Raw genomic sequence first — 144,179 nt, 5'->3', positions numbered from 1 at the left:
GAAGCATAGTAATAATTGTGAGGATGGCACAGGACTGGTCAGCATTTCCTTCTGTTCTACATAGGGTCGCTATGAGTCAGAACCAACTTGATGGCACCTGACAACAACAACATGGGGCCTCCCACTGGAGAGACCCGAGAGGGAGTTGTACAAGTGTGTCTAGCTGAGAAGAGATGTTAAGAAGAGAGGTACTGATTCATGAGTCATGGAGCTGCAACTGAGAATAAAATCACTCGGAGGAAGTATAATAATAGTAGAGGACAGAGTGGATGAGAGAAGTCTGGAAAGATTAATGTGTGTCCCTAGAGGAATGAAGAAATGAGACTGATGTAACAGAAGTTTACAGAAAAGAGAATGTACATAATGAGTAGCCAACATTCATATATTTACTTAAAAAAAAATAGAAATTCAAGTTTGTAAACTAATGGAGGCAGAAATCAAAAGTTAGGCAAATATGTTAATGTTGGTGCTGTTGAAATCTTAAAAGTAATAATGTTACACCAAGTAGGACTGTCTCCTGTATAAAAGGGAATTTAGCTGCAGGGAATTTCAGATCAACTTTAGCAGCCCGAGGTCACTGATTATGGACTAGTCATTTTTCTGTCCTCCTTCCCCCAATGTGCTGGTGCGGTGGTGAAGATTTCGGCTGCTAACAAAAAGGTCTGCAGTTCATATCCCCCAGGCACTCTTTCAAAACCCTAGAGTTCTACTCTGTTCTATGGGGTCACTATGAGTCAGAATTGACTCAATGGCAACGGGTTTTTTTGGTTTTCCCCAACGTATACCATAAAACCTAGTACACAGTAATTAATTAATTCATCTCTAACTTATAGTTATGCAATGGCAGAGTGAAGCAGCCAAAATAAGAGATCCTCAGTAGTAGCCAAATGAGAAGTTAATGTTAAGCTCATGATTGTGTCCTGAGAAACATTGTGACTTGCACCTAGGGAATCATTTATTCCAGGTCATGGGCATCTGAATTGATCTTAAGTAATAAAGTTTATATACCTGGAGTGTGAGTGCCTATACTTTTTTTATATGAGAGAATAAAAAAAAAAAACTTTATAATTAATATTTTAATCAGCAATAGCATTCATATTTACATATACAATAAATTCCTCTAACAAGTCTTGGTAAACATTTAACCTTCTAATATTTTTCAATTGAATCCACTAATAAAGGAAGAGGGTGATTCTCTTGTGCCAGTTACAAGAATGGTATTTGCAGGAGTGCTTTTGAAGTTCTGTCACCCAGAACATTTTCCTCAAAATTCCGCACCCTTCTAAATCCCATACCAAAAAAACAAAACCAAGCCCTGTGCCCTTGAGTCAATTCTGACTCATAGCGACCCTACAGGACAGAGTAGAACTGCCCCATAGAGTTTCCAAGGAGCTCCTGGTGGATTCGAACTGCCAACCCTTTGGTCAGCAGCTGTAGCACGTAACCTCTAGGCAACCAGGGTTTTCTCTATATGCCATAGTAGTCATGTATCTGATGGCACCGAGAAATTCACTTGTCACATATCTTAGCTTTTTTTTATTCTTTTTCCCCAGGAAATGTTTGTTTTCTGTTCATTTTGGTCTCCAAGATATTAAGAATTCTAAGGCATGTCCATTGGGTTTTTTTTAACCCAATTTTTTGTATTTTTTCCATTTTCTGTACCCGTTGATGTATGGTTACTGTTTATAATTTTATACCAAAAAAAAAAAAAGGATTGTGAATTTTACATGTAAAAAATCATTAATTCATACAAATTGACAAGTTTAGAATATCAAAGTAAAAAATATAAAAACACAAAACAATCATTTATCTGCTAAGCTTCCTTCCAAATAAAAGAATAATAAATCCTATGCTGTTGTGAAATATATGAGCTAGAAAATGCTTCAGGAGCTTTGAAAAAATAGTGCTTCAAATTTAAGTTATCCATTTTCCAGATTCTTAGCTTTATGCCAGGGTGCCTTCTGATTCATTTATATTTTTTCTGCCTTTTCTAATTCAAGATATTTCACAATTCCAAAGAGAAACCAAAATAGAATAATAATCACAACACAAAACAAAGAGATACTGAGGAAGATAATTGACCAACTTATTCTAAGCAGCTAGATTTTTAAGAAGCAAAAAAAAAAAAGCCCTAAAAACACTGCCGAGTAATTTAAACTGGGCTAAAATCTGAGGGTATGCCTTGTGTGTGTGACATAGGGAAAAAAAATTACCTTCAGGGCACGTAGTGGTTGAAATTCTTAAGATTTATTGTTTAACCTTAGGGAGACTTTCAGTAACTTTGTTTAAAATCTATACATTTAATGGAAGGCGTGCTATGCTTCTTGTAAGAATTTGTTCCAAGTCACTGTGTATAATTAATGGCTTGTCTACATATTTTTTTTCAATAAAACTATTCATGTAGAATTTTAAGTAGGCACTTTCAATGCCAGAATGAATGTATCTTTGTGAAGATACAATTTATCTACCATAACATCCAAAGCATAATGAGGAGATTTTGAAACACTGCAGATTTAGAATTGAGTTGGAAAACAAAGTTCCAAGATACTGTCCTGTCAGCACAAAGTAAATAAATTCATCACAGTAAGTTGAGATACAAATTTGCAAACTTATCAGCAATGAAATTAAAGTGATTTTTTTTTTTTTTTATAAGTTTCTGGACTGTAGATTATATGGATTAGAAACTTTAGTTGCTAATCAGGAAACTGGTCCATGTTGATCCATGTAAAACTGAAATACAGATTGTGCCTTTTCATTAGATACACTATGGGAAAAAGAATAGTTGAAGCAGCAATTGAAAGCCATTTTCATTCTCTTCTCTTTTTATTCTTTATCAGAACAATTTCTAGAATTTGCTTTGACAATTGTTAGTTGCAATCGAGCTGGCTTCGACTTATGTTGACCTTATGTAAAGCAGAATGAAGCATTGCCTGGTCCTTTGCCATTTTCCTGCAATGTATCAGATGATAGTCTGTTTCAATCCATTAAGGTTTTCACTGGTTGATTTTTGAGAGCACATCGCAAGGCCTTTCTTCCTAGTTTTTCTTAGTCTCAAAGAAACCTGTCTGCCATGGGTGACTGGTGACTTAGTTATCTAGTGCTGCTATAGCAGAAATACTACAAGTGGATGGCTTTAACAAAGACAAATGCATTCCCTCACAGCCTAGGAGGCTAGAAGTTCAAATTCAGGGTCCCAGGTCCAGGAAAGGCTTTCTCTCTCTGTTGGCTCTGCGGGAAGGTCCTCATCATCAAACTTCCCCTGGTCTAGGAGCTTCTCAGCGCAGGGACCCGGGTCCAAAGGACATGCTCCCCTCCTGGTTCTTCATTCTTGGTCATAGGATGTCCCGCTGTCTCTCTGCTTGCTTCTCTCTTTTATATCTCAAAAGAGATTGACTCAAGATAAAACCTAATCTTGTAATTTGAGTTCTGCCTCATTAACATAACTGCCTCTAATCCTACCTTATTAACATCATAAAGGTAGGATTTACAACATAGACAAAAATCACGGCAGATGACAAAATGGTGGACAATCACACAATAATGGGAATCATGGCCTAGCCAGGATGACACACATTTTGGGGGGACACAATTCAATCCAAGACAATGACCCTGCTGGTATTTGAAATACAAGTGACATAGCTTCTGGCATCATAACAACATGCAAGCTACCACAGTACAACAAACTGACAGACAATTGGTGACGACAGAACAGGAAATTTCAAATAGCCTCTTAATTTTGCTTATGTGTTTTCATAGACAAACATTACCAAACCATGAAAAGCAAAAGTTTGCCTGATCTTTCAATATACCCACAAGTAGTAGCAAATAAAGAAGCCCTGGTGGTATAATGGTTAAGCGCTCAGCTGCTAACCAAACGTCATCAGTTCAAACCCACCCAGTGGCTCTATGGGAGAAAACCTGGTGATGTGCTCCAGTAAGGATTACCAAAAAACCCATTGCTGTTGAATTGATTTTGACTCATAGCAACCCTATAGGAAAGAGCACAACTGCCTCATAGGGTTTCCAAGACTGTAATCCTTATGGAAGCAGACTGCCCCATCTTTCTCCCATGGGTTGGCTGGTAGATTCAAACCACTGACCTTCTGGTTAGCAGCTGAGTGCTTATAGGAAACCCTGTGCAGCAGTTCTATTCTGTCCTATAGGGTCAGAGTATGAGTTGTATGAGTCGAGGGCATACAACAAAAACAGTAGCAAATACAAGTTGTTCTATATTAACATTGTATGATAGAAGTAATATAGAATCAAAAGATATTCCAAAACCAGGTAGCCAGTGACTTGGAGTGCCAAAATCACATATAATCCTTGAAACAGAAAATTAGCTTTTTACGTGGTGTACTTCAGGAAGAAGAGAAGCATGCTGTTTGGAAACCATGGCACCTTTCCCTATACAATTCTCGAGTTTCCTTGAGGGGTTGCATTATTAACACTGCAGTAAACATCCTGTTCCCAGGCTGTAAGTCAATTTAATGAGAAATTATCACCTGTACATGAGAACTCTAAACCTTTACCACCACACATAAAAAGGAGGTTCTTGTAAAAGGGTGCACTGGTGAAATGGAGATGATTTGTGTGCAAATTTTTGTCAAATCTGTACATACACTTTTTTTTTTAATAGTCATAGCTTTCAATATATGTTCAAAGATATCTGTGACCCAATGAAGGTTACTGATTATTTTTAAGTGTTATGTTGGAGCTGTCTCATGCTAGCCTAAAATCAGCTTGTGAGAGCTATTGTTACATGTTCAGAAATTTCGTGAGCTGATTGTTAAACTTCTTGCCATCTGAAATTGACCATGGTGGGAGTATTTACACCATTAAAATTGGCAAGCTCTACAAATCACACCACTGGTCGCTCTTTATTTACAGGGAAGAAAAGATGCCTGATGTGAATAAAGATAAATTATACTTTTGTTATGTGTTGCTTCATGTCCACTGAAGTGTTAAAGTTTTTTTTTTTTTAATGTATTTTTGATGAAAATTTACATGGTAAATTAGGTTCCCCTTTAACCATTACTATACATGTTGTTCGGTGTCATTGGTTACATTTTTCACAATGTGTGAGCATTCCCATTATTTCCATTCTGGCTTTTCTGTCCCTGTTAATCTAGCTTCCCTGCCCCTCTTACTTTCTCATCTTTGCTTTAGGGTAAATGTTGACCATGATTATTTAGAAGGAACACGGTGCTCATGGCTGATGTTGTTTATTTTATGAGCCAATCTATTATTTGGCTGACATGTGACCTCTGGGAATGGGTTCCAAATTTAAAGGGTAGACTCAGGGTGATAATCTTGGGGAATCCTCTGGTCTATGATAGTCCAGTAAGTCTGGATTTTTTGAGGAATTTGAGGTTTGTTCTACATTTTTCTCCCATTCTATCTGGGACAATCTTTGGTGTCCCTGGTCAGAACAGTTGTTAATGGTGGCTGGGCACCATGAAGTTCTGGTCTCAGGAGAGTTGAAGCTATGGTTCGTGTGAGCTATTTGTCCTATAGACTGGTTTCTTCTTTGAGTTTTTGGTTTCTTTCTTTCTCTTTTGCTCCAGATGACTATACACCAGTAGTTGTGTCTTTGATGGCTACTCACAAGCTTTTAAGACCACAGACTCTGCTCACCAAACTAGGATGTAGAACAATATCTTTATGAACTGTATTATGTCAGTTGACCGAATTGACCCTGAGACCCCAATCCTAAACCGTCAAACCCAGTAAACCACACCTGCAATGTGTTTGGTTATGTCTAGGAAGTATATGGAACCACTGTGCCCTCTATGTGCCTTATTATATATATGAATAGATACGCAGCACATGCAAACATGTATATACATGTGCCTACAGATACATCTATACATGCATACCCATATACTCACATGTGCCTTCCAATACACATATATGCATACATCTCTACCTGTATAAAAATGCACATATTTTTTGGTTGTTATTACTATTGCAATGATGTAACTATAATCATGAGGATGGCACGGGATCAGGCAGTGCTTCATTCTGTTGTTCATAGGGTCACTGTGAGTCGGAAGTGACTCAACGGCACCTAACAACAACAATTACTATTGTTGCAAAATTGTATGTTATGGCATTTACCTAAAGTGTCCCGTATTCTCATGTACTTCTTAGTGTCATCATATACCTTGGCTAAGTCATGCAGACTTCATCTGTATTGGGTATTGCTTTTCCCATCACCAAAAATAACATGTATCTACTGTCTAGAAAATGATCCCCCCTTCTATCCCCAGTAACCATCAAAGAATATTGCTTTCTGTGTGTATACCTATTCTTGTCATTTTTTACAAGTGAGACCATGCAATATTTATTCTTTTCTGGCTGACTTATTTCACTCAGCATAATGTCCTCCAGATTTACCCACGTTATGTTTTGAGAATTTATCGTTACCCTTTATAGCTGCATAGTATTCCACTGTATACAGGTACCACATCTGTTGATGGGCCTTTAGGCTGTTTCTATCTTTTTCCTATTGTGAATAATGCTGCAATGAACATAGATGGGCATGTATCTTTTCCTGTCACTGCTATTAGATCTCTAGAGTATATACCTAGGAGTAGCATTGCTGGATCATAAGGTATTTCTATTTCTAGCTCTTCAACAAAGTGCCATACTGCTCTCCATAGTAGTTGTACCATTTTACAATCCCACCAGCAGTGTATGAGTTCCAATCTCCCTACAACCTCACTAACATTTGTTGTTTCCTATCATTTTGATCAGTCCCATTTTTGCAGGGGAGAGACGGTATCTCATTTTAGTTTTGATTTGCATCTCTCTAATAGCTAAAGATCGCAAGCATCTTTTTAGGTGTTTGCTAGCCGCCGGAACACCCTCTTTGATGAAGTGTGTGTTCACGTCCTTTGCCATTTTTTGATTGGATTGTCTTTTTGTTGTTGAGTTGTTGGGGTTTTGTATATATTTTGGAGATTAGACCCTTATCAGATATGTTGTTCCCAAAGATTTTGTCCTAGTCTGTATGTTCTCTTTTTACTCTTTTGATAAAGCCTTTTGATGAGCATAAGCATTTAATTTTTATGAGGTCCCAGTTATCTAATTTGTCTTCCATTGTCCATGCATTTGTAGTTGTGTGCATAATAGTGTCTTAATAAAGCAAAATTTAGTATATTAACATTTAGATGATGATAATAACAAACCTTTGTTAATTATTTTCTTGAGTGGGGAAATAAAAATATTGTATCAATGGTTACATAGAACGATAAAATAATCAGTCAGCCACACAAAAAATTTTTAGGTTTTTTCAAAGAAATTTAAACATGAGATTTTAACCTGTAAGCAAATATCTCACAAAAAGTAAGATTTTAAAAATTATAAATAAACTACTTCGCTCACCAAGCTGGCAAGAAATTTCACTTTCTGACATTTTCAAACATAAACAAAATACAAGAAAGTGATGATGAAGTAAGTGAAAAATCAAAAGGGTACAGACATTTTCAAGTATCATGAGCTAAAAATAAAATGAAAAAGTCTGAATTCTTAAAAACAAATCAGTAGGGTAGCTAAACGCTTAAGTAGATATAACAGTAATAAATTATGAAAAGCTAGAAAAAATGGAGAGGACAAAACATAAAATGAAAATCCTGAATAAAGTAAAAACAACAACCAAAAAAACCTGGCTGGTAATTAAAAAGAGGAAGGAAAAATAAACTTAAATGCAATCTCTTGGGAAATTTAGTAAAGTTGTGAATTAGTGGAGGCGGACAGGCAGTGCTGGGTGACTAAAGACTGTTACCATAATCAAAAGGATGGGAGAATTCTGTAGCTGAAGGTAGTTCAAAATATTTAATGATATGCCTTTAAACCCCTACAGAGCAGTTCTACATTGAACACATCACCATGAGTCAGAATTGACTGGACAGCAACTAACAACAACAACAAGTAGTAAAAGGAATGACACTCCTACAATTTGTAACTATTTTTCAAGAGTCAAAATTTAGAGCATAAAGTTCAAATTTCTCATTTGCCAACAAATTCCTTTTTATTAAATATTTTATAATAATTAGTTCAGAGAGCCACAAGAACACAGTAGGCATTCTGAGACTCCACTTTGCAAGGCTGTTGTTGTTAGATGCCATTGAGTCAGTCCCGACCCATGCAGACACCATGCACAGTAGAACTCTCTGCCCTTCCCTGGGCCATCTCCATTATTGGTTGCTGATGGGACCTTTTTGATCCATAGTGTCTTCATTGGCTGATTTTGGAAAGTAGGTGACCAGGCTGTTCTTCCTAGTCTGCCTTAATCTGGGAGCTCCACTGGAACGTAGTCGGCATTATAGCAACACTGAAGCCTCTACTGATAGATGGGTGCTGGTTGCTCATGAGGTTTATTGGCCAGGGATTGAACCTGGGTCTCCCTCATGGAAGAATACAAGTCTACCACTCAACCACCACTACCACCATCTACTTTGCAACCCACCCACCAAACCCATTGCCCTTGAGTTGATTCTGACTCATAGCAACCCTATAGGACAGAGTAGAACTGCCCCATAGTTTCCAAGGAGTACCTGGCGGATTCAAACTGCCCACCTCTTGGTTAGCAGCTGTAGCACTTAACTACTATACCACCAGGGACATAAATCTAGATACTTTTTCAAGGTATACGTAATGCCATAGCATGTGTGATGGTTTAAGAAACAACTGTGGGAGAATTTTTTTAAAAAGAATAGATTGCATATGTGTTGATCTCTTTGAACTATTTATCCTGAAATTAAATTCAAAACTGGATTTTAGCCAGACTTAGGGCCATAAGTTGAAATAAAACCCAAACCACCAGCTGATATCAGTAGTAGCACTGTTGCCACAGGGCATGTACTTATGTATAAACATATCTAAATGTACAAGATTGTTTGGATTAATATTTAAATTGAAAATTCAGCATTTTTCAGAACGTTGCTTGTTATTTTCATGAATAAATTCCCCAGAAGCAAAGCTTTGTATTCTTAAAATGCCACTTAAAAAAAGAACATACGTATTTTATAAAAAATTGCTGACCATATTGATGGTTGTGAATGACAACGTTATCTTCATGCACCAAGTGTTCTTGCATAGAATTAACCTTTTCTCAAAAAAGATCTTCTATGCCATCTACCTTCACTTTCTTGACCCCTTTCTTCCCAGCAATATAAAAGTTCCCTTAACTTCAGGCATACAGAAAAGTTCTAGCATCTCTCCATTTCTTCCACTTATATAGACTGGGAGAGATCTGATAGCAGATGATACTAAAGTTGCATTAAACCAATGAAATATGTTTTGACTTTAATGATCCTAACATAATGCTCTTCAGAAGCCAGGATGGCAAGACTCTGTGTCACGTACTTTGGATGTGTTATCAGGAGGGACCAGTTCCTGGAGAAGGACTGCATGCTTCGTAAAGTAGAGGGTCAGTAAAAAAGAAGACGACACTCAAGGAGATGGATTGACACAGTGGTTACAACTATGGGCTTAAATATAGCAAGAATTTTGGAGATGGTGCAGGACCAGACAGTATTTTGTTCTGTACACAGAATCGCTGTAAGTTGGAACCAACTCAGAGACACGTAACAACAAAAAGAACAAACAACATAATGTATATGTCAAGCTTTTTTTTTTTTTTTTTTTTGGTCTTTAATTGTCGAAGGGGGATATTTGTTCACTGACCTTCAATATTATACATCTAGTCTCAAACACTAGTCAGCTCACTGGAGTAAGTAAACTGAATTTTTGTCCAGATGAGAATCCTGAGAGACCTATTTCAAGGACCTCCTAGGAGTAAAAGAATCTCTGTTTTCTCACTTAGTAGTTTCATGCAGGATTTTTCTAGCAATGGTCTTCTACTAGATATCCCCCTCCAAATGCACTGCTTTGAGCACTAGCTCTAGAAACAACCTCTTTGTGTTGGAAACTAAGCTATGTTGTAATGAGAAAGTAGCTTTAACACAAGTCTCAATTGCTTCGTCTGTAAAATGAGGATAATCAGAGAACGTACAGATAGGGACCAGACAGTTCATGTGTAATAATAGGTGAGAAACAGAGGACATGGGCACAGATATGGGAAGGTGTATATAAACGCTTCCAGGAGTCTATGAAAATTCTCTTCTGGTTGATTCTCTATTCTGAGGAAAGCAGGAACAAAGAAGAGAATGAGGATTTCTGAGGAGGTTTTGGAGGCTTAAGAGGGAGGAAAATTTGCAAAATTGCTATCTAGGTAAGAGAGTGAATGGATTAAGGCATATGCAGGATGATTGGTAGGCAGCTTTGAGATTCTCAGTTAGGTATTTAATTTTTTTTTTTTTTTTTAAGACAGTCCAGTTGTGCCGTTTGTTCATTATGTTCAGCTACTCAGGTGTAGGTGAGGATCAGGTGGAGAGAGCTGACTTTAACAGGATTGAATATTTTCCAAACTGGTACAACAAAATAAAATTGGGTCCCGGAAGTTGACGGTATATGCAGAGTATGACTAAGTATGGAATTTAGGCAAGAGAGGACAGCAAGGGAGTCAGAAACGATGTTAGCGAAATAATAGTTCAAAGACCCCAGGGTATTGGAAAGATTTTAAAGGCAGGATCAAAGGGAATGATTAAAGGAGGAGCTCAGAGAATGGGGCGGATAAGAGTGTAAGTAGAGAGCAGTTACTGTTATAGGTAATGATGCTATCTTGACCAGTGGCTCTGAAAGTATGGACTTCAGACCTACAGTGTCATCATCCCCTGGGAACTCTTTAGGATTGCATTTTCCCAGGCTTCACCCCGGATCCACAAAATTGGAAACACCAGGGGCAGGGGAAAGCAATGTGTATTTTAACAAGCTCTTAGGCAATTTCGATGCACACAGGAGCTGGAATCACTCATGAAGGGTATGCCCTATGGGATTGAAAGGCCAAGTTAGTGTGAAAACATTGTCTTGGAAGGAGAGTGGTTCAAGGAACTAACAGGCCAGGATGCGTAAAGGATCACCTATGATTATACAGTGTTGACATCACCTGGAATTAAGAGGGGTATGTGGGAGAGAGGTATGTGGTGGCATAGTGGTTAAGCACTCGACTGCTAACCAAAAGGTGGGTGGTTCGAATCCCTCGGCTGCTCTGCAGGAAAAAGATATGACAGCCTACTGCCATAAAGGTTTACAGTCTTGGAAACCCTATGCGGCAGTTCTACTCTGTCCTATACGGTTGCTATGTGTTGGAAGTAAACCAGTGGCACTGAGGATGTGATGTGAGAAAGAGTTGCATTGAGCCAGGGGTAAAAATTGTCAAGTTATCAGAGAGAAATAATTAGATTCTTCAATTAGGGCTCAGTAGAGGCAGTTTTTTGTTTTTGTTTCTGATAAGTTTCTTTATTTGAATCAGAAACCAAATAAGGATACATTATGATTGATAGGTATGTTTTGATTTTAAATAATTTATTTTTTGTTGTTGCTGAGAATATACACAGCAGAATATACATGAATTCCACAATTTCTACTTGTACAAATCAGTGACATTGATCACGTTCTTCAAGTTGTAGAAATATTCTCACTCTCCTTTTACAAATTGTGCCTCCCTATCAACCTAAACTCCCTGCCCCCTAAATTTCAGGGCCCACACTCCCCACCTGCCACAGACTCTCCACCTGGCCAGCAGGGGAACCGGGATTGGCCAGCATAATGAGGTGATGGAACCCGACTTGGTCTGTTTTCTAAGACACCGACTTCTAATCTCTTGAATTGCTGTTGTAAATTTGATCCCATATAGATGCAAAATGCTTGAGGCAGATTCTCTAGTAAAGGCTGTTTTTACAAAAAAAAAAAAAAAAAACTTAAAAATTATTTCCATTTTTACTTTAAATTTTAAACTGAAAAAAAAAATGCTGTTTCATCGAGGTCATCCCCAATCCAGATCTCTTCAGAAATGGAAATTGGTTTTAAATGAATAGCAAGAGATTGTGACAGAAAATCTGCCCTTTATATTCCCAAGAGGAAATATGGCCAAATATACACCGAGCACAAATTTAGAATAACTTTCATAATTTTTTTTCAGTTCTCAAGTTTTTTAACCTTGAACAAGCTGAATTCTTGTTCACCAGAATAGAATCATCTGTTTACTATAATATTTTCTTACAATATATACAAGATCTTTATTGTCCACAATCTTTATCTTATGATAATTCTGCTCCCGGAGTCTGGTATTCACATTTCATGTAACTTTCATTATATGCAGGTGTGCTTATAATTTGGGAATCATGAGGGATATTTTTAGTCAGATATTCATAGCAACTATGTCACTGTGATACATCTCCTAGCTACCCATACACTACTTGTAAGTGTAGTCTTGATGTTTTACTGTTTTATCTTCAAATTTTAAAGACAATTCATTTTTTCTTTGGAAATTTTTGGTTCCTTGGTTTCAGATACATCCAGGTTCTCTATTCTCTGGTAAACATAGACATGAAGGCACCTGACTTGTAGAGTCAGACAAACCTAAATTCCACCATGGTTTCTTCCTCTTGTAATCCATGAAATCTATGTACAGTGAACCTTTCAAAGTCTCTGATCACACATTTTTAAAATGAGAAAAATGGCACTAACTTGAGGAATAAATAAGTGTGAGGATTAAAAGAAATTATGTCAATATAGTTTCTGGGATACATTCAATCCTTATAAATGTTAGCTCCCTGCCTTTATGATTCCAATCTAAATAGAATCCAGCTGGCAACTTCAAGACATTGGCATGAAGATGTATCACGGCAGTTTTTTGACTGACCTTTAACCATTGAGACTTTACCGTAGAGGAACCAAAATTAACAAACATTTTCTCTTTCCACACCCACACAAACTCCAAGAAGACAGGGAGACTGTTCTGACCAGGATGGAGACAGTATTCTTTCCATAGTAACAATGGGAAGAAGAATATGAGAGAAGAATAGTTTTATTACCAGGTGTTCCCCTTTTAGTGACAATAAATCTGAAGAACTTAAGGGCATGTGAAATAGATCTTAAGTAGACTCAAGTTCTGGGAAATTTTCATGAGGGTTTACATTCTTCTGTGTAAATCTAGGAACCAATAAAATTACTTTGATAATATATTCAGTACATTTTTCCCAAACCTATTTACAATTTGTAAACTTAACTAATATGATGCGCTTTTGCATTAATAATGATAATATGTCTCCTTTGTGACTACATGAAAACTAGCTGTATATAAAGTGGAATGGGATTTAGAGACAGATCTTCAAGGAGGGTTTATAATTTGGCCAGCGTTTATGAATATCTGCCCCTATTATAAAAGCATATATATCCTGAATATGACTGAAGGTAAAATGGTTTCCTTAAAGAACATGACCGTGAAATATGTTTTTATTTCAACACAAACTGTAGTTGTGTTATAGTATTGTTATGGATTGAATTACATACCCCCAAAATGTATGTCAACTTGGCTAGGCCATAGTCCCCAGTATTGTGTGATTGTCCACCATTTTGTCATCTGATGTGATTTTCTTATGTGTTGTAAATCCTACCTCTACGGTGTTAATGACGCAGGGTTAGAGGCAGTTACGTTAATGAGGCAGGACTCGATCTACAAGATTAAGTTGTTTCTCGAGTGAATCTCTTTTGAGATATAAAAGAGGGCAGTGAGAAGAGGGACAGGGGACCTCATGCCACCAAGAATGAAGAATCAGGAGGGGAGCATGTCCTTTGGACCCATAGTCCCTGTGCTGAGAAGCCCCTAGACCAGGTGAAGATTGCTGATAAGAACCTTCCCAGAGAGGAGATAGAGAGAGAAAATCTTCCCCTGGAGCTGGCACCATGAATTTGGACTTTAACCTCCTAAACTGTGAGAGAATACATTTTTCTTTGTTAAAGCCATCCACTTGTGGTATTTCTGTTATAGCAGCACTAGATAACCAAGACAACTATGATTAAAAATAAATCACTTAAAAGAGAGAATAAAGATGTAGCTCATTCGCACCTCATTTTGTGGATGACACCCGCAAAATCAAACCTTCTTTTTGGGACAAATTGATGTTGGTTGTATATATAGCGTGTGAATTGATAGTGTCCATATTTTACTCTAATTATTTAAACAGAAACATGTAATTTGCACTTCAAAATCCTACTACAAATTAACTGTGTCCTAAGCAGTTACTTGGACTGTTAAAATGACCTCATTAATGATCAAAAAGGCCCTTCTCTCATTATAATGAGATCCTCCTATGAACCTAAGTTGAAAGATAAACATAGGTTTAGAGATCTTCAATCCTTGGAAATAGGCAGTTCTAATTAGAGCAATATTTGAATTATAGTACTTTTACTCAAACATATTTTCATTTACATTGCATTTATATATTCTAATCACACTAGTGTTTTGGACTAGCAGGAATAGCCCTTAAGGTTATATATAATTACTCAGGGATAAGTTAAGTGTGTAGATTAAAGAAATTTTCAAAGGTCACAAGAATCAGGCATTTTTGGTCTAGTGCTATATTTGGATACAATTTTCCTGAAAATTAAAAAAAAAAAATGAATGGCTTTAATATCTTAAGCTTTCAGAGGAACTATATATAAAGGCATTATTATTTTATAAGTGAGTCACATGATTGAATCAAGAGCATAAAATCTCTAAGTTTAAAATTGCTTTAAAGCAAAAATATGAATCAAAATAGACAAGCAGGAAAGGGGTTATGAGTACTGTAGGATATCCTGATAATCTAATAACAAGAGAATCTTTGGTTCTAAAATTTCTAACTATCCATATGCCCATTAAGGCCAAAATAATTGCCACCAATTTTTGCTCACAAAGTTTTTAGATATAGAATTATGTGGAATCACCTATGTATTTAACCAAGAGATTCAGCAATTATCACCCAAAAACCAACTTGAAGGGCACTCTCTCAGGTGTGAAAGATTTTACATCCTTCTGTAGAAACTTCCCATGAGATAGGAAATTCTAAGTCCTAGCTAGAGTGTAAATTTGATATTTCGGTTTTAAGACAGTTCACTTTTAAATCTTTGGAAAGGGTGCACATTCTTTTTTTTTTTTTTTAATTGTACTTTAAATGAAGGTTTTACATTACAAACTAGCTTCTCATTAAACAGTTAGTACACATATTGTTTTATGACATCAGTTAACCACCCCACGACATGTCAACATTCTCCCTTCTCAACCTTGGGTTCCCTATTACCAGCTTTCCCGTCCCATCTTGCCTTCTAGCCCTTGCCCCTGGGCTGGTGTGCTCCTTTATTCTCATTTTGTGTTATGGGCCTGTCTAATCTTTAGTTGAAGGGTGAGCCTCAGGAGTGACTTCATTACTGATCTAAAAGGGTATCTGGAGGTCATACTCTTGGAATTTCTCCAGTCTCTGTCAGACCAGGGAGTCTGGTCTTTTTTTATGAGTTTTGTTACATATTTTTTCCCAGTTCTGTCTGGGGCCCTCTATTGTGATCCCTGTCAGAGCAGTCAGTGGTGGTAGCTGGGCACCATCAAGTTGTACTGCGCTCAGTCTGGTGGAGGCTGTAGTACTTGTGGTCCATTAGTCCTTTGGACTAATCTTTCCTTTGTGTCTTTAGTTTTCTTCATTCTCTGGAAAGGGTGAACATTCTTGAGAGCTTAGAAATTTACCAACTCTCTTAGGATATTGAAGATACTATGTAGTTCAAACGTCAAGTAGATTTATCTTTATGAATGAATGCATACCAAATCAGCCCTTGTTCTAACCTCAAAACTTGGAGTGAGGGCAGCTGGAGAAATTCTCTAGGGTTAGGAGTATGCATTAAGTATGGTGGTTGACATTTTCTGATAAACTATACATGATACCTACCCTTACATTGCTAAAATTGCTTCATAAAATATTACTAAATGAAAGTTGTCAAGATTGAGTGACCATTTTTAAGACTGATAAACTATCAGACAGAAAAAGAAATGTATCCACTATGGGCACCTGGAAGGAATACACAACTTCTCTCACTATTTGATTCTAGTTTTTCACACAATTTTTAAATTATTATTTATCTTTTATTTTCACAAAATCATAAGTTTTAAACCTGGGAGGGTTTTGAGTATATATACAATTATTTTATAAACAGACAAATAATGTAGGCATGGAGAATGGAATTAGTGAGTCAACTAGCAGTTGGCAACTTTTAAGCTTTAAAGACCCATAAACTGAAATGAAAAGAACATTTTCCCGAAAATCTTGAAAGGCTTTAAAATTACCTGGAGTGTCCTAGAACTCACACAGGCTGGTATATTATATAGAAGTTATTCATAAAGACAGCTTTACATACCATATGGAATTTATACTTACACTGAATTTACATAAGGAATGCATTAATTATTATTGGAAAGAGATAGTTCACTTCAGAATGTATTTGTATGAATGTCTGTTAAAATATTATTGATGAAGTAATTAAATAATATATACCATGGACTGCCAGAAGAACGAACAAACTGGTTTTAAAAGAAATAGAAACAGAATGCTCCTTAAAAGTAAGGATGGCCCATGTGATGGTTAAGATTGTATGTCAGTTTGGCTGGGCCATGATTCTCAGTGTTTTGGCAGTCATATAATGTTGTGATCCCTTCCGTGTTGAGTTTTGATATGCGATCACCCACATGATGGGATCTGCTATGAGTAGCCAATCAGTTAAAAGGGAGTTTATTTGAGCATGTGTCCTGCATTGAATATAAGCAGACATTCTGTCAAGGCTTGTGGGATTTTGTTTATTCTGGATCATGCATCTGACTCCTGTTCATCTGATCTCCGGTTCTTGGGACTTGAGCTAGCAGCTTACTTGCCAATCTTGGGATTCATGGATCTTTACAGCCTATGAGCAAAAGCCCTGCTCTCCTACCTGCTGATCGTAGGTTCGCTAGCCCCTGCAGCTATGTGAATCAGGAGAAGCCTATATTCTGATCCATGGACTTGGGACATTCCAGCCTCTACAACCACGTGAGCTATTTCCTTGATATAAGTCTCTAGCTCTCTATATATATTTCTAAACTTTACTGGTTTTGCTTCTCTAGAGAACCCAGCCTAGAATAGCACAATAGCCTGGACATGTCATTGCAAGAAGACATCACGGTTGGTTCCAGTCAGTGAAAATGAGGTAGATCCTCAATGAGATGTCTTGACACAATAACCAAAGCAATGGACTCAAATGCAACAACAATCGTGAAGATGGCCCAGCACCGGGTAATAGCAACATTTCATTCTGTTGTCCATAAGGTCGTTATGAGCCCAAGCCAACTCAACATCAACTAACAGCAACAACAATTCAGACCCAGATGTGTGAAAGACAAAAATTTTTCAAAGGAGTTTGGCTACTAAATTCCTTCGTCAAAAGGCCTTCAAATCAAGACAGTTTCAGCCATTACTTAGTCTCAAAGTTTCATGTCCCAAACCACATTATACTGCAGCTGTAAAACATTAGAAAACAAACAAACAAAAAGGCAATCAACAGTCTAGGCAGGTAGTTATAATGAGGTCTATCCACAGGTGGGTAGGCATGGTAAGGGCAAGGGACAAGTCAATTTATAGGTAGGTTACCAAAACAAGAACAAGGGGACAGATGAGAAACAGAGTCCTGGCTGTAACTGTAGCCCAGGTACAGGATATGGAGCTTCCAATTTGTGTTAGTTAGCAGCTAGGGTTTTAAAATCCTGTGAGGTAGAGAAAGAGTCTGCCCATCCTTTTTTGCTTTTGTTTTTTTCTAATTCCCTGCATAGTTTAGGACAGTGCCTTTTGCTTAGTATCTATTTGTTGAATAAATGAATAATGAAGGATGACTAAAACCCACTAGTGGGTCATGTGTAGCAGTGAGGAGTGCCTTTAGCTATTGAAGTATCTATTACAAGTCTTACTCTCTAAAAAGCTTTTGATTAATTATTTATATGGGCTGCTGAAAATTTCACTCTCACAAGGCAGAGAAAGCAGTGAGGTTACCTGGCCTCTTGACTTCTTTTCCTTTCTGCAGCCCTCTCCCCTGGTTCACAGAGGGACAATTTTGTGCTTCTCAATTCATTTTGAACTTCTGCCAAAATATCTTTCCACCATCAACTGTAACCAATTTGCCCTCTGCCCAACACTCACTTGCCCAGGGACAGATAGCGAGTAGAAGTCACACTCTAGATTACAAAGAGGAAATAAGTATCACCCAAGCCTGATGGCTGCCTCCTTTGCTCACAATGAATATTTCCCATTGATCTCAGCACTCTTTTCCATATAGCCCATGTCCCAGATTGGCCAAGTTAGATAGAGGAATAAGAGTGGAAAATATGTTATCCAAAACTTCCCTTGCCTAAACACCAGGCTGAACAAATTAAATGATGAAATCAACATTCCTTGTTTCTCCATCTCAGAGTGTCTGATGGTGTTGGAAGCCCCTACTCATGACGCTTCATAGTTGAAAATTCATAGTAACTCTGCCCAACTTCCTTCTCTGCTTGCCTAGTTACACCTCAGGCGAAACTCCCAGCAGGCCAGTCTTAAGCCTAGCTGTCCTATCATACATCTAACTGAGCCCTCATCATAGCCATCTTCAATTACGACCAACTTAGACCATAGCACTGAAGCCCTAAGGACCAGTGTGCTGCCACCATGATGGGTAAAGCAAGGAATTTGGCTCTAGAAAAGTAGATATGAAGCAATGCCCAACAAAGGTCCTTTTTTTTAAGTTTAAATTTTATGATACCCATCTGAGTCACACATTTTGTATAAAACTAAGGTTATATTTACAGAGAATCAACTTGACAGCCACTAACAACAACAACATATTTAATGAGGATAAAATATTTGAAGACCAGTAAGAATGGTAACTAATTTTATACAGGAACTTATTTTTAACGTATTTATTTTCTTGTACATTTTAAATGTCATGATTAGTCAATGTGATGCTTATCTGTTTTTAATGAAGTGTGCTTTTTTTACCTAATAATTTAACGGAAAATATACTATTTACATTGTCAAAACTATAGGAAAACTATCTGTATAGCCCACAAGGTTCTACCATTTACCTGGTGGCCATTTACCAAAAAAAGAAACACAAATACAAAAAAAGGAAATAAAATTGGTGTTGTACTAGCCTTACATGCAAATTGAAGACTATAAAATAAGGAGAAACTTCCCAATTACTAGTCATTTGTTCTGTGGAATCATAACAGATGGATTATAAAGATGATTCCATGATAAACATCTAAATATGGTTACTACCTTCTGTGCCTTCTTGGTTTATACTTTTATTGTTTTATATATATATATAGAAACAGACATACTTGAACATTGTGCTCTTTTAAGATCTATCTATATAAGATCAAACTGACTATAGCAACTCAAAAGATTAGATAGAAAACTTAGGGGCAGTGAGTTTATGTTAATGCGGGAAGAACAACTCAGAAAAGGAGGGTGAGAAAGGTTGCACAACTCAAGGAATGTAATCAATGTCACTGAATTGTACATGTAGAAATTGTTGCATCAGTCTATGTTCAGTTGTGTACATTCTCAAAAACAACAGTAAAAATAAAATAAATTATTTAAAAAACAGGCATAATACTTTCTCTTCTGTGGCAATACAAAATCTGCATCTTCATTGAAAATGTCAGTTTTTTTTTTTTTTTCTTTATTGTAAGTGTCTCTTTAAAAAGGTAAAGAAAGAAAACAGGAGAAAGTCTGGTGTTGGAAAGAGCAGAGAAAAATAAAACTTGAAAAGGAAAGAAAATGATAGTTATTTGGAAACAAAGAACAGCAGGAGACAAGGCAGCTGGTTGCTTAATTAGATTAAGGTTCTTTTCCAGTTTTTCCTTCTTGTTCATCTACTAGAAAGTAATCAAGAACAGCAGAAAAGAAAGGTTTAAAAGAAAAATGTCTTGATGTAGTGAAACTAATTATTTCATGAAGGCATTATCGATAATGCACCTTTTCCAAGCTAGTTAGAATAGCATTGTGCATGTGTGCAACTTGAGGGAAAGTTAAACACATAGCATTGGATGGGTGACCAAATTGTGATTCCCAGAATGGAATCAGGCACTATTCATTTTCCTCTTGAGGTTACATAATCTTTGTATCTGGAGTTGAAAATTCAAAGGAGGTTGAATATATATATATATATATTTTTGCAAAGTTAAAAATAAACAAGAACCTACTCTTACAAATTTGTTTTCCTTCATGATCGTGATCAACACTAGACAGAATCATAGCTTTCAACTGTATTCACATAGTTAGATCAATCAAATGTTGAATGTATAATGAGACATTGTGTAAAGCACTTTTCAAACATGCAAATTGACCTTCAAACCAATTTACAGTGGGATAGTTTTGCAGGTAAAAAAATAAATAAATGGGTTACAGCGAAATATGTTTCTGTTCAAATCACATAATCCTACATGGCAAGTGGAAACCCTGGTGGCTTAGTGGTTAAGAATTCAGCTGCTAATGAAAAGATTGGCAGTTCCAATCCACCAGGCGCTCCTTGGAAATCCTATTGGGCAGTTCTACTCTGTCATATATGGTCGCTACAAGTTGAAACCTACTCAACGGCAACGGGTTTGGTTTTTCTTTTCTTTTTTTTTTTTTTGGCATGGCAAGTTGCAGGACAGAAGGAAAAAAAAAATTTATTGCCCCTCAAACTTGAGTTTGTCTTTATACGTAGGCATATTTATTTCATTAAAGAAAATAAGTACAGAGATTAAAATATTGGGGGAATTGAGTGCTTTTCCACAGTTAAAATATTAAGTAACACAAATATTTTTTAACTGATTATGAGTTAACAACATCTATATTTTGGATATGTTATTTTGAAACAGTGTAACATTGCTAGTATTGACAGGATTCCCACTTCAAATACTGAGATTCTAATTGAAATTAAATAGAGATTTGTTTCTCTTTCATAAACTTATATTTTACACTAATGAGACTGCCATTTGTGTCCTCCTTCATTAAAGGGACTTTTTTTTTTTTTAAAGTAAATCAAAATAAATCAAGTATCAAAAATTTTTCTGAAATACTTTAGAACAACTAAAAGTATACTTTTCTGACTTTTGATATAGTTTAAGTTTTCATAGTGATGAAAAAATTGATAGACTTACATTAGAATTTTACCTTTATCCTACCAGGGGGTAAATTATATCAAGTGTTTACAAAATTCATTGTAAGGAAGGTTGTACATCCTGGACATTTGATATTACATTTGCGGGAATGTGAATTAACCCAGCCCTTCCAGAGAATTGTTGGTATGTTTATTAACACACTACATTCCATTAAAACAGGAATCTCAATTCTGAGAATGTACCCAGGGTTGGTAACCAAGAATTTTCAGCCACCTAGAGAAGGACAATCATCCTATCATCAGGACAACAGCAGAGTCACTTGCAGCCCTGGCTGTGTCATCACATGTGCCACTTCTACAGCTGAGCTCTGTGACTTAAGTTACTTGGCAAGTAACTTCTCTGTACCACATTTTCTCTTTCTGAAAACTAAGCCATCTGTAAGATTACAGTGTCGATTAAAAAGAGCAAAGTACATACAAAATATTTAGCACCCTGTAAGATATGATTGGAGCCCTGGCGGTGTAGTGGTTAAAGAACTCAGCTGCTAACCAAAAGGTCTGAAGTTCGAGTCCACCAGCCACTCCTTGGAAACCCTATGGTGCAGCTCTACTCTGTCCTACAGGGTAGCTATGAGTTGGAATTGACTTCACGGCAAGGGGTTTTTGTTTGTTTGTTTAATATTTGAAGCTTCTGGGTGGCGCAAAAGGTTAAGCATTCGACTACTAGCCAAAAGGTTGGTGGTTCAAACCTACCCAGAGGTACTTCAGAAGAGAGGCCTGGCGATCTGCTTCCAAAAGTTCAAGGCCTTGAAAACCCTATGGAGCAGTTCTTCTCTGAACACATAGGGTCACCATGAGTTGGAATAAACCCACTGGCAACTAACAACAACAACCCATACCAAAACCAAACCCATGGCCATCAAGTCAATTCAGATTCTTATTGATCCTATAGGACAGAGTAGAACTTCCCCATGGGGTTTTCAAGGAGCAGCTGGTGGATTCAAACTACCAACCATTTGGCTAGCAGCAAAAGCTCTTAACCACTGCACCACCAGGGTGCCTACAACAACAAGATGTGGTAAATTCCCAGTACCTCCTTATTGCTATCAGTAGGAAACTGCTTACATAAATTATAAATAATTACAATACGATGAAGTCATACACAATGATTTTATAATGATTATATATGCATGTACTCGATAATATTCCAAAGAATGTGAATTCCAGAACACTTAATTGTGTTCATGTGAAACCTGTACATAGACCTATAGGCAGTCATCCTAACAGAACAAGCTCATATTGCATGGTTTAAAATCAGGAAAAGTGTACATCAGAGTTGTATCGTTTCACGATACTTATTCAATCTGTATGGGGAGTAAATAATACAAGAAGCTGGACTATATGAAGAAAACATGGCATAAGAATTAGAGGAAAACTCATTAACAACCTACAATATGCAGATGACCAAAACTTGCTTGTTGAAAATGAAGAGGACTTGAAGCAATTGCTGACAAAGATCAAAGACTATAGCCTTCAGTATGGATTATACCTCAACATAAAGAAAACAAAAATCCTCACAACTGGACCAATAGGAAACATCACGATAAATGGAGAAAATATGAAGTCGTCGAGGATTTCGTTTTACTTGCATCCACAAATAACACCCATGGAAGCAGCAGTCAAGAAGTCCAATGAGGTTTTGCATTGGGCAAATCTGCTGCAAAAGACCTCTTTAAAGTGTTAAAAAGAAAAAATGTCACTTTGAAGACTAAGGTGCACATGACCCAAGCCATGGTGTTTTCAGTCGCCTCATATGCATGCGAAAACTGGGCAATGAAAAAGGAAGACCAAAGAAGAATTGATGCTTTTGAATTATGGTGTTGTTGATGAATATTTAATATACCATGGACTGCCAAAGGAATGAAAAAGTCTCTCTTGGAAGATGTACAGCCAGAATGCTCCTTAGACATGAGGAGGGCAAGAATTCATCTCACGTATTTTGGACATGTAATCAGAAGGGACCAGTCCCTGTAGAAGACATTATGTTTGCTAAAGTAGAGGGTCAGTGAAAAAGAGGAAGACCTCAAGGAGATGGGTTGACGCAGTGGCTGCAACAAAGGGCTCAAACATAGAAACGATTGTGAGGATGGTGCAGGACTGGACAGTGTTTGCTTCTCTTGTACAATATGAGTTGGAACCAACTCGGAAATGCCTAACAACATTTATGGGAATATATGCCATATAACTGATTTTATATATACCAGCAGCATATGATGTCTGAATCAACTTGAAAGCGACTAACAACATATTAAACATATATATATATATATATATATATATATATATATATAAACGAACAAACAAAAACACATCAAACCCATTGCCATAGAGTTGATTCCAACTCAGCCACCTGTAAAAACAGAGTTGAAGTGCCCAGTAGGGTTTCCAAGGCTGTAAATACTTACCGAAGCCAACTGCCACGTCTTTGTCCTGCAGAGCATCTAATGGGTTTGAACTGCCAACCTTTCAGTTAGCAGCCAAGTGTTTTAACCACTGTGCCACCAGGGCTCCTTATATATAAACAAGATAATGTTAAATTAAAAAAAGCAGAATAACAAAGACTATAAAGAATGTATTTCTCTCGTTATCCAAAGCTGTATGTTTGTATATCTGCAGCTATATGCAAAATTTTACATCTTAGAAGTATAAACACCAAAATGTTAATATTAACAATACTTATATCTGGATGATGATATTAAATGAAATTTTACTTCGTCTCTCTCTCTCTGTATATGTATATGTGTATGTATGTATGTGTTTGTATTTGAGCACGTATAATAATAGTTTTTTAAAAATTGAAGGTTTTTGCTACTTTTAAGAGAATGAAACAAAGTGAAGTCTTTTGTTATTGCTTAAGACAATTTTGATTTCAAGTAACAGTATACTTAACAAACAATAGAGAAAAACAAAGTAATTTTTTTTAAATCAAATTACACAACAAGCAAGGCGTTTCCAGGGTTGTTTAGTCCAACGTGGTTCACTTGTCTGATTCTCTTGCCTTTCACCTATGTTTACAAAATGGCTACAGCAGACCCAAACCTTACAACTTCACATGACAACACCACTTGACAGTGGGAGTATTTTAGAACTTTGTGGAAGAATTTTAATAGATGGAAACCAGGGATGCTAAACGTCCAGCAAATGAGCCTAATCAACCCTAATAAAGGATTATCACACAGCCTGAGAGACTCCATAATGTCATGAAGGTGAATGACTTGTCTTTTTTAATTATTTGAATCCAGACTCTAACTCCAATTAACATATCAAGGTTTTTTTTTTTTCTTTTTTCTTTTTTTTGTGGTTTTAATATGTGATGCATTTTCCAGGAATGAAACAATTATGTGAAGAAAGATGGTAGTTTATTTCCTTTGGATATTTGCCAAAGGCTATTCACTGTATCTGTTAAAGTCCCATAGGAAAAACAATGGCATACTCGATTTTTTTTTTTACTCAAATTAAGATAATTTAACAAGGGTTTATTTACAAAGAGACTACTGGCAAAGGGGTAGGCGGCCACGTGGTTGTAGAGCAATCACTGGGGATAGCGTCATAACTCTGGGTTAGTAGCAGCAGAGAGAGTTGTGGGGAAAAAACTACCTTGAGAGGAGAAGGGAACACTGACATTTTCATGAGACAGAGAGGCTGAAGAAACCTAAAAGGGGAGAAGCCTGTGAAACAATCCCTGACTTCTTTCTTCTCCTTCTCTCCAGTTTCTAGAGCCCAAAGAGAAGCTAAAGAGCCAAAAAGCATAGTGATTTAGTCAATATGGGTGATTCTACTTGGACAAAAGCATGAAAAAGGTGGAGCACAAGGCAGGACAAGAGGCAAACAAGTTCAGATCAATGGCTTCGACAACAGGAAGGGCAGTTTGGGTATTTTAGGCATCCAACGAAACTCGTACATATCAATATATTTGTAGCTTTACATTCAGAGTGACTTAAGATGTGTGCGGATACCTTGCAACTTCATTATGTTCTATGGCATTAATACATGTAAATGCTCACATACAACTACATTTCATCATAAATTGAGCTCAAATTATTTCTCATTTATATCATTTGGGACATTATGTTAAATTTTAATGATGTGAATACATAGGTTGTATTAGCACTAGCATTTTAGATTAGTGAATGGGCCGCCCAAAAATTTGTTATAAAGTAGAGGCATTGGATTTGATAGAGTTGAGAGCCCTTGACTTAGATTAATCAACATTCATCCCAGGATTGAAGAGGGGCCATTGAAGCACACAGGTCCCAATGGTTCCAATGGGCCCTGTATGAAATGAGAGTTCTATTTGAACCAGGAAAATAGGGAATGGTTTTAGGGAAGTCACAAATGTACCTTCTGGGGTTTGTAACACTATGCACTATCTTATTAATTAATAACTAAAAGTTAAAGCCTCTATAACGTGCCAAACAATTTGGCAAGTACTTTGAGACAGAAAATACGGTCCTTGTTTTCCAGTAGTTTACAGCCTCATCATGAAATAAGATGTAGGTCTTTTGAAAGAGTAATAAATATCACAGAATGTAAGAGTAGACTCTATAATAAAGTTTGCAGCATGAGTCTTCTGCTCTTCCTATTAAGGGCACATTCATATGATCTAATAACAAACTGAACAGAGAGCAGCCTAAAGGATCATTTATGATAATTTTTTTGCTAACCAATATAAATGCCTGGATCATAGTCCATTCCTCGGGAATCGGCCCTAGGAGAAGCTGTGAGCAGATGCAAAGGGTGATTGTGGCCTCACAATAATTTTAGCCTGGAAAATTTCCAATGTCTGTGCCTGAAGCACACCTTTATCAGTCGATTAACAATGTCGAAGAGGTAAGTTTGGCATGACTCACTCTCAGTGAATCTCTGCTGCCAGCCTTTTATCCTAAGTGCTCTCAAAACACTCATTTAATGGCCCTTCCTTAAATGGTGACCGGAATCAATATGAGGCTCATTGATAGAGCATTTTTGGAATTCACCGTTTCCTTCTTTATTAAACCTGGGAGAGCTGCATTATGTTCAGGGTTCTGTCAACACTGTCCCTCTCCATGACTCTTTCAAAATCACCAACATTTGTTCCAGCAACATCCTTGAAGATTTCCAACATTCGTATCTGATCCTTGTGCTCATTTATAGCACTGAGAATCTCCCATAATCCCCCACCTCAACCTAAGCTCTCTCACAATAACACATTTTAGGTCACTTTGAAGCCTTATTTTTAATACCAGTGATCGGCTTTTCTATAAATTTTAGTCTTGGCAACAATTTCTATTGATTCTATGAATTTAACTGATATCCCCTATTTATATTCGGTGATAACCAGAATTGTCTGTGTGTGTGTTGTGTGTGTGTGTGTAGGCTAAAAACTATACTAATTTCTGATTAGACTAATTTGGAAATTACAATACAGATTTTTCAGGTCCTAGCTCAGCAAAGAATTTGTTTCTCAGGCAGAAACTTAGGGATATTCAAGTTTTCAGGCCCTGGGATTTTTAGAGACTTTGAACTTAACAAGTGGACTTTTTCTGGATTGTTCCAGTTTCTAAATTTTAATACAGGTATGTGAACAGTCCATAGGAAAAAAACTAGTGATTATTCTGCAAACTTTGTTTTTAAGATATCCAAAGTAAAACAGATGTGCTTAGGCTCAGAGCATGAGTATTTAATTTGCTCTGATGTAAATGATGAGGAGCACTGGTGGCACAGTGGTTAAGAGCTCGGCCACTAACCAAAAGTCAGTGGTTCAAACCCATCAGCTGCTCCATGAGAGAAAGATGTGGTACTCTGCTTCTGTAAAGATTTACAGCCTTGGAAACCCTATGGAGCAGTTGTACTCTGTCTTATGGGGTTACTATGAGTCAAAATCAACTGGATGGCAGTGGGTAATTCATTTAAACCATTTTGAAAGTAAAGCCAGTGGGGAAAGAACATATGGAAAGTTTATTGTTTCTGATTTGGCATGCCTCTGTGTTATATTTAGCACTCCATATAAATCTTGTCCCTTTGTGGGATATTTGTAGCAAATATCTATTCGACTTTCTAGCTATACATCCATTAGAAGAGGTAGAGAGCCCCTAAACCCAACACAGATTCTCTGAATGACGCTAGCTCCCTAGGCCATTTTCTAAATGTGCATCACAATGCTCTTCTGAATTCAGTTAATTTTCCCATTTATGCCCCGGAAATCTCACAGTTTATGCCATTTGTAAAGCTATATACGAGTTCACAAGTCTAGCGTCAACAGACCTCACGTTCTGGAAAGTAAACAAGCAAAAAATAAATATATAAGTAAACTGTTGAGGTTAAAGGGAGATTTTGCTTGTTTGTTTTTATCCTTGTATATACAGTCATAATGTTGTGTTGCTGTCTTCTGGGAGAAAAGCGAGACCAATCACCAATGCATACCCAAAGAGAGATGTTTATTACTCTACTCTGAATTCCATCTCCAATTATGCTTTAAAGATGCTACAAACTTGAGCCATTACTATGTAGATGACATTCCCAGCAAGCCCCCAAGTAACATTTTATGAGATTTCAAATGCCATGACCGTAATACACTAAAAGATTTGAGGAAATAAAGAAAAGCACCGTATATGTGTAGAAGGCATTGAAACACGAATTTTGCAATAATAAATGCATATCATAAGTAGCAAGTTTAACCAATTAAATTAGAACACCAATTAAATCAGAATACCACACAAGGAATAAAAGTGAATATTAAGCCATGGTATTAACAACAACAAAGCCCTCATTCTGTTGCATGACAGAATTTACTATTTACTAAGAAAAACACAATATAAAATGCCTGTAAGTATCCTTTCACCAAATATAAGAAATATACATACAATTAAGAAGACTTCAGGGGCGGGGCCAAGATGACTGACTAGGTAGAGGCTACCTCAGATCCCTCTTGCAACAAAGACTTGGAAAAACAAGTGAATCAATTACATACATGACAATCTATGAACCGTGACCATCAAACAGAGATCTAAAGAGCTGACCTGAGTGACAGAGACTGAGAACGAACAACCACGGGGTAGCAACGACTGCTTTCGGAGCCTGGAGCCAGCATCCCAGTCAGAAAACCTTGGTGCCAGGCTTTGTACTGGGTGCAGGGGAGCTGAGCATGGCATCCTAAGACAGCGCAAACACGGGGCGCAGCCCTAGCCCCAAGAAGTGACCTCAGGGGAAGCCCAGCCAGTGCACGCAGGCAGCACAGCGACGCGGCTGACAGGTGGAGAAGTCACTGGGAGACAGTGACTGGTTTTGGAGCCTGGAGTGCAACGTCCCAGCCAGGGAACCTTGGCACTGGGCATTGGACTGGGAGCAGAGGAACTGACCACAGCTTCTGAGACAGCACAAGCACGGGACTCGGGCCTGACCCTCAGGGGCAATCTTGACGCAGCCAATGCACACAGGCTACACACCTCTCAGGAATCTCAGATAAGACAGTCCTCACCAAGAAAGATAAGTATCTTTGTCTATATCCCGGGGTGCTACTCTTTCCTATTTATCTGAACCCTCCCCTTCCCTCCCTTCCCAGGCAGCTTCATTAACATTGGAATTTCCTGAGCCAGAGAGTGAAGTGCGCTGCGGTTTTTCCTTTTATTTATTTATTTACTTTTTGGTCTTTTCCTAACCCATTCTCCTGGCCTGAGAGAAGCAGCTACAAAAAAACCAGGGACCAAAAATCCTTCCCTAATTGAACTAAAAATACAGAACCAGCTCCAGCCAAGCATATGTGATCCACAGTCTTGGGCTTTCATCCCTACAGGGAACAAGGCGGCTATTATAATGTAAAGGCATTTCTGAGAGGGATATGACTGTAATTGTTTTAGCGGATTACTGGAAAGACAAGTTTCCCAGGTCTGATATCTCCACCTATTAAACAGAGCCCTCACTGACCCACAGCAGGCAACTGAGGGCTGAAGCTCCCCCCAGACCACCAAGCCTCCTGCCTTAGGGGTCTAAGGAGGGTGACACCTACCAATCTGTAGAGGTACTGGCATTGGTGGCCTAAGGTGCAGCTGCAGAGCCCACCCACCAAAGTGCTTTAGGAATACAGACACACCTACCTCACTGGCACTTGGGGGAAGCCTGTCAGCATCCTGCCCCCCCCCCCGGAGTGTGAACCCCTGCTGCTAACAGAATCTGGTGCACACAACTATCACCACTACTTCTCTAGGTGGATAGGTGACAGTCTGCACCACACACTTGATGACCCAAAATCAGATTCTACTCAAGAATAGTGAATGGACTCTTAGGCTTATATATCTGGTAATCGCCCAAACCAGTTGGGAATAGGACATAAGTAATTCAAGGGCTACAACAATCAAGACAGCGCAATCTAGTAGCCCATCTACATATACTGAAAGAAAACAAAACAAGATAAGACTCAGTGAGCAAATATAGAATAAATCACTACAATATCTTAGAGATGGCTCGGAGACAGCAGTCGATATCAAACCACATAAAGAAGCAGACCATGATTGCTTCTACAACTCCCCAAACAAAAGAATCAAAATCTTTCCCAAATGAACATACAATCCTGGAACTGCCAGATGCAGACTATAAAAAACTGATTTACAGAATGCTTCAAGACATCAGGGATGACCTCAGAAATGCAATAAGGCAATATACAGAAAAAGCAAAGGAGCACACTGATAAAGCAGTTGAAGAACTCAAAAAGATTATTCGAGAACATAGTGGAAAAATTAATAAGCCGCAAGAATCCATAGAGAGACAGCATTCAGAAATCCAAAAGATTAACAGCAAAATTACAGAATTAGACAGCGCAATAGGAAGTCAGAGGAGCAGACTCGAGCAACTGGAATGCAGAGTGGGGGAGCTGGAGGATAAAGGAATTGACACCCATATAGCTGAAAAAAAAATCAGATAAAAGATTAAAAAAAAATGAAGAAACCCTAAGAATCATGTGGGACTCTATCAAGAAGAATAACTTGCATGTGATTGGAGTCCCAGAACAGGGAGGGATAACAGAAAATACAGAGAGAATAGTTGAAGATCTGTTGGCAGGAAACTTCCCTGACATCATGAAAGACGAAAGGATATCTATCCAAGATGCTCATTGAACACCATTTAAGATTGATCCAAAAAGAAAATCACCAAGACATATTATCATCAAACTTGCCAAAACCAAAGATAAAGAGAAAATTTTAAAAGCAGCCAGGGATAAAAGAAAGGTCTCCTACAAAGGAGAATCAATAAGTTCAGACTACTCAGCAGAAACCATGCAGTCAAGAAGGCAATGGGATGACATATATAGAGCACTGAATGAGAAAAACTGCCAGCCAAGGATCAGATATCCAGCAAAACTCTCTCTCAAATATGAAGGCGAAAATAACACATTTACAGATAAACACAAGCTTAGAGAATTTGCAAAAACCAAACCAAAGCTACAAGAAATACTAAAGGAAATTGGTCAGAAAATCAATAATATCAGATACTAGCACAACACAAGGTCACAGAACAGAACATCCTGATATCAACTCACCTAGGGAAATCACAAAAACAAATTAAGATTAATTTTAAAAAGAAAAAAATGCTCAAAACAGGGAATCATTGAAGTCAATCTGTAAAAGATCACAATAATCAAAAAGAGGGACTAAATACAGGAGGCATTGAACTGCCAGATGGAGAGTGATACAAGGCGATATAGAAAGATACAAGTTAGGTTTTTACTTAGAAAAATAGGGGTAAATAATAAGGTAACCACAAAAAGGAATATCAACTCCATAACTTAAGATAAAAGCCAAGAAAAACGTAACGACTCAACTAACATAAAGTCAAACATTATGAAAATGAGGATCTCACAATTTACTAAGAAAAACGTCTCAGCACAAAAAAGTATGTGGAAAAATGAAATTGCCAACAACACACATGAAAAGGCATCAAAATGACAGCACTAAAAACTTATTTATCTATAATAACCCTGAATGTAAATGGACTAAATGCACCAATAAAGAGACAGAGAGTCTCAGACTGGATAAAGAAACACGATCCGTCTATATGCTGCCTACAAGAGCCACACCTTAGACTTAGAGATACAAACAAACTAAAACTCAAAGGATGGAAAAAAATATATAAAGCAAATAACAAGCAAAAAAGAAGAGGAGTAGCAATATTAATTTCTGACAAAATAGACTTTAAACTTAAATCCACCACAAAGGATAAAGAAGGACACTACATAATGATTAAAGGGACAATAGACCAGGAAGATATAACCATATTAAATATTTATGCACCCAATGTCAGGGCTGCAAGATACATAAAACAAACTTTAACAGAACTGAAAAGTGAGATAGACACCTCCACAATTATAGTAGCAGACTTCAACACACCACTTTCGGAGAAGGACAGCACTTCCAGTAAGAAGCTCAATAGAGACATGAAAGACCTAATTGCTGCAATCAACCAACTTGACCTCTTAGGCTTATACAGAACACTCCACCCAACAGCTGCAAAATATACCTTTTTTTCTAGCGCGCATGCAACATTCTCTAGAATAGACCACATATTAGGTCATAAAACAAACCTTTACAGAATCCAAAACATCGAAATATCACAAAGCATCTTCTCAGACCACAAGGCCATAAAAGTAGAAATCAATAACAGAAAAATTAGGGAAAAGAAATCAAATACTTGGAAACTGAACAATACCCTGCTCAAAAAAGACTGGGTTATAGAAGACATTAAGGAGGGAATAAAGAAATTATAGAATGCAACGAGAATGAAAACACTTCCTAACAAACCTCTGGGACATAACAAAAGCAATGCTCAGAGGTCAGTTTATTTTGATGAATGCACACATACATAAAGAAAGAGCCAAAATCAGAGAACTGTCCCTACAACTTGAACAAATAGAAACTGAGCAACAAAAGAATCCATCAGGCACCAGAAGAAAACAAAGAATAAAAATTAGAGCTGAACTAAATGAATTAGAGAACAGAAAAACAATTGAAAGAATAAACAAAGCCAAAAGCTGGTTCTTTGAAAAAAATTAACAAAATTAATAAACCATTGGCCAGACTGACTAAAGAAATACAGGAAAGGAAACAAATAACCCAAATAAGAAACGAGATGGGCCACATCACAACACACCGAACTGAAATTAAAAGAATCATATCAGATTATTACAAAAAATTGTACTCTAACAGATTTGCAAACCTAGAAGAAATGGATGAATTCCTAGAAAAACACTACCTACCTAAACTAACACAATCAGAAGTAGAACAACTAAATAGACCCATAATAAAAAAAGAGATTGAAAAGGTAATCAAAAAACTCCCAGCAAAAAAAAGCCCTGACCCAGACGGCTTCACTGCAGAGTTCTACCAAACTTTCAGAAAAGAGTTAACACCACTACTACTAAAGGTATTTCAAAGCATAGAAAATGACGGAATACTACCTAACTCATTCTATGAAGCCACCATATCCCTGATACCAAAACTGGGTAAAGACACCACAAAAAAAGAAAAGTACAGACCTATATCCCCCATGAACATAGATGCAAAAATCCTCACCAAGATTCTAGCCAATAGAATTAAACAACATATCAAAAAAATAATCCATCACGACCAAGTGGGATTTATACCAGGTATGCAAGGCTGGTTTAATATTAGAAAAACCATTAATGTAATCCACCATATAAATAAAACAAAAGACAAAAACCATATGATCTTATCAATTGATGCAGAAAAGGCATTTGACAAAGTCCAACACCCATTCATGATAAAAACTCTCAGCAAAATAGGAATTGAAGGAAAATTCCTCAGCATAAATTTTTTTTTTTTTTTATACAAAGCCAACAGCCAACATCACTCTAAATGGAGAGAGCCTGAAAGCATTTCCCTTGAGAACGGGAACCAGACAAGGATGCCCTTCATCACTGCTCTTATTCAACATTGTGCTAGAGGTCCTAGCCAGAGCCATTAGGCTAGATAAAGAAATAAAAGGCATCCGGATTGGCAAGGAGGACGTAAAATTATCTCTATTTGCAGATGACATGGTCTTATACACAGAAAACCCTAAGGAATCCTCCAGAAAACTACTGAAACTAATAGAAGAGTTTGTCAGAGTCTCAGGTTATAAGATAAATATACAAAAATTACTTGGATTCGTCTACATCAACAAAAAGAACATCGAAGAGGAAATCACCAAATCAATACCATTCACAGTAGCCCCCAAGAAGATAAAATACTTAGGAATAAATCTTACCAAAGATGTAAAAGACCTATACAAAGAAAACTACAAAGTACTACTGCAAGAAACTAAAAAGGACCTACTTAAGTGGAAAAACGTACCTTGCTCATGGATAGGAAGACTTAACATAGTAAAAATGTCTATTCTACCAAAAGCCATCTATACATACAATACACTTCCGATCCAAATTCCAATGACATTTTTTAATGTGATGAAGAAACAAATCACCAACTTCATACGGAAGGGAAAGAAGCCCCGGAGAAGTAAAGCATTACTGAAAAAGAAGAAGAAAGTGGGAGGCCTCACTCTACCTGATTTTAGAACGTATTATACAGCCACAGTAGTCAAAACAGCCTGGTACTGGTACAACAACAGGCACATAGACCAATGGAACAGAATTGAGAACCCAGATATAAATCCATCCACATATGAGCAGCTGATATTTGACAAAGGCCCAGTGTCAGTTAATTGGGGAAAAGATAGTCTTTTTAACAAAGGGTGCTGGCATAACTGGATATCCATTTGCAAAAAAATGAAACAGGACCCATACCTCACACCATGCACAAAAACTAACTCCAAGTGGATCAAAGACCTAAACATAAAGACTAAAACGATAAAGATCATGGAAGAAAAAATAGGGACAACGTTAGGAGCCCTAATACAAGGCATAAACAGAATACAAAACATTACTAAAAATGACGAAGAGAAACCAGATAACTGGGAGCTCCTAAAAATCAAACACCTATGCTCATCTAAAGACTTCACCAAAAGAGTAAAAAGACCACCTACAGATTGGGAAAGAATTTTCAGCTATGACATCTCTGACCAGCACCTGATCTCTAAAATCTATATGATTCTGTTAAAACTCAACCATAAAAAGACAAACAACCCAATCAAAAAGTGGGCAAAGGATATGAACACGCACTTCACTAAAGAAGATATTCAGGCAGCTAACAGATACATGAGAAAATGCTCTCGATCATTAGCCATTAGAGAAATGCAAATTAAAACGACGATGAGATTCCATCTCACTCCAACAAGGCTGGCATGAATCCAAAAAACACAAAATAATAAATGTTGGAGAGGCTGCGGAGAGATTGGAACTCTTATACACTGCTGGTGGGAATGTAAAATGGTACAACCACTTTGGAAATCTATCTGGCATTTTCTTAAAAAGTTAGAAATAGAACCACCATACAACCCAGAAATCCCACTCCTCGGAATATACCCTAGAGAAATAAGAGCCTTTACACGAACAGATCTATGCACACCCATGTTTATTGCAGCTCTGTTTACAATAGCAAAAAGCTGGAAGCAAACAAGGTGTCCATCAACGGATGAATGGTTAAATAAATTATGCTATATTCACACAATAGAATACTACACATTGATAAAGAACAGTGACAAATCTGTGAAACATTCCATAACATGGAGGAACCTGGAAGGCATTATGCTGAGTGAAATTAGTCAGAGGCAAAAGGACAAATATTGTATAAGACCACTATTATGAGAAATAGTATAAACTGAGAAGAACACATACTTTTGTGGTTACGGGGGGGGGGGGGGAGGGAGGGAGGGTGGGAGAGGGTTATTTACAGATTAGTTTAGTAGATAAGAACTACTTTAGGTGAAGGTAAGGACAATACTCAATACACGGAAGGTCAGCTCAGCTGGACTGGACCAAAAGCAAAGAAGTTTCCAGGATAAACTGAATGCTTCAAAGGTCAGCGGAGCAAGGGCGGGGGTTTGGGGACCATGGTTTAAGGGGACTTCTAAGTCAATTGGCAAAATATTTCTGTTATGAAATATTCTGCACCCCACTTTGAAATGTGGTGTCTGGGGTCTTAAATGCTAACAAGCGGCCATCTAAGATGCATCAATTGGTCTCAACCCACCTGGATCAAAGGAGAATGAAGAACACCAAGGTCACACGATAACTATGAGCCCAAGAGATAGAAAGGGCCACATGAACCAGAGACTTACATCATCCTGAGACCAGACGAACTAGATGGTGCCCGGCCACAACTGATGACTGCCCTGTCAGGGAGCACAACAGAGAACCCCTGAGGGAGCAGGAGATCAGTGGGATGCAGACCCCAAATTCTCATAAAAAGACCAGACTTAATGGTCTGACTGAGACTAGAAGAATCCCGGCGGTCATGGTGCTCAAACCTTCTGTTGGCCCAGGATAGGAACCATTCCCAAAGACAACTCATCAGACATGGAAGGGACTGGACAATGGGTTGGAGAGAGATGCTGACGAAGAGTGAGCTACTTGTATCAGGTGGACACTTGAGACTGTGTTGGCATCTCCTGTCTGGAGGGGAGATAGGAGGGTAGAGAGGGTTAGAAACTGGCAAAATCGTCACGAAAGGAGAGACTGGAAGGAGGGAGCAGGCTGACTCATTAAGGGGAGAGTAAGTGGGAATATGGAGTAAGTTGTATATAAGCTTATATGTGACAGACTGACTTGATTTGTAAACTTTCACTTAAAACACAATAAAAATTATTTAAAAAAAAAATTAGACTTCAAAAGGCTCTGGCTAAAAACCTGAAAAAGAAAAATGCCCAAAAGTAAAATGAATATTAGCCAACAATTAGAACTACCTTTATGAAGTATCCATAATATGCTTAACACTATTAACATTTTCGTTCTTCATTGAGTCAAAACTCATTTCATGTCAACCAAGTACAATGTCACCATACTATTGAAAAAAAACTTTACCATATTCCAGACCATCCTAACCTCTTTATATGTGTTATTTTGTGCAATCTTTATAAAAAATTTATGAGATACATACTGACTTTATCATTTTTACAGAGAAGGAAACTTAGTCATATAAAGAGTAGGTCTTACGGTCACCCAGGTAATCAGAGGCAGAGCCGAGATTTGAAGTCATAGTATAGTAGAGTATGACTTATGGAGGCAATACAAACAGTGGTTGAAAGCATGGGCTCTGGGATAAACAGCTGTACTTAAAATCTAGCTCAACCCCTTAGTGGATGTGTGAGCCTGGGCAAGCTTCTTAATGTCTCCATGCCTTTGTAAAAATTTATATCTGTCTTACCAGTCTGTACTTGAACAGCACTTCAGATTTTACCTATTTCACAATAAATATTAGCTTACTCATCACATCTTCCTCTGGGCTAGCTCCTGGCCTACTAGGAATCAATGCCAACGTTGCCACATTATCATAAAGGGAACAGGAAGAAATACAAAACCATATAAACAACTCCATTTTACTGGTCAGCACATTTGAAAGCTGTGTTAAATTGAGAAGGGGGAGGGAAGACCGCTAAGAATGAGATCACTATGGTGAATCAGTGACTGGAAACTGATGAGGCTTGTCTGGAATATTTTCATGGAGACCCTGAGACTTAAAGTTTTGATGAGGGAAAGAGATGATTGAATAGTGTGGGAGAGACGTTTTCTGAAGTCAGCAGAAAAGATAGCTCTATATCAGGAAAAACAAATATGATAAGGAGAAAATGATATAAAACAATAACGTATATGAAGTTCTTTCTAAAGAGTAACACATATAAAATTGTTCTTTGTAAATTATGATTACAATTATGACATCATTATTTACCTCGCTGATACAAATGCATCCATGCAACTTGGCCATACGAGATCAACTGTCCAATGCCTAGGAGAATACAAATAACCCCCGGTGTAGATACTAGAAATTGCTTTTCACAGCTGAGTAGACCCTTACAGCTATCAAATGACACTGACTATGTATTCAAATATAATTTTACAATAATCAAAAATCTATTGTCAGTGAACATCAACACCTTTACCTTTAGTGGCTTCTTAGATCATATTATCTTATAAATATCTTAGTTATCCTTTTTTTTAATATTCCAAATTGTTATTTTTCCTTCCTGGTACAAAATCATCTCTTTGAAGATTGTGGCATCAAGCCATATCTCTAGTCCTCTTTAGATCTGTCATCCACAGCCCGATAGCCTCTTGCTTACTCTTCCTTTAATCCAAATTATGTTTATCATACAACCTCCTTCCCCCATTCAGTTCCCTATCTGTATGAGTAGCATTGATCTTGGTTTACAGTCCCTGTCACCTACTTCATCCTCCAAACTTTGTCTGGAAGTATTCCTCTCAGAACTTCTTCTCATCTAAACACCTATAATCAATTTCTTGCTTTCCGACTACACTTTCCTAGTGTTTCAGGAATCCTATAACACTTCTTTTATTATCGTTGCTTTTCATCTATCTAGGGATGTCAAGTTTCTTAACCTCTCTAACTTTTCCAATTTTTATGTATTCTCACCCTTTATGGGCTTACGATTTATGGTCCTATAATATATGTCTTGACAATAGGCCCTGTTGGACATTATGGAGACAAGAATAAAGAAACCATGAGCCCTTGCTTACAAGGAGCACGTTTCCAGCCCAATGCAGAGACAAGTAAGATACAGCGGGAAAAGTCTAGGGAAACCATTGAGAAGACATCTAATTCAGATTGGGAACATTTGGGTAAATATGTGAAAGATAATACTTGAGCTATTTCCATAATAATAATAATAAATTAGTAATGCCAGGGGGAAAGATAGCTGTAATAACAGGGAAGGAAAGTTTCTTCAGGTCAAGGGAGCATGAAGATGAGAAAATATATGAAAAGTTCATTAGCTCAGTTTTGTCAGAGAACAGACTATGAAAGAAGTGTGCCACACTGCAAAGGGAGTTAAATTTTATCACAAAGCTGTCTGTATAACATGCTAAGCTGTACGGTCTTCTTCCACATGGCTACAGGAAGATGTTGTCTGTAGACTGAACTAAGTCTCCCAAGAAGATAGGTTGAAGTCCTAAAGTCCAGTACCTGTGAAGATGATCTTATTTGGAAACAGGGTCTTTACAGACGTAATCAAGTTAAGATAAGGTCACACTAGATTAGAGTGGGTCCTAAATCCAATGACTGGCATCCTTTTAAGAAAGCCATGGGAAGACACAGAGACACGGCCACAGAAAGAGGGAACACAGTCATGTAAAGATGAAGGCAAGAATTAGGCTGATGCAGATACAAGTCAGAAGCCCAAGGATTGCTGGCAACCACCGGAAGCTAGGAAGAGGCAAGGAAGGATCCTCTCCTAGAGCCTTTAGAGAGAGCATAGCCCTGCCAATACCTTTATTTCAGACTTCTAGCCACCAGGATTGTGAGAGAAAAAATTTCTGGTGTGTTAAACAAATCAGTTTGTGATAATCTGTCATGGCAGCCCTAAGAAATGAACACAGAAGTCATGGAGGAATTTGATGTAACAGAATGGCAGGAATAGATGTGCACCTTAAAGCACTCCCACAGCAGGAAGGAAGATTTGGAAAGGAGGCAAATTTCCAGTGACTTGAGATTCTGAACTCAGGCACAGTCAGTGGAGATGGAAAGAAAGAATTATAAAAAAGTTAAAGAGTCAGGAGTGATGAGATACAGTGTGTATCGGGGCTGAGGCAAAAGTTAATGCTGATTCACTAATTAGATGGTAGATAAGAACTAATTTAGGTGAAGGGAAAGACAGCACACAGTACAGGGGAGGTCAGCACATTTGGACTAAACCAAAAGCAAAGAAATTTCCTGAATAAACTGAATGCTCCGAAGGCCAGCGTAGCAGGGGCAGGGGTCTGGGGACCATGGTTTCAGGGGACATCGAAGTCAATTGGCATAATAAAATCTATTAACAAAACATCCTGCATCCAACTTTGAAGAGTGGCATCTGCAGTCTTAAATGCCAGCAAGCAGCCATCTAAGATGCATCAATTGGTCTCAACCCACCTGGATCAAAGGAGAATGAAGAACAACAAGGACACAAGGCAATTAGGAACCCAAGAGACAGAAAGGGCCACATGAACCAGAGACTACATCATCCTGAGATGAGAAGAACTAGATGGTACCCGGCTACAACAGATGACTGCCCTGATGGGGAACACAATAGAGAACCCTTGAGGGAGCAGGAGAGCAGTGGGATGCAGACCCCAAATTCTTATAAGACCAGACTTAATGATCTGACTGAGATTGGAAGGACCCTGGTGGTCACGGCCCCCAGACCTTCTGTTGGCCCAGGACAGGAACCATTCCCAAAGCCAACTCTTCAGACATGGATTGGACTGGACAATGGGTTGGAGAGGGATGCTGGTGAAGAGTGAGCTTCTTGGATCAGGTGGACACTTGAGACTATGTTGGCATCTCCTGCCTGGAGGGGAGATAAGAGGGTGGAGGGGGTTAGAAGCTGGTGAAAATGACACGAAAAGAGAGAATGGAGGGAGAGAGCAGGCTGTCTCATTAGGGAGAGAATAATTGGAAGTGTGTAGCAAGGTATACATGGGTTTTTGTGTGAGAGACTGACTTGATTTGTAAACTATCACTTAAAGCACAATAAAAATTATTAACAAAAAAAAGTTAATGCTGAATATGACTTATAGGTCTTGGATGACCCAGTGACTGATGGTGTTGTTCCCAAAAGACTAAGAAATAATAGCAGGAGAGGTAAGCAGAAAAGTAGCAGAAAGTGTTGTTTTTCCTTCCTAGAAGAAACTTAAGCAAAAATTATAATGAAGTACTTTCCTTTTTAACTGACTTCTACCTACCATGCTCCCTTGTAGAACGGCTCAACACGTGTGGTTGTTAGATTTCTCCCTGTTACTCACACCAGCTGAATGATAGGTTTACCAAGGGTGCCTAGGTTGTCCTGCAACATATGTATACTACTTGTACTTGTCATTGTATCACCAAATTTAATTAAACAGTCTGAACACCAAAGAGCCAGTGAGTGCAAATTTAGTTGTAGATATTGTAAAGATTACACTGATGTCTTTTCAAAGGCTGTTGCATGGTAGATGCTGACTTTGGAATATATGTTCCTAACAAATGGGTAGTTTGATTTAATCATTCTGATTCATGAATCTTCCTGCCCTTAAATTTAGAAAATAAAAGACCATAGAGAAGTGAATGGTGAATCACACTCTGTGCAATTTAAGAATAGAACACAGTATACCTGAGTTGAACTTTGTTATTTTACGTAGATTATACTTTATCAGTTAATCCCATGAGTTAATTTTTAATATTTAAAATTTACTTTGAAAGCAGAAACATTGGCCTGGGCAAATTGTCATTGCTTTTATGGATTCTTTTTGAGCAAATTGTCATTGCTTTTATGACTCTTTTTGAGCATTGCAATTCTAATGATTTCCCACATCGGTGACTCCAAAATGCAAGCTCATGGAAAGTCAACATAAGGATAATCTGAAGGGACATGTAAAAGAAACACATATCTCCAGCTCTGCAACCCAGAGCTCTAGGGCAAGGCCAAGGAAACTCTATCGTTTTAACAGATTTGGGACCACGATGAGTTAGATTACACCCTGCCCAATCACATGTATATGGTCTCGTCAGTGAAGGCCTGTGACAATGCTTCTTCATTGTACCAGATTTGACAATTAAAATGGCTGGAAGAAAGATAAATGGCACTTACTATTCATACCACACATTGAAAGAACAACTCTATGATGAAAAAAAAAAAAAAATTATGGTAAATAGGGAGAAAATCATCACCCAAGGTCAGTCCGTAACAACTACAGAAAGCTTCGAGACACACCAAAGCCTTTTCTGTTTAGAGAGAAACAAGTACATATTCTTATCATCTATTTTTTTGCCTCATTTGTTACCAAGTAATCTTCATTGTGCAAGCAATAGAAAATCCCGAGGCTTATCAGAGATTCCAGGTTCTCACAAAGCTGCAGCATTTCAAAACAAAAACCATGAGCAAGAAGGAAGTCAGCTCCTATTTCACATGATCCAAATTCAGCAAACACATCTTGACTTTGTTGAGACCTCAGTGGGCACTTCAATATTACCATTAATTAAGCCTTTATTAGGTAAAGCTATGGGAATTTCATGGGAAGTGGGTACTATAGCGCCATCACAGATATAAATAATTTTTCATGACAAGAATGACATAAAAGCACTTTTGCAAAAATAAAACCACTTTCAAATATTTCACTTATTTCAGATATTGGCTGTCTGAACAGCTTTCTCAAATCATCACGTGTTCCCATTTGATTTCAGATCATTCTGTCAGTCATCACAGCACATCTACATTAACTTCCTACCTACTGCTTTGTATCACGTCACCACTGCCATCTCGACAGCAAAAAAGGGGTTCACCCAATGTGATGATGTAAAGGATGGCCAGTGAAATCTTGCTTATCTATGGCACCATTTCCTACCAAAACCAAGGCAGTCATACCTATAGCCATCTAGAGAAAATTGAAAAGTGAGAGTCCACAGGTGAAAAGACAATGACTGAGGAATTCCATCTTAACCTGAATCTACAAATAGACTCAAAAAAGTGCAGGTACCATTTGTGCTTCTTGAACAGTTCCATACTTATTGATCTTCTAGGCTGCAGCTTCCACTCTTCAAGCTATTAAATGAATTGAAACTACCATTGAATATTTATAAACTAGGAGTCCTGGTGGCACAGAGGTTAAGAGCTTGGCTGCTAACCAGAAGATCGTCAGTTCAAATCCACCAGCTGCTTCCCGGAAACTATATGGGGCAGTACTACTCTGTCCTATAGGGATGCTATGACTTGGAATTGACTTGATGGCAATGGGTTTATAAATTGATTTTGTGCCTTTAAATGCTCTTATTTATAGGTGTGTGCTTTGCTCTAGGGATCTAACTTCGGCTTGACCCCAGCTTTTTATTACCATGATAATGTAAAGCTGTTAAGGTCATGCTTATTGCTTATGTATTGTTGCACTAGCAACTTATTTACTAAATTGCTACCTTGATGCCACAGTGAGGGTAATAGACTTCCTGCTGATACGTATCTCTTAACCTGGACATATGGTAACCATGTATGTTCCCGGTCTTTCTATGTACAAGGAGTATGCGGAGATATTATGTCCTGTAGTACTGAAATTGTTACCTGTGCTGCAGATGGCTGATGAAGGCAAGAGATGTTTTCTTATGCCTGGCACATTGTTCTCTCAGCATATTTGAGAAGCTCTATTTACAGACATGGAAACCCTGGTGGCATAGTGGCTAAGTGCTATGGCTGCTAACCAAAAGGTCAGCGGATAGAATCCACCAGGCGCTCCTTGGAAACTCTATGGGGCAGTTCTACTCTGTCCAATAGAGTCGCTATGAGTCAGAATTGACTCAGAGGCAATGGGTCTGTTTTTTTTTTTGTTTACAGATATTAATATTTGGGTTACCTCTGAAGAACAAAAAGAACTTTGAACGCAAGCTCCAAATACTTGACAGCTTCACCTACAGCCAGACTTGCCCCAAAGCTTTTACGTAAATTAGCTTAATGAACAGTTGTTGTCCACATGCCTGTACACAACACAACCCACACACTTTGAAACAGGAGACCCCAATTTACCTTTCATGTTTTGTAAAATTTAAAATAAAAAGGGTTTTTTAAGCTTATATGCTCCTCCATGATTTTGGAGCTGTTGTTGTTAGGAGCTTTTTAAAATTGCTATTCCAGGATATACCAATTAGGTAATTTAATCAGTCTCCTGTGGGCAGAGTAATCACTTATAAATGACAGTTCTATTGGTGGCCATGGGTTTCAAAAGAAGGTCTGAGAGTGTCACTCCACCTGCACGAAGATATGAATGAAGAGATATAAAATTCACGAAAAGGGAGGAACTCCAGTGACCTAACTTATCACATGCAGGACATACTTTTACCACTTAATATTTTATCCTGGCAGGCAATCATGTTATAAACTTGTAAGGACAGTAAAACTTGAAACTTTCAGATAATCAAACTGTAAATAATCTGTACACCTTTGAAGGTGGCAGCTGTTTGGAACTGTGGTTTTGCCCACTAGACACTTCTAGAAAATGTCTTCAGGGATATTCATTAGAAGCAAGGGTGGCAAGACTTCGGCTCACTTACTTCGGACATGTCATCAGGAAAGACCAATCGTTAAAAAAGGACACCTTGTTTGGTAGAGAGTCAGTGAAAATGAGGGAAAGCCTCAATGAGATAGACTGACACAGTAGCCAGAGCAATGGACTCAAATATACCAACAATCAGGAAAATGGCACAGGACTGGGCAACATTTCTTCCTGTTATATACAAGGTCCCCATGAGTTGGAAGCAACTAGAGGGCCACTAACAACTTTCTCAGGAAGTCATTGCCCTCCTTAAAAAATCAAAGTTATTGCTTTTTTAACGTAAATATAAATAATTTATCCACTTTTCAGTACTCCAGTAGATAGCATTTGTTGCACACTACATTGGAATAGTCTACATAAACCTGTGCTCCATCAGCTTCTATGATACATTCAGAAAATACTACCTGGAAAAGTCACATTTTAAAATAATCTCCCATCTAATCATTTTCTTACAACAACATTTCAACCTGAGAGTCTGTTTCTATTGTTTCCTCATTTCCACCTCTTCTCCCCCACAAATGTCATGATCAGTGCCCCGAAGCATTACATATTCCTGGAAACTCTTCGACATAAAGATATTACACACACCAAAAAATGCATCTCTATCGAACTCTTTTATTGACAGTTGTCTTTGTTTGTTCATCTATTAAATAATTCTTTAAATGTTCCTTATGCTATTAATTTATATGAAATTTTAAGAGCATTTTTTTCAAAAGTAAACATTTTTTCATAGTTTAATTATATGCTATTTTTACTATATGGTGTTTCATTAGCATTTCACAACTTAAAAATTGAAGAAATCAATTTCAGTTGCATAGAATTACAAAATAAGGCCCAAAGGTTGCTACTGAAAGCTGTGTAATTTATACATGTGTCAAATCACCGTTTGTATGATCTCATATATACCAGTAATTCTAGAGGTCTGAACTGGTCAGTAACCATATTAAACAAAAAGAAGAAAGGCAAATCGACTTCCAACCAACTTGCAAAATTGAGGAGCTCACCCTTTGGAATAAAACAGACATTAGCAGCCTTTTAAAAATGAACATTTTCACTGTTTTTCAAAACCATATAGCCCTCCTAGTTTGAGGGGGAAAATGCAATAGCCCATTTGAACTTTTGCAACTTCATTAACCAGAAAGTCCTTATATCCTAACTTCATTAGTGCCACTTTAAAGTTAAAAAGAAAACTTTTATTGAAAACTCAGATAAATAAATAAATTTTGGCAGTTACTTGAAGCACTCTTTAACCTCTCAAGAAATATTTTGAGATTCATTAGCAACATATCACCATAATGTACATTAGTAATAAATGGAAATAATGAGTTCATTGTCAAGTTTAAACCAATGATAGCATGATCATGAATTTTTGTTAACCTAGAATGCATAATTAGCTCTAGAGGTGAAAAAGGAGGCAAAACCACTTCACAATATTAGTAAAAAACAAATTAGAACATAACTTTATCGACTACTGCTGTTCTTTTGCTATTAAGAATCAATGAAATCTGTAATTAGGGAACATTATGGAAAGGTTAAAGATGAGAATACATGCAGTTTATCTACAGGAAACCTAAAACGTTTAGGTTAATGAAATGTCTATGAAAGTCATATTAATTAGCAGGTTCGCAGGAGTCTAACTTTTATTTTATAAATGCCATGGTAGAAAGCATTAGGGCTTCCTGCACACAACTGTGTCCCCGTCTAGATTATCACACAGGGATACCCATTTTCCCCCTCGTGATCTGTATGCTATTAAGGATTGCATACTTCTGGAAATCCTTAGTGATGCAGAAATTACACTTAATGATATGGCTTTGAAGATAATGAGAAACAGCAGAAACTTTCCATTTTTTAGAAAAGAATGTTATTGAATTTTCAATGTTTCATTAATTTAATATTACAAGATGGCAAACATCTATCCTTGTTTTCTTCTATGTTGTTATTTCTGTCTACTGTCAACAATAATCATGCCTTTCTTTTAAAACTGAGAATTTTGCCCATGAAAATCCAGTTTAACCTGAGATACAAAAAGCCCTAACCAAATTGTTTGTAGGAGAGTACATGATGTATAGGTAGCAGAACCAGAGACACAGGTGAGTTAGCATTAGTACAAAAGACAAAACTAGGTTATCATACACCCACCACCACATGCTGTTGTCAAGTTGATTCCAACTCATAGCAACCCTACAGGACAGAGTAGAACTGCCCCACAGGGTTTCCAAGGAGCAGCTGGTAGATTCAAACTGCCGACCTTCTGATTAGCAGCTGAGCTCTTAACCACTGTACCACCAGGGCTCCATCAGAATCCATCCCATTTCTACCCCATAAAAGTAACAACTAACCCACAGGAAAATCATCATTGCAGACAGAATCCACAAGTAAAAGTTGGTTATTTTTTGTGCTTACCTGGAGCACCTAATATGATATCTACAAACAGTGCCTATTGTATCATGTTTCATATTTCTAAGTATGTGAGTATGTCTGATTATCTGAGCCTAGATTATCTATGTGTATCTAGCTACAAGTGAAATTGGGCTCTGATTCTAGTGTTTGAAGAGGGATTCGGAACTTTGAAATTTCCCCAAATATAGAGGTTTTTCAAAAGGTGAATGACACAGAGTTCCAATTACAGTGATACACTAGTAGTTCATATCTGAGTAACCCGTATGTAAAAAAAATTATAAACTCTACATGATATATTAAATAACACATTTGAAGATACTGAACAACAGAAAACAGGCAGAAGTGTCAGGGTATTTGACAACTGAAAGAAGAAAACTACACTGGTTAGGTTTGCCTTGACATAGCTTTACACCTTAGAGCACTTCTCAATCTGCGCAGAGTGGAATGGCTATGACTGAAACAGCAAATTTTACCAGCTTGAAGGATGTGAGTACAGAGTTCCAGGCTGACAGAAGAGCTGGAAAATTGAGGGGGGCAGGAGGGAATTACATAAAAGTGAAAGTCACAGAGGGGAAAGTCACAGAGTAGAGCCCAACAATTGGCAAACATTTGGTGACTCCTGAATTGCACAGGTATAGAAGTAACGCCCTGGTGTCTAGCAGAAAGCAACAGCTTGAGGACTAGAATAGAGCAAGTTTCAACTACTGCACACAACAGTGAAGTAAAAGGTTAGTGTTTGAGTATAAAAAAAGGAACCTGCTAGAAAAGAATCACTTAAAAAAAAAAAACAAAACAGAATCTAGAGTGTCTACAATGTCCCAAGCCTAAGGCCATCGAGTAGATTCTGACTCACAGCAACCCTAGAGTATAATGCACAAAACCCAGTGTACAATTAAAAAATTATTAGACATAAAAAAGAAACAAGAAAATATGACCCACAGTCAAGAAAAAAGTAGGCAATAGAAACAGACATCGAGATGGCCTAGATGTTTGAATTAGGAGACAAGAACTTTAAATCAGCTATTATAAATATGTTCAAGGATTAAAAGAACATAGATAGGCATAAATATGAACATATAGGAAATCTCAGCAGAAAAAGGAACACCTATATATATAAATAAAAAAAAAGACCAAAAATGAAATTCTAGAATGAAATAATGTAATACCTGATATGAAAAGTTTACTTGACTGGCTTAACAGTAGCTTAGAGATGACAGAAGAAAATGTCAGTAAACTTGAAGACAGAGCAATAGAAATGATCCAATATGAAAAATACAGAGGGGAAAAAATAATAAAAATAGGGCCAAGGTGACTATGGAAACAATAACAAGCAGTCTAGCAGTAATGTTATTGGACTCTCAAAAAAAGAGTAAAACAGTAAAAATCAGTTGCCACGGAGTTGATTTTGAGTCATGGTGACCCCGTGTGTCTCAGAGTAGAACTGTGCTCCATTAGATTTTCAATGAAAGATTTTTCAGAAGTAGATCACCAGGTCTTTATTCCAAGGCGACTCAGGGTACACTCAAACCACCAACATTTTGGTGAGTAGCCAAGAGACAGTTTTTTTTTTTTTTTTTTTAGAGACATAGCTATTTGTACCACCCAGGAACTTTAGAAAAAGAGTACAGAAGGAGAAACTGAAACAGAAAAATATTTGAAAAGTTAGATGTTTTAAAATCCCTCTCTCAGTGGTTGATAAATAAAAAAAATAGAAGCAGTAAATTAATTATTTAGACAACAATATTAATCACCTTGACTTAATTGATATTTATAAAACAAGACAGGATAGCTAGACCATAAAATATACCTCAATAAGTTTCAAAACATTGAAATCTTAGTATAGCCTCTGATTACAATGGAAATAAGTTAGAACTGAATAAAAATAAGATATCTAGAAAAGTCCAAAATGTTAGAGGGCTAAACAACATATTTCTAAATAACCTTTAGTTAAAAGTAGAAATCAGAAGAAAAATCTTTTGAACTGAATGAAAATAAAACTACTACAATGTATCAAAATGTGTGGGATAAATTTCAATGCATAAAACATTGATTAATGGGGCATAATGACTTGTGTTAAACTTAGGGATAAAGTTAGATTCTGTGAAAAGCTAACCAAGTCCATGTCATATATAATATATATTTTTTAAATACTGTCATTAACATTTCCAATCAGTTTCCATCATATTTTTTCTAGTTTGAGACTAAAATGACCTACAGTAATCAGATTCTGTGTTTCATTGCATAAATTTTTATCCATGCCATTTTGTATGGTATTTTGCTGGTGTACTATTCAAGTTCCCTAGTTATTGATGTTTTAACCTTTTGATTTTAGTTCTTTCAAAGAAGAATTTAATAGGCTTCTCCCTTGTTATAAAGTAAGCTTAATAAAGTTTCAAAATGCATTAAAATATTTATATTTTAGATTGAAAATTGATGAGTTACAATGATTTTTATCATTAGAAGGTACAATGTAGATTTTTTCGTCTCCTCTTAAATATATCTCAATCTGTCTCACATGAAGATGAGCTGTGCATATGTTACCAATGTTTGGGGGTAAAGAATACAGGGTGTTCTGTGTTTTCTTTTGGTTAAACAGGCCTGTGATGTTTCCCATAATTTCATAAATTTATACATTTAAGGCTCACTTTACTGAGAAGTTCTCCAACCCTGGTGACGTAGTGGTTGAGAGCTATGACTGCTAACCAAATGATCGGCAGTTAAAATCCACCAGATGCTCCTTAGAAACCCTACGGGATGGTTCTAATTCTGTCCTATAGGGTCACCATGAGTAGGAATCAACTCGATGGCAGCAGGTTTGGTTTGGAAACCCTGGTGGTATAGCGGTTAAGGGCTATGTTTGCTAACCAAAAGGTCAGCACTTCAAATCCACCCGGTACTCCTTGGAAACTCTATGGGACAGTTCTACTCTGTCCTATAGTGTTGCTATGAGTTGGAATCGGCTTGACAGCAATGGGTTTTGGGGGCTTACTGAGAAAGTTATTTCTTCCCAGTTACAAGGCTGAAAATTACTGTAAATGTCCACCAACTGGGAGCTGCTCAGACCAAGCTGAGCCTGCCCTCTCCTGTCTGTTATTCTAGAAGTTCTGGGTGTGGCTTAATCCAGTCAAACTTAGTTTACTAGCCTACATGCCAAAGAAAAAATGCAATTTGTCTTATTGAGCCTGCTCACCATGATAACCTGTGTAGTTCATAACGTTTGTATGTACTTCCTTGTGAGAGACGGTATAAAAAGTTCTGCTTCCCTTTGTTCACGCGCTCAATTTGAGGTATACACCTCTTTGCTCTTTGCCTGCAGTTTTGTAATAAACGCTCTTTGGTGTGTCTTTATTGATGAGAAGACACACTGAGCAGAACCTGCTTTAGGTAACACTATCAGAAATGAAAAACAAATAAATTTCTGCCCTGCCCCATCTCACTGTAATTCCATATTTGAGGCAGGCATATTGCATAGCTTCTGTCAACCCTAGAAATTGCTCTGGCACATGAGCATTGCCGTGGAACTTGGAGCAGGTCTAATTACTGAGAACAGAGCTGGGCAAAGTTGGAAGAACCTGGCTCTGCCTTAAAGTCCACAAGTGGTAAAACATTCTGGGGAACGTCCCTACCTTCAAGATCTAATAAAGACAGCAGTGATATAGATTAGAATTATTTCAATTCCATTCAAGATTTAAAAAATTGGCAGTGGTGTCTAAGATGAAAAAGTATGTCACCCATAGGAAGTCGAAACTCTACAAAAAGAAATTTAGAATAGTCAATACTTTGAAATTCAGGCAGAGATTGGTCATCTAGGTGGCCAGTCAGTACTTGAGTCTGAGGCACTAAGTTTTGCTTTCTCTGAGTAAAATTAGTAAGAACAAAGCAGACATTCAGTTCTAGGGGGGAAAAATGGGACAATAAGAAAGTTTCTACTCCTAGAGAAGAAGGAGCCAAGGCAGAAAAATGCATTCCGGGGCATTCAAGACAGCAAGAATAATTGGGCTCTAAGCCAATTACCAGTGAGTAGTTTTCACTGGCTTTTAAGCCAATTACAGATCCTTGGCGTTGCAGTGGTTAACAGCTCAGCTCCTAAAAAAAAAAAAGTCAGCAGTTTGAATCCACCAATTGCTCCTTGGAAACTGTATGGGGCAATTGTACTCTGTCCTGTAGGGTCACTGTGAGTTGGAATTGACTCGACAGCAATGGGTTTGGTTTGGTTTTGAAAGCCAATTACAAAAACGGGAACTTGGAAGGATGGATTTAATTTGTACAAAAGTTTACTTACCAGAATATTGAGGTGATGATGAGGTAGAGAGTTGGAGAGAGAGTAGGCATGGGGCTAGAAATAAATGGGGGTAACCCACAGTCACAACCTGCAATACCCTATGACTGTCAGAGGTGATGCAGAAATAAATCTTCCAATGGGAGCATCTTAAATCTCTTCTACCATAGGTCAAGATTGGTCTTAAAGATAGGGAGGAAAGTATAGCCTATAGGTACGTCTGGGAAGGTGTGAGACGGGCCACCCCAAGTTGGGTAGACTCAGCTGTGAATTGGAACAGGGCAAAAAGCTGAACCCCAGATAGTCTTCAAACCACATGAGGGATTTGGAGCTTTGTTCCTCTCAAGCCATAGATCTCACATTTTAGCTTGCATCAGAATCACCTGGAGGGATTGTAAAACCACGGGTAGCTGGGCCTAACTTCAGAGTTTTCAATAAAATGAGTATAGAAACTCAAATTGGAGCCAGGCATTAATAGCACTTTAGGCTGCTCCAGGGAAGGGGTCATGACCTTGGGAGAAGTGATTCTATTTTGCTGAGGGCAATGGGGAGTTTCCCATACTGCTGACCTGAGAGTACCCTCTGTAGATCTTAGAGACCAATGCCAGCCATACCACAAGAGTTCTTGCAATTTACTTTTTATCATCATATCCACATAACATTGTGTCTGGGGCTGAAACTTTGAAACATATATCCAATTGCATCCATTTGCCCTTGACTAATACATCAGTCTGGATTCTTCCAGTTCCCCTCTGCTTAGTTCAAATTTTAGGCAGATCAGAGATAGATTCACATTTGGTCACGTGAGAATTTTAGTACACTCAGACCTTGACGTAGGTGATGTTTATAAAATATACCCTAAGGAAAACCATCTTTCTATGTGAGGCAATTCAGCCATTGCTTTCCTTACACATTTTTAATATTTTCAATTGGCAGTAGTAAAAAAAATTAACCAACTTATCTGCTTAAATGTTTTATATTGTTTTATCATTAGTTGTGTGGATTAAAGTAACAGCTTTCAAGAAATTTCTACAGGTTGAGGAAAAATTTATGCTAAAAGGCTGCCCTCTTGTGACAATATGTTGTATGTTTTATTGGTAAAACCTAACTTCATCTTAGACCTTTTAGAATTCAACTCATAACGGCATAAAAAAGAAAAGAAAGCACCTTCATGTAGCTCTGGATTTTTTAAATACCTTGTCTATGTGCCATTTTTGAGTAATGAATATTTCTGATTAGGTATGTGGTTTAAATTCATCCTCATTATTTAACTATTTTACTGAACATATTTCTAATGTATACAACCCATTTGTTTCTAAAAAAAAAAAAAATTAGTTAGCTGTAGTTTGAGATGGTACTGACATAGCTCATAGAATTTAATAACTTATGTTGTCACCTATATTACCGTAACTATGAATATCACTACCAGATTGAAGAAGCAGTTCACCAGTAAACATTCCTAATGGAAAGATAAAGAGGACATACCTTCTAGCTTTTAAGAGCTCTAAATCTAAAGCAGGAGACAGATGATGTAAACAAACAATCACAAAGCGAAATTGCTGGTATCGTAGTACAAGAATACATACTATACCTTGAAACATGGCCTGATCACCCAGTAAGCAAGGTACACACGGGCCCATTGTGCCTTCCCACCAATCTGTAGTGCACAATTTCACCTGTCCCCCACCACAACAAAGATGCAGTGAAACCTCTGTGAAATTGCTCACCACAGATTAGCAAGTAAATAAAATTAAGCCCATGTGTTATCTTGCTCAATGCAAGCCAGTGCATACTGTGCTTACTGGTTAATTCCCCCTAGCCTGGAAGCATGGAAGAAGAAAATACTTAACTTTGCTTTGGAGAACCAGGGACATTGTCTAAGAGAATGTGACCGTGGAGCCTCTGTTAAAATTTGAATAAGATACACAGAATTTGTTTATGTCTCAAGCTATGTTGCCTAGAGGCTGGGAACGTATTAATGAAAATACTTAGTCCCTGCCTTTAAGGTACTAAGGTGTAATGGAGAAACCATGACTGTAAATACTTTGCATGCAGCGTGACAAGAGCTATAATGTTCTGTGAATTTTCCCACCAGAGTATCTTGAAAACGTATGCTTGTTTTCATTTTCATCACCACACAGTACTACAAATACAGTGACTGTAGTATTTTTGTAATGTTAATTTTTAGGTTTTTTTTTTTTTCTTCCAGTGTTTTTCCAAATCCTTTCCTGCAGTGGTAGGAGCAAAGCTGTTCTGGGCTCACTGACGTAGAGAGATAGAAAGGAGAGTTGGACAGAAAGGAACAATAGCTGTGATTCTTTCTGGCTTTTGTTGCCTAAAAGCTGAGCCTTTGGGAAAACTTAGAAGGACAGTGGAGTGGGTGGAAAGAAGGTAAAGGTGTTCTTTCTAAGTGTGAAGGTTGTTGCTACATGTGAAAGGAGAAAGAATTTCCCCAGATTAGAGAAAAATCCCTCACTCCAACATCCCCTTCCCATGGTTGAAAGGAGGGGAAAACAGAGTGGCCTCTCGGTTGGCAGTGGGGATCTAGGCCTAGTTTTCTACAAATATCCCCAGAGGTGTTAAGATTTCAGAAAAAGTGTCTGTGGGGTCTGTCTAGGCAGAAGGGGCTGTGAGCGTGCTCTTGACAAGATTCTTGCATTCCAAAGACCGTAAAGAGCAGCAGTGCGCTCCTGGGCCTAAATGGGCCATGCATAATGGACAAAGGAGAGGCAAGCAGCAGACTGTGTGAACAGATGGCCATGCGTCAAATGCCTACTCACCCCCAATACCCTTGGTAGACTACGATCTGCCACCCAGATGCCTCCTTCAGGGCTGAAGCATGATTCCCCAAGCTTCTGGGTGGACCAGGGTGAGTCTTGAAAATAATGCTTACAGCTGAATAAAGTCACTTAATTGTGCAAATAGTTAACACGCTAAGTAGCTAACAGGTTGATGGTTTGAGTCCATTCAGACGTGCCTAGAAAGAAAGTTCTCGGTGATCCACCTTCAGAAAGCCAGCCATTGAAAACTCTATGGAGCGCTACTCAATGGCAACTGAACTCAAGATCACAACCCCTTCCAGAGACAGCCCACCTCCAAAGACTGGTCAAAACGGGGTATAAAATCTTGGCTCCCTTGCACCAACTTGGGGCAGTTCTGTAGACTTATGGTGACCCCCATAGCATCAGCTGAGGCCATTTTGTGACTGTATTGCAGTTCAGCTTCTTCTTCTGCACAATCCTGTTTCCGTCACTTCTCCACAGGTATTGATCCCAAGGGGACACCCCAATAAACTTCCTGCATATGAATTTCCACCTCAGAATCTGTTACTTGGGAAACCTGACCTGTGGCACCCCTATAACTACAGCACAACCCAGGAGCCAGCCCTCAAAGAATCTGACGCTAACTTTCCTGTCAGTACAGTGGAAGGGTGGCTTAAAGTAGACGTTAGAAGACATGAAGAAAATTGACAAGGCATGCTCACCTGAGCTTACGATTGAGATGTGCATATGATTCCTAAGTACCCTCGTACAATACATGTGTGCACGTATATAAATTACAACCTCTTGAATTGAAGCTAATGCATTTTGAGACAAAGACAATGAACCTATTGAAAATACGGAGTATGTAGACAGGCTAGTTCTGGAGAGTCACTTATAATTAGAGGAATAATAGTGGACTAGTTGGGCTATTGGGGAAGAAAATAACAAATAATTTCTATATTCTTCATTGGTAAATAAAGAAATCATATGATTTTTTTCCTCCAAATGTATCTCTCAGAAAGAAAAAAATTCCCTCTATATTTATGTCCTCACAAATCTCTCATATTAAGGATGATTCATGATTACCTTCCACCGCCCCTCTGTTAATTTGTTGGACTGTGGTGGCTTGTGTGTTGATGGTGACTTTGGAAGCTCTACTACCGATATTTCAATTACCAGCAGGGTCACCAATGGTGGACAGGTTTCAGCAGAGCTTCCAGACTAAGGCAGGCTAGGAAGACAGGCCTGGTGATCTACTTCTGAAAATCTGCCAATGAAAACCTTATGAATCATAAAAGAACACTGTCTGATATAGTGCTGGAAGATGAGCCCCCTGACGTAGGAGCTACTCAAAATACACAATGGCTACAATTGACAAAATACTCAGCGGCTGAAACAATGGGCTCCAGCATACCAGTGACCATGAAAATGGCACAGTGCCGAGTGATGTTTCCTTCTGTTGTTCATGGGATCTCCAGGAGTTGGACCCGACTTGAAGGCAACTAGAACAGCAATTATTACTTCGAACAACAAAATAATCTTCAAGGAAACTGCCTTTCCCAAACGTACCCTAACTTACGTTATTTCCTGATGTTTATATAGATATTATGGAGGCAAGTCCCAAACAAAGCAAGAAAATAACAGACTTAGTAATTATTCCTGATGGTGTGACATCCAAATTGCAAGTGTGGGATTAAATGCTGCTTTTAATGATTACTCAAAATGAACAGGTTGACTCCAACAGGATGCAGAAGAAATCGGTAACAGCTTTGGGTCGAGGGCGAGGGAACTCTGGATATACTACGTCTTGGTAGTGCTTGACTTTTGCATGATGTTGACAATTACTTCTTCAAAAATATATCTAGATTGTAAGTACTCTATCCACTTTTTCTAGGTTTTGTAATGAACATACAAACCGTTTAGGCATAAAAAAAAGAAAAAAAAAAAAGAAAACCCTTTGCCGTGGAGTCGATTCTGACTCATAATGACCCTATAGGACAGAGAACTGCCCCTCAGAGTTTCCAGGGAGAGGCTGCTGGATTTGAACTGCCAACTTTTTGGTTAGCAGCCCAGCTCTTACCACTGTACTACCAGGGCTTCCATTTTAGGCATAAATAAATGAATCTGAAGAGGGATAATGCTATGCCTGTCTCACTGCCACTGTTTCCTCCAGGAAATCGCATCTCACAAAATCAGCTACGTAAGGAATTTGGTCACCCCTCAGGACTCTCCTGTCTGAATGCATTTCCACACTATTGTGGAATATTTTACATTCTGTCTCTGTTGGAGGACAGCTCCAGTAACAGGCCTGTGGACACAGAATGGTTTCAAACCCATGCCCTGGAGCTAGTCTTTCTGAGTTCAGATATCTATGTGACCTCGATCTGGCCTCCAACTCAAGGTCTAAGAGGACATTGCAGCAATGATATACTATTAGAAAATACTGAAAACAAGAAAATTATGTATATGAAATGACAGGTAACAGAAATACAAAAATGAAAAACTTCAAATTCCTAGACTCGTGGAACTTAATAAAAAAATCACTAATATTTATTTATTAACCTTTCTATATTCTATTAAGAAAGCAACCATGTGATTTGTTTCAGCACCATGTGGTGACTGCACAACATTGATTACTCCAAGGTGTGGTGTGGACCTCATAGCTGAGCTTCCGATGTGGAGGAGGAAACTAGGGAAGGCTTGACTGGTAATAGAAATGATTCAGTTGGGTTCTTGAAAGATAATTAGGGAAGAGCACATGACAAAAGAGGGGTATAGAACAGAATGTAGCATACTGCAGTTGTACAGTGTGAGGCAGGAAAAAGGATGGATGTGAGGCAGGAAAAAGGATGGATGTGAGGCAGGTGGGTCAGATTAAACAAAGTTTGGTAACTCACAGAAAAGGAGTTATTCTAGTCAGTAGCTATTTAAGATTCTTGTGGAAGGAAAGCATATGAGCATATTTCTGTAGTAAAAAAAAAGATATTTCTTTCATATATTTTACTAGAGAGGGGGTTACCAACCCCTCTTTTGGAGTCCTGGACCTGCCACAGTTAGACATGAAAGGGTGTTGGTAAGCAAGAAAAACCAAAGAGAGAGCCATTCAGCATACTGATGTTTCAGAATCTTGCTACCACAGCCAGATGCAGGGAAGCCAAGGAACCAGATTCTTTATCCTTTGTTTAACCCAAAAACCCAGTGCTGTCGAGTCAATTCCAACTCATAGCGACCCTATAGGACAGAGTAGAACTGCCCCATAGAGTTTCCAAGGAGCCCTTTGTTTAGCAGCCTTAAATGTGGGTGTTCTACACTGAATTTTACTTCAAATATCCCTGATGTCACAACTGTTGGATGTTGACTGTGTTCCCTGGCAGATTTAGGTGATCTGATGTCCTGGCAGTTCTCACCATGAAGAAATGAGGCTTCATGGGCAATTTTGTTGAGATTTTTTCTCAGAATCCAATTTCTATTCATCTCACCTGTATTGTAAAGTTTTTCATTTAGCTCTCATTCTAATTTCATTCTCTTCATTGTCTATTAAGCATAAAACTCATTATGACAACTAGTAAAGATTAGTGCCATCGTTTGTACATGTCACCTCACAATATTATTTATTTAATATTGCTACCATAAGTTATTGATAACCTGTAGTTTTTATAATCACTACTGTGTAAAGTATTACTAACTAAAATTAAATTTATAGTATCCTTTTAGATTCAGACATTAGAGTCATTATAAATATTATGTCAGAATACTATAATTGTCATGGATCGAATTGCGTCCCCCTCAAAATATCTGTCAGCTTAGCTGGGCCATGATTCTCAGTGTTGTGTGATCGTCTGCCATTTTATGTGATTTTCCTATACGTTGTAAATCCTATCACTATGATGTAATAAGATGGATTAGCGGCAGTTATACTGATGAGGTCTATAAGATTAGGTAGTGTCTTAAGCCAATATCTTTTGAGACAGAAATGAGCAGAGAGACATGGGGAACACATTCCACCAAGAAGGCAGCACCATGAGCAGAGAGCATCCTTTGGACCTGAGGTTCCTGCCCCTGAGAATCTCCTCAACGAGGGGAAGATTGATGACAAGGAATCTTCCTCCAGAGCCGACAGATAGAGAAAGCCTTCCCCTGGAGCTGACACCCTGAATTTGGACTAGTAACCTACTAGACTGTGTGAGAATAAATTTCTTTGTTAAAGCCATCCACTTGTGGTATTTCTGTTATAGCAGCACTAGCTGACTAAGACAATAAGCCACTGCTGTCGAGTCGATTCTGACTCATAGCAACCCTATAGGACAGAGTAGAACTGCCCCACAGAGTTTCCAAGGAGCACCTGGAGGGTTTGAACTGCCAACCTCTTGGTTAGCAGTTGTAGCATTTAACCACTAAGCCACCAGGGTTTCCCAAATAAGACAATAGTAAAGACATCTTATTAAGTGAGGGAAAAAAAAAAAAAAAACTGGTTCAAAATCAGGATTTGGGGGGAAGACAATTCTTGGTTCTCTCGCATTTCTGAATGACTTAGAAGCAGAGGCACTGACTGCCTTGTTCTGAGGTTCATCAAACAACCTTGGAATACAGAAATATTGCCTCCTTCTGGAATGGAAAGAAGGCTTGTTTACCGTTTAGTATAATATAGATAATGTCTCCCTTAGAGGCAAAGTTCAGGCAGGTGGACGGCCTATTATAAAAGATTTGGTTTCTCTAAGCTTGGGGGTCCCCCTCTGCAATGCAATGTGCAGGCATCACCTGCCCTCGTCGTGTTGGCCTGTGGGATCGGAGCCTGGGAAGCCAACGCATATGCTGATACTCTGGCTCTGATGTTGCTATGAGTAATTTCGTTTTCCCGCTGATACAGGAATTTCATGTCTTTTGCCAGCATGCATAATCCTATAATACTATAGCAGGCTAATTTGTTAGCTTGCAAGTAAAGACTAAGACGCTTCATAGTTCCTGACAGGTATGACCCCGTTAAAAAAAAAAAATGCACGTTTTTATCCATAGATGTTTGGAGTGAATGAGGGAAGTAAGGGAAAGAAAGACACATTTAAGAGAAATGTTGATATTGATGAGTATGATTTTTGAATTTCACTAATTTATTTTTCCATTTTTCTCCAATTAACCTGTTTTGTAAGCAGAAAAAACAATCAACTTTACATAAAAATAATATACTAGGAATACTATATATTTACTATCATGAAAGTTACACAACTTTCATCATCGTAGTTGTCAAAAAATTTTTTCCTAGCAACATAGGGAAATTATTAATTTCTGCATATTCTTTCATATCCTGCCTCTACTGAATTCTTATTTGTTATAAAGTTGCTGACTCTATTGTGTTTTCTTGGTAGACATTATTATCATCTGAAAACATGATAATTTTAAAAGACCCGAAGTTAACTTTGTTTTCAGAGGCTAGTAGTGTGTGTATGAATTTCTATTTCACATTTTATTTCTTTACAGGATAAAAAAGGAACAGTGGAGAAAATGGACTTCCTTATCTTGATCTGATTTCAACAAAGATAACTTGGCTGTTTAACTGTTAATCAATATGCAGCTGTTGGTTTAAGATAGATATTCTTTTATCATTCCAAGAAAAATTCATTTTTAGTCCTAGTTTACTAAAAGTTTTTTTTTTTTTTTTCTGTCCTTCCATTATTAGACATGTTTTGAATTTTATCAAATACTTTTTTGGCATAGAATGAAATGACCATTGGATTACCTATAGCAGATATGGATTTCCTGTGTTGTTGTTGGGTGGTGCCCTCAAGTCAACTCTGCCTCCTGGAGACTACACATGACAGAGTAGAACTGCCCCAGGGGGTTTTCTTGGCTGTAATGTTCATGGAAACAGATCTCCAGGGGGAGGCCAGGTCTTTCTCCCCCACAGCCTTTGGGGGGGTTCAAACCACCTACATTTCTGTTAACAGAAAAGCCCTTAACAGCTGCACTACCAAGGCTACTTATAGATTTCCCAATACAATGGAAATGAGTGATTCTTTTGTCAGTCTTTGATATCAGTTATCTTGACTTAGGAGCCCTGGTGGCAAAATGGTTAAGTGCTCAGCTGCTAACCGAAAGGTCAGCAGTTAGAACCCACCAGCAGCTCCAAGGAAGGTAAGACCTGGCGATATCCTCCCATAAAGATTACAGCCTAGGAAACCCTATGCAGCAGTTCTACTCTGTCATATAGGGTTGCTGTGAGTTGAAATTGACTGGATGACACAACAAGAACAACATCCTTGATTTACAAAATAAATTGTGAATATCTTTATTTGCTCTTTGCTCTAATTAAATCTAATGTGTGATTTTTCTTTTCCTTGAATGTTTGAAAAAATCTAGCATTGAAGCGTTTTTTAGAGACAATCTGTAATAAACGTCTAGATTTTTTCCAAAGTTTTTGGAAGAAATCTACCTAGACAGTATTTTTCTGCTTACAACTTTACTAATTTATATTACTAGAAAAGCAGCCATTTAATCAATATTTTTAAATAGATTAGCATAGTAAACCCTATTTTCTTTATTCTCTCTTTTCTCCTGCTTTTTTCCCAAAGTATCTGCTCTGTGTGTGTATGGGTGTGTGTGTGTTTGTATTTTTAAAGCTTCTTGACCTTTTGTCATGTAATTTGAAGATTTTTGTTTGGGTTTGATGTTTTTGTTCTTGTATTTGGTTACTTATTATTTATATTCAATGTATTTAAGAGTTGAAATTGATTCTGAAAACCACTTTGGTCATATCAGATATATAATATTCTTGTTTTCATTGTACCTTAAAAATGCCTTGAGGATATTTCTTCTTTGGAGTATATAATTAGACTTTCTTTGTTGCCTGGTAATTGCAGATTGACCAGGATGGTGAACAATTTTGATAAATCTTCCTAGTATGTTAAAAACGATTTATTAAAAAAAAATTTTTTTTTTTAATTGCCAGTTGACCAGTATGGTGAACAATTTTGATAAATCTTCCTAGGATGTTAAAAAATGATTTATTATGGTTTCGAAATACCAAGTACATATATACATACACATGTATTCATTATATTATTCAAGTGCTTTATATTCATTTTATCATCTACAACTGAAGATTCCTGAGATCAGTAGGTTAAGTCCCCAATTATAACTATGAGTCAAGTATTCTCCCTGTTTCTAATAATTTTATTAATTATTAGAAATAATCATATTTATAGCCCAGGAATATAATTTGGATACCATTTTTCTCACATCAATTCCTTATCATTAAAAGAAAAGTTTAAACCATTTACATTTTTTGTCCTATTATGCTTATTGTTAAAATATGCTGCTTTCTTGTATTTTTCCCCCCTTTACAACAATTTTATTTTTTTCTATTTATTATTAAGTAAGTTTCACTTGGTTATAGGAGAATGAATTAACATTTTTAATTGTGTTTTATTTTCTCTGCATTTTCCTCCAAGAATTATAACCAGATACCTGGGTCTCAGTACTCCCCTGATTCAATATAAGTTAGTAACAAGAGTGGTAGATAAAATTTGCCTCCTTGTGGGCAACTTTGCTTTCTGGATTTTGTCTTCCGGAAAAAAAAAAAAAAAAAAGTTCTTTGAGGGGGTTTGCAAGGGCAGAGAGTAGAGAAGGGTTAACAAAAGAAAAAGTGGACATTGAAAAAGGAGAGGAAGAAAAGATTTACTAGCTCATGAAAACAAGAGAGATTGTTAGGTTTAGCGAGTAAAGAAAATCAAGGCCAGCTCCCTTGAGTAGCCACTGTGAGATGTTAAAAAAAAAAAAAAAAACTGACCCCGAAAATTAATAACTTCATCAGCACCTAGGGTGCACAGAAAGCAATCAGGCCAACAAAGACCCAAGCAGAAAATCACATTTGAAATCAACCTCATTCAGAAGATCTAAATTTGGAGAGTGACAACCACGATCAAGTGGAGATTCAAAACAACCAAACCCGTTGCCGTCGAGTCGATTCCAACTGATAGCAATCCTAGAGGACAGTGTAGAACTGCCCCATAGGAATTCCAAGGAGCATCTGGTGGTTTCGAACTGCCGGCCTTTTGGTTAACAGCTGTAGCTTTTAACCATCTAGCCACCAGTGTTTCCAAGAAGAGCTCCCCTATTCTCTGGGTGGAGCCCTGGTGCAAACTCCATGAGGCAGTTCTACCCTGTCTTCTAAGGTCGCCATGAGTCGGAATCGACTTCATGGCAACGTATTTCTTTTTCCCCTCCCCTTTGGTGTGTTATTTGGAAGTTGCGTAGCTCACAATGATTTCATGTTCACATGAATTCCTCATTTTCAGGCACCATACATTTGTACACACAAGTTACAGTGTACCTGAGGTACTGTGTGTACGTTTTTGCAATCCTCCGGGGCTTCTTTTCTGATTTATGAGCTGTGAGTACATCTTTTATAAAAAATAATTCATTGTAGTAGTAATGTTCCCATGACAACAATGTCCTTTTTTTTTTTTTTTTTTTTTTTTTTGGTAAAAGGCTGGAATGACCCAATTTCACCACTTGTGTATTATAATTGTTTGGCGGTATAGTATATGGAATTATGCTAGCTTTGCAAAATCCACAATTATTTTTTTCCTGTTTTTTAGCAATGGGCCCTGTGAAGGATGAAGAAATTCTAGATTATGTCTTTTCTGTACCCAAGAATGAAGATGATTCTGAGGAGGATAGGGACAAGGATGCCTCGGAGAACTTACCCATCTTGTGGCAACTGGAGCATGTTGCAATGGTTACAACAAGGACACTGCCATGGTCATAGAGGAGGATGAAGCAGTCAATGTTGCAGAGGAAAGGACTGAAGGAGTTGATAATACACACGATGAAAGCAAAGAAAATGAAGGTGAGTGGTATGAAGATGTCTCCTACTTTGACAGTTCTCCTCTACTTAGTTTTTAATCCTCCCAACTATCTTGGGCTTTTAAACGTGATGTCTCTGGAATGGAGCTCTGGTAGTGCAGTGGTTAAGAGATCAGCTGCTAACCAAAAGGTCAGCAGTTTGAATCCATCAGCTGCTCCTTGGAAATCCTATATAGCAGTTCTACTCTGTCCTGTAGGGTTGCTATGAGTTGGAATCTACTTGACAGCAAAGGGGTTTCGTTTGGTTTTTGGGTCTCTGGGATTCAGTGACAGCAAGTACTTTTCAGGTCAAAGTTTGTGTCACATTGGCTATTGTCCCACTGGCCAAGGGAAGACACATGTTTAAGCCCAGAGTCAGAGTTTGAAGGAATTATTTAAGGGAATTGGTACAGGAAGGTTTGAACAAATTAGGGGCCATTATTGAAACAATCTACCACAGGAAACGAGCCATCATTATCTGTCTACATTTGCTTCCAATAGTGTTATTTTCCCAGATTTGTGTGGTTCCATGATGACTGGAAAGTGAAATTCTTATGTCATACCCTGTGTATGTCACAGAAGGTGGAAATTGTCTTTGTATCAGAAGCACTTACTTCCCTGAAGGTATATGACCATATACCTTGGCAGGCAAGTAAGATGGAATCACAGTGGAGTGGGTGAAATCTCTTTTCTTTCCATTCCTGGTCCTACAATCTCCCTCAATGTCTCATTTGTATTTTGTTATCAAAATTCCCTGCTGGAGAATGAAGAACACAAAAGACCATAGTAAATATGAGCCCAAAAGACAGAAAGGGCCACATAAACCAGAGACTACATCAACCTGAGACCAGAAGAACTACATGGTGCCTGGCTACCACCGATGACTATCCTGACAGGGAACACAGTAGAGAATCCCTGATGGAGCAGGAGAACAATGGGATGCAGACCTAATGATGTGATCAAGGCTGGAGGGACCCCAGAGGTCATGGCCCCTGGACCCTCTGTTAGCCCAAAACTGGAAACATTCCTGAAGCCAACTCTTCAAATAGGGATTGGACTGGACTGTAAGACAGAAAATGATGCTAGTGAGGAATGAGCTTCTGGGCTCAAGTAGACACATGAAACTTTGTGGGCAGCTCCTGTCTGGAGGCGAGATGAGAAGGCAGAGAAGGACAGGAGCTGGTTGAATGGTCACAGGGAATACAGGGTGGAGAGGAGGAGTGTGCTGTCTCATTAGGGGGAGAGCAGCTAGGAGCACATAGCAAGGTGTGTATAAGTTTTTGTATGAGAGACTGACTCGATTTGTAAACTTTTGCTTAAAGTACAATTAAAAAAAAATCCTTCCTGGAGTTTAGCAGATTGTGATTAATTTCCATGAATTTTCAAATTTAGCTTGTCTTCATGTATTTTCTTGACTTGTTCAATGGGAAGGGAGGTAAGGGTGAATCCATTACTGTTGGTTAGCACCATCTTAACCCAGAAATATTTTGCAATAATTTTTCCACTCTTAACTTCATATTAAAACCTATGCCTATATTTAAATCTATAAACACTTATCAAGTCTTTTTTTTTTATATACCAGTTGGATGAGGGGGGATAGGCTGTAGTTACTGAGGTTGAAATAAGATAATCCTGTGTTTGATAACTCACTATTTAACAGAAACTGAATTTTGGCTGTTAGAATCAAAGTTTCTGGGACAGTGTCCTGTGTGTCACATGGTTCTGAGAATATATTTACATTGGTGATTAAAAGAAAATGTATTCTTAATAAATTCTACTTCTCTTTCTCTGCCTCTGTCCTATATTCTCCACTCAAAGAATATTCTGCTAAGAGTGAAACTACTTTCTGGTTCTTCATTCTTCACTCACTTTGGCAACTCTCACCTTGAAAACTTTTTCCGTAGACATTTTCCCAGTTAAATAGTTCTCCCAGTTCTTGAGGAGTAACATAATCCTAGCAAATCTTAGGGGGTAATAAAACCTTTGAAAGTTCAACTGCAATGGTTCAGTGATTTCAGAATCTCTGCAGAAGACTTCATTTACTTTCAAATGTTCTCTTTTGCTAGAGAGTTATTAAGGAAATACCTAAAACGTATAATTCTTCTGTGTGTTTAAAGTGTTCAGGAGTGCTTTCACACTTTACTAATATATAATGAAAGCTTCTTTTTCTCAAAACTTCATTTCTAAATGCAAATTATAACTAAAGGCTGCATTTGTCTTGAATAAAATCTGGTTTCACTACATTCTTTAAAATGAGTTTGAGACACTGTTAGATTTGCTGTACTGTGAGAACTTGCTGATCTTTAACTAGAACCACCTGTAACATTTTGTCCTTCTCAATAGCCTGGAAACACTAGTCCCTGCCCACTTTCCCCTCACATTAAGCTAAAAAAAAAAAAAATGACTCTTTCACTTATTTAATTTTGCATTTATCATCCAACAGGTATTTATGGACTTTCTTAACTAGCCCAGGCATTCTCCTAGACCCTGAGAGTATGAAGATGTATAATATAAAGTTTAGGGAGCTCACATTCTAGTGATGGAGACAGACAAGTAAGCAAAGAGTTATAAGAGTAATGGAGACATGGAATAGCCTCTCTGGGAGCTCAGAGAAGGAGGCAACAGTGAAGGTGGGGTGAGGTGGGAACAAATAACAAGAAAAGGCTAAGAAAGAAGCTAAGTGAAAAGCAAGGTGCAAGGAAGGGCAAATCTGAGCCATGAACTGGAAGGTGTTGATGGGGTTCAAACAAGGAAATCTGGAAGACTAGTGGAATCTCAGTGAATCTGGGTAGATGGTCTGTTGCTTTGCAGCTTCCAACACTTTCTGCAATGTTATGTTCTATTTAAAGTACTTTAATCATGACTGCTAGCCACATGCAAACACATTCTTCCATGTCCCTGTGAGATATAATTCTACTCGTAGCCAAGAGCCTAGCATTCCAGGAACTTAAGACATAATATTGAAATCCATATTCGATTCATCAACACCATCTGCATAACCAGCTGTTCACCTCCCAGATTTTCTTCTCTTTTCAAATCCCACATGTTCACTGGGAGGGGGTGGAGAGGGAAGGATGAATGAAAATGTTATCTGTACTTTGAAGTCCTTGATTTTACACACCCCGAAGTTGTCCCCTGAGGTTCTCTAACAGGGTTATTTATCCCACATGGGGAAGCAGGTGGGGCCAAACCCAGGTATATAGAAAAGTTTAGCAGTGTCTTCCTCCTAAGATCATAAAAGGATGCTCCAGAAAACCAGCACATGGCTATTTGCAACGCAGTCACACTCAGCAACCTCACATTGGTTGACAGGCATTCATCAACCTCATCACAGTTTCTCAAAGCCCGGCTCTTCTTTTTGACCCATACTTCTTTTCCAAAGACTTGACTTGCTTCTGTCATCCATTTATTTATGCCACAAACATTTACAGAGTGCATATTATGTGCTCGATGCATAACAATCAAAACACAACAAAATGCAAAACATAGCTTTTCTCCTCAAGGAATTTTTCTCCCCCTCCATCACTGAGCATGATAAATACACCCAACTAATAGGGCATCTATAAGGACTAAATGCAGTATTACGTGAGAAAGACCACCATGTAGTAAGTATTCATTCCGTATTTGCTATGATAATGGTAAAAAATGTGATAAAGCAAGGTTATAAAGCCCTAGGTGTTATGACCTATCAAAACACTTCTATAAATGTAACTAACTATAAATACACTTACATCTATCTTGAAAACAGTAAATTAAAATAACACTGAAGCCTATTTGGATAATGCAATTTATTAAAAAAACAAAACTGGTTGGCTTTTAATTATGTTCACTCTCCATTTCAGTTGACTACTGTGGGTAAGAAAAAATATAATTTGTTCCTTTTTGGGTGCTTTTTTTAAAAATAAAAGTTGATAATTCAATGGAAACACAAAAAAGGCAAATCAAGAAAATAGACAATACATGATTTAGTTAGATAAAATCAACCAAAAAAGTATCAAACTACCTTGTCAAGGGGGCTTTGAAAGACAATATGACTCGGATTCCAGGACTCGTGTTGCACAGGCATTGTGAAGGGCAAAGAACTTAAAAAGCTCATCCCTCTGCCTCATCTGGGTCTGATCCAGAACATCACGCCTTCGGGGGAACCTGGGCTTAACCTGTCTTGTGCATAATGGCTATTCGTTCTTTTTGTTGTTCCAGATAATTGCTATAGAATAGCTGTGATAAATTACAGTCCTCTGAAAGAAAAAAAAAAACCCCAAACCCATTGCTGTCAAGTTGATTCCAACTCATAGCAACCCTATAGGACAAAGTAGAACTGCCCCATAGGGTTTCCCAGGATTCGAACTGGCGGATTTGAACTGCCGAACTTTTGGTTAGCAGTCTGAGCTCTTAACCACTGTGCCAAGATTTCATTTTCCCCCTCTTTACTTCTAATTTTGGTCTATGATAGCCATAAATTTAGAAAAACTAACAGAACTAAAAATATTAGTTCAGGGTCAAAGGAGATTACCTCCCTCACCACTCTCAAGACAAACACTTGATACTTCCTCTCTGGGCTCCACTGAAAAAGGATGGAAGAAATTAGGAAGATACTGGAGAGGATATTGTAATATGGGAAGCTATAAACATTTTGTCAGTTGACGTCGTTGAGTTATCCTTGGAAAGTCGTATTGCCTGTGCCAAGAAAGTTTCCTTATCAGAGTCATACAGTCCTTTAGTATACTGTGAGACAAGTTGGCTGTCCCTTCTCTGGTTACCCAAGGCACTAAGCAATCAGGAATACTGGAGCAAGATTCCTGCCTCTGGTACCATACACATGGTGCATTACATTCAGCTTTAAATGTTATTAATGTCACAAACTGAATTTCCAAATCTTATGGTGACATCTGGCAAACCAATGGTAAGTACTGGAAGAGTGAAATTACATGAAGGTTTCTGTTTTTGTTTAGCATGTGGGGAGTTTGTTAGCAGATGTCTAACCAGCAGAGAGTAAAGAAAGGTGGTTCTGTGGATTGGAGTCATAGCCTGAGGGGTAAAGGGCTGTAGCAGAAACAGGAGGAGCTATTCCCAAGAAGGACTCTGTGGGACAATAAAGGTTCAGGCAGCAATCCTTAAATCCCTAGGCACAAAGCGAAGAGCTTTCTTCTTGTTTCTGCCTGGAGCACTCATCTAAGGGCTTTTAGATCGCAATGTTTTCAACATAGGCTACAACAGTGGCCTCAAGTCACCTTCGAGTGACGTATTAGACAAAAGACATAATTGTGAGGGTCATGGCAGGAAATCAGAGCATACAGAATGACTGTAGTGACAGGCTGGTTTAGAAACACACACAAAACAAACCTTAGAAACTTCCAGGTATAACTGAGAAACCTCAAGCCCAGGAATACTTGGACTGAACAGGTAAGTGGGAGAAAGCCAAGGATATTTTAGACAGTTATTTCGATCTGATCATTTGTAAATATAACTAATAACAGCTAACATATACTGTGATGAACTCTGGAGAAACACGTTAACAGAATCTAACAAGATTCACCCTAGAGCCAAACATTGTGGGTTTCTGTTATCCTTGGTAAGTCAGTGAGAAACTCTTTGAGTTTCCTCACCAGTGGAGATAATAATGCCTATCTCAAAAACTTTTCGGAAGGATTAAGTAGGTTAGAGTGTACAGGTATTTTAACCGTGCCAGGCATACAATGATGTCTATAAATGTTGTTATTGTTGCTAGCTTTTTTTATTTAGTTCCAAATCACAGAGACCCCATGTACAATAAAACTAAACAATTCCCGGTCTTGCGCTATCCTCACAGGAGTGTTAGCTATTGCTATTTTTAGTACTATCACTCTGCCCAGACGTTATTCAAAGAGCTTTACTGAAATCAATCTTAACAAAATCTCTTTAGGCAACTGTGACATGGGGAAGTAAATTTGTTTACCCAGAACCAGTCATTAGTAAGTGGCGGGGCCAGGATTTGACCTTAAGCATCATGTACCCTTAGGTTCTCAAGCTCCATAGAAACAAAGCGTTCGTTTACGAAGCACTTATAAAAATACCAAGATACTGAAACAGAAGGTGTATAAAAGGCAACTGACATTGGTATTTTGGTCTATGAAGTTTACATTAATCCAAGTGATTTCTCCAAATGACAAATTTACAATTAAAAAAAAAAGTAAAAATATAAACAGCTTTTAAAGTATATTCAGAATGGTTTACCCTATACATTTTTATTTTCTATATTCTCCTAAAATTGTATTCAAGAAGTAGAAACACCTAAATCCCAGAGTTAATGATGCATTCTAAAAGAAAGAACGACTGCATTGTTCCCTTTACAAATCCTTTAATTCACAAACAAATCCAGTTCTCTCATTTGATGGAAGGAAGCATTTTAGTTACATTTCCTTTGATGTACATGTGCCTAGATTGAAAATTACTTCTTCACTTTCTTTAAGTACAAAATTATACCTGCAAAGCGGTGCTCTGTGAAGGAGAAAAAGAAAGAGAAAAATAACTATTAGTAAAACAGGAAAATGTATTTCATTCTCGTATAGGCCACGCCTGTGTCTAGCTAGTTCTCCACAGGCAGGGAGTCGGAACAAACCTCTAGGATTGTTTCAAGTCGGTCTTATTTTGCTGTGTAGTTTTTTAGTAATGATGTAGACTCAATGCTTCTGAGAAACAAAAAATGTTGTGCTTCACCTTGCTTCACTGGAACACTTACGTCATATGGGAGATACAGTTTAATATTGAAAAAGCTGAAACCCGAACTCAACTCTTACTAATCAGATGACTCCTTCTATCTTGATACCCATCATGGAAGACTTGGGGTGAGTTACATGGACAACTTCTGTCAAAGTGATTTACTCAACCTTCTTTTGCTACCTGTTGTTGTTAGGTGCCTTAGAACGGGTTACAACTCTTAGTGACCCTATGTGCAACAGAACAAAACACTGCCCAGCCCTAGGCCATCCTCACAAGTGTGGTTATGCTTGAGCCCATTGTTACAGCCACTGTGTCAGCTCACCTTGTTGAGGGTCTTCCTCTTTGTCTCTGACCCTCTACTTTACCAGGCATGATGTCCCTCTCTAGGAACTGGTCTCTCCTTATAACATGTTCCAAGTACATGAGATGAAGTCTCGCCATCCTTGCTTTTAAGAAGCATTCTGGCTGTACTTCTGGCAGTCCATGGTACATCCACTATTCTTCACCAACACCATAATTCAAACACATTGATAATTCTTTGGTCTTCCTTATTCATTGTCTAGTTTTCACACGCATATGAGGTGATTGAAAATAACATGGTTTGGGTCAGGTGCAACATTTTGCTACGTGATAAAATGGAAATAGGAATGTCTAAAATGATTTATTGGAGCCCTGGTGGTGCAGTGGTTAAAGTGCTCCCCTGCGAACCAAAAGGTTGGTGGTTCAAACACACTAGCCACTCTGCAGGAGAAAATTGTGGCAATTCGCTCCTGTGAAGATTTAAAGCCTTGGCAATCCTGTCCTATAGCATTGGTATGAATAGGAACCAACCCAATGGCATCAGGTTTCAAATGTTTTACACCTTGAAGAGATTGTGTACTTAGTATTTGAAGATTTCTGAGAAGTCAAGTCACTTGGGTGAATTAGACATCTTGTTTATTGTAACTATTTATTTATCTCCCTATTAAGGTCTGGAAAGGAACCCTGGTGTTGCAATGGTTATGCTCTGGGCTGCTAACCAAAAGGTAAGCGGTTCAAACCCACCAGTCATTCTGCGAAGGAAAAGACCTGACGATCTGCTCCAGTAAAGACTGCAGCCTAGGAAACCCCATGGGCAGACTGACAGGGAAAGGAGCAAAAGGGAAAAATGGTAGTAACACATGGACATTTTCTGTCAGTAATAGTAATTTAGTTTAAAAAAAAATTGCACAGGCTATCAGCTCACCCCTTTATTTGACATATGCATTGCTCTAGTCCAACAGATACATTGTTCCCAGTCTACTTATGGCTCTGTTAAGAATAAATTGAACAAGTTTTTAAAATATTCCGCAGCATTTCTATTTTTTTTTCAGCTGTGGTACTTGCCATCCATTAGTCCTTTGGACTAATCTTTCCCTTGTCAACAGCATTTCTAGATTAAAATCATTCAATTTCTAAATGAATCAATTTTCTATATCTGCTAATGTGTTTAAAATTAACAAAATACAGACATTTATTTTTTTCATCATAAGAGCTGGTAGAGGTCACTACAGAATATTTCCTTCGAAATTACGCACAGCTAGGAATTTTAATTACACTATGGCGGTAAACATAGTGCTTAAATCTTAATGGAATTTCTGTAAGTTGGCAAAAGTTTTTTTTTTTTAATCAGAGATCAGAATTTGTATACCTATTTTTAGAATTCCAGAACTCAACTGTGCTCGCGAGGAGCCTGTACATAGATCCAAGGCAATCTTTCAGACAGAACAAGGGGATACCGCACGGTTTAAAGTCAAGAAAGGTGTGCATCAGGGTTGTATCCTTTCTCTATACCTATTCAATCTGTATGCTGAGCAAATAATCCAACAAGCTGGACTATATAAAGAAGAATGTGGCATCAGGTTTGGAGGAAGACTCGTTAACAACCTGCAATATGCAGATGACACAACCTTGCTTGCTGAAACTGAAGAGGACTTGAAGCATTTACTGATGAAGGTCTAAGACTACAGCCTTCAGTGTGGATTACACCTCAACATAAAGAAAACAAAAAGCCTTACAACTGGACCAATAAACAACCTCATGAAAAACGAAAAAAGGTTGACGTTGTCAAGAATTTCATTTTACTTGGATCCACGGTCAGCACCCATGAAAGCAGCAGTCAAGAAATCAAATGACGCATTGCTTTGGGCAAATCTGCTGCAAAAAGACCTCTTTAAAGTATTAAGAAGCAAAGATGTCTCTTTGAAGACTAAGATGCGCCTGACCCAAGCCACGGTGTTTTCAATCATCACATATGCATGTGAAAGCTGGACAATGAATAAGGAAAACCAAAGAAGAATTGACACCTTTGAATTATGGTGTTGGTGAAGAATATTGAACATACCACGAACTGCCAAAAGAATGAACAAATCTGTCTTGTAAGAAGTATAGCCAGAATGCTCTTTAGAAGCAAGGATGGCGAGACTACGTCTCAAATACTTTGGACATGTTATCAGGAGGGATCAGTCTCAGGAGAAGGACACCATGCCTGGTAAGAGGGTCAGCAAAAAAGAGAAAAATCCTCAACGAGATGGACTGACACTGTGACTGTAACAATGGGCTCAAGCATAACAATGATTGTGGGAATGACATAGGACCAAGCGGTGTTTCGTTCTGTTGTACATAGGGTCGCTATGAGTCGGAACTGACTCAATGGCACCTAATAACAACAATATCTTTAGAATAACTACATATAATTTAAGAATATCAGACATCAGCATTTCTCCAATACTAAGAAGTAAGTGGAGGAAAGGCTGTAGCATTCCTCAAATAAATGCATATATACTTGTTTTGATTCTCTATTTACCCTTCTATGACATCCTTGTTCACTGACTGTGCCTTCAATGCTTTTGATCTACCTGATCGATCCTATTTTTACAGTGTTATAGTGTCTTAGAAGGCCAGTGTGTCATTAGGCTTCTTAGTAGATAAATTACCTTAACCTTCAAGTGTCCTGTGCTCATATTTGTAATTTATTATCCATGTAAGTGTGTTATGTTTCTTTTCTACAATAGAATAAAAGCCCTTGATTCTATTACCACTGAAATAATTTCAATCAGTTTTTGTTGTTGTTGTTGTTGTTAGATGTCCTGGAGTCAGTTCCCACTCATAGCGATCCTATGTACAACAGAACGAAACATTGCCTGGTCCTGTGCCACCCTCACAATCGTTATGCTTGAGCCCATTGTTATAGCCACTGTGCCAGTCCATGTTGTTGAGGGTCTTCCTCTTTTTTCCTGACCCTCTGCTTTACCAAGCATGACGTCCTTCTCCAAGTACTGGTCCCTCCTGGTAACATATCAAAAGTCTGTGATGTGAAGTCTCATCATCCTTGCTTCCATGGAGCACTCTGGTTATACCTCTTCCAAGACAGATTTGTTTGTTCTTCTGGCAGTCCACAGTACGTTCAACATTCTTTGCCAACATCATAATTCAATCAGTAATATAGTACATGCATCGATAGTTTTTCTTATTTATTTCACATTTTTCAAAACCTGCAAGCATTATAAAACAGCTAAGCAGGTTCAAAAGGGCTACCAATCTTAAATTTCACTAAAACACATGACGATAATTATTTTTCTTTCTTTTACTTTGTGAAAAGCCCTCTAGTTCCACTGCTATGACTCTAAAGTGGACGTCTTTGTATTCTATGTTATCAGTAGTCTCTTCTTGTTGGGCCATAAAAAAAAAATCAAATTTTTAAACACTACACTTTTGAACTGTCTTCAGAAGAAAAATGTTATCTGTTTATTTTTATCTTCAAAAATGGAATATTGCATTTTAATGCTCTGCTTATTGCAAATTAGCAAAAAGGAATACATTCCATTGACAAAGTATGCATTGAATAAAAAATAATAGACAAAATCCAGTAATAAAATCTCTTTAAAATTCAAATATAATCAAAATTTTGATTTACATTTTAACTCATGTGTTATACCAAATTATGAGTGATACATGTGCTTCCTTATTTGAAAAATAAAAATTACTTTGTGCTCTCCAAGGCATTTGCACAACTTATATCACCACATCTATGCAAGTAGCATTCTTTGAAAAGGTTACATAGAGCAAGGTTCACTTCTGCCCCCCCAAAAAGTAACAAGTATTAGATTTACCCTCCTACCTGGAAAAAAGAAATAAATAAAATAAATGAAAAAAAATAGTCTGCAAGACACTTGACATCAGGTATTGAATGATGGTGAACACAGAGATGGGAAACAAACTTGGTGAGCCCTATAATTGCCCAACTTTATTATCATTATCCATTTTCAGATTTTGCCATCACCCTTAACAAAAGCTCAGTGTCACATAAGCAATGAGCCCCCCCTTTTGCCATCCCTACCACCTGCCCCTGATAACCAGTAGTAAACTTTGGTTTCTATTCACTTGCCTAGTCTAGATATTTTGTATAAATAGGATCAGATACTTTTTGTCCTTTTGTGACTGATTTATTTCACTCATCATTATGTTTTCATGGCACATCCATATTGGAGCCTGTATCAAGACTTCGTTTCCCATTATGGCTGAGCAATATTCGGCTGGATGTATGGACCACATTTTGTTTATCCCTTCCTTCCTTGATGGGCATTTACTTTCTTTTCACATTTTGGCTATTGTGAACAGTGTTGCAATGAACAATGGTATATAATTTTCGGGGGGCAGTCCTGCTTTCAGTCCGTTTGGTTATATACCCAAGAATGAAATTGCTGTATTACATGGTAATCCTATGTTTAACTCTTTGAGGAACCACCAAACTGTCTTCCAAAGAAGCTGTACCATTTTACAATCCCACCAACAATGGATTAGTGTTCCAATTTCTCCACATCCTGGTGAACACCTGTTGTTTTCCATTTTTTTAATCACAGCCATCTTAGTGTGGGTGAAGTGACATCTCGTTTGGATTTTTATTTACGTTTCCCTAAGGAAACCCTGGTGGCTAGTGGTTAAGGGCTACGGCTGCTACCCAAAACTTCGGCAGTTGGAATCCACCAGGCAGTCCTTGGAAACTCTGCAGGGCAGTTCCACTCTGTCCTATAGGGTTACTACGAGTCGGAATCGACTCGGTGGCAATGGTTTTGTTTTCCTTTGTTTGTTTAATAGCTAATGACACTGAGCATCTTCTCATGTGTTTGCTAGCCATTTGTATTTCTTCTTTGGTGAAATGTCTATCAAAGTTCTTTGCTCATTTTTTGATTGGGTTGTTCAACTGTTGTTAAGTTGTAGGAGTTCTTTAGATATTTTGGATGTTAAACTTTTATTAGATATATGGTTCCCCAAATTCTTCTCCTAATTTATAAGTTATTTCTTTACTTTGTTAATAAAGTCTTTTAATGAACTTTTTAAAAAAAATTTTTATGTAGTCCCATTTATTTATTTTGTCTTTTTTTTTTTATGCATGTTTTTGGTGTTGTATCTAAGAATATATTGTTAAAAGCTAATGTTTTCTTCTAAGACTTTTATAATTTTAGTTCTTAAATTTAGATGTTCAATTCATTTTCAGATAGTTTTTAAAAATGGTTTGAGATACGAGTCCAGGTTCATTCTTTTGTTTGTGGGAATCCAGGTGCCCTACCATCTTTTATCACATAAAAAATAAAATGATGTTATTTCTTAGGTTTTGCTCTGTAGCATATCTAAATAACTTCACCCTATTTCTTACTTAAGGAGCCCTGATGGCACAGCAGCTAAACCCTTGGCTGCTAACCTATTCCTTCCCATTGGATGGGCTCATTTTTGAAAAGTACTTTTAGTCCAACCGTACTTAAAAATTCATCCCAGGTTACCTTCCTCATGGAGATCCTCCTCAGCCTTTAAGTTGTAAAGGCCTCCTCTACTGGAAATGCCTGAAGGAGAGCTATGTTTAGTTTCTGTCACAGTTTGTATAGAGAGATAATTAGTCGCTCAGTGCTTACAGAGTTTGATGTGGACCATAAGGCATCACATTTTTATAGCTCACACTCCCAATGATTTGGCAGTGATAATTTTCATTAATTTCACATTATCTGTATGGGCAGATCTAAATAGGCAAAGCAACTAGATTGTTAAACCAATTATCTAGGTAAATAAGCTTAAAGCATACATTTTATGTAGGCATCTGTTAGAACCCGAAGCCAGTTATGGTAAGGACTTTGCTAAATATCCAAAAAACTTACATTAGGGTTTTTTTTTTCCCTTGACTAGAAATAAAGGCATCCACATTTTATAACTGTAGTAGTTTTCATAGTCTACCCACTGTTTAGATTTCACATAAAAAATAAAATTATGCAATTTCTTATGTTTTGCTCTGTAGAATACCTCAAAAACTTCACCCTATTTCTTACCTAAGGAGCCCTGGTGGCGCTATGGCTAAGCCCTCAGCTGGTAACCTAAAGGTCAGTGTTTCGAATTCACCAGAGACTCCATGGGAGAAAAGACCTGGTGATTTTCTCCCGTGAGGATTACAGCCTTGGAAACCCTATTGGACAGTTTTACTCTGTTTTATAGAGTTGCTATGAGTCATAAGCGACTTGATGTCATACACAACATTAGCAACTCGATGTCATACACAACATTTCTTACTTAAGCTATGAATAAGCTGTATGTAACATTAGTCTATGGAGAGGACATAATTAGGATAGTGAGTTAAATATAACAACCAACGCCATTGGTTTGTTTTTCCCTTTTCCTTCCCCCTATATTAAATGACATAAAAAGGAAAATGTCTGGAGGAAGTAATGACTGTCTGTCAGGAGGCTCCCCAACATTCTGGATCAAAGAATGAACAACATCTGGTGAGGTGGGAAATCTGAAAATATTCTCCTTGCTTAACATCCCTTATATCAATATATAACAAGAAAATTACTTAAAATGCAGATAAATATTCATGCATACATATTCACTGCGATACTCTTTATGATAACCAGACACTGGGGGAAAGCTAGGTGTGTAATAATAGAGCAATAATTAAGTTAAATATTTCACAGGCCACTTTATTGCACGTAGAGATTATATAATGCAGCCATTAACTTACAGTTAGAAATTTAAAAAAGAAAAAAATGCTTATAATCAGGACCTGGGTGTTGCACAGCTCCAGGTAGATTACATACACATTGTTATCTATGTGTGATGTGACCCTTGGAGCTATTACAATGCATAGTTGGCCTGGCTATACACAGAGACTCTGCTTATACTACAGTGTTTATAGTTAAATGCATGATTCAATTGTAACACATGTGATTATAAGTAAGTGCTACAAAATATTAACAGTTGCTTTTTTTAATTGTAGGGTTATATATGAATTAAACTTTCCAAATGTTCAACAATGGGAATGTCTGACTATATTAATTAGTGAGTGAATGTTTGTTCCTGTAAAAATAACAGCAACTAAAAAAAAAAAACAACAAATTAAAATTCCCAAGATCATAGATATTGGACTAAAGAAGATTTGCTTTGGAATCACTGCAAAGGCACTTTTTAGCTGAATAATCTTACTCATGTTATTTACCACCCCGTGTTTGTTTCTGTACAATGAGAAGAGAAAATAGCTACCTCATAGAGTTATTGCAAGGACTGCAAAAATAGTGCCTGGAATGTAGTAGATGCTAAACAAATTTGATTATTCATGTAGAAAGCAATTCACCAATATAAAAATTCTCAGTGTTCTTACCTTAATGCCCAAGTGTTCAAAGTCATAAAGGCATATACCCCTGGTTTATCATTTGGATCATCCAAAGCATATATCTTGTAAAAAATTTAAATTTTTTTTCTTTATGTACTAGTGTCCTGAGAATATTAAATCGAGTTGGGGGCAAAGAACTCAAAAGATAAATTTCATCTTATAAGATGGAATTGTAATCAATACAAATTCCTTTTTCTAAACTTATTAGTCAACTCTGCTCAGAGTGTTATGTTCTAAATGACCCTCATGGGTGAGCATACTGATCACTGCAGTTTTTAGAGTGGGGAGTGTGATAGAAGAAGTGGGTGAGGAGTTTGGAAAAGAAGTTTAGAAAGTAGTGATGAATGAAATGTTTGCAAGAAGACAGGAGTATTTACATGGTTAAGAATGGAACTTGTAGTTTCACAGAAGTATTATACGTAAAGCATTTTATTGATGAATTATTTCAGCAACATGGCTGAATCCATTTCACATAATTACTGACTTGGTCAATCTGTTGCTTGAGCTTTGTATTTATAAATAAAAGGTAGAGTAAGGAAAGTTAAATGGGAGGCCAGTAAGGAAAGGGAAGAAGAATGGGAAGGATATGAAATGAGCATCTAGCACAAGTCAAATATATACTTTATATACATATTTTGCACTGAAAAAATATGGAGCAAATTATAAGACAAATAGAGAAAGAAAAGCAGGCATTTTATGAACAAAAAGGATTGATTGTAAAATACATTTATACATATTTGTAATGTACTTTTTTCAAAATTTGTTGAGATTTTTATTGATTATTGGGTATTTATGTAATTACTATAATTATGTCTCACAGCATAGAGGAAATATATGTGCTGTCATTTTCATAATTACAACCTGGAAATTCTTGATTACACTATGCAATTATACAATTACTACCTAGACTTATGTCACAAAAACTTTTAGGCAAATTAAAAAGAGAATCACTTACTGTAAATATCAAACATTTAAAAAAAATTCCATGTAACATAAAGTAACTACAGAAAAAATTACTTAAAACATTTTCAGAAATAAAATATAAATTAAAAATCTTGTCTTAATATAATTAAAATATTGAATTTTTAAAATATCTTGGCATGATAACTTTTTTGCTCAGTAATGACTAATGGTGTATAGAAGAAAAGCTCATTTCTGATCATCCTAAAACCACTCCATTCTTCTTATACGAAGAAACATAGCTTTCACTATAATCAGAAACACACACACGCTACCCACACTATTGACACTCTTTGTTGTTCCTGATCTGTATTGGCTCTCAATGTTACACTGGACCTGGATAACTTCATTTCAGGGCCCCCCCCGCCCGCCCGCCGAAAAAAAAAAAAAATGGATAGTAGATAGTGAGGGTGGAGGACAAATTTCAGGATGGATGAACAAACATTGTAAATGCAAAGTAGTTTTGCAAAAACTGTTATTTTTAAACACCTTTCAGAGTTCTGGGGTACCAATCCCCACCTTCTGCCAAAGTATTTTTGGCCTTTTAGTCATGCAGTTTAAAAGACAATGAAATGCTGAAGATTTCAGCACAAATAATATAACTGTAAATTGGTTTTCTGAGGTAATTCTCTAAATTAAAGACAGCTTTTTAGCTGTTCTGAACCATATACTTGCCACATTAAATTTAAGCATCATGTACAATATTTTCAAAAGGATCTTGAAACTATTGAACTAAATGCAATACTAAATACTCAGAGAAGTTTACATGAAGTAAGTAGGAGAAAGCTACAAAGTTTTAAATGTAAATAATTAATTTAAAAAAAAAAGCAATAAATCTAAATAATTTACACATAAGCCCTCTATCATACCTTGGAATAAATTATTTGAGAAGATACTTCAGTGTTCAAGCCTACATTGTATTACCAGGCAAAATTTACATTACAGTCATGTAGAACAATAAGTATAACTATGGGAAAAACATTGTCTGCTATAATGCCAGAAGATGAGCCCCTCAGGTCGGAACGTACTCAGAATACGACTGGAGAAGGGCTTCCTCCACAAAGTGGAGTCGACCTTAATGTTGCAGATGGAGTAAAGCTCTCGGGGCCTTCATTTGCTGATGTGGCATGACTCAAAATGAGAACAGCTGCAAACATCCATTAATGATAGGAACATGGAATGCATGAAGTTTGAATCTAGGAAAGTTGGAAGTCATCAAAAATGAAATAGAATGCATAAAAATTAATATCCTAGGCATTAGTGAGCTGAAAGGGACTGGTATGAGTCATTATGAATCAGACAATTACATGGTCTACTATGCCAGGAATGATAAATTGAAGAGGAATGGTATCACATTCATTGTCAAAATGAGTATTTCAAGATCAACCCTGAAGTGCAGTGCTGTCAGTGATAGAATAATATTCATACAACTATTATTCAAATTTATGCACAAACCGGTAATGCCAAATATGAAGAAATTAAATATTTTTTATGAGCTTCTGCAGTATGAAATTGATCAAACATGCAATCAAAATGCATCGATAATTACTGCTGATTGGAATGCAAAGGCTGGAAACAAAGAAGAAGGATCAGTAGTTGGAAAATATGGTCTTGGTGACAGAAACGAGATCACATGATGGAATTTTGCAAGACCAATGACTTATTCCTTGGAAATACCTTTTTTCAACAATGTAAATGGCAACTATACACATAGACATTGCCAGATGGAATAGACAGGAATCACACTGACTATATCTTCTAGAAAGAGACAATGGAGAAGCTCAATATCATCAGTCAGAACAAGGCCAGGGGCCAAAAGCAGAACAAACCATCCATTGCTAATATGCAAGTTCAAGTGGAAGCTGAAGAAAATTTTAAAAAGCCTACGAGAGCCAAGTACAACCTTGAGTACAGCCCACCTGAATTTAGGGACCATCCCAAGAGTAGATTTGACACATCAAATGCTAAGGACTGAAGGCCAGACAAGTTGTGGGATGACATCAAGGATGTCATACATGAAGAAAGCAAAAGTTCATTAAAGACAGGAAAGAAAGAAAAGACCAAAATGGATGTCAGAATGGTCTCTGAAACTTGTACTTGAATGAAGAGTAGCTAAAGTGAATGAAAGAAATGATGAAGTAAAAGAGCTGAACAGAAGGTTTCTAAAGGCGGCATGAGAAGACAAAGTAAACTATTACAATGAAATGTGCAAAGATCTGAAGTTAGAAAACCTAAAGGCAAGAACGTGCTCAGCATTTCTCAAGCTGAAAGAACTGAAGAAACCATTCAAGTCTCGAGTTGCTATACTGAAGGATTCTATAGGCAAAATATTGAATAAAGCAGGGAGCCTCAAAAGAAGATAGAAGGAATGCACAGAATCACTATCAAAAACAACAGGTCAATGTTCAACCATCTGAAGAGGTAGCAAATGGTCAAGAACTGTTGGTAATGAAAGAAGAAATCCAAGCTGCACTGAAGGCACTGGCGAAAAATAAGGCTTTAGGAATTGACAGAATACCAATTGAGATGTTTCAACAAATGGCTGAAACTCTGGAAGTGCTCACTTGTCTATGCCAAGAAATTTGGAAGACACCTACCTGGCAAACTGACTGGAAGAGATCCATATTTGCACCCATTCCAAAGAAAGGTGATCCAATAGTAAGTAGAAATTATCAAAAAAAATCATTAATGTCACACGTAAGTAAAATTTTGTTGCAAATAATTAAAACATGGTTGCAGCAGTACATCAACAGGGAACTTCCAGAAATTCAAGCAGCGTTCAGAAAAGGGAACAAGGGATATCACTGCTGATGTCAGATGAATCTTGGCTAAAAGCAAAGAATGCCAGAAAGATGTTTACCTTTGGTTTGACTATGCAAAGGCATTCAGCTTTGTGGAACATAACAAATTATGGATAACATTGCAAAGAATGGAAATTCCAGGACACTTAATTGTGCTCATGCAGAACCTGTACATGGACCAAGAGGCAGTCATTCCAACAGAACTAGGGGATAGAGCATGGTTTAAAATCAGGAAAGGTGTGCATCAGGGTTGTATCCTTTCCCCATGCTTATTCAATCTGTATGCTGAGCAAATCATCCGAGAAACTGGACTATATGAAGAAGAACTCAGCATCAGGATAGGAGGAAGACTCATTAACAACCTGTGATATGCAGATGACACAACCTTGTTTGTTGAAAGCTAAGAAAACTTAAAGCACTTACTGATGAAGATCAAAGACTACAGCTTTCAATATGGATTACACTGTAACATAAAACAAAAATCCTCACTGGGCCAATAAACAACATCATGATAAATGGAGAAAATATTCAAGTGGTCAAGAATTTGGTTTTAATTGGATCTACGATCAATGCCCAAGGAAACAGCAGTCAAGAACTGAAATGACATGTTACATTAGGCAAATCTGCTGCAGAAGACCTCTTTAAAGGGTTAAAAAGCAAAGACACCACTTAGAGGACTAAGGCATGCCTGACCCAAACCATGATATTTTCAATCACCTCACATGCATGTGAAAACTGGACAACGAATAAGGAAGACCGAAGAAGAATTTACGCCTTTGAGTTATGGTGTTGATGAAGAATATTGAATATACCTTGGACTGCCAGAAGACTGAACAAGTTTGTCTTGGAAGAAATATGGCCAGCGTGCTGCTTGGAAGCTAGGATGGTGAGACTTCAAGTACTTTGGACATGCTATCAGGAGGGACCAGTCCCTGGAGAAGGACATGGTGCTTGATAGGTTTCTAGTTTCTGGCTGAGAATTACATTGTGTGCCTCTTCTAGACTGAGGAGAAAATAATCTGTCCCTCTTTACAGTTACAGTACCGAGGAAAAGACTTTTTTCCTTGACAAAATGAATCCCTGAAACCTAAATGCAAAAAGCAGAGGGAATAAAACTACATCATCTAGACTTCGCTGTTCCTACCTTCCTTCCTTCTGTTCAAAGAGAGATACTATTGGGGAAACAAGGGGAATACGATGGTAAACAACCCTGGCCTGGCCTCATTAGAACCTATCTTTTGGACAACTATAGGTACAATTTCCATATTTATGTTTAGTGGAGACTTAGGAACTTTAAGTAATAGATATAGAGATTGGTTGGAGATTGAAAATCGTCACATCTGTAGTCCTTCTAGACATGACTCTCCTCTCTCTCACTGATAGTTTGGTAGGTGACATTGCTTCTATTTCTGTTGAAATGCCCATCTATTTGGTATTTTCATGAGTATCTCAAGGAAGGGCCAAGGACAATAAAATTACCCCTATATATTTGTTGACATCTTCTTTACTTATTGAGCTTTGAATGACTACATATGACCATAACAAGAGTTAGATACTTAAAAGAAATTTCCCAACTTTTCTCTGTTGGTATATACCTTGTCTAAATGCATATTCTTATCATTATCATTTATTATTTTTATTCTGTGGTAAATTATTATTTACTATGTCTGAGATTTATAGAAATGCAACTGACAAATCAAATATATAAATATGGGAAGGTGGAATACTTTTTGTAAGTTTCTGATATTCTAATATTTATGTAATAAATATTCTAAAATGTGCAATAAATAGATATTGCATTAAACGAGAAGAACTTAAACCATTCTTTAGCAAGCCAACATTTTCAAGTTTGAAAGAAAGCACTTAAAACCACAATTTTGTTTCCTTACCTTTCTGGGTATGTAAGTGATTTTAACATGAGACGCTGAATCCTGTATTCACACGCGGGACACTGCAGATTCGAGCTCTGAAAATATGTCAAACTAATGCTTGAAATATTTGCAACGTTGTTATAAAACTGAGCAAGAATCTTAACTTCTTGACCATTAGAAAGTGATTCACTCTCTCTAAACAGAAAATATGATATATTAAACATATTAAAATTAGAAAACATAATTTTAATTTGAAAATCAGCATACTCTTAATGCATAATAAACAGAGAAACCAATCACATGCGGGGAAGGCCTGTCCATTACAAAATTCATTAAAATATTTTAAAGCAAAATAGTAATAATATATGCATTTTTATGTTGAAATACTTTGGGAATGCTTTTTGGGAAAAATATTTGAGGCATCTTGCCTTCCAGACTAGATGATTATACATTTGCCTAAGGTTAGAGAAGTGCCCTTGTGCTTCTTTTTTAGATTAAAAAACTAGCATAGTTCCTTGCATAGACTAGGCACTCAAATAATGGTTATTTTTGTTCTGTACCACTTTATCAAATATTTGTGTCCTAAAACATAACTTACAAAACCTTCAAATTCAAAAGAAAAGATAAAGGTAATATTTAATAAGTGTAATTTCTTGAGCAGGTCAAGCTTCACATACTTGACCTCATTTAATTATCTCAACAATAGTAGTGGATACTATTAATGCTGCCATTTTACAAATGGGAAAACTGAGGATTACAGCATGCAAGAGCCCTTCCCAAGGTTATACAGCTAGAGAATGCAGAGCTAGAATGTAAACTCAGCTTGGTCAACACCTTCACCACTTTGCTTCATTCCCCATCCCTAAACCCTGGTGGCGTAGTGGTTAAGAGGTACAGCTGCTAACCAAAAATTCAGCATTTCAAATCCACCAGGCTCTCCTTGGAAACCCTATGGGGCAGTTCAACTTTGTCTGCTATGTGTCAGAATTGATTCGACGGCAACAAGTATGGGTACGGTATGTAAGGGCCAGAAATGTGGGGCCTGGAAGTCAGTACAGCCAACTTGGGCCTGCTTGACTCAAATGCAAAACTTCTACCTACTACCTACTCACCATATTTCCTTTCACTAGATGAAACTAAGGGAGAAGCACAGTCAAAAAAAAAAAAAAAAGGCAAAGACAAAAATAAAAAATCAGTTGAAATAATTTTCTATTTTGAATAACAACAACAACCTGCTTGAGCAAAGATGACAATCACAAGCACATACCATACACACACATACACAAACACATGTACTTGGACCACTTGAAGAGCAACTCATGGTGCACCCAGCAACCCTGTAACCCCATGTATGTCCTAGATCTGCTCTCTCTTTGATTTCTCTCAGCTTTTGTGGGGAGCTAGGCCCAACGACTGTTATCACGCCTCTGAAAGTCCATCTTCTGTGTATGTGCACAGGAGCTTCCATAAGAAGGAGGAGGAGGAATAAGAGGGGCTGAGGAGGGGGATGAACGATTATAAACCAAATGGTAAGTGTGGATGGATATGCCTGGATGGCATAATTACACATGGTTCCCATTTTTTACCATAATGTTATACATTTTCTAAAGTAAGCAAACTTTGTTTCTGTTTTCAAAAGGGAAATAAGTTTATTTAAAACTTCCTGACTCCCCTGGCATCTGAAAGATAATTTAAATCCTAAAGTGTGAAAAATTGAGTAGCAAAGACTTATTAACTTCAAAAAAAAAAAAAAAGAAGCCATTAGCCTGGCTTAAATGGACAGATTATTTACAGTGTGTAAATGTTCCCATATCTTTTTTTCCATGAGAAGTGTGCTAATTCACATTTTTTAATAATATGCAAAGATATTTCAGGATGTTTCACAGAGAACAGAATGTTTGTAAAGTGAGTCAAGACTCATGGTTTCTTCGCCACCTGCACAGGTTTGTAATTCCTGCTCTAGGAGTGGAGTCTGGGTGCCATTCCTCAATTCAGGCCCTTCCCTATCCCCATGTCTCCTTGTTCCCTGACTGTCCCTGACCGATACTCTGCATCTCCCTCTGTGCTCCCACAGTACCTTAAGTGTTCTTCTACTATAAAACTTAAGAATAAATAACACGATTATATATATATAAATATAATTATATATATATAACCCATTGCCATCAAGTTGATTCTGACCCACAGTGACCCTAGAGGATAGAGTGGAATTCCCCCATGACTTTCCAAGGCTGTAATCTTGCAAACTTAATGGAAGCAGACTGCCACGTCTTTTTCCATGGAGCCACTGGGTGGGTTCAAACTGCCAATCTTTTGGTTAGCAGCCAAGAACTTAACAACTGCACCACCAGGGCTCCTAATTTACATATATATATGTATGTACACCTGTTGCCGTCCAGTCGACTCTGACTCATAGTAGCAACCCTATAGGACTGAGTAGAAGTGGCCCATAGGGTTTCCAAGGAGTGGCTGGTGGATTAGAATTGCCAACCTTTTGGTTAGCAGCCGTGCCTCTTAACCACCGTGCCACCAGAGGTACATACATATGTATATACACACACACATACATACGTATCTCTATGTATTATATACGTATACTACTGTTGTTGTTGTTCAGTGCTGTTGAGTTGATTTCGACTCATAACAACCTCATATGACAGAGTAGAACTGCCCCACAGGATTTTCTTGGCTGTAATTTTCACAGAAGCAGGTCACCGGGTCTTTCTGCTGCAGAACCATTGGGTGGGTGCGAACTACCAACCTGCTGGTTAGGGACCTAGCACTTAACGGATGCATCACCCGGGCTGGAATAATACTATTTAGTATTATAATAAATCAGTGCTCAAAATTAGATGAAAAGGACTTAAAGTTTCTCTTAATAAAAAGATAAGCCTCGATGAAAGTGAAAAATTTGGATTGCAGTTCTGGTTTGATTTGTTTGAACACCTTCTTAGGGTGACTAAAGGGTAGTTGAAAAAACAGAGTCAAAAAAATTTGGTGCTCTCTCATTACCAGTTTCACTCAACTACTAAATTAAATTCTCTGCAATATGTTTAGTAACTTTAAGAAAAATAAATCTATGAAATGCAAATAAAAAAATATGTTTATCTCAAAATTATATAAAAAAAAAATGGGCCTGCCACGTAACCCAAAATATTATTTCTAAAGATGACCATGCACTCCGTGATGAAATGGTCCTTATGATATTTCAGTACAGAGAAAGGTTTTCAATATTTTTGCCAACATGACTTTAATTATTTTCTTTATGGACACCAAGGACTGAAAGATTTATCTGCTAAGCTAACTGCATGTATGATGAGCCAAGGCTACTTTTTATTTTTTAAAGTTGATTCATATTTTAACTAAGGGTTCATAATAATAATGTGAAATTAAATACATCTTTACCATTGTTTGTGATGCTAATGTACAACTAAATAAGTACCCAGAGACTTTTTCCTGGTTCACCGTTAACAGCTGAATAACTATAGGAGCCTGGTGGCACAGTGGTGAAAGCTCTTGGTGGCTAACTAAAGGCTAGTGATTTGAACTCACCAATTGCTCTGCAGGGGAAAGATGTGGCAGTCTGCTTCTATAAAGATTTACAGCCTTGGGAACCCTATCAGTCAGTTCTACTCTGTCCTATAGGGTCGCTATGAGTTGGAACCCACTCTACGGCAACAGGGTTTATATGCTTAGGTACAAGGTCAATCACACATTAGATCTACTCGGCGTAGGTACTGTAACTACCTAAACTGTGACAGCAATAAATGTTGAATATACTGACTGTGCCTCCTGAAATTCCAACGTCATCAGTAATCAGTCAGAACTTAAACCAAATTGTAAGTCCAGTAACAAGAAAGTAAAGTTTATCTTTATTTAATCACCAGACAGATGGTACCTCTGAGCCTTTTGGAAACACTTTCATTATTTAATGAATTTCTAAAAGTATAGCACAAGCTGGAAACCACAATTTTCAGAGTAGTGCGTACTTTTACGTCATTCTTTTGTTTAAGCGAAAACAAATTTTCTAGCTTGAGAATTTATTAAACACACACACGTATATTTAATTAACTCAAACTGAGAATATTCTTTAAGATGATTAGACAACTTTTAAGATATGTATATGCAGATATACATACAGGCACTCATACAAACATACAGAAAGTATTAAATAGAAAATTGAAGGAAAACCTCCTTTTGTCTGGGGGCTTTGTTGCTGCGAATGTTCTCTGAAATACTAAAATTAGGTCCTTCTGTTGTCAGAAGCCACATTTACTCACATCATTGTGAATATGACTTTACCTGAAAATTTGAGAGAATTAAGAGGCAAGGTGGTGGTTTAACAGGGAGAACAATGGAATTACCAAACCCATTGCCATCAAGTCGATTCCAACTCCTAGCGGCCCAACAGGACAGAGTAGAAGTGCTTAGTAGAACTGGTTTCTAAGGAGCAGCTGGTAGATTCAAACTGCCGACCTTTTAGTTAGCAGCCAAGCTCTTAATCACTGCACCACCAGGGCTCCAATGGAATTACAGTCGGTAGGAAAAAAAAAAATTCTCTCTTCTCTTTAACTCTCCTAGTCACTGATTTAGTACCATAAATCTTTTTTTTTTTTCTTTTTTTATATTCAGTATCTTCCTCCATAAAACGAAAGAATTAGAATATAACATCTGAGGTCTTTTCCCTAACATTCTAAGAACCTCTGGATAGAATATTTACACTCTTTGGATTATCTGTTGAAGTGGATGCTCAAGAAAGCAAACATTTAGCTTATGGCAAAAAAAAAAAAAAAAAAAAGAACAAAACTAAATTGTACTTACTTATAAAGCCTTGGGTCTTCAGTCATCCCAAACTCATTCAGTAATTTAAATGTAATATAGCCATCCTTCACTGTTTTATCCAGAACGAGCATATTGAGAACAAAATAGTAGGCTACAAAACACAAATATACAACCCAGTTCACATTGTTTTTACTTTGTTTTGATACCTGTGTAGATACGCAGGCATGGCGCAGGACCGGGCGGTGTTTCATTCTGTGGTGCACAGGTCGCTATGAGTCGGAACTGACTCGACGGCACCTGACAACAACAACATACACGCGTGCAGTGTACACATATGTTACATATGCAAATAATATTGAGAAGCATTCTTTTGGTAAATGGGTAATATATTTTACTTCTTGTTCGTCAATTTTCTATTAGTCTAAAAAAAAAAGGAATGAAGAAGCCTGGCAGTCAGTCACAGACATGGTGAAGAGTTGGCCAAATAGTTACTGAGTACTAATTGATACACGAACCAAAACCTTCAGGATATAGATCAATTAAACAATTTTTTTTTTCAATAGCACATTTAAAGCAAATATGATATGGTTCCTTAATTATCTAATTATTTGTCTTAGATAAATTGCTTGACATATATAATTCCCAACTTCACTGGCTGTTTAGGAATTACTGTGAAGTTAAATAGTCCCATATAGGGTTAGCTCATAACAATTTTTATTTAAAATGTTACTGCTAGAAAATGATAAATTATATCTTTCATGGACAAGGATGCTGAACTCACTCCTATTCTCAATATTGTCAGAGCAATAGAGGAAGTCTGACTATCTGTGAGTTATCCCAAGACCTGTGCACCCCTTTTAAAGACAGTGTAATGTCTGAAATAGTCCTGGGGAAAATCTCTATGCAAAAAATTGTCTCTGCTTGATGTTAATGAAGCTATTAATTAGCCAAGTGTAACACAATGTCTTGTGCCTGATGCTTATTAACCAGTTGCCACTGAGTAAACTCCGACTCATGGTGACACACGTGTTGTTAGAGTAGAACTATGCTCCATAGGATTTTCAATAGCTGATTTTTCATAGCTAGATCACCAGGCACTTCTTTAGAGGAGCCTCTGGATGGACTGGACCCTCCAACTTTTCAGTTAGCAGCCAAGTGTGCTAACTGTTTGCAACACCCAGGGAATCCAATGATCTCAAATAAGGTTATTCATTTATTTTTAGATAATGGATTTTAGATTTGATTTCATCATGGGTAAATAACTTCTGACACAGGAGGTATAAAGGGACACTTCTTACTTTAAAGTTACTGCCTAGGTCTAGACAAAATACTTTGTTTTACCTCACCTTAAATAAGTTAGGATTCAGACTTGCTCAGGTGATTTCTGGCTGTGACACTCTGGGATGTGACAGAATAGCCCCTTACTGCTATGAGTACATAGAAATCCTGAGTGTAATCTTTACATTTTTTTAAAAAAACAAGCTCAAAGAAGAAATGGGAAATATCAGTGGCCAGAAAAGGAAAAGAAATTAAAGTCTGGAAGATAGCAAGGAGTAAGCCCAGATCCCCCAGGGACTTGAGAACTAGATGTAGCAGAAAGATGGAGGCTGACGTGACAACTGCCATGCAGAAACAGGAGCTATGATGCCAAGTGACAGAGGTGAGATGAAAGTCCCTGCACAGAGCCAGGGACCTTAATTCCCTACCTTCTCATTGAAAGAGGAACTATGAAAGCTCAATACATTGGCTGGCTGTGAGTCTTAGGTTAAAAAAAAAAAAAAAATTCCCTGGGACTGAGTAAAACTCCAGGTAACATGGAATCTAAATTTAGCCTAGCCACTTGGTGGACAACTCACAAAAATTTACACAAAAATGCTGCATGAACTTTTTGTGTATAAGGCTTTGGAACAAACTAGATTCAACTTGCTCTGAGGAACAATTTTGAAGAGCTGATTTTTCAGAATTCTCTATATTAAGAGAAAATATTAATCGTTATTTTGAAATAGTACAAATATTTTTCTTTCATTTTTTAATCCAGACTTGGACAGAACTTTGAGCCTGGAAAACAAAAATAAAAAGGAAAAAAATTTAAATAAAACTAGAAGAAAGCTACAGACTACCTGTATGAAAAAAATTATATTAATAATAAAGGTCCGATAAGCGAATATCTTCACAGTGCTGAGTAAAAAAATATTTTCAGCATACAATTCTATACTGAGATAAATCTTCCTTCCATAGTGAGGGAAAGATAAACACTTTTTGGGTGGAAAAAAAAAAAACAGACTGAAAGAGCTGGTAGTAAAAGAAAAAAATCATTAAGGATATATTTCAGGAAAGAAAGAAGGTGAACTCAGAGGAAGGGGTGGAGGGCAAAGAAAAAATACAGAAAAATGAAATTGGAAAACATAAGTAAACATTAGATGTAATGTATATACTTACAATTAATGACCATTAAATAAAATGTGGAACTAAAATATTAGCGATAGGAAACAATAATATTAAAGATAGGAAAAAAGTCATAAGATTCAAAGGCTATATGAGGCAACTTGTTGCTGTGGCAGAATCTGATAAAATGGTCTATGACACAATATACATTTTTGTGTATGAGGCAAAAAAAGATGTCACCAGGAAAATATAGCAGTCTTTAATCATTTATGCTATGCATCTAAAATAACAACCTCAAACACTCTCAAAATACACAAAGCCAAAATGAATAGATTTACAAGGGAAAAATGGCAAATCTTCAATAGAGAAAATTTTAACACATCCCCTCAGAAGCCTTATCGAATAGATAAATAATAACTAAAGTTATTGGATCCAGTTAATAACGATGACTTAATGGACTTACTTAGAATAAAGTACCTAACAGTTGGAAAATACACATTTAGTTTTTCAAGTACAGATCAGTCCTTTCAAGAAAATAGTTATATGTTAAGTTCAAAAATTCCCACAGCTACCAATTAGAATACAGAATATATTTTCCAAGCACAATGTAATAAAAAATGCTAAAGAAATGAAAACATACAAAAATCATAAGACACTAGAATTGATTTAGGATTAAAATATACATAAAGTAATTCCACACAGTCACAGGTTAAACGAGAAAAATCATATGATTATTTCAATAAATAACAAAAATATGGATTTCTATACTTCTAAGAAATTATAAAATATTTAGAATAGATCGACAATCAAGCTTTATACAACAAATTAAAGGAACATCTTCTCTAGTGGAGTGAATCCCCATGATATATATGGAGATCCATAAATTTCTTGAGAATGTTATACCACCATAAACACTGTCAGCTTAGACTGAAAGAGACAGAGGAAGTATGAAATGAAAGAAGGCTGCCAGACCCCCAAATTCTACATTCTATAGGCAAGAACCAGGTTGATAAAACCACTCAGCTGTAAACACATGCTACTTTTCACAAAGAGAGAAAAAAAGGATGACTCTGAGATTTGAGCTGAGAGCCCAGAAAGTAAAGACATGAACCTAGAGGAAAGAGCTACAAGTTGAATAGAATTATTCCCAGACCTTGAATCAAAATAGAGTTACTAGCTGAATTTCAAATTACTGAGAATAAAAACTGAGACTGAGAGTTTCTTCCATTTTCTCCCTTGTCAATGGAAATATCTGTAACCTGTATCCTGTACCTGTCTCAACATTGTATTTTGGGAGCAAGTAACTTGATTCTTGAGTTTTACAGGCCTATAAATAGAGACAAATTATGCCCCAGGTTAGATTATACAGAGCTTCACCCAAATGTGATTTAGATGATTTACATGACGAGATTTGGAACATTTTACTGATGAGATTTTTGACTTTGAGTTGGTGCTCTAATGGGATGAGATTTTGGGGACCTTGGAAAGCGATGGATGTATTTTGCATGGGGGACAGATGTGTATCTTTGGAGACCAGAAGGTGGACTTTGAGAGGCAGAATAATGGTGTCCCTAAGATTTCTGCATCTTTATTCATAGAACCTATGGATATGTTACTTTACATGGCAAAGAAGAATTAAGGTTGGAGATTAATGTAAGTAACCAATTGACCTTAACATAGAGAGATTATCTTGGATTATCTGGGTGGGCCCAATGTAATTACAAGGATCTTAAAAAATGGAAGAGAGAGGCAGAAGAAGAGTCATAGAAAGATATCTGATGACAGCAGCAAGGTTAGAGTGATGTGATGTAAGAAGCAGACACACTACGGCTAACTTTGAAGAGGGAGGAAGTGGGTCACAAGCTTAGGAATGCAGACAGCCTCTAGAAGCTGGAAAAGGGAAGGACATAGATTTTCCCCTAGAGCCTCCAGAAAGGAATGTAATGCTGTTGACACCTTTCTTTTAGCACAATGAGACCCATATCAGACTTTTGACTCACACATCTTTAAGGTAATAATTTATATAGTTCTAAACCACTAGGTTTTTGGCAATTATTTACAGCAGCTATGGAAAACTAACACAATAATACATAGAGAAACTCTCAATGAGTTAGGTAAAGAGGAGAGGTACCTCAACTTTATAAAGAGCATCTACAAAAAACCTACAGGTAACATCATACTTAAAAAAGACTGCATGCTTTCCCACTTAGATTAGGAATAAGACTGGAATGTCTGCTTTCACTGCTCTTATTCAAATATAGTACTGGAAGTTTCATTGTTGTTGTGTGCCATTGAGTCGATTCTGACTCACAGCAACCCTATATGACAGAGTAGAACTGCCCCCACAGGGTCTTCTAGTTTGTAATCTTTACAGGAGTAGATTGGCAGGTCTTTTCTCCCATGGATTGCTCTTTAGGCACTTCAATAGGTGAGAAAATGAAATAAAAGGCATACAGATTAAAAAGGAAAAAATGAAACTATCTCTGTTTGCAGATAGCATGATTCTTTTGATAGAATATCACAAGAAACCTATTTTTTAAAACCCTAAAAATAATAAGTGAATTCAGCAAGATCATAGGAAACAGGCTGACATAAAAGAATCAATTCCATTTCTATATACTAATGATGAACATGTAGAAACCAAATTCAAAACACAACATCATTTACAATTACTCTAAAGAAATACCTAAGTATATACTTAACAAAGTATGTGCAGTATCTGAAAGCTGAAAATAACAAAATGCTGATGAAAGAAATGAAAGAAGACCTAAGTTAATGGAAAGACAAACCATGTTCATGGATTGGAAGACTCAATATAATAAAGAGGTCAAATTGATCTTCAGGTTTAATGCATTTCCTATCAAAACACCAGCAAGGTTTTCTATAAACATAGACAACTTAATCAGAAATTTGTATGAAATTTCTTAGGCCTTGGAATATCTAAAACAATCTTGACAAAGAAGAATAAAAAGAGAGGAATCCCTCTATCTGGTATTAAAGGCTTAGTACATAGCTATGTACTAAGCCTTTAATACCAGATAGAGGGTAAGCAAGAGCATGTGTATTGGCAAAGGGATAAACACATACACCAATGAAACAGAATAGAGAATCCAGAAAAGACTCACATAAATGTGCTTAAATGATTTTTGGCAAAGGTACAATAGCACTTTTCAATAAGTAATGCTGGAGCAATTCGACACACATACACACACACGCAAACCTCAGCCCAAAGCTTACATCATATATAAAAACTAAATAAAAAGGAATTATAGACTTAGATGTACCACATAAAACTATAAAAAAAAAAATTAAGAAAAAAATCAAAAAATCTTTAATACCTAAGAGTTGGCATGAAGTTCTTAGATTTGACACAAATGAAATTCATAAAAAGAAAAATTAATTAGATAATCACCAAATTTGAAAACTTTTGGATGAAAAGACAAGTTATAGACCAAGAGAAAATATTTCCAAACTACGTATCCAGTAAGGCCTAGTATGTAGAGTATGGAAAGAACTGCCAAAAATCAGTAGTAAAATAATAATAACAATAACCTGATTATTATTCTAATCTAAATATGAGCAAAAATAGATACTTCACCAAAGAGGATATTAACCCACTGCCACTGAGTCGATTCCACCTCACAGCAATCGTACAGGACAGAGTAGAACAGCCCCATAGGATTTCCGAGGTTGTGATCTTTACGGAAGCAGACTGCCAAATCTTCCTCCTGCAGAGCTGGCTGGTGGGTTTGAACTGCTGACCTTTTGGTTAGCAGCCAAGCACTTAACCACTTCATCACTAGGGCTCCTTAAAGAGGATACACATATGGCAAATAAGAAAGGCCTAGCAATCTACTTCCAAACAATCATCCATCAAAAACACTATGTAGTATAGTTGTACTGTGACGCAGCCTACTTCTACTGTGACACACATGGGGTTACCGTGAGTCACAACCAACTCTATGGCAAATGATTTGGTTTTTGGTTTCATACTCTTCTCAGAATAGTTGTTGTTCTGTTGTTAGGTGCCGCCGAATAGATTCCAACTCATAGGGAACCCATGTACAACAGAACGAAATACTGTCTGGTCCTGCGCCATCCTCACAATCCTTGTTATACTTAAGCCCATTGTTGCAGCCACTGTGTCAATCCATCTCATTGAGGGTCTTCCTCTTTTTTGCTGACTCCCTATTTTACCAAGCATGATGTCCTTCTCCAGGGGTTGATCCCTCCTAACAACATGTCCAAAGTACATGAGATGTAGTCTTGCCATCTTTGCTTCCAAGAAGCATTCTGGTCACACTTCTTGCAAGACAGACTTATTCATTCTTTTGGCAGCCCATGGTATATTCAATATGGTTTGCCAACACCACAATGCAAAGGCATCAATTCTTCTTCACTCTACCTTATTTCATCATACAGCTTTCACATGCATATGAGGCAACTGAAAACACTATGGCTTGGGTCAGGTGCACCTTAATCTTCATGGTGACGTCTTTGCTTTTCAACACTTTAAAGAGGTCTTTTGCAGAAGATTTGTCCAATGCAATGCGTCTTTTGATTTCATAACTGCTGCTTCCATGAGCGTTGATTGTGGATCCAAGTAAAATGAAATCCTTGACACTTCAACATTTTCTCCATTTATCCTGATGTTCTTATTGGTCCAGTTGTGAGGATTTTATTTTCCTTATGTTGAGGTATAATCCATACTGAAGGCTTATGTTGAGGTATAATCCATACTTTGAGCTTCATCATAAGTGTTTCAAGTCCTCCTCACTTTCAGCAAACAAGGTCGTATCATCTGCATAATGCAGGTTGTTAATGAGTCTTCCTCCAAACCTGTTGCCACGTTCTTCTTCATATAGTCCAGCTTCTCAGGTTATTTCCTCAGCATACAGATTGAATAGGTAGGGTGAAAGGATACAACCCTGATGCACATATTCCCTGACTTTAAACCACACAGTATACCCTTGTTCTGTTCGAACCACCGCCTGTTGATCTATGTACAGGTTCCTCATAAGCACAATCAAGTGTTCTGCAACTCCCATTCTTCTCAATGTTATCCATAATTTGTTATGCTCCACACAGTCAAATGCCTTTGCACAGTCAATAAAACATAGGTAAACATCTTTCTGGTATTCTCTGCTTTCAGCCAGTATTCATCTGACATCTGCAATGATATCCCTGGTTCCATGTCCTCTTCTGAATCTAGCTGGAATTTCTGGCAGTTCCCTCTTGATATACTGCTGCAGCTCCTTTTGAATGATCTTCAGCAAAATTTTACTTAGTGTGACATTAATGTTATCGTTCGATAATTTCCACATTCAGTTGTCTCACCTTTCTTGGGAATAGGCATAAATATGGATCTCTTTCAGTCGGTTGGCCAGGTCTTCCAAATTTCCTGGCGTAGATGAGTGAGCATTTCCAGTGCTGCATCAGTTTGTTGAACTATGGCAATTGGTATTCCTTCAGTTCCTGGAGCCTTGTTTTTTGCCAATGCCTTCAGTGCAGCTTGGACTTCTTCCTTTAGTACCATCAGTTCCTGCTCATACATTTCTGTGAGATTCTCTCTTGTTCTTCAGGTTCCCTCCTTTTGCCTATCGTTGTTTACTTGCCCGTTTTTCTATTTATGTTGCTTAGTTTCAGTTCCCAAATGGGAGTTAAGAGTGTAGATGGACGTCTTAGGCTCTGTAACATGATATACACTGAAGTAACTGTAGTGGTTGGACTGATAACCATACACATTTGGGTGTGAGGGAAAGAAGACTTGATTGGTCTTTGGGAAAATTATACTAGAGTCCTCTTTGAATTTGTCAAACTGGCTCTAATAAATTTTAAACCTCCTTGAAGGCGCATGATAGCATTTGAATGGGTGGAAAGAACATTTTGGATAAAATATAAAGGAGTATATAATACTAAGCATTTGCTAAAAATGTTAACAACTTACTACAGAATGGACTTGTGCCAGCAGTATCCAAAAACACAGTGGTCCTAAGAGACTGTCTTTCCATTCTTTCTTTTAAAATATCTTTCCACAGATCAATGTGATAACCTGAGATTTGAGAAACAAAACAGAAAATTGGCCTTCCATCAAATTGCATGTAATTGTTTCAAATCACTTAAGAAACTAAAGGATCAATGCATAGTAGTAGTAGCAAAAATAATAATAATTTGTGGATTTTTTTATATCTTAAAAAGCATTTCTTCAAATAAATTCAACTTCTTTTAATTACAATAACAACTCTTAAATCCAGAATTAACAAATAAATAGTGCTCCCTAAAAATCTCATCAAAGTTTATCATATCACATATGGATAGAGTCTACTTACAGCAGTTTTTTACTGTTATATTATAAATTCAGTATTGTGCTTGTAACTGTTTTTAGTAAATTCAGCATAGTAAATTGATTTGATAAAAATAAATAAACAATTTAATTCCATGAGTACAGCTCCCAATTCTTCCACATATGCATAAGTAATGTTTATATACATGCTTACATGTATGTACATATGTACATATTACATATGCAATATACGTAGTATGTTGTTGTTAGGTGCCGTCGGGTCATTTCCGACTCATAGCAACCCCATGTGACAGAGTAGAACTACCCCATCGGCTTTTCTAGGCTGTAATCTTTATCAAAGCAGATCGCCAAGTCTTTCTCCTGCGGAGCCACTGGGTGGGATCGAACCACCAACCCTCCAGTTAGCAGCCACCAGGACTCCTTATATCACATATACATATATATATATATGGACTGTATATTTTACATATAAACCAAAAAAAAAAAAAAAAAACCTATAGTGACCTTATAGGACAGAGAAATGCCCCATAGGGTTTCCAAGAAGCGGCTGGTGGATTCGAACTGCCAACCTTTTCATTAGCAGCTCAGCTCTTACCACTGCATCACCAGGGCTCCATTGTACATATAGTATATATATATATATTTCAGATACATACGTTATTCAAATACATACATATATTTGCAATACATATTATATATAGTATATAAATATATTAAATATGTTTTATATATGCATATATAGATAGTTCAGATGCTTACCGCTTTATATGTGTTTCTATATCCACATTGCTACCACCAAATTTGAGATTTTAATATAATAAAAAGAATAATGAATTGGGAATTCAGAGGCTTAATAGTTCTCACTTGTGCCCTTAAGTGCAATTCATATATTGATTGACTATGTCACAATTTTCTCACTTAACGTGGAAAAGTGATGGGACCAGAAAAACAACCCCCAACATGAGGGCTGATGAAACCTAATTCCACAAGATATCATATGAACACAAAGGGTCTCGGAGAAAACAAATTGGCCAAGTCGGCATAGCGAGTGCCTCTCCGAGAGTCTCCATGTATGTTAATATAAAATCCCTGCTGAGGAAAACTGGTGGCATATGGTTTAATTCAGGCTTTGGAATTCCTGCCCACTTCCTCCAGCCCCTGTGGTTTTAGAAATGTTTCTGGCAGATCTTTTTATGATACTGACCAGATGTTAACATGCTCATAAAATGCTTGAATCTTGTATTCTCTTTTGGAGAACCCTGAACAAAAAACCTCTGAGATTCCTTCCATCTTTAACACTCCATTTTTATCTGGGTTCTTCTTTCTCTATAATGTCCCACTGGTAGGTTTCAGGTATAAGAAGCTGCAATATTTAATTGTTCCTACCGAGATTTATTGATTTAGAAAGTGTGGACAACGTCTCATTCGTATCTACTTGCTGAAAGCAAATAAATAACCAACTATGGTTCTCACCTGTTCAATTACTCCTAAGGTTTCCCATTTAAAAAAAAAAAAATACTCACTCCTGCCAAGAAACTGAAAGTCTTCCTTTTTAAGTGATAATATAGATAAATAACAGTAAGATCTTTTGTTTATCAAGAACAGGAATCACCACGAAGTCACCAAATTTGCCCGTTACCCTGAGCACTGAAGGATAGCTGATCAAGTTCCTCTCAAGAAATATCCTAAAAAATATTTAGTAGAAAATGAACTATTTACTCTGGTTGTCCCACATCTCTACAAATATTTTTCCCATAAAATGTTAGCATTTTTAACAAGAAAGCGGAAACACAATTTAGCTTCTAACAGAAAATACTAGCACAAATACATTATTCATTTTCACAAAGAATTATAGTAGTTGTAACAATTTCTTACCTAGTCTAGGACATGATAGTTTCTTAAAGTTGTCACAGTCTACGCATAAACCAGTCTTGTAATCTTTGTACGAAGCACAAGGAAACGAAATAAAATTGCACTGTGTTTCCAAAGATGCCATGAACAAGTAAACTGCTCTCTGGTGGTCACATTTAAAAAATTCAATCCCTTAAGAATTAAAAATCGAGCAAAATAACTGTAGATAATTAATCCAAGTTCAAGAAAATTACAGACAAATTAAAGATTAGGCTTTTTAACACAATGTACCTTATGAATATTAAAGTGTTCACTACAATAGTTTTATCTCAACCAAAGAAATAGTACTGAAAACAAATTTAGCATGTCTTTTATACTGAATTAATAATCAGTTTTTCTAAAGAAAGATTTCCATGGCAAAAGTGTTTAATTTCAATAATTTAACAAACTCTACAAATACAGTGCCACTACAGTCAACAACTGGAGCCCTAGTGGTGTAGAGGTAAAGAGCTCAGGCTGCTAAACAAAAGGTGGGTAGTTCAAATCCACCAACTGCTCCTTGAAAACCCTACAGGGCAGTTCTCCTCTGTCATATAGGGTCACTATGAGTCAGAATCGACTTGATGGCGCACAATAACAACAACAACATACTAAACAGTTAGTGCACACATCTCTCCTTTCTGATCCCACCACCCTAATTTTATTCGATGTCAGAGACGACAAAGAAACTTGGTAAGATTAAAACTTTATCATGTTTCTTGCTCTTTTCAAAATCTCACATCCTCATTCCGTTGGTCAGACTTCTATAGCTACAGAGGACTTTAGTCATGTGTTATTTGACCAGTTGCCACTGTGACCCTAAGAATATTTCCTGCCTATGTCTCCGAAGTGAGCCAAATTGTACACTTGGAACTACTGCTCAACTATCTATATGTACAAGACAACCAAGTGTCAAGAGTTTGTAAATCCATAGTGTTGGTACAGTACTATAGCGACTTGCTCCTGTTGTTAGCTGTCCTCCAATTGCTTCCAACTCACGACAACCTGAAGGTTAAATCCTAAGATCTTGTGTTATACCATACTTTAGCTGCTCAAGCTTCTTCAATGACTTGTAACTACTAATGTTTAAAATGATCTAAAACTGCTGAAACTACAATGTAATAGCTTTCATCTATGATCAAATGGGATATCTACTCATAAAATTTATGAACTCATCAGGGTAAAATTACACCATTGTTCACCAATAACTCTTCTGAATTATGGGCAACGAAGATGGGATCAAAATATTGCCTGAAGATTAACAGGGCAAAATATATCAATTTTCTTTTATCATTTTGAATCATATGTAAATATATTCAAAATACTATTGGTATACCTGAAAAAATTGATTTAGGACAGCCAGGTTGATTTTTTCCTCCATTAGGATAAAAATCTATATGTCCCAAGGGTTCTTTAATGCCTAAACCTGAAAAGAAAAGTACCCAAGAATTACAATGTGTATATAATCAGGTTGATATCACTTGCATAAAACAAATTTACAAAATCTATTGAAAGTCACCCTTTTAAAATACGAATTAAAAATAACAGCTATTGAACAAAAATATGAGTTTTCTGATATCAACACTTAAAATTAATTCCTCACTAAAACTGTATTTCATTAATTAAGCACATTTATCAATCACTTACTATAGGCCAGTCACAGTTCTTTGTGCTAAGAAGTGAATAAACAGAGCAAAAATCCTTGTTCTAGTGGAAATTACATTCTAGTTGAGCAAGACAGATAACAAACAAGTGAAAATATAGTATGTCAGGTAATAAGTGCTGTGGAGAAAAATTAAATAGAATAAGACCGTCAAGAAAACCCAACAACAAAACATTTGCCATTGAGTCAATTCTGACCCATGGTGACCCAATGTGTTTCAGAGTAGAACTGCACTCCACAGGGTTTTCAAAGTTGGTGATCTTTCCAAAGTGGGTCATCAGGCCTTTATTCCAAGGTGCTTCTGAACTGGTTTGAACTGCCAACATTTTGGTTTGTAGCCAAAAGCTTAACTGTTTGCACCACCCAAGAACTAATAAGGGGACAGGAAGTGCCTAAAAAGAGTGGTAGGTTGTACTTTGAAGGAAGTTGGTTATGAGGTAAGAGTTGAGCAAAGGCCTGAAGGATATGAGGTAGTGAGCCAAGTGGTTATGTGTGTGTGAGCATGCCTAGGGTATTCAAAGAAGCCAGAGTGGCTGCAGCATGGCGTCTAAGAAGGAGAGTAGGAGGAAATGAAGTCAAGTCAGATAGGCCCTTTTAGGCCGCTGTAATGATTTATTGTCATTCTAGATGATAACGCCTCGGACTGGCTGAAGCTAGATTTCACTATCTAGAAAAAATCTAAAGAATATGCTGTTTCAGCTGGATCAACTTGGGTCAGAGTGTGACGGAAGATATAGCTATGATTTTAGGGGCTTCTGCAGGTCTTGTAGAGGAGCTTTGACAATGCAGTGGCTTGAACCCACCAGCCACTCCACAGGAGAAAAATGTGGCAGTCAGCTTCCATAAAAATTACAGCCTTGGACACCCTATGGAGCAGTTCTACTCTGTCCTGTAGGGTCACTGTGAGTCAGAATCAACTTGGTGGCAATGGGTTTGGTTTTTGATATAGATCTTGTAAGAAGCCCTGGTGGTGCTGTGGTTAAAACCTCAGCTGGTAACCAAAAGGTTGGCAGTTTCCCATCAGCTGCTCAGTAGGAGAAAGATGCGGCAGTCTGCTTCCATAAATATTACAGCCTCGGAAATCCTATGGGCCAGTTCTACTCTGTCACATAGGGATGCTATGAGTCAGAATCAACTCCATGGCAATGGATTTGGGGTTTGGTATAGATCGTGTAGATCCTTGGAGTGCTGATGAAAGTACAAATTCTGGGTCCATTTCTAACCTGGAGTCTATAACCCAGGGAAGTCATTAGAATGGGAGGGAGTGGCAAGCTCAGAACACTCAGGACTGTGATTAGATATAAAATCTTGCTGCTTGGAGCACAGTAAATGTTCTACAACATAACGAACTCTTAAGAGGGATAAGAAATAAATTTCACATAATAAAGATAAGTGCTTCAGTCTGACCTTAAGGATTAAGATACAGCCACTTGATTTAATTCTAATCTGTAATGGAACGTGGTAACAGGTTGCGAGGTATTTGAGGGACGTGAGAAGCTTGGACATGTGCGTTACAGGACAGGATGTTCAGCATGCAAAGAAAGACAAAGAACTTGGATGACTTCACTACAACTTCCTAGAATTCAGTAAAACGTGTGCATGATTTCATTGTGACAGTGGTAAGAGTATACTAGCCAATCCCTCTTTATATCCTATCAGCCACTTAGCTTGTGGAATCTAAGCAATGAAGGACAGCCTCGGAGTATGCGATAAAAGAAGCCTTTTAACAGTTTTGGAGTTCTGTGAAATTTCCTCGTATCTAAACTCAATATGGGGTTCCAAGACTAGGGGTTCCTGTTTTGGAGCCTTAATTTTCTCCAACTTTCCACTGAAGAAGAATCAAACCAAGAAGGCTTCTCAGGAATTAGAGGGAAGCAAGCGACATTTACTATTAACTATGAGCAGCCCTTGACTCAGGTGTATCATTTCCCTTTTATCAGAGGGAGGAGTGGGTAGGGCAACTTGGTCTGCTTAGGTCATTCATTCCCTAAGTTCAAGAATGGTGGGGAGAGCAGATGTGACTTTTTAATTTTCTTTTTACTATAAAATGTAACACACACAAATAAAGTGACATACAATATAAACGTACAGAGTAACTAATTATTATAAGGCAAATAGCCGCATAGCTACCACGCTCCGGTCAAGAAATAGAAATAATATCTACAAGTCTCCAGTTTGCCCTTACCTAACCACAAGCTTCCTTCTTCTCACTAAAAATAATAGTCATCCTTTCTTTTAAAAAAATCATTTTTTATTCTTTTTTATTTATTAAGGATGCCCCCAAAATAATATAGTTCAGATTTTCCCACTTTGGAAATACATATAAAGTGAGATTATATTCTTTTGTGTCTGATTTCTTTTGATAATTAGTATGTTTGTGACAGTCCTCCACAGTGCTGTGTTTACATGTAGTTAATTCATTTTCGTTGCTATACAGGATTTGATTGTATGAACCTACCACAACTTATTTATGCAGTCTTCTGTTGGTGGATATCTGTGCAGTTTCTAATTTTGTGCTAATATGTTTTAATGCTATAGGCATTCTTGAAAACATACATTAATGCATGTGTGAAGGCATTTATGTTGGTAATTTACCTTCTGCGTTTCCATACTAATGTTATAATTAGCTTGTGGGGTTATCAAAAGCAAACAAACAAAAAATGTAGATGATGGGATTTTTTTTTTACAAAGATTACATTGAATTTGTAAGTCAACTTGTATGCAATGCTCATATTCATATAAGTGATTCATTTGCTTTTAATTTATATAATTATATATAATTTCTATGTTTCATGTTTTTCTGCAGAAGTTTGGTCCAGATTACCTAATCTACCATTTTTTAGGAGGCTACATGACTACTTTAATGTATACAATTGAATAAGGACAAAAATTATTGACAAGATGCATTCATTGGCAGTATTCAACACTTGCTGACTCCATGGATCTCATTCAGAAATCCTCTGAGGCAGATGAACATGCAGTGCCCAGAATCTTTGCTCCTCATTTGTGATGGTGATAAAAAGGTTAGTCAAAGTTGCCAACTATATTATTAAAAAAAAAAAATATATTATATCTAGTAGCAAATCTCATAGGTTGAGTCATCAAAAGATGTTCAGTGTATAAGACGAGGCCAAAACAATAAATTAAGAAAAGCCAAAAATTCAAACAAAAAATAATAAGAAGTATGAAGACCATACTGAAGGCCATAGACAAAACTGAAGTTGGAATTTCAGAAAGAAGGGTTCAGATGAAGGACTGCAGAGAAATTGGACAGTAGGTGTGTCGTGCATGGATAAAGCACTAGGGATAAAGACATGAAGGCTTAGAGATAACCATATTGAAACTATAGATTCTTCAAGCACTGCCTCCCTATAAAAACTAGGTGAAATTAGGACCAGAATTGTTCCTATTGTAGACTCAGTCCATTGTCACACACACACTAGAGTCATCTCCCATCTGTGTCATTTATGACATTTATGTCTCCCACAAGAAGATTGGTATGGATCACCATGAGGTAAATTCAGGTTAATATAGGAGAGCATGAATTACCTGGACCAAAGAGAAAGGAAACAGGGAAATAGAAGCAGTCTTAGTGTCACTTCCTCCTATCCCAACCTCAGCACCACACCCTTCGCATACCTACAACCACGACACACTTAAATTATCAACTTGTCAGAATAACACACTAGTGAGGTGCAGACTCTGGAGTCAAAAGATAGGAGTTCAAACTCTGGTTCTGCTATTTTATTGTCCTTGTGAACTTAACCTTAGTTTCCCCATCTGTAAAAGAGGGCCATGTGAGAATTGAGTGATTGATTCATATAAAACACTGTCTGAAGCATAGGAAGTGCCCAATAAATATCAGTTAGTATTATCAGTCTCAAATCTGGAATTGGGTCAGGGTCATCAAGATTACTCCCTGAATGTATAGCCTAATATACCCTAGCCAAAACTACCAAAATCCTGTAAAACATTTTTAGGAAGATAATTAAAAACTATAAAGGAATTATTTTCCTATATTTAAGGAAAATTATTTTTTACCTGGGCCTGAACTGCTGTACTCAGTTCTAGTTGATATACATCAAGACATAAAAAACGAATAGGGGAGAATAAAAACCTAGATAACCCACTAAACCAAACCCATTGCCATCAAGTCGATTCTGACTCATACTGACCCTATAGGACAGAGTGAAACTGCTCCACAGGGTTTTCAAGGAGTGCCTGGTGGATTTGAACAGCCGACCTTTGGGTTAGCTGTCGAATTCTTAACCACTACACCACCAGGGTTTCCAAAAACATAAATGCAGCAGGAAAATTAAGTTTGGAGGAAAATGTAATCCAATAAAAAAATATATACATATGACTAGTGTGGGCATGAAGAACGCTTTTTAATCAAATTTCAGAATTTGAGGATGACATGAAACTCTCGAAATCTGAAGGTTGGGGCAGGTAAATAATGCCATTCGACACCCTAGGAAATCACTAACCCTAAAAAGTATTGGACTGACCATCACTTTATCCATGACTCTATCTCCTCTTATGTTCTTTTCTCCTGTGTTATGTTACCTTTTAATTTAAAAAAAATCAACCAATAAATCCTTTATAGTTACCACTGGTATCAGAATGGATGACATCTACAAACTCTGCATCAGTGTAATCTAATCTGTCATATGATGGTTTCCCAGAGAATTCTGGTCCAGCAGGATCAAGACCTGAAATGCAAGAAAGAAACTCTCAATCTATTAAATCAAGCTCTATTACATTGTTCACTAGATTGTAGGCTTGCGTTATTATTACATTATGAACATAAAAATCTATAGATTTTTAATTTAAACCTGTCCAGAAATATGCCTAAAAACAAAAGAAATTGGATGAATACTAGGTAGCTTCATTATTTGAACAATAATAATTACCAACCTTTTGAGTTTTTGTGTTAAGCTACACTAGAGATGCCTCAACAAAATACTGAATAATAAATAACTACTACTTCATTTGAGAAGGACATCATGCTTGGTAAAGTGGAGAGTCAGTGAAAAAGACCCTCAATAAGATGGATTGACACAGTGGTTGCAACAATGGGCTCAGGCATAACAACAATCATGAAGATGGTGTGAGGCTGGGCCTAGTTCATTCTGTTGTACATCATAGGGTCACTATGGATTAAAAACCAACTCCATGGCACCTAGTGGCAACAACTTCATTTGAAGGGGGAAGAAGGATAATGAATACCATCTTGCTTGAACTCTGTGCCTTACTAGTTCCTACTGGATCCATCTATAAGTCTAGCGTGATTTTTAGGTGCCAAATGCCAATTTGGGCTGTGGAGTAAAACATATTTATTATTACCTACCATTTATTTGTAACTAAAATTTCCCACACACACTTAAGAAAAGATTAAAGTTTTAAAATTAAATCAATTATGGATATTATTTCTGTAGTATTTGAAATTCTAAATAAAAATTCTAGGCTCATGACCTCTGCAGAACATTAAATAAACAGGCGTAGTTTTGGAGGGGCAGATAAATTCAACACCTTGAGAACATCCAGGCAATGGAAGAAGCAATCACCTTTAATAGATTTTTCAACCACAGGACTAAGAGCCTACACAAACCACAGCCTTTTCTAACCTAAGACCAGAAGAACTAGATAGTGCTCGACTACCACTGCTCACTGTTCTGACCAGGGACACAACAGAAGGTCCCAGACAGAATGGGAGAAAAACGCAGTACAACGTTCAAATTCCTAAAGAAGTCCAGACCTACTAGACTGATAGAAACTAGAGAAATTACCAAGACTTTGAACTTAGAATTGAAGTTATTTCTGCAGGTCAACTTTCAGCCAAATAATAGATTGGCTTATAAAATAAACAACATCATCCATGAGTAATGTGCTCCCTTAAACAATCTACTATATGAGACCAAATGGTCAACATTTACCCAAAAGTAAAGATCAGAAGGCAAGGAAGGGAAGGGAAGTTAGATCATTGGAAACAGAACAAACAGAATGGAAATAATATGATTGCTGACACATTGTGAAAATTGGAACCAATATCATAGAACAATTTGTATAAAAATTGTTAAATGGGAACCTAATTTGCTGTGTAAACTTTCACAGAAAACACAATACCAATTTTTTTTCTTTAAAAATTGTTTTTAAGAAGTAAAATACAGTGTTGTTCATCTCAGGTCCTTCTTTTATCCCTATTTTATTTAACACACTTTACTGAATAGGCAGAATCCTCTCTCTTCCTATAAATTATTCTGAGGTAGAACCTCCACATTTGTTGGCCCTTTAAAGCCTACTGAATTACTGGTATACAGGGCCAGCAAAATGGACTTATACATGAGTAAATATACGTTATGAATTGAATTGTGTTCTCCAAAATATGTGTTGAATTTCTGTCCTCTGTACTTGTGGATGGAAACCCTAATGGTGTAGTGGTTAAGAGCTACGGCTGGTAACCAAAAGGTTAACAGTTCAAATCCACCAGACGCTCCTTGGAAACCCTATGGGGCAGTTCTACTCTGTTCTATAGGGTTGCTATGACTTGCAACCAACTCAAAGGCAATGGGTTTGGTTTTGGGTTTTAGTACTTGTGGATGTGATCCTATTTGAAAATAGAGTTTTCTTTTATTATGCTAATGAGGTCATGACTGGAGTACACGTAATCACCTCTGAATTATAGAAAGATTGAATAGACACAAAGACACATACAGGAGGGAGATGCCATATGAGGAGAGACACACACAGCAGATGCATCTATAAACCCAGGAAGTCCAAGAATTGCTGGCTAGTAGAAGCTGAAATCGACAAAGAAGGACCTCCCCTTAGAGCCACACCCTGAATTTGGACTTCTAGCCTCCTGAACTGTGAGAAAATAAATTTATGTTCTTTCAAGTCACCCAATTGTTGTACTAGTTACGGCAGCAGTAAGTAACTAAGACACACACCTTAACATAAGGTAGAATTACTACCAGTTCAAACTGAGTTAGTGAAGAGGCTGAAAAGGAAAGATTTGGGTGCTGGGGACCTTTGTGTGAATCCTTGCTCAGCTGTTAATATTTTTTTACCTTGATACATTCATTCTGTTAACTTTAGTTTTGTATAAGCATAATGGGAATAATATTAAAACTAATGCGAATAAGTATGTTAACCACTGTGCCACCAGGGCTCCTTATAATAATAACAACCTATTGCTGTCCAGTCGATTCCAACTCACAGCAATGCTCTAGGACACAGTAGAGCTGCCCCATAGGGGTTTAAAGTCTGTAATCTTTATGGAAGCAGATTGCTATATCTTTCTCCCACGGAGCGGATGGTGGGTTTGAATTGTCAAACTTTTGGTTAGCAGCTGAGTCCTTTAACCATTGCCCCACCAGAGTGCCTCATATAATAAAATAAAACTCAAAAAGCCAAACCCACTACCATTCAGTCAATTCCAACTCGTAGAGGCCCCATAGCATTTCTAAGGCTGTAAATCTCTATGGAAGCAGACTGCCACATCTTTCTCCTGCAGAGTTGCCAGTGGTTTTGAACCGCTGACCTTTGGATTAGCAGTCGATCCCTTTAACCACTGTGCCACTAGGGCACCTTATAATAATAATAGTCACAGCATATTGGGTGTTTACTTTGTGTCAACTACTTTGATAAGCGCTTTACAAGTCTCGTATTTAATATTCACAATAGTACTGTGAGGTTTGTGAAGTCTTTAGCAATATTTGCAAGTCAATGACCTCCCTTTCTTCTCTCTCTCTCTCTCTCTTTTTATTTTGATGAAGACTATTTTACCATTTATTGTCACTTGAAATTATTATAAATGCTTGATGGACATAGATTTCAATAATTTTTTAAAAAAGCTAAGTTGGTTGGGGAAAGATGTTATTTTTCTAATTCTCAGATCACCATCACTCTTACAGAGAAGTACAAAAATCCATGTAAGCATTATTTAAATACTGAGCTTTCTGGTTGCAGTGAAAGTTGCAGAAATATGAGGGCAATTGAGATTCAAGACCCCTCAAATCTCAGATATCAACTCCTGATTTCTCATGTAGCATTCGAGTAAAATACCTAATAGAATTCCAATAAAGTAACATTTTTAAAAATTAAGTTCAGTTACATTTTTAGTTAATACATGCTAAGTGTCTGCCAGTTTGTCATACTGTGGGGACTTGTGTGTTGCTGTGATGCTGGAAGCTATGCCACCGGTATTCAGATACCAGAAGGGTCATCCATGGAGGACAGGTTTCAGCTGAGCTTCCAGACTAAGACAGACTAGGAAGAAGGACCTGGCAGTCTACTTCTGAAAATCATTAGCCAGTGAAAACCTTATGAATAGCAGCAGAACATTGTCTGATATAGTGCTGGAAGATGAGCCCCCCAGGTTGGAAGGCACTCAGAAGATGACTGGGGAAGAGCTGCCTCCTCAAAGTAGAGTTGACCTTAATGACATGGATGGAGTAAAGCTTTCGGGACCTTCATTTGCTGATGTGGCACGACTCAAAATAAGAAGAAACAGCTGCAAACATGCATTAATAATCAGAACTTGGAATGTAGAAAATATAAATCTAGGAAAATTTGAAATTCTCAAAAATGAAATGGAACACATAAACATTGATACCCTAGGCAGTAGTGAGCTGAAATGGACTGGTACTGGCCATTTTGAATTGGACAATCATATAGTCTGCTATGCTGGGAATGACAACTCAAAGAGCAATGGTGTTGCATTCATCGTCATAAAGAACGTTTCAAGACCTATCCTGAAGTACAATGCTGTCCGTGATAGGATAATATCCATACGCCTACAAGGAAGACCCATTAATACTACTATTATTCAAATTTACGCACCAACCACTAGGGCCAAAGATAAGAAATAGAAGATTTTTTCAGCTGCTGCAGTCTGAAACTGATCAAACATGCAATCAAGATGCATTGATAATTACTGGCAACTGGAAAGCAAAGTTGGAAACAAAGAAGAAGGAGCAGTAGTTGGAAAATATGGCCTTGGGGATAGAAACAATGCTGAATGATAGAATTTTGCAAGACCAATGACTTCTTCATTGCAAATACCTCCTTTCACCAACATTAACAGAGACTATACACATGGACCTCGCCAGATGAAACACACAGAAATCAAGTTGACTACATCTGTGGAGAGAGATGATGGAAAAGCCCAATATCATCAGTCAGAACAAGGCCAGGGGCCGACTGTGGAACAGACCATCAATTGCTCATATGCAAGTTCAAGCAGAAACTGAAGAAAATCAGAGCAAGTCCATGAGAGCCAAAATATGGCCTTGAGTATATCCCACCTGAATTTAGAGACCATCTCAAAAATAGATTTGATGCATTGAACACTAGTGACCACAGACCTGACGAGTTGTGGAATGACATAAAGGACATCATCCATGAAGAAAGCAAGAGGTCACTGAAAAGACAGGAAAGAAAGAAAAGACCAAAATGGATGTCAGAGGAGACTCTGAAATTTGCTTTTGAGCATCGAGCAGCTAAGGCAAAAGGAAGAATTGATGAAGTAAAAGAACTGAACAGAAGCTTTCAAAGGGCCTCTCAAGAAGACAAAGTACAGTATTATAATGACATGTGCAAAGAGCTGGAGATGGAAAACCAAAAGGGAAGGACACACTCAGCATTTCTCAAGCTGAAAGAACTGAAGAAAAAATTCAAGCCTGGAGTTACAATAGTGAAGGATTCCATGGGGAAAATATTAAACGACGCAGGAAGCATCAAAAGAAGATGAAAGGAATACACAGAGTCATTATACCAAAAAGAATTAGTCGATGTCAACCATTTCAAGAGGTGGCATATAATTAGGAACCAATGGTACCGAAGGAAGAAGTCCAAGCTGCCCTGAAGGCATGGGTGAAAAACAAGGCTCCAGGAATGGATGGAATATCAATTGAGATGTTTCAACAAACAGATGCAGCACTGGAGGTGCTCACTTGTCTATGCCAAGAAATATGGAAGACAGCTTCCTGGCCAACTGACTGGAAGAGATCCATATTTATGCCTATTCCCGAGAAAGGTGGTCCAACTGAATGTGTAAATTATAGAACAATATCATTAATATCACACACAAGCAAAATTTTGCTGAAGATCATTAAAAAACAGCTACAGCAGTATATCGACAAGGAACTGCAGAAATTCAGGCTGGTTTCGGAAGAGGACATGGAACCAGGGATATCACTGCTAATGTCAGATGGATCCTGGCTGAAAGCAGAGAATACCAGAAGGATGTTTACCTGTGTTTTATTGACTATGCAAAGGCATTCGACTGCGTGGATCTTAACAAACTATGGATAACACTGCAAAGAATGGGAATTCCAGAACACTTAATTGGGCTCATGAGGAACCTTTACATAGACCAAGAGGCAGTTGTTCAGACAGAACAAGGGGATACTGATTGGTTTAAAGTCAGGAAAGGTGTGCATCAGGGTTGTATTCTTTCACCATACCTATTTAATCTGCATGCTGAACAAATAATCCAAGAAGCTGGACTATATGAAGAAGAATGGGGCATCAGGATTGGAGGAAGACTCATTAACAACGTGCGTTATGCAGATGACACAACCTTGCTTGCTGAAAGTGAAGAGGACTTGAAGCACTTACTAATGAAGATTAAAGACCACAGCCTTCAGTATGGATTACACCTTGACATAAAGAAAACAAAAATCCTCACAACTGGACCAATGAGCAACATCATGATAAATGGAGAAAAGATTGAAGTTGTCAAGGATTTCATTGTGCTTGGATCCACAATCAACAGCCATGGAAGCAGCAGTCAAGAAATCAAAAGACGCATTGCATTGGGCAAATCTGCTGCAAAGGACCTCTTCGAAGTGTTGAGGAGCAAAGGTGTCACCCTGAAGACTAAGGTGCGCCTGACCCAAACCATGGTATTTTCAATTGCATCATATTCATGTGAAAGCTGGACAATCAATAAGGAAGACCGAAGAAGAGTTGACGCCTTTGAGTCTTGGTGTTGGCGAAGAATATTGAATATACCATGGACTGCCAAAAGAATGAACAAATCTGTCATGGAAGAAGTGCAGCCAGAATGTTCCTTAGAGGCAAGGATGGCGAGACTGCATCTTACATACTTTGGACCTGTTATCAGGAGGGATCAGTCCCTGGAGAAGGACATCATGTTTGGCAGAGTACAGGGTTAGCGGAAAAGAGGAAGACCCTCAACAAGGTGGATTGACACAGTGGCTGCAACAATGAGCTCAAGCATAACAACGATTGTAAGGATGGTGCAGGACTGGGCAGTGTTTTGGAACTGACTCGACAGCACCTAACGACAACAACAAGTTAGTTAATAATCAAAAAAAAAAACAAAAACGCATTGCCGATGAGTAGATTCCAACTCATAGCAACCCTCCAGGACAGAGTAGAACTGCCCCATAGAGTTTCCAAGAAGCACGTGGTGGATTTGAACAGCTGACCTTTTGGTTAGCAGCTGTAACTCTTAACCACTGCACCACCAGGGCTCCATGTAATATATACATGTTAGTTAATACATGAATAACCAAAACCAAAAAACCAAACCCATTGCAGTCAAGTCGATTCCGACTCATAGGGACCCCGTAGGACAGATTAGAACTGCCCCATAGGATTTCCAAGGCTGTAAATCTTGAGGGAAGTAGATTGTCATATAGTCTACTCCCGCAAGACATGAATAAAGTGTTTTATTTAATGGATTTATTTAATGAATTTTCCTTGGTATTGAAATAGTAAGTGTCCTTAAATTGCAGGTGGGAATGCAGAAATAGATCTTTTCTTCCCATTTCCATATGGGTAACTTGAGCTCTGTTAAGAATTGAAAAAGGCTTTAAACAGTCTAATAACAACAACAAGAGAGGACAAATACTTGGATATAGTGTAGAGATACAATACAATGTATGAGCATAATTTCTATTGATTAATTATTGCACCTATTAAATTTTAGGTAAATTCTGATGCTTTACAAGTGTGCTAAGACATTAACTCCATGAAAAATATTTTACCTGTTATTCTTCCGAGCTGACCTTCAAATATTTTTCCAACAAATCCACTAATATGAGCCCCTAAGCTCATACCTATGAAATGAAAAGTATCAAGAAATGCTCCATGCTCCTGCAATTGAAAATGCAATGTTAAGATTTTCCTTTCAGATCATGACAAATTATGCCTCATATTCTAAAACTCATTATTTTTTCTGGCTTAATTTCTGGCTTAATCAATTTCTTAATGAATAATAATTTCAAAACAACTATATTTTATTTAACTTTTACCATAAGAAAGTTTAATATCTTATACGTAGTATTATGTAGCATATATGTTTTATGCAAACTAACACATTTAATTAGCAAAATTTTTTATAATAGTAATAATAATGATAGCCACTGTATATTGAGCATTTACTACCAGCTACGTTGATAAACGCTTCACGAATTTCATATTTAATATTTATAATAGTTCCATAAATTATTTATTTTTATCTTATTGCCTAAAACTGTCCCTGGCACCTATTAAATGCTAAATAAATATGGTTAGAGAAATCACCATTTTATGAAGGAAACTGAGGCTCAGAGGTTCATGTCTTGCCCAAAGCCACACAAGTAATAAGTGGAAAAGATGGGTTTATACCCAGGTCTGTTTGACTCCATGTTAATCTTCCTCTGTGTTTTATCTAATCAGATTATGTTAAGAATCCAAAAACAGAATAATCATCCTTATTTCAAAGAAGAGAGAAGGAAGCTTGTGAATTTTCAGTTTTTTCCTCAGATTACAAGCTGGAAAATGATGGAGTCAGTTCTTCCGGGGCAAAATTTTGAATACCTCTTACAGACTTGGCTCCAGGGGGCACTTAGCAGCTTACATGAGGTAATGTTTCTACCACCACACTCTCATGCAGCTGAAGTGTTTTAAATTTCTTTTAATTTAAAAAAATCTTGAATGTATACTTACATAACTTTAAAATATTAACTAGAGATTCAAATTATTTGTTTATATTTTCAACTGGGTATTTGAGTTAATCATAAATTTTGGAGATGTTTGAGTTTTATAAAAGTAGAATCTATATGAGACTAATATACAATTTATTATTTATATTTTACCCATTCAGGAGTTTCTAGACAGGCATTTTATATTTGTGTAATGTATAATAACTAGTTGCTGTCGAGTCCATCCTGACACATGATGATTCCATGTGTGTCAGAGTAAAACTGTGCTGCATAGTGTTTTCAAGGGCTTATTTTTCAGAATTAGATAGCCAGACCCTTCTTCCAAAATGCCGCTGGGTAGGCCCAACTACCTTTCAGTTAGCAGTGAGTACTTATCATTTATACTACTCAAAGACTCCAAAGTTAGTCATTATAAGTAAAGTTTTAAAAAATATATATTTTAAAATAAAACATAACTAAGCTATTAAAAATGATATGTATATATATTTAATAACATTGGTCATGTCTGATCATAAAATTACCCACTTAGGGGGCATAAAGAAAAAATGGCTACATACATTAGTATATCAAAGCAGTAGTTCTTAATGCTTACAGAAAAGCATATTTTCTTTATTTTATTACCACTTCATGGTATTGCATAATAGTCTGTATTTTATGTAAACAGGAGCTCTGGTGGCACAGTGGTTAAGAGCTTGGCTGCTAACCAAAAGGTTGGCATTAGAATCCATCAGCCACTCTTTAGAAACCCTATAGGGCCATTCTACTCTCTCCTATGGGGTCACTATGAGTTACAATTGACTCGACTGTAGCGGAGCAAATTATGTAACATGTATAATGCATACAATTTCAAGACCCCGGCACTGGGTGATAATGCATAAAATTTCAAGACTTACCAAAAGTTTTTGAATATGTCCACTCAAAATCATAGCAACTTTTCTGGTATTTTTAACTGCTCTATTGTAAATTAAAGTTGTAGCACCCCGCTTCCAGTCTACTACAATTATATTCATATCTTCTTGATTCAACAAAAGTCTTACAAAGTCCTGAACCCATGATGGAGTAGAGCCTGTTGGTCTGTAGCCATGAATAAGCCATACTGTTTTCTTTTTTGTGTTGAAAAGAACATTAAGTGAGTTATCTTGCTCAAATAGTGGCTCGGCACAGTTTAGGTTGTTTCTTGTATACAGCATCAGAATTATCTCCATCCTGGGAATAAACAAATCTCTAAAAGAATCTTTTACACTTAACTGAGTGAATTCAAGACATGGTCTTTTAGTCTCTGAAATAAAAAAAAAAAAAATTAAAAAGTCACTCAAGCTGAGTACTGGGGTAGAATTTGATTCCTGTTGGCGTTGCTGAAAGAACTGGACTTGGTGGGACAATGGACAAAGGATTTCACGTGGTTAGCATTTCAGTATAATTTACTGAACAACTACAAAGAATAAAGCAGTACAATAAAAAAGTCTTTTTGGTTTAGCAGTAATAAAAAATTACTTTGGAAAATATAAATAAATGGTGTTTAAAAATTAGGAATTATATCTGCACAAAATATCAGAAAACAATACCAATAGCTATGACTGAAATCATTAACATTATGAAAGCATTATGCACAATAATAAAATAGATTATGAGTTTTAATAGAAATATCACAGAAGAGTGTGTGTGTGTATATATATATATACAACAAACATTAGAAAATTATACTTAACCTTCCAGTAATCAAATAAACACAAATCAATTCAATAGGTAAAACTTTTTATCAAAGTGAGTAAGATGGAAAAATCCATTGAATGCTCACTATGGTAAGTGTAAACATAACAAGTGATTCATATATATGGATGCTAAGAGCGTATTTAAAACACTTTAAATATCATCATGGCAGTACTCTCACCCATGTATGCAATCTAGCTAGCTAGCTAGCTAGTTGGATATCTAGCTATCTATCTTTCCATCCAGCCACCAATCCATCCTAGAAGGAACTGGGACAGAAAATGAAAGAATAAAGCTAAACCAATAGCAATAGTTATTAGTAAGCAGTGAAACAATGGCTGCTTTTTATTTTCTTTCTTAAAGTTCTTAGATATTTCCAATTTTTCAAAAAAGCACGTAACACCAAAAGAACGTTTTTTGTTTCTTAATAAGAGCACATTATGGACCCACACTGCTTCTGAAAGTTTAATTTGGTAAGATATTTGAGAAAGCGATCTGTCAATATATATCAAAAATTCACAAAAATGTTAGTATATTTTATTCCAGTAATCCTACTTCTAAGAATCTGTTTCAAGATTATAACCTGAAAATACAGGAGAAAAAAACGCTCTAACACAAATTATTTTAATGCTAACAAAACAGAAGTGATTTCAGTGACCAGAAATAAGGATATGATTAAGTAAATTATGATATATCTATTTACTTTATAAATCCATAATTAAAAAAATTTTTTTAATCCATAAAAATATATATTAATTCTAATAATTCTAGTTTGGAAATTATATATGCAATTATATTGATGATAAATAGGAGGAAGGTAATGAAAAAGAAACAAGACCTGCATTCAATTTCCAGGTTGAGCTGAGAAATACTTGAACAAGTTAAAAACCTCAGTACTCCATTTGTTGAGTCTCAGGGAACGAGAAAGTTGAGAGGAGAAATAGATCAAGCCACAGTGTATTACTAACACTTGCCAGGCTTTGTGAACTGTGGAAAGGAGAATTGTGTACTGCCACTTCTCACCAGCTGGAACCACCATTTTGGAGGGCCAAAGGCAGCCAGTACATCCTAACCGCTGGTCCACTCCAAGCCAAGGTAGATTTTACTTGGCTCTAGAATGTAAAATGAGGAATAAAACAGTAGTATCATTGTGACAAAAGTACCATAAAATAAAGGAAAGGAAAAATTATGCAAAACAATTAGCAAATAAACACACTGTCTATTACAATGCAAGAAAAAATGGCCTCTCAAAAACAGGAGGAGGCAGAGCCAATATGGCATTATAGACAGGGGCACCATGCCAACCCTCTGCAGCAAAGACCTAGAAAACTAAGTAAAACAGATATAAATGTCAATCCTAAGGAGCAAATGAGGGAATAAAGAACTCAATCAAGTACTCCAGGGAATAAAAAACTGACAGAGAACAGAGAATGAGGAGAACTATGGAGTGGAGGTCCCATACTAGCTAAGATGGCCAGATCACCACCATGGGCCACAGCCACCAAAGAAATAAGACAGGGAGTAGAGGAAGGCAACTCCATGGAGGTCCCAGCAACCAGAAATACACGCTTTCCCACTTCCCATCCTTTTTCCCTCTACGTGGCCTCTGTTGCTTGCCAATGGGCTACAGTTGCTTAGCTGGAGAGACACCAACTCACTACCACTCCCCCACATGCCCCCACCTGCCAGCCCCTTCATTGCCATTTGTTTGGGTTTTTTTAGTTTATATTTTTGGCTGTTTTTTTATTTGCTTTTTTGTTGTTGTTGCTTCTCTCTCTCCCTTCTTTCCTTTCCTTTCTCCCACTGAGCTAGCCACCTGTGCCAGCCCCTCCTCTTCTTGACAGGCAGTTGTTTTTTGGTTTGCTTTCTTTTGTTGTTTTGTTTTTAATTACTTGTTTGTTTTTTGGTTTTGTTGCTTTTCTCTCTCTCCCTTCCTCCCCTTTCTTTCTTCCACCTAAAATGTGCCAATCCCCTCCTCTTCTTGATAGGCTGTGATTTTTTTGGTTTGCTTGCTTTGTCCTTTTTTCTTCTTTTCATTTGTTTTCTGATATATTTTTTCATTTTTGGCCTTTTTTTTTTTTTTTTTTTGCTTCTCTCCCTTTCTTCTTTTCATTTCTCCTGCCCAGCTAGCCCCGTGGGCCATCCACTCCCCTTTTGGATGGCTGTTATTTTTTGGTTTGTTTGCTTTGTTTTTTGTTTTATTTTGTTGTTGTTTATTTGTTTGTTTTTTGGTATTGTTTTTTAGACTTTTTTATTGCTTCTTGCTCGCTCTCTCTCCCTTCCTTCTTTCCTACCCAGCTAGTCCCATGTGCCATCCCCTCCCCTTCTTGACTGGCTGTGATTTTTTGGATTGTTTGAGTTGTTCATTTTTCTTTTCTTTTTTTTTCTGTTTCTTCTCTCTCTCTCCTTTTCTTCATTTCCTTTTTCTCACCTACCCAACACTTTGCACTGCCCCCACCCTTTTAGAATGGCTGTGCTGCACACCTCAGATGGAGTCACTGTGCATGGCCTCCCCAGGTCTGTGCCATTGTCACTGACCACCTCCCTCAGCACCATTTTATTTATTGTTTGTTTGAGGTTTTTCATTTTTTCTTGTTTTTGTTTTTTAGTTATTGTTTCTTCTCTCTCTCTTCCTTCCTTCCATCCACCCAGACCATACACTGTCCCCAACTTCTTGGTGAGCTGTGTCCACCACTTGGCTGGAGAGCCTCTGGCACAAAGCATCCCCAGGTCTGCACTGCCCTCACAGGCCAGCACCCTAAGCACCATATCTTTTATTTTTCTTTATCTTTCTCCTTTTTCTTTCCTTCTCCCTCTCACCTAGGGCCTGTACTGCTTCCACCCCCTTCCTAACAGGCTGTGTCATGCCACCCAGCAAGAGAGACAACAGCTCACTGCCACCCCAATTCTGCCCTGCCCCCAAACACCAGTGCCTCCACCACCATATATTTTGTTGTTGTTTTTATTTTGTTTTTCTTTATTTGTTTGTTTGATTGTTGGTTGCTTCTCTCTCTCCTCTCTTTTCCTTCTTTTCTCCTGCCCACCTAGCCCGGTGCACCACCCTTGCCGCTTTTTGGCAGGCATTATCAAGTAATGAAAGACTGACTTAAACTTAGGCAGATGAGGGTAAATTTCAAGGTAACCACAAATAAAGTTAACACACCTAATCATCAAAATAAAGAAGAAAAACATTAAGTTTCAGTAAACACAATATCTACAAAAAAAAAAAAAGGGAATTCAACACAGAAGAGTAAAAGAAACAAAGAAAACATTGGCACCATGAAAGAAGGCACTACAAAATGACAGCAATAAACTCAAAATCAATAATCACACTGGCTTAAATGCACCCATAAAGAGACAGAGAGTGACAGAATGAATGCAAAAAAAGGACCCATCATATGCTGTCTACAAGAGACAAGAGACACACCTTGAAACAAAGACATAAACTTATTAGAAATCAAAGGATGGAAAAAATATATCAAGCAAACAGCTACCATAAAAGAGCAGGAATGGCAATACTAATCTCAGATAAAACAGACTTTAAAACAAAATCAGCCATAAAAGACAAAGAAGAGCATTGTATGATGATTAAAGGGACAATAAATCAGGAAGACATAACCATAATAAGTATCTATGCACCCAATGACAGGGCTCCAAAATACATAAAACAAACTAATAGTATTGAAAAGAGAAGTTAACAGTTCCACAATAACAGTAGAAGACTTTAACACACCACTCTCAGTAAAGGATAGAACATCTAGAAATCAACTCAGCAAAGATACAGAAGATCTAAAGGCCACAATCAACCAACCTGACCTCATAGACATATATAAAACACTTCACCGAACAGCGAAAAGTACACATCCTTTTCAAATGCACATGGAACATTCTCCAACTAGGCCACATATTACGCCACATAGCAACCCTCAACAAAATCCAAAACATCAAGATAATACAAAGTATCTTCTGTGATCATAACACCATCAAAGCAGAAATTAATAACAGGAAGAGCAAGGAAAAGAAATCAAATACATGGAAACTGAATAACACCCTGATTAAAAGCCACTGCATAACAGAAGAAATCAAAGATGGAATAAAAAAATTCCTAGAATCAAATGAGGATGAAAACACATCATACCAAAACCTTTAGGACACAGCAAAGGAAATGCTCAGAGATCAATTTACAGTTATATATGCATACATCAAAAAAGAAGGGACAAAATCAAAACATTAGCTACACAACTCAAACAAATAGAGAACAGCAAAAGAAGCCCACGACCACCAGAAGAAAGGAAATAATAAAGGTCAGGGCAGAAATAAATGAAATAGAGAATAGAAAAATTATAGAAAGAATCAACAAAACCAAAAACCAGTTCTTTGAAAGGATCTACAAAATAGACAAACCACTGGCCAAACTGACAAAAAAAAAAAAACTGGAAAGGATGTAAATAACTCAAATAGGAAAAGAAATGGGGAACATTTCAACAGACCCAACCAAAATAAAAAGGATTATAACCAAGCATTATGAAAAAATATACTCCAACAAATTTGAAAACCTAGAGGAAATGGACAAACTTCTAGAAACTCACTACCTACCCAAACTAACACAAATGATGTTGAAAATCTGAACAGACCCATAACAAGAGAGGAGACTGAAAAGGCAATTTAAAAAAAAAAAAAAAACTGCCAATGAAAAAAACCCCTGGCCCAGCAGGCTTCACCAGAGAATTCTACCAAACATTCAAAGAGCTTCCATCAGCACTACTCAAACTATTTCAGAACATAGAAATGGAAAGGGTAATTCCAAACTCATTCTATGAAGCCAGCATAACCCTGATACCAAAACCAGGCAATGACATCACAAAAAAAGAAAATTACAGACCTGTACCTCTCATGAATATAGATGCAAAAATTCTCAACAAAATCCTAGCCAATAGAATTTAGCATCATATCAGAAAAATAATATGCCACGACCAAGTGAGGTTCATACCAGGTATGCAAGGATGGTTCAACATTAGAAAATCGATAAATATAATTCACCACATAAATAAAAGAAAATTTAAAAATCACATGATCATCTCAATTGATGCAGAAAAGGCATTCAGCAAAGTTCAATAACCATTCCTAATAAAAACTCTCAATAAAATAGGTATAGAAGGGAAACCCCTCAACATAATAAAGGGCATCTGTACAAAACCAACAGCCAACATCATTTTTAATGGAGAGAGGCAGAAAACATTCCCCTTGAGAACAGGAACTAGACAAGGATGCCCTCTACCATCACTTTTATTTAACATAGTGCTGGAAGTCCTAGCTAGAGAAACAGGGAATATAATGAAATAAAAAAACAAAAAACTTATTGCCATCAGTTGATTCTGACTCATAGCGACCCTATAGGACAGAGTAGAAATGCCTCATAGGGTTTCGAAGGAGCACCTGGTGTATTTGAACTGCCTACATTTTGGTTAGCAGCTGTAGCTCTTAGCCACTGCACCACCGGAGTTTCCAAAAGAAATAAAGGGATCCAAATTGGTAAGCAAGACGTAAACCTGTCCCTGTTTGTGGATGATATGATACTATACATAGAAAACCCAAAAGACTCCATGAGAAGACTACTGAAACTAATAGAAAGATTCAGCATAGTAGCAGGCTACAAGATAAACATACAAAAATAAGTTGGATTCCTATACACCAATAAATAGAACTATGAAAAGGAAATCAGGAAAACAATACTATTTATAACAGCCCCTAAAAAATTAAAATACTTAGGAATAAATCTAATCAGGGATGTAAAACATCTATACAAAGAAATCTACAAAACACTACTGCAAAAAACCAAAAGAGACGTACTGTCATGGATTGAATTGTGTCCCCAAAAAACCCGATGTCAACTTGTTTAGGCCATGATTCCCAGTATTGTGTGGTTGTCCTCCGTTTTGCAATTTTCCTATGTGTTATGAATCATAATCTCTGCCTGTGGTTAAAGAGGATTAGAGTAGGATGTAACACTCTTGCTCAGGTCACATCCCTGATCCAATGTAAAGGGAGTTTCCCTGGGGTGTGGCCTACACCACCTTTATCTTACAAAAGATAAAAGGAAAGGGAAGCAAGCAGAGAACTGGGGAACCTCATACCAAGAAGAAAGCAGTGCCAAGAGCAGAGCACATCCTTTGGACCTGGGGTTCCTGTGCAGAGAAGCTCCTAGCCCAGGGGAAGACTGATGACAAGGACCTTCTTACAGAGCTGACAGAGAAAGCATTCCCCTGGAGTTGATGCCCTGAATTTGAACTTGTAGCCTACTAGACTGTGAGACAATAAACTTCTCTTTGTTAAAGCCATCCACTTATGGTATTTCTGTTAAAGCAGCACTACATAACTAAATAAATGGAAAACTATACCATGCTCATGGCTAGGTAGACTTACCATTGTGAAAATATCAATTCTACTCAACCCAGTCCAACCCAGTGCCGTAGAGTCGATTTCGACTCATAGCGACCCTATAGGACAGAAAGCAATCTACAAATATGATTCAATCCCAATCCAAATACCAACAGCATTCTTTAAAGACATGGAAAAACTAATCATTAACTTTATATGGAAAGGGAAGAGGCCTCGGATAAGTAAGCACTATTGAAGAAGACGAATAAAGTAGGAAGCCTTACGCTACCTGACCTCAGAACCTACTATACAGCTACGGTAGTCAAAATCAGCCTAGTACTGGCACAATAACAGACACATTGACCAATGGAACAGGACTGAGAACCCAGATGTAAATCCAGCCACCTATGGTCAGCAGATCTTTGACAAAGGCCCAAAGTCCATCAAATGGGGGAAAAGACAGTCTTTTTAACAAATGGTGCTGGTAAAACTGAACGGCCATCTGCAAAAAAATGAAACAGCACCCAGACCTTAAAAAGTACACAAAAACTAATTCAAAATGGATCAAAGACTTAAATATAAAACCAAAAACTATAAAGGTCATGGAAGAAAAAATAGGATCATAACAGCATTAAAAGGATACAAACCGTAACTAACAATACAAATACACCAGAAAATAAGCCAGATAACTAGGATCTTCTAAAAATTAAACACTTATGCTCATCAAAAGACTTCACCAAATGAGTAAAAAGAAAACCTACAGACCAGGAAAAAAATTTTGGCTATTACAAATCAGACAAAAGGCTAATCTCTAAAACCTAAGGAAAATCCAACATCTTTACAACAAAAACACAAATAATCCAATTAAACAATGGGCAAAGGAAATGAACAGACACTTCACCAAAGAAGATATTTAAGTGGCTAATAGATATATGAGGAAATGCTTGTGATCACTAGCCATTAGAGAAATACAAATGAAACCCATAATGATATCATGTTACCCCAACATTGCTGGCATGAATCAAAAAACAGAAAATAACATATGTTGGAGAGACTGTGGGGAGAATGGACCTGTTATGCACTGCTCATGGGAATGCAAAATGGTACAGCCATTCTGGAAAATGATATGGCGCTTTCTTAAAAAGCTAGAAATAGAAATATGATCCAGCAATCCCACTCCTAGCAATATATCCTAGAGAAATAAGAGCTGTCACACGAATAGACGTTGCATACCCATGTTCATTGCAGCATTGTCCACAATAGCAAAAAAATGGAAATGACCTAGGTGCTCATCAACAGAAGAATGGATGAACAAAATATGGTACATACACACAATGGAATACTACAAAATGATAAAGAACAATGATTAATCTGTGAGGCATCTCTCAACATGGACGAATCTGGAGGGCAATACGCTGAGTGAAATTAGTCAATCACAACAGGAAAATATTGTAAGAGACCACTACTATAAAAACTCATGAAAAAGTTTACACACAAAAAAGAAACAATCTTTGATGGTTATGGGGTGGGGGAGGGAGAGAAAAATACTAAATAGACAATAGATAAGTGGTAACTTTGGTGAAGGGTAAGACAGTACACAATACTGGGAAAGCCAGCACAACTTGTCCAAGGCAAGGTCATGGAAGCTCCATAGACACATCCAAACTACGTGAATGACCAAATTACTGGGCTGAGGCCTGTGGGGACCATGGTCTTGGGGAACATCTAGCTCAATTGGTATAACACAGTTTATAAAGAAAATGTTCTACATTCTACTTCGGTGAATAGCATCTGGGGTCTTAAAAGCTTGTGAGAGGCAATCTAAGATACACCACTGGAGTGAAGGAGGATGAAGAAAACCAAAGACACAAGGGAAACATTAATCCAAAAGACTAATGGACCAGAACTACCACAGCCTCCACCAGGCTGAGTCCAGCACAACTACGTGGTGCCAAGCTACCACAACCGACTGCTCTGACAAGGATCACAATACAGGGTCCTGGTCAGAGCTGGAGAAAAAGGTAGAACAAAATTCTAACTCACCGGAAAAAAAAAAAAAAAAAAGCCAGGCTTACTGGTCTGGCAGAGACTGAGAGTATGGCCCCCAGATACCCTTATAACTCAGTAATGAAGTCACTCCTGAAGCTCATCCTTCAGCCAAAGGTAAGAGAGGTCCATAAAACAAAACAAGACTAAAGGGGCACACCAGCCCAGAGACAAGGATGAGAAGGCAGGAGGGAACAGAGAAATCTGGTAATGGAGAACCCAAGGTCAAGAAGGGGAGATTGTTGACATGTTGTGGGGTTGGCAACCAATGTCACAAAACAATATGTGAACTAGTTGTTTAATGAGAAACTAGTTTGCTCTGTAAACCTTCATTTAAAGTAAGAGAACAAAAAAAAAGGAACAGGAGGTCACAAAAAGAAAATTTATAGAAGTAAAAAGATAGCAGGATCAGATGAAAAAAATGAGATACTTCAATTAAGGAAAAGTAAAAATGCAATTGCAGGGAAAATGTTCATCTTACAGATGTTAGAATCAACTTGGAAAGTTCTCTTTGTAAAAGGAAATGAGCAAAAAGAGAGTTTAAAACTCTGAAATGTAGGACAGAGAATGAGGATTTAAATTAAGAATTATCAGTGTTCACCTTGAGGGGGAATAATTTCTGGGAGGAGAAGGTATGATAAACAATAGATAAGGAAAGAATTGCATACCAGGATGTGCATAATGAGAAGGTTCATCACAAGCAAGCTACCGAAAATCAGTTCATTGGACTCACCAAGAGACTTCCTGGAACCTGGGCTGGGTTTCGATGAAAGAGAAAAATATCCTATAAATATCAAGGCAGAAAATTCGTGTTACTAATAGAAGAGTGAAGTGTGATGACTTCAGATTTCTCTGCTAAAAAAATACACTAGACAGATAAACCAAAAAAAAAAAAAAAAAAAAACCTCCTTGCTGTCAAGTTGATTCCGTCTCGTGGGGACACTATAGAACAGAATAGAACTCCCTAATGAGGCTTCCAAGGAACAGCTGGTGGATTTGAACTGCTGACCATTTGGTTAGCAGCTAAGCTCTTAACCACTGTGCCACCGGGGCTCCAGACAGAAAAATATGTAATGAATGAAGGTTATGAATGGAAAAAATTGTGACTTAATGATTTCATACCCCTTCCTAAAGTACACCACTACTAGCCAACATAGTACAGTTTCTGACCTTGTCATTGTTCAATAAATGCTAGATTTATTGATGACAAGATCCATGGAAAGCCACAGTATAATTGAAAATGAGCATAGAACCAAGTTAGACATGATTGGAGTAAATGTTAGAAAGCTGGATAAAAACATATATTCAGTATTAGAAATCATTTTTGTTCAAAAGTCCAAATGATGCCAATAAGATGCAAACATAGGTTAAAAATGAGTATATAGGAAATGTGGTACAAAAAGTCCCCAACTGTGGGATTCAAAATATTTAAAATTTTTTAACTTTAATAAATAGATTAATATGAGTTAAAAAGATATTAAAAGCCTCAAGTATTAAATATTAACCACTGTACTGTGCCCAAGTCATGGTATGGTGTTTTCAGTTGCCTCCTATGCATGTGAAAACTGGACAATGCATAAAAAAGACCAAAGTAGAATTCACGGTCTCTGGATTGTGGTGCTGGAGAAGGATACTGAATATACCACGGACTGCCCAAAGAACAAACCAATCTGTCTTGCAAGAAGTACAACCAGAATGCTCCTTAGAAGCAAAGATGGCAAGACTACATCTCACATACTTTGGACATGTTGTCAGGAGGGATCAGTCTTATTTATGCTTTCTACTTTCTGTATTTCCTTCTTCATTTTTCTTCTTGTCTTTTGTACGCAGATCAGTCCCTGGAGAAGGACATCATGCTTGATAAAGTAGAGGAAGAAGAGGAAAACCCTCAACAAGGTGGATTGACACAGTGGCTACAACAATGGGTTTAAGCATAACGATTATAAGGATGGCGCAGGACTGGGCAGTGTTTCGTTCTGTTGTACATAGGGTTGCTATGAGTCGGAGCTGACTCGACAGCACCTAACAACAACAACACTGTACTGTGTAAAACAGTACACATAACTTTCTACACCCTAAGAAATATAAAGTGTAGCAAACATAGTCTGTATACAAAAGGCAAGAATGAAAAGGAAATAAAGTAGAAAGCATAAAACAAAATGATACAATAACACAAGAGAAAATAGATGCGATATGTAAATATGTAACTGCTCAAAGCCTGCCTATCTACTAAAACGCAAGGAATTCCAGCTTCTGTTAAAGAAAAAAAAAAAAAGAAACTTAATAATGAGGTATTTAAAGGAGATATACCAGAAATTTAAAATAAATGGAGAGGTAAATATATTCTTAAAAAAAAAAAAAAAAAACCCAAACCCACTACCACCGAGTGGATTCCGACTCATAGCCACCCCGTGTGGTTTCCTAGGCTGTAAATCGCTATGGAAGCAGACTGCCACATCTTTCTCTCGCCAAGCCACTGATGGTGTCAAACTGCTGACCTTTCCGTTAGCAGTCGGTCCCTTTAAAAGAGAAAGGTTAATTGATGTGCCAAATTGCCATGATGGCTCCAGTGCATCACCCTTGCCTGGATTTATGCCATTTGCCTTGTAACTTTTTAGTACTCTCCCACCATGAATGGGATCTATCTCTTCTAGATATGGGGCACAGACAATAGCTGATGTAATGTAAGCAGGCTGGAAATGGGTTGTACATTGGGGCTTGCCCTCCCATTCCTCTGCCATCACCATGAGAACATTTCTGATCTAACCTGCTAGAAGACTAGAGACAGGTGTAAAAGAACTAATCCCCCAGTTGTGCCAGTCACCTCAGGCAATTATAACCAATCCACAGCCAGACATGTAAGTGAACCAAATTCAGAAGAGCAGAGCCACCCAAACAACTCTCCTCTGGCTCCATGTGTACGAGCAATAACTAACCATCAACCGCCACTAAGGGCTTGGGTTTTTATTTTGTTTCGTTTAGCATTACTGTGACAACAGATAGTTGATGCCATTGCTAATATTAATATCACAGAAAGAGAATAAAAACAAGTTACCACATTATACAAAAAAGTTAGACTAGTGTGCTGTAAAACTCTTAAAAACAAAAAAATAAAAATAAACCTGTTGCCCTTGAGTCGATTCCGACTCATAGCAACCTATAGGACAGAGTAGAACCACCCCACAGTTTCCAAGGAGCGCCTGGTGGATTTGAACTGCCGACCTTCTGGTTGGCAGCCGTAGCACTTAACCACTACACCACCAGCGTTTTAAAACTCTTAAGAGATATTAGGAAACCCTGGTGGTGCACTTGTTAAGTGCTATGGCTGCTAACCAAAAGGTCAGCAGTTCAAGTCCTCCAGGCGCTCGTTGGAAACTCTATGGGGCAGTTCTACCCGGACCTGTAGGGTAGCTATGAGTCGGAATCGACTCAACAGCAATGGGTTTGGTTTTTTTTTGGTTGAGGGATATTAAATTGACTCAAGTCTACTAGGTCTTAGGACTGCAATAATAGAAAGACAAATACAATTATAGCCATACAAACTTACAGAATTTGTTTCCTGTCAAGATGGACACCTGATACCAGACTTGCCCTACTTCTGCAAACAACTAGAACGCTAGTTAAAATATCTGAAAAATAGTAGCAACAAGGATCACAAGATTGTGATCTCTAAAAGTTAAGACACAAATGAGTTGAGCCCTCTAAATTAATAACTTTCTTCCTGGAGGCAGTCTCTAGACTGTAGAGCTGAAAGGGTGAATCCAAGAAAAGCATGGAGGTGCTAGGAGAAACAGATTGGAGCTTGGGGAAGCCAAGGCAACTAGAATTTACATGGCAGAGTACCAGAGAGCTATGCAGCTAAAGAGCTCAGAAATCTGCACAAAGGTCACCTTGAGTGTGTTGAGTGATAAAAACCTATACATGCTGTCATTGACTGAATTGTGTACCCAAAAAACATGCATTGTAAATCCTAGGTGGAATCTCATTTAGGAAAAGGGCTTTCTTTGTTATGTTAATAAGGTCATATCACTGTAAAGTATATTTTAACCAAATCACTTTTGACATATGAAAAGAGCAGATTAGGCCCAGATGAAAGAAGCACAGGTGGAGAAAGATAAATGCCACCACACAGGAAGATTGACAATTGTCAAGGAACCAAGGAACAGAAGCTGAAAAGAGACAAGAACCACCTCCCAGTGCTGAAACACAGAGCCCTTAGAGCCAATGCCCTAAATTCAGACTTCTAGCCTCCTGAACTGTGAAAAATAAATTTCTGTTAGTTAAAGCCATCCATTTGTCGTATTTCTGTTATAAGCAACACAGAGAAAATAAGACACATGCGTAGGGTGAAAATCTATAAAGAGCTGTAAATTGAACAACTCCAGAGGTCACATGTAGCTGGGAGACATTGAAGTCCCTGCTAGCCAGAGCAAAGAGGCCTTAATGAACAGCAGAGACCTCCAGTAGAGCCCCTAGACAGGTTTAACTATAGTTATAGTAGGCTAAGCTAGCCCTGGAGTACTCTACACCCTACTTTTTCTCTCTCATTCTCTCAACTCTTCTTTCTGTCACATGGTGCAGTTCTACTCTGTAATATGGGGTCGTTATGAGTCAAAAGTTGACTGTACACCTAACAACAACAATCTATCAATAAAAAGTAATAAGCTGCTTATACATGCAACAACTTTGATGACTCTCAAAAACATGCTTAACAAAAGACTCCAGAAACAAACAAAAAATACACATTGTTTAATTCCATTTATATGAAGTCCTAGAAAAGGGGGTGTCTAATCTGTAGTGTCAGAGTCCCTGGGTAGCACAAATAGTTAAGTGCTAGACTACTAACCAAAAAGTTAGAAGTTCAAACAACTTGGAATTAAGGCCTGGTTATCTGTTTCCGAAAGGTCACAGCCAAAACTCTATGGTGCGGTTTTACTCAGCACACGTGGGGTCACCAAGAGTCGGAATGGACTTCAAGGCAAGGAACAACAGCCAGAACAATCTGTAATGTCAGAAAGCAGATCAGGGTTGTATGGGAAGAGAGGTAGATAAGATTAATTGCAAAGAGCTAACTATTTTGAGGGGCTGGAAATGTTTTATATCTTTAAAAAAAAAAAAATTTGTATCTTGATTAATATCATTCCTATACTAGTGCACGTATTTTTCAAAACTCATCAAAGTGTACACTTAAATAAGATAACTTTATATCTCAATAAAATTAATTTTAAAAACTTACAGGAAATTAAAGACCCAATGTATTCTCAAAGCATAGAAAAGATATACAAAATTTTACAAATCATTTTTAGAAACTAGCATAACCCTTGGAGCCCTGGTGGTACAGTGGTTAAGAGTTTGGCTGCTAACCAGGACACCAAAGATACTTCAGTGGTCCCACCCCTTTGGGAGCAAGGAAGAATGAAAAAAAACCAAAGACACAAGAGAAAGATTAGTCCAAAGGGCTAATGGACCACAACTATCACAGCCTTCACCAGACTGAAACCAGCACAACTACATGGTCCCCCAGCTACCACCACTGACTGCTCTGACAGGGATAACAATAGAGGGTCCTGGACAGAGCTGGAAAAAAAATTTAACTCACAAAAAAAAAAAGACCAGACTTACTGGCCTGACAGAGACTCGGGGAACTCCGAGAGTATGGCTCCCAGACATGCTTATAGCTCGGTAATGAAGTCACTCCCGAGGTTCATTCTTTAGCCAGAGGTTAGACAGGCCCATAAAACAAAATGACACTAAACAGGCATACCAGCCCAGGGGCAAGGACAAGAAGGCAGGAAGGGACAGGAAAGATAGTAATGGGGAACCCAAGGTCAGAAGGTAAGAGTGCTGCCATGCTGTGGGCTTGGCAACAAACGTCACAAAACAATATCTGTATTAATTGTTTAATGATAAACTAATTTGCTCTGTAAACTTTCCTCTAATGTAAAAAAAAAAAAGATTACAGCTTAGAAAGCCCCAGAGAGCAGTTCTACTTTGTCATATGGGGTCATTATGAGTTGGAACCCACTGCATGGCACACCACAACCAATTTCATGGTGACTAAATGAACTGCAAGGAATAACAAGTTATCAGGATTTAAATATGGGTCTTTTGACTGCAAATTCCATGTTCTTTCACATTAGTCCTGTATTAAAAGAACTTTGGTACAATATATTTAAAGTCGCTTGTAAGCATCTAATTTTAGTAAGTCAATAGGAATAAATTACTGGTCACATCAGAAATATTTTGATACATATTTAGAAAAGAATAATGACAAATTTGTTGAAGCGGTTGCCTCTGAATCCCATGGGTTTGTGGAAAGATCACTGCCCTACAAACAGGCTACTAATTTCTACAACTTATTACACTCTTACGACTCAAAATGTGGTTCCATACCCATGGGCATTGCCTGGGTGGGAGTACATTGAATTTTAGCATTGTTGGCTTCCCCTCTGGCCTGTGAGCAACAATCTGTATTTTAACAAGATTCCCAGGTGTCCTTTACTACTCATACATAGTATAAGCTTGTTACTGGAATAAGATTCTTGCCTTTCACTGGTCTAAGGCACATAGAGTTTTCTGCACGAGCTTTATCAAAGAGGCTTGCAAGCAAAGAGGAAGAGGACCTAGAGCAACGCATAGCCCCCTCTGAGCCTGAGTTTTTAAAAGTTCTTGGTGGGAGGGTGGGGCAGGGGGGAAGATTCATGTTTATTCATAGACACAGGTGGGGATATGTTAACTAAGGTGTGTGTGCAGCAGCTTTGCAAGATGGTTCCTGTCCTGGAGGCCTCTGGGATTAGTAGCAGGACTTATTATGAGGTGTCGTGCCTGCGCAGACTCTCACTCCCCGGGTTCGATTCCCCAGCTGGGGCTGTAGCCCCTCACTGCCCCTGGTGGAAGGTCACACAGTGGTCACAGGTGGATGTTCTGCGCTTGTCCCTGGGGCTGGTTTTCTCCAGCTGCTTCTGAAAGGCAACTTTAAAGAAGTTTGTGGGCTATTTTTTTATATCGTGACCCTTTGATTTGGTGAACGGCTTTGTTTCTACTCCCTGGCCCATTTCTGGTTACTTTGTTTGTAGATTGGGGGGAGGGGGAGCTCTGTTCCCTGTCTTAAGCCCTACGATCTTAGAACAGAGACTCAATTTTTCTGAATTTTACTTTCTTTTTTCAACTGATTCGATGGCAACGGGTTCAACTGTAAAATGAGAAAGATAATCTTTTTTATTTTTTTAACAGGCAAGTATGACTTTGTTCAAATAGGATTATAGTAAGAAGAAGAGAAAGACAAGAAGGGAAAATGAGGAACAGAATTGAAAATTCTCATGAAATTCAGTCTTTCTGGAGCCAATGAGGCTAGATAATTCCCTGAAACCATTGCCCTGAGGTAATCTTTAAATCCCTTAATCCCTAAACAAAACTGTTTCCTGAAAGTCATCTTTAAACCAAACAATAGTTTAGCTTAATTAGTAGTGTGTCTTGAGCATTGTGCTCTTTTAAAGAATTATGTGTGTGATTAAATTGACAACTCTGCAAGGTTAAATGAAAAGCTATGCTTTAAGGTCCATAATTGGTTATTTAACTTGTTTTTCAAAAAATGTTACATTTTTCTGGCCATATTTCCATGGCAATGTACTAGCAATAAACTGAAATATAAAAATCTCATTGTAAACTAGCCAGCCTGCATTGAGCCATTTGTTTGTTAGAATCAAAATGGTCTCCCTGTATGGATACAGAATAACTGCTTGAATAAACCTATATATTTTTTTTGTGTTTTATTTATTTTTTTTACAGGACTAAGGGAAATGGAAAAAGGGCCCTTGTAGTAGGCGGGAGTGGGACAACTACAATAGGAAGAGAGGCCAAAACCAAGTCCAAGTTCCTAATCCAGACTATCCTTTTTATTTTTTTTAATGGAATAGTCTTGTATCTTGATTGTGGTGGTGGCTACATTAATCTACGCATGTGACTCTAACCTAATTTTAGTGTCTCTTCCAGGTTACTAGAATACCAAAAAGAAAAACAAAAAAAACAAAGAACTCGTTGCCACTGGCAACGGTATAGTACAGAGTAGAACTGCCCCATAGTATTTCCAAGGAACGGCTGGTGGATTCGAACTGCCAACTGTTTGGTTAGCAGCCAAGCTCTTAACCACTGCACCACCAGGCACTGGAAAACAGGGGTTAGCAAACTATGGCCTGTGGGCCAAATCTAGCCTGCAAATAATTTTTACGTTTTTAAATGATTGAAAAAAAATTAAAAAATACATTTTGTTACATGTGAATATTATAATAAATTCAAATTTTAGTGTCCATAGTTTTATTAGAACACAGCCATGCTCATTTGTTTATCTAATGTATGGTTGCTTTCATGCTACGATGGCAAGGTCTGTTAGTTGCAACAGGATCACGTGGCCCACAGAGCCTATACAGAAACATCTGCTGATCCTTCATACAAAACAACTGCCATTTAAGCAGTTTTTTTATGTGCATATAATTTGAATATATATCTATATTTACATATATAACTATATACTTCTATATACAGGTAGTCCTCAATTTATGACACATTCAAGTGATGAACAGCTAACACAGGGAGCAACAGCCCTGAGATCAGAGGGTGCCTGTCTGAGAAATACCAAAGACATTGCTGTGGTTAGAGGAGAAACAAGTGAAAGAGAAATAGACTATACTATCAGAGAGGTAATAAGGTGTTGAGTGTGGAACCTAGAGACTTAGAAAAACAGAGAACAGAGGGGCCCCCAAATTAGCAAACAAAGTAACAAGAAATGGGCCAGGGCACAGAAACAAAGCCATTCCCCAGAAAAATGGGGCAGGGTATAATAGCCTGCAAACTTCTTTAAATATGCCTTTCAGAAGCAGCCAGAGAAAATCAGTCCCAGGGACATGCAGAGAACCTCCATCTGTGACTGCTGTGTGACCTTCCACCAGGGGCAGTGAGAGGCTACAGCCCCAGCCGGGGAATCAAACCTGGGAAGCGACAGGCTGCGCAAGCGCAATACCCCATAATAAGTCCTGCTACGAATCCCAGAGGCCTCCGAGACAGGAGCCACCTTGGAAAGCTGCTGCGCTCGCCCCTTAGTTAACATATCCTCGCCTGTGCCTATGAATAAACATGAATCTTTTCCCGCCCAAGAACTTTTAAAAACTCAGTCCCGTCTTTTGTTCTGTGAAATGACGGTTAAGAGTTGCTCTAGGCCCTCCTCGTCTCCGCCTGCAACCCTCTTCAATAAAGCACTGCTCGTGTAGAAAACTACATGCCTTACCTGCTCATTCTTGACCAGTGAGAGGCAACCTTATTCCGGCAACAGAACTACACTTATGATCGTCAGTTTTTTTGTTGTTGTTCATCTTATCGTTAGTAGTATGTGCTAGATAAAACGCTGTAGCATGTAATTTGCTGATGTTTTCATTCTCAGATATTCACTTGCAGATGTTTGTGTGTAATGTTTACAACCTCCAAAGACAAATAAAAATCAGATATATGAAAATACCGATAATAAAAGGGAGTAACAATGAAAACCTAAAAAAAAAAAAAAAAAAGGTATTCAACTTCTGTCAGAACCGAGTTATGGTAGAGTCCTCAGAACGAAACCCCACCGTAAGTCAGGAACTACCCGCAACTACCTGCGGTGTGTTCAACTACTCAGCTCTCATTTTATTCTAAGTAAAAAATTTTAAAACGCCCTGAATAATCTGTTTTACAAAGTTTTTTTTTTTTTTTGCTTTTTTGAAGGAAGATGTAATCAATGATTTCCACATTAAGGAGTGTGAAACATGCCCTCCTAAAAGTCTGTATCAGAATCACTACCAGAAGAAGGAGGAACGAGTAGAATTTGAATAAAACATACTTTTATAAAATACATTACTGAACGTTCAACAAAATTTCCTAGGCAGGTGAGGATTCGAGGAAAATGAGAGAAAGCATAAGAGCTTGCACCAGGATTTTTTTAGAGAATCACTGAAATATGTGAATTCCTTATATTTTTTTTTATATATACTATTGTTAATATATAAATATTTGTCCTGTTATTCGATTTTAGACATCATCCTGCAAGGACACTGTCAACAAAGGCAGAAATATACTTCGCAATTATATTTGAGTTTATATTTGAATTTATGCAGCCACCTAACTACTAATAAAAACAATATTCTCAGAAAGTCTGTCACCTAAGTTTATAGTGTAAACTACATTAAGATGACACATAAAGCTAGGGGCTTAAATTTCAAATCGTTCTCACTTTCAAATTAAAGTGCCAAAATTAGCCATTAGGAGTCCTTAGTTGGTGCAAATTGTTAATTTGTTTGGCTCCTAAACGAAAGATTGGAGGCTTGAATCAACTGAGGTGTCGGGGAAGAAAGGCCTGGCTATCTACTTTTGAAAGCTCAGCAATTGAAAACCCTGGGGAGTATAGTTCTACTTGGATACACACGGGGTCACCATGGAACTGACTCGACAACAACTCGTTCCTATAAATTACCCAAACATAAAATGCCTAATAGAAACTTCCAAATTAGTAAAATATAAATAATAAACTGCATATTAGCGTCATTTAGATTTTACACGTATAAAAGTCAAACATTTCCAAAATGTATATTTAGCTCAAATATTCAATTGAAAATATAACAATAATTTGAATCTCATTAATATATTAAAGTTATACAAGTATCCTTTTAAGATTTTTTTAATTAGAAGAAATGTAAAACACAAAAAAAGATCTGCTTTTGCAAAAGTCCTACAGAAAACAATCCACTTTGAATTTTAAATGTGTTACATTTTTATTACCATAAAACAGAACAAGTAGTTCTACTTATTATCATAAAACAGTAAATGATATTACTAAAATTAGTAAGCTTTATTATCATAAACCAGTTTCAGTTTATTATGCCAAACCAAAAAAAAAAATTTTTTTTAAATAAAGCCTTACAAAAACCAAGCCCAGTCCCCATAGTTTCCTAGGAGCACCTGGTGGATTCAAACTGCTGACCCTTTGGTTAACACCCGTAGCACTTAATCACTATGCCACCCGGGTTTCCAACAAAGCCTTAAAAAAAAAAACAAACCCAGTACCGTCGAGTCGGTCCAACTCATAGCGACCCTATAGGACAGAGTAGAACTGCCCCATAGAGTTTCCAAGGAGGGCCTGGCAGATTCGAACTGCTGACCCTTTGGTTAGCAGCCGAATAAAGCCTTAGTGTATAGTTATTTTGTTTGTATTGCAACTGATAATTTGCCTATGTAAGAATTTTCCTCAAGATAAGGTGTATTTGAACATATGAAATTAAAACAAGAAATTTAAGTCATGATTGTCAAATATTAATGTCTCTAATTAGTGAATTATTCAAACTTTTTCTTGAGTATTTCTATGTAGTCTCTATTTGCATCTTCCAGTAAAAGGTTTATATTTATTATCTGGAAAGCAAATAAAATATAGAATTTACACACACACATATACACAAACTTCAGAGTGATCTAACTTATGCTTAGTATAATTAGCACCCATATATTTTTATACAAGCTATCCTACCATTCTTTATCTCAGAATATACACCATACTGACTTTCTGTGTATAATTTTAAGACTAGTCAAATTATTAATAAATATCTTACCAGATCTTGCCCAGCACATCAAACAGAGAAAAATGTATACTCTCATTTGATAAAAGTAAACGAAGCACTCAGATTGACACACAAAAAAAGAAATTCTGTAATTCATTAAGCTTCTCTTTGGTAGGATCGCCAGAGTCTGGCAGGTTTTAGTGTTAAAAGATCCCTGAACTTTTGCTCCTCCCTCCTTGTTGAAAAAGGTGAGGTAGTTTGTTTTCTCCCTTTTCGTTTGTGGTTGTAGGGAGGATTTTTAAGTCAAACGCTCTGTAATAAGTCACAAACAAACATTCAGCTCCACAAGGTGAATTTAAGGCAAAGAAAAAGTTAATCATATCCTTCTTTATTCCTTTTAACCTCACAATTTCAGAAGTGGTCAGGAAAAAAAAAAAAGTTTGTTGAAAGTCTGGAGCAAATGTGATGTTACAAAACGCTAGAAATGGAAAGGGTCAGGAAAAGTTGTGGTTTGTGTTCATTTTGATTACAAACTAAGTTGTCTTTTATACATCATGGAATCAATAATGAAATCCATATCCCTCAATCTGTCTAGTGTAAAATACAGCTGTTTCATGGGCCATGTTGTATCACAAGCTGAGGTTCTTTATAAAATTCCAAATGCTGACTTATCTAAAAGACTTTTGAAAAATGGAAAATATTCCTGTTTTTCATATGATCACTGATTTTAAATTATTATAGATTTTCTTTTATATGTTTACTTAACTCTTCTCTTCTTTCCCTGCTAGTGATGGCCTTTCCTGGGCCTAGAAAACAGAGTTGTTCTCAGTACATGCATTAGAAGTTCAGAAAGGAAATTTTGTTTTTTGAAAAGTCAAGTCTCTGGAAATTTCCAAAGATATTTTAAGAGCAGAAGTGTTTAATTCGTACCATACCCTAACCTGAGGTCTGGGGAGGTATTTCAGAGAATCTACAAACAAAAGAAGGGATTTCTTTTTTAAAATCACGAAAATGTTAACCATTTTCAAAACCTCATCATTACTTTTATCTATTTAGTCTGTTTAAGACTTCGTTTTTTAAAAGGGTGCCACCGCTAGAGTTGGTTTGGAGACCAACAAATAACCTGTGCACTTCTGCACCAGTTAAGGATAACAAATGCACTTTATATTTATATGCAGGGGTATAAATAAGCTGCATCATTTAAGAACTTGGAAAGAAAGATAACGTAAAGTCGTCCATGTTAATAGAGGTCCTTTTTAAAAAAGTTTACACTTAATAAAAAAAAAGTCTTTCCTACTTAACATACAGGTTTTCTTTTTGCTTTTGAAGTGGCACTGTAATATGACTCTTGCATATTATTTTCATCTTTACTAAAGAGCTCATATTGAAAACATTAACTTTGCATTTCACAGTGCAATACACAGCAGCTTCAAAAATAGGAGATTTCATTTTCTTCATTATCGTATTCTTCTACTGTCAATAGTGAGGAAGTTTGGGCTCCTAATGTCCATTGCATTAAATGGTAAAATACTGGGTAATGACAAAATAGTATATAAAATGCCAATTGTTTGTTAAGACGACATCTTATTTATATATTTATTCGGTCCTCTTTGGTTCTAAAAAATGATTTTAGGCAGCTTACAAACCTGCATACAATGTAAACATTGTAATAATAATGATGACAATGAAGATGATATAAAATTGCTTGAGCCCTACATACCAACCATGCTTCCAGATACTTTACCCCAGGTAATTATAATATTTTTTTTTTTTAATTATAATAGGTCATTGAGTAGTGTTTATTGAGATATGCGATCACTGCTTGAAGAATATATTTTGGCACAACCCTTCTGAACAATTCAGCAATGTGTGTCAAAATGTCTGTTTGCCATGGATTGAATTGTGTCCCCCCAAAAATGTGTGTATCAACTTGGTTAGGCCATGATTCCCAGTATTCTGTGGTTGTCCTCCATTTTGTGATTGTAATTTTATGTTAAAAGGATTAGGGTGTGACTATAACTGTCACCCAGGTCATGACCCTGATCCAATGTAAAGGGAGCTTCCCCGGGGTGTGGCTAGCACCACTTTTTATCTCTCAAGAGATAAAAAGGAAGGGGAAGCAAGCAGAGAGTTGGGGACCCCACGTCACTAAGAAAGCAACACCAGGAGCAGAGCGCACCCTTTGGACCTGGGGTCCCTATGCCTGAGAAGCTCCTCGACCATGGGAGGATTGAGACAGGAATCTTCTTCCAGAGCTGACAGAGAGAGAAAGCCTTCCCCTGGAACTGACACCTTGAATTTGGACTTTTAGCCTACTTTACTGTGAGGAAATAAATTTCTCTTTGTTAAAGCTATCCACTTGTGGTATTTCTGTTATGGCAGCACTAGATGACTAAGACAATGTTCTTACCCTTTGACTCAGCAATTCAACATCCAAGAAACCTTCCTACAGAAATATTAACAGATGTGCACAAAACTATATAAGCAAGGTTGTTCATTTCAGCATTCTTATAATAGCCAGAAAAATGGAAACAATGTAAATATCTGATAATAATGAATTGCTTTAATTATGTACATTAAAAAATGTACATACTATGGATTAAAATTAATAATGCACTTAGGTCAGTATTTATTGCTGTAGAAAGTCTCCAACAAATGTGTTCAGGTGAAAAAAGGCAAGGTAAAAACAATATGTAGAATAAGTTTCATTTTCCTAAAATATGTTATAAGTGGAATGGTTTTCCTCTATAATGGTTATCTCTTCACAATAGATTCATAAGTGATTTTTATTTCCTTATTTATTCCTTTATATATTAAAAATATTTCTTTACAATAAACATCTAACACATATAAAACCACAAAAAAGGTGATATTCACTTGGGACAAAATATGGCTAAGGAAATCAGAATAAAGACAAAAGGAAGGTAACAAAAAAAGTGATGCCAAAAGTGAAGTCATTTAAAAAAAAATGCATCCTATAGAGCCACTTAAGAGCAATTTGCCAAGTTTCTTCATTCATTTATTCATTCATATGTTCATTCATTCATGCTACTTTTATTAAGTCCCCATTGATCTCCAGGCACAGACTTATTTGTTGGGGATACAAGGTAGAAACATTCATTCATTCAAAATGTATTATCTCAACAACTATCTACCACACACCCAGAGATGTGTCAGGGACTGTTCTAGGCACTGTAATGGATTGATCCTATAACAGTTCAAGCGAGAAAGGCTTGACAGAGTTATACCTAGGGAATGGCAGGAACCAGGTGGGGCAACCATACATGTGTGTGCATATATATATTTCTGTTTTGTTTATTTGGTTTATTTTTAATATGAAACTAGAGCTCTTTTATCCCTCTCCTTTGCCCAGATGACTCATATTTTCTCTTGTAGCTCAACCCATGCAACACGAGTGTGTGCATGTGTGTGTGTGTGACATTTTCATTTTTGATGTGTTTATACATTTAGGGGTATAAGACTTCCCAATGAGAATGAAGAAAAGCTAATTATTTACAGAGTGGTCCATGCATTTAATGCATTCAAACCTTACATATGACTAATGGTCCAGTGAACGCTGAAAGTAAATTATTTTTCACCTATTACTAGATTTATCACCATGCGTGCATTCAATCCGAGTTAGGAAATAAAGTATGCTAAAGGAGCCCTGGTGGTGCACTGGTGAAAGCGTTAGGCTGCTAACCAAAAGGTCGGCGGTTCAAACCTACTAGATGCTCCATGGGAGAAAGATGTGGCAGCCTGCTTCCGTAAAGATTTACAGCTTTGGTAACCCTATGGGGCAGTTCTTCTCTGTCCTATAGGGTCGCTATGGTCAGAATCAACTCAGGGACAGTGAGTTTGGTTTTAGAAGTCTGGTGGCACAATGGTTAAGTCCTTGGCAGCTAACTGAAAGGTGTGCAGTTTGAACCCACCAGAGGTTCTGCAGGTGAAAAAACCTGGCAATCTGCTCTTGTAAAGATTTCAGCCTAAGAAACCCCACTGGGCAGTTCTACTCTGTCCTACTGGAGCACTAGGAGTTGGAATCGACTCAATGGCACGCAACGACAACATTAGAAAAATTAAATATTTAGGTCCAATTAAGAACAAACAGCTAACTGCATAAGTGGACTCTCAAAGCCTGTTAACATTCAATAGTTACTCTAGAATTATAAGCACCATAACTTTGTGTATAGACAAAAAGAAGAGGGTGCGATAATTGGAAATATTGATATTCAACAAATTCAGTGAACAAATATTTATTGCCACATACCTTCAATAACAAAAAAAGTTTAAGCTCTTCCCACTAAAATGTAAGACCACCAAAATTGTCCACATTAGTAGACAAAGAATAATGTAAGTATCAATACACGAAGATAATATGATCATGAATTATTACAAACATAAAGGTCTATAACATGCACAGCCATCACATTATACTGCATATTATACCATAAAGCCTGAGGACACAGCTCCCAGATCAGCACTGCCTGAGGGGAGGTGGAGGAGAAAAGGTGGTGGTTTAGAAAAGACTTACAAAATAAATTAATAAAAACTTACCAAATTTTAGCTATTGTGAATAGTGCCGCAGTGAACATTGGTATGTGTAAACAACCTAAATGTCCTTCAATGATAAAGTAAAAGAGTTGAACAGAAGATTTCAAAGGGTGGCTGGAGAAGAGAAGTCAAGTATTATAATGAAATGTGTAAAGACCCAGAGATGGAAACCCAAAAGGGAAGAACACCGTTGGCATTTCTCAAGTTGAAAGAACCAAAGAAAAAATTCAAGCATTGAGTTGCAATATCGAAGGATTCTATGGGCAAAAAATGAATAAGGAAGCGTCAAAAGAAGATGGAAGAAATAGACAACATCACTGTACCAAAAAGAATTGGTCGACATTCAACCATTTCAGGAGGTAAAAAAAATAGCATACGATAAACCCATGATATTGAAGGAAGAAGTCCAAGCTGCACTGAAGGCACTGGCAAAAAACACGGCTCTAAGAATTGATGGAATACTATCTGAGATGTTTCAACAAATGAATGCAACGCTGAAAGCGCTCACTCATCTATGTCAAGAAATTTGGAAGACAGTAACCTGGCCAACCAAATGGAAGAGATCCATATTTGTGCCCATTCCAAATAAACGCGATCCAATGCAATGCTGAAATTATTGAACAATATCATTAACATCACATGCAAGTAAAATTATGCTGAAGATAATTCAAAAATGGTTGCAGCAGTACAACAAGGAACTGCCAGAAATGTAAGCCGAACTCAGAAGAGGACATGGAACAAGGGATATCATTGCTGATGTCAGATGGATCTTGGCTGAAAGCAGTGAATACTAGAATGTTTAAATGTGTTTTATTCACTATGAAAATGCATTCGACTGTGTGGATCATAAGAAATTATGGATAACACTGCAAAGAATGGGATTTCCAGAACACTTAATTGTGCTCACATGGAACCTATATATGGACCAAGAGACAGTCGTTAGAAAAGAACAAGGGGATAATGCATGGTTTAAAATCAGGAACCAAACGATAATTAGGTTAATTAATAAAGAATGCCTCCCTTAAGCATTGACAACTCTTTGAAAGAACTATCTATATGGTAACAAATTGACAAAAGCAACTTAAAAGATTAGATAGGAAGGTTAGAGGGCAGTGAGTTTTTGTTAACAGTGGAAGAATAAATCAGAGGAGGGTGAGACTGGCTGCACAACTTAGAGAATGTAATCAATGCCGCTGAATTGTACATGAAGAAATCATAGAATTAGTATGTTTTGCTATGTATATTTTCAACAACAAACTAAATTATTAAAAAAAGAAAACCTACTAAGTATACACATTCCACCTTTTGAATGTTTTCAAATCTGCCCCTTCTCTCTGTCCCTTCTGGTGCTGTTGTTCAAGAACTCATTTCCCTTCCCTCGACTATTTACAATAGTATTAAATCTTAGCCTAGGCCTCCCTTCCTCCTACTCATGAGCCAAGCTATGATAATAACGTTGTAGAAATCATTAATAACTAAGAATAATCCTGTAAAAACAATTCTGATCATATCACCCCCCTGAAAAATAGTGAAGAGACTACTGTGGTTAGAGGAGAAGCAAGTAAAAGAGAAAGACTATACCATTAAAAAAAAAAAGGGGTTGAGTGTGGAACCTATAGACTTAGTAAGACAAGGAACAGAGGGGCCTCCAAATCTGCAAACCAAGTAACAAGGAATAGGCCAGGGTGCAGGAACAAAGCCATTCCCCAGAACAACGGGGCAAGGTATCTAAAAATAGTCCGCAAACTTCGTTAAAGCTGCCTTTCAGATGCAGCTGGAGAAAACCAGACCCAGGGACATGCACAGAACATCCACCTGTGACTGCTGTAGGACCTTCCACCAGGGGCACTGAGGTGCTACAGCCCCAGCCAGAGAGCGAGAGACTGCGCAAACACAACAGCCCATAATAAGTCCTGCTACGAATCCCAGGGGCCTCTGGGACAGGAGCCATCTTGGAAAGGTGCTGCATGCTCACCTTAGTTAATATATCCCCTCCTGTGTCTATAAATAAACATGAATCTTTTCCTGCCCAAGAACTTTTAAAAACTCAGGCCCATCTTGTTCTGTGAGATGAGGGTAAGCGTTGCTCTAGGCCCTCCTGTCTCCGCTTGCAAGCCTCTTCAACAAAGCTTTGCTCGTGCGGAAAACTACGTGCCTTACCTGCTCATTCTTGACCAGTGAGAAGCAGGAACCTTATTCTGGTAACAGTCTGAAACCACCAGTGATTGCAGAGAAGGAAGATGTGGCAGGCTGGTTCTGTAGAGATTTACATACTTGGAAACCCTATGGGGTCACCATGAGACAGAATCAACTCCATGGCAGTGGGTTATATATATATATACACACACACACACACACACAGAGCCCTGGCGCTGCGGCGGTTAAGTGCTTGGTTGCTAACCAAAAGATCAGCAGTTCAAATCCACCAGCTGCTCCTTGGAAACCCTATGGGGCAATTCTGCCCTGTCCTATAGGGTCGCTATGACTTTGAATCTACCAGAGAGCAAAGGGTATATAGTTAAAATTATGTAAAGTCATGCATTCAGCATGGAGAATTAACAGAGAACAATAACGAGGAAGGGAGAGAAGGAGAGAGAAGAAGAAAACAGGAAGAAGAGGAGAAAGGGAAAGATAGGAATGGAAGCAAGAAGGGAGAAAAATAGTTGACAGTTGAGTTATCAAAAGTACTGAGTTTCTGAGTGGTTTTGTTTCCCCCATTCTTTTAATTCTCTTTGTTGTTTTTGGAATTTTTTAATCCTCTTTAAGTAAGAATCAATGAGTTACCTGGATACACAGGACACAAAGTACTGCACTGAACACTGCTACAAGCAGTGTTCAGTGCAGGGAAGGAGCCCTGGAAGCACAGTGGTTAAGGCTTGGCTGCTAACCCAAAACGTCGGAGGTTGGAACCCACCAAAAGCTCCTCAGGACAAAGTCCTTGGGGTGGTCTGCTCCCACAAAGATGATATCCTGGGAAAACTTGCGGGGCAGTTCTACTCTGTCACAGGGATCGCTGTTAGTCAGAATCCGCTCCACGGCACACAGCACAAACCTCCAGCCTCCAACCTTGCAGCATTTCTTATTACAGGCTCTCAGGTTCAAATGGCTCCTAGAGTCCACCCAAAACCTCTGCGGCCACCTTCTCCGACTTTCCTGGAGCTCTTCCTGAGTAAACTTTAATACTCTATTGTATCCGCATGCATACATGGATGCATTCATCCTGTCTTTTAGGAATTATTTTATGAATATTTTTTTAATTCAAATGACTTTATTCATTTACTCTTTGTAGACAACTCAGTCTTCCCTCACAAACCTGGAAGCTCCTGCAGTGCAAAACTATGTCTTGTATCATCTCTATGGTCATCTCATTTAAAGTGTTCACTGAACAATCCAAAATCAATCACTAATTTTCCTCCCAGATAAAACGGTGGACACGCCACCCCGGCGCGCTAGTCTCTTCTATTCTGTCTCCCCCTCTCTCACCAGCCCAGCCAGACCCTGGGCAGAAAAGGCGGCGCGGTGGGCGGTACCCGCGAGGCAGGCAGTGGGCGGGGCTCCGCAGCCTCGGCTCCGCCCCCGACGCGAGCATTCCCGGCGCCGGCCACGCCCTCTCCCTCGGGCCGCGCAGTAAAGCTGGATGAGGGGGCGGGGTCGTGACGCCAACTCCATCCCCGGGCCCTGGTCGAAGGGATGTTCCCGGCTCGGGAGGAGGCGGACAGGACCGTGTTTGTGGGGAATTTAGAGGCCCGAGTGCGGGAAGAGATTCTTTATGAGCTGTTCCTTCAGGTACCGCTGGCAGGGGAAGGGGGGGGGAGACGCAGGGGGCGCGTCGGCCGGAAGCGCAGCTGGGGGGCGGGGCCACCTGGACCACGGAGAGCCCGGCCCCTTCCAGTCCTTCCTGGGCTGGGGTTTTGATGTGTTTTCGCATTGGCGCATCTGTCTCCAGGTGAGCGGCTGGGCAGTGAAGTGCCAGAGTGTGCGTTCCCTTTCCCGCCCCCACTGCAGAGTCCTAGCGGTGGGCAGTGACTGGGCTTTCCCAGCCCCCAGCCCTGAGTAAGGGTTTCACAAAGGCTGCCTGGGCCTTGGGTCACCTCTGGCTGAACCGAAAAAACCGCCCTGTCACTGTCTTCCTGAAGGTGATAAGCATCTCCATGCCTTATATTTGCGAAATGAGAGATACAGCTTTAAAAATGTTTAACTACACATTCATCATTCCCCTAAGCGCTCTTGTGTAGAAGGTTACTTTTGCTTCAGTTTTACAGATGAGATTTGAAGGTGATTTGGCCAGCCGGTGTACCATGACTGTGTACCATGACTGTGCTCAATTGATTCCGTGGCAAATTCCCTTTATTTAATACCAAGAAGACCTTCTGGAAACTTTCCGAGACCTAGCACCTTCTTTCCTCCAGAATTACGTCTCCGCTAAGCACGCACCTATTGTATATGCCTAGGTCTTACTTGCTAAAGAGATATTGTCATTAAGCCATTCATCTAACTGTTGAATGATCCAGAATTAGACAGCAGACGCTAAGTAAGGTGCTGGGCATACGATCTTAAGAAACAACCCATGGTCTTTCTAAGAGGGTAAACTGAAAATTGATTACCATGATTTATGATAATTTACAAAGGAGAAGGAGTACGTAATATAGTGAAGTAAATGATTTAGAGTATGAGCTCTGTGACCAGCTATGTGAAAATATCTAGGTGCCTCAGTTTCTTCCAGAGTCAAGTAGTGTCAGCAATACGGTGTGGTTGTGAGGATAAAAATGAGCTAATACATAAAAAACAGAACTGAGCCTGGCACTTACTGTTTGCTGCTGCTGCCACTGCTACTACTATTAGTAATGCTAGCATCAACAGATTTCAAGAAAGAATGAAGAAAGAATGACTGCTCCCTTTCAGAACACGAGAATTCTCTAAGGGAGGCAATAGCAGAGCTAAATTTCCAGGACTAACTGTGAGTTTACCAGGGGAAAGAGGATTGTTTATTTGGTTCTTGAAAGTTTTTTGTCTCTGGAGTCCCTGAGTTCACCCAGAGGTACCTCAGAAGAAAGTCCAGGCAATCTACTTCCCTAAAAAAAACAGCCGTGCAAAGACCGTATGGAGCACAGTTATACTTCAACACACATGGGGTCACCACGGTTTGGAATGAAATTGACGCAAGTGTGTAGAATATGGTATCTTTGTCTTTAAACTAACTAAAAAGCACCCCTATAATAATTATAGATGCACACAGTGTGGTAGATTACTTAGAACCATGGTTTGTTTTTATTTAGAATTATCTCCTAAGAACAGTTTCCTTCCCTAGGCATAATACTTTTTGTTATTTAAAAAATACGGTCGATTTTAAGATTTTAATGTTTATCTTTCTAATTTGCCATCTTTTTTAGCTTGTTCTTTTTTATCAGCTCTAATACTTGTCCTTTCCTGTATTTTTTCACCTAATGATATCATTTAAGACTTCTCACTCTAAATACAAATATATATATAAATATATACTTATAGTCATTTTCCTCCATAAGGCTCCAAAATACTTTCAAAGGCTTTTGTTGAGGCTCTTAAAATGGGCAAAGGAGGGAAGATGGTGGTAGAGCTGGGATAAGGCAGAAAGGCACCAATGCACACACATTATTATTTTTTTTTAAGGACTGGATCCACATCATTTATATGTAAATGTACATATATATGTATGTATATATATATTGAGAAGGTATATATATGCATATGCATGTGTGTATATGTGTTTGTATAGATAGATAGATAGACAGACAGACAGACAAAAACCCTGGTGGCATTGTGGTTAAGAGCTACAACTTTAACCAAAAGGTGTGGTAGGCAGTTCGAATCCACCAGACGCTCCCTGGAAACTCTATGGGGCAGTTCTACTCTGTCTTATAGGGTGGTTATGAGTCAGAATCAACTTGATGGCAACGGGTTTGGTTTTGGTGTATATATATGTATATTTATATCTTCTCAAGGAGCCCTGGTGACACAACGCTTAAACTCTCAGCTGCTAACCAAAAGTCCTAAAGTTCGAAACCACCTAGCAGCTCTGCAGGAGAACAGACCTGGCAATCCGCTCCTATAAAGATCATATCCAAGAAAACCTTACGGGGCAGTTCTACTCTGTTACATAGGGTCACTATGAGTCAGAATCAACTCGACAGCACAACAACATGTATCGTCTCATTTTTATAACTTTTTTCCCCACTTAAACAGAATATAAATCTCTTTTAATAGATGAGACCACCAAGCATGTTTTTATTTTTGCTGGGAAAAAAAAAAAAAAAACCCGTTGCTGAGGTACTGCTATAATCTGTAAGGATTTGCTGAAAGGAAGTATCTTTTAACAAGGCTTCAACCCAGCCAAACCTAGCAAAGCTTGACAACTGCACCAC

At 37.6% G+C, this 144,179-nt stretch overlaps 2 protein-coding genes across 3 annotated transcripts in view; one reads left to right on the top strand and one right to left on the bottom strand.

Moving 5' to 3' along the window:
• Positions 1 to 67,923: 67,923 nt before the first annotated feature.
• Positions 67,924 to 133,345, bottom strand: LIPI (lipase I). The gene is made up of 10 exons (XM_049857859.1): positions 133,279 to 133,345; positions 112,414 to 112,799; positions 110,582 to 110,690; positions 103,172 to 103,273; positions 98,235 to 98,324; positions 96,884 to 97,051; positions 94,652 to 94,756; positions 86,359 to 86,470; positions 81,556 to 81,732; positions 67,924 to 68,011 (listed from the first exon to the last, which is right to left on the bottom strand). Exons 1-10 carry the CDS (start codon positions 133,322 to 133,324, stop codon positions 67,924 to 67,926), a joined length of 1,383 nt encoding a protein of 460 aa, XP_049713816.1. The 5' UTR covers positions 133,325 to 133,345.
• An 8,054-nt stretch (positions 133,346 to 141,399) lies between these two features.
• Positions 141,400 to 144,179, top strand: part of RBM11 (RNA binding motif protein 11) — a 13,932-nt gene continuing 11,152 nt past the window's right edge. The window contains exon 1 of one of the 2 annotated variants that reach the window (XM_049858595.1): positions 141,400 to 141,567. In XM_049858595.1, coding sequence (XP_049714552.1) covers positions 141,472 to 141,567 — 96 coding nt within the window. In that variant the 5' untranslated portion in view covers positions 141,400 to 141,471. The remainder of the gene's footprint in view (positions 141,568 to 144,179) is intronic. The other variant, XM_049858596.1, reaches the window with a different exon arrangement.

Source organism: Elephas maximus, chromosome 18 (assembly GCF_024166365.1).
Source record: "Elephas maximus indicus isolate mEleMax1 chromosome 18, mEleMax1 primary haplotype, whole genome shotgun sequence".
Classification (NCBI taxonomy): Eukaryota; Metazoa; Chordata; class Mammalia; order Proboscidea; family Elephantidae; genus Elephas; species Elephas maximus.
This window is presented reverse-complemented; position numbering and strand designations above follow the sequence as displayed.

Excerpts from the sequence above, each read along its gene's own strand:
- LIPI (XM_049857859.1), bottom strand. The coding sequence starts at position 133,324 with ATGAGAGTATACATTTTTCTCTGTTTGATGTGCTGGGCAAGATCTG. Across the intron at positions 112,800-133,278 it reads GATGTGCTGGGCAAGATCTG|AGACTAAAAGACCATGTCTT; the intron begins GTAAGATATTTA and ends TTTTTATTTCAG. Across the intron at positions 103,274-110,581 it reads TCAGCTCGGAAGAATAACAG|GTCTTGATCCTGCTGGACCA; the intron begins GTAAAATATTTT and ends CTTGCATTTCAG.